The sequence below is a fragment of the Astatotilapia calliptera genome, chromosome 9 (genome assembly GCF_964374335.1).
Source record: "Astatotilapia calliptera chromosome 9, fAstCal68.1, whole genome shotgun sequence".
NCBI lineage: Eukaryota > Metazoa > Chordata > Actinopteri > Cichliformes > Cichlidae > Astatotilapia > Astatotilapia calliptera.
Window position 1 is genome coordinate 22,760,162 of NC_137430.1, and position 129,806 is coordinate 22,889,967.

General features: G+C 41.6%; 3 protein-coding genes and 2 long non-coding RNA genes across 6 annotated transcripts; 3 read left to right on the forward strand and 2 right to left on the reverse strand.

The window, feature by feature from the left end:
* The first annotated feature begins 309 nt into the window (after positions 1 to 309).
* On the forward strand, positions 310 to 20,758 carry LOC113029179 (uncharacterized). 2 transcript variants are annotated; one of them, XM_080306082.1, is made up of 10 exons: positions 310 to 624; positions 4,259 to 4,825; positions 9,337 to 9,555; positions 9,796 to 10,086; positions 10,472 to 10,536; positions 10,669 to 10,775; positions 10,891 to 11,034; positions 13,708 to 13,839; positions 19,654 to 19,923; positions 20,380 to 20,758. In XM_080306082.1, the coding sequence occupies exons 2-10, from the start codon at positions 4,275 to 4,277 to the stop codon at positions 20,587 to 20,589; spliced, it is 1,989 nt and encodes a 662-aa protein (XP_080162208.1). In that variant the 5' UTR covers positions 310 to 624; positions 4,259 to 4,274; the 3' UTR covers positions 20,590 to 20,758. The 2 variants fall into 2 exon arrangements, with proteins under 2 accessions (XP_080162208.1, XP_026035666.2); XM_026179881.2 differs by lacking the exon at positions 310 to 624 and adding an exon at positions 3,428 to 3,579.
* LOC145430963 (uncharacterized) lies at positions 3,107 to 9,492 on the reverse strand. Its single transcript, XR_013911321.1, has 2 exons — positions 9,314 to 9,492; positions 3,107 to 3,588 (listed from the first exon to the last, which is right to left on the reverse strand). It is a non-coding gene; the product is annotated as an uncharacterized LOC145430963 (long non-coding RNA).
* A 4,620-nt stretch (positions 20,759 to 25,378) lies between the features above and the next one.
* Positions 25,379 to 38,151, reverse strand: ankha (ANKH inorganic pyrophosphate transport regulator a). The gene is made up of 12 exons (XM_026179882.2): positions 37,632 to 38,151; positions 36,398 to 36,614; positions 36,072 to 36,190; positions 35,841 to 35,924; positions 35,586 to 35,756; positions 35,366 to 35,500; positions 34,688 to 34,780; positions 34,508 to 34,600; positions 28,826 to 28,955; positions 28,588 to 28,711; positions 28,297 to 28,396; positions 25,379 to 26,253 (listed from the first exon to the last, which is right to left on the reverse strand). Exons 1-12 carry the CDS (start codon positions 37,725 to 37,727, stop codon positions 26,125 to 26,127), a joined length of 1,491 nt encoding a protein of 496 aa, XP_026035667.1. The 5' UTR covers positions 37,728 to 38,151; the 3' UTR covers positions 25,379 to 26,124.
* Positions 38,152 to 53,000: 14,849 nt separating this feature from the next.
* myca (MYC proto-oncogene, bHLH transcription factor a) lies at positions 53,001 to 55,725 on the forward strand. The gene is made up of 3 exons (XM_026180780.2): positions 53,001 to 53,256; positions 53,612 to 54,336; positions 54,675 to 55,725. Exons 2-3 carry the CDS (start codon positions 53,646 to 53,648, stop codon positions 55,295 to 55,297), a joined length of 1,314 nt encoding a protein of 437 aa, XP_026036565.2. The 5' UTR covers positions 53,001 to 53,256; positions 53,612 to 53,645; the 3' UTR covers positions 55,298 to 55,725.
* Positions 55,726 to 56,468: 743 nt separating this feature from the next.
* Positions 56,469 to 93,684, forward strand: LOC113029346 (uncharacterized). Its single transcript, XR_013911322.1, has 3 exons — positions 56,469 to 56,598; positions 86,404 to 86,697; positions 93,166 to 93,684. It is a non-coding gene; the product is annotated as an uncharacterized LOC113029346 (long non-coding RNA).
* Positions 93,685 to 129,806: the final 36,122 nt, after the last annotated feature.

A 129,806-nucleotide genomic window follows, 5' to 3' on the forward strand; every position in this document is an offset into this window, starting at 1 on the left:
TAAACCATAGCAACTCTGGTCCTGAGAGCTGTCGGCGATGCCTTTAATTGCATCTGCCTCTGTAGTTCGAAAGCATAACCTTATCAAATCGACTTTGATATGAAAAAATAAAAGCAGCACGTACTCCCATTTAAACACGATGAACGGTAAATGTTTGGCCTTTCTGCTTGAAAGACTTAAAACGTTAATTTTCTGTCAAACGTTTTGATGAGTGAAGACTAAAAAACCGATTTGCACAAGTGTTCCGAAATTTCTACTTTCACCTGAATGCATCAAAAAAGAACTCTCGGCGCACACGAGCATGACGTCATGCGCTCGGACCAAGCCGTGACCCGCTGCTCCTGCTAAGCTAAGGTGGTTCGTACCAACAGATGGTCCGCGTCAAACGCTCCGAAAACCCGCTTTCCTATGAAATGTGCCGCATTAAGCGATAACGGCGCAGTCGTAGGAAGAGCTACCCACCGCGGCAGCAGCGTTTTCAGTGAGCGCCAGTTACTCTCCGGGAACGCATGCTTGTATTTTAAGTTTACCGCAGCTAGCTGGCTAGCTCGTCAGCTCACCAAAAGTGAAACAGGAACGAGACTGAAAGCTCCAGGAGTTTGACTTCAGCACAGCCAAAACAAGGTGTGTTTTCACGACCTGACCTTGTCTTTTATTTGTACCAGCTAAGAAGTGTGCAGCCGTTATTATTAATGTTACTTTGCCGTGTTTGACAGGTGTAGCTGTGTTCATTTAATAAAGTCGTGTGGTTTAAAAAAAAAAGAAGAAGAGGGAAATGCACTCGCGACAGGAGTTTTTAGCCATACTGCCACTGCATTGTTTTACTGTGCTTCATCACAGGCTGCCAAAAGGTGTTTTTGTATGAGGATCACACGTTTCCATACTGTAATGTATTCAGTCTGTAGTCCGAATGATTTTCAGTCGGACTGAATTATATACTGAATGATATTCAATCTCTAGTGAGTATAGAGAATCCCACATCAATATGTGTGTTATCCTTTTATGTTATATGTTATTGATTAGCTTGAAGACATGCCATGACTGTGGACCCCAGCTGTGGACATTGGTCTTAGGGGCACACTGTTGGATCACATCACTTCTAAATGATAACAAACATCTATTTCTGCAAGAAAAGAAAGTGTTTACACATACTGGACAACACGGAGTTATGGTCAGAGGTTTGCATGCCCTCATCATGTGCATAAATGTCACGTTAAATCTGAGCTTTTAATGATTTCTTTTTCCAAGGTGGAATGATTGTGCAAAAAAAAAAAAACAACAACCCAAGAATCGGGTGCTCAAAAGTATACATTCAGCCTCAAATATATGCATTGATATTTGGTAAACTGTCCCTTAACAAGTGGCACCTTAAGCAGATCTTTTTGGTGGCCACGAACAATCGTTTGACTTAATTCTGGCTTGATTTGTGAACTCTGCTCTTGCCAGAATTTGTAGAGTTCTTTTAAATTTGTTGGTTTCCTGGCATAGACCTGTTGTAGTCCACAAATAGGATGGAGATGAGGGATTTGGGAAGCCCGTTCAGGAAGTTTAATGTTAGCCTGCTTTTTCCTATCTAAATGTATGTTTGGGATCATTGTCCTGCTGGAGCATCCGACTTGTGTCCAAGTTTCAACCGTCTAGTTTTTGATCTGAGGTAGAGTTGAAGAATTTGGAGGTAGTCATCCTACTTCATAATTCCATTCAGTTTGTGCAATTTACCACTGACACGAAAACAGCCCAGAGCGTGATACTATCACTGCCATGCTTGACAGCTGGAAGCTTCGCTTTTACTCCTCCACACATACCTCTTGTCATTGTGGAGAAATACTCAATCCCTAGCTCGCCTGGCCATCAAACATGTATCCAGAAGGCTTTTGGCTTGTCTACGTGGCAGTTGCAAATTTCATTCAAGCTTGAAGGTGTCAATTTTGGAGCAGGAGCTTCTTTCTTGGACGGCAACATCTTAGTCCATGGCGATTTAAAACTCTTCACGGTGGAGAGTGATGCTGGTATTTCAGCAATTTCCAGTTCATGACAGGCTTGAGCCTTCGTGGTTCCTGAACATCCAAATCAATTCCCCCTCATCCGAGGGAGTCTGTTTGGGTCGTCTTCCAGATCTTGGCAAAATGGTGACATATCTGAATAACTGGTACTTATGTACAACTGGTTGAAGTGATGATCTTGGAATCTGCGGTTGTTTAGAAATGGCTTCAAGAGACCTTCAGTTCCTTGGACTTTCCTGTTGTTCAGCGTATAGGTCAGCTCAATGAGTGCTGTCAAACAAATCCTCTTTATGATGACAAAGAGAAACTACTGATTGTAGTCAGTCATGATCATTAACCAGAAGTTAATGGGCTTTGGCCTTGCCAATTTAAAAGAAAAAAAGAAAGAAAATCCCAAATAAATTCAAACTTGTACATCCAATTCTTGTTTGTATTTTTTTAAGTCATAAAGATCATTAAAAGCCAAAAATCATCATGACATTTGTGCTCATGATGAATGTATTTTAACTTCTTTATGCGACGTAACAATATAGCTGCGATTGACCTAATAATATCTGTCAACAAATTCATCAGTCAGGGGATAATTCTGGGTCTTTTTCTTGGCTCAGTGGGGGCCTTTAGGAGCACACTCATTGGTTCAGATATAATTAGCAAATAGTCTGTTACCTTAGGAAAGACTGGCTTATTCATTTTCCTAATATCTTTGGTGATTTTATAAACAACAGTAAATTAAACCTCACTTAAAAAAATAAGAGTTGTTGTTCATTTATTTATTTTTATCACAGTCTGGCTGGGTGCTGTCTTTTTTGCCTCATTGGGCAACATTTAAGGAGTCTTGAGCTTTTCCATATAGTTTATGCATGTAAACATGAATACTGTGGGTAATCATGTTTGGTTATATCTCAGGGTTTTTCCATGTTGGATGTGACCTTTCAGGTCCACCTACAGTAAATACAATAAGTCTTTGTTGCCTTATTCAACAGAAATCTGTGTGTTGTTGTGTTTCCTGGATGTTTGAAAAACAAAATATTTATCGTGTTTGAGAAAATGAATCCCCGTTGAACATAAAAGCTTTATCCTTCATAATGGACAAAATCTGCATGTACCAAAATATTGTATTTTATTAAATACAACACATTGTGTAATTACAGTAGCAGGAACTTGTTACATAACAAACTGTAACGTGTTAGATCACAGTCAGTGTGTTGATCACTCATTCTGTGCTTTTAGCTGTCAACACACTTTTTATAGGACATAAACATGGTTTCTCCCTTGCGTTAGCAGCAGCTTATCCCTCTGTCGTCATCATGGAGTCCTGAAATCTTCAGGCTTCGGCGACTCGCCAGGTCGCTTGTGGTTGCTTTGGACCAGAGGCCTCTTCAGCCTACAGCCTGTCCGACCTCCCAGGCTGAGGGAGCGAGCAGATGGGGAACTGGTGCTGTTGTCGCCATGAAAGTCCCTGCGGCAGTTTGGAGGAAAGAAGCGGTTTGCTGACCAGTGACTCGAAGGCCACCCAGTTCACAGGCTGTAAAGCTGTGGCTGGCAATTGCGGTCCTGAAGGAGATGATTGCATGAGGTGAGATGACTGGGAAAACACAGACAAGGAAACTCAAAGTGAGTGTGTGAAGGGTGCTGGGTGCTAATAAGACTTGGTGACCTAATCTGGTACAACAGACACACTTTCACAGGATTTCCCAGCAGTGTTTCGTTTCTCAGGTTCCTCCATAAGCAGCAGACCACAAACAATTTTAGAGCTGACTCAGAACACTTTCAGCTGAGACTTTTAAACGCTTGAAGAAAGCTTTGGAGTTTGCGGTAATATTGGATTTAAGCATCTAAAACACGCAGACAGTACCTGCATCTGTGGTCACAAAAGCAGCATTAAATGCTGGAAAATGGGTGAAAACAAAATGATGATTAGATTTTCCCCTGTGGGTTGTGTAGGATGCACCATGTGACCCAATGACAGCACAAAACAGAGTACTGAGATCAGAAACAGGGTGAGGGGGACTTCCAAAGGTCTTAAAGTGTTTGTGGAAGTCAAAACATTTGTCATTTCATGAACTAACTGGTAATCAAAGAGATAATGTTTTGAACAAAGGTTATCTGCTTCCTCTCCACCTACAGGGTTGAAGGAATCCTGAAACATTTCAACAGTGTCTTATCTTTGGTCACAAAACATTGTTTTTCTGGGCATGAAAAGGGTGTAGCCGAGGCTCTGTTGCATTGCTAATGAATACTGTGTTGTCACTTAGGGATGAGGAGCGGAAGATGAGTCCTGAGACCGGAGAGCAGGAGCCTAATAACACTCAGGAAAATGGACCCTTGAAGCAGGAAGTCATTCAAATAGAGATGCCTCCGCCCTGCAACATGTCTGAAGAAAACGCCACCGGAGTACAAGATACAGAGGAATCTCCTGCTCACAGTCGTCAACTTCCAATGCAGTGCGCTTTGGGGTCTGTCCAGGATGAGCACGCCAAGGCGGATTCTGAGGTTTTAAAAGCACCAGAGATAGAAGAAAACCCCCCCACGCAATACAAAATCCCAGATGGCACCTCTCTGACACCTGAGGTGGTCTGCTTTGAAAAAACTCCGCATACTGAGGCAAACACAACAGTAGAGCAAACTGCAGCGAGCACAACTCATCATGACAAAGAAGAAAAAGTGACTGTTGAAGCTGCAGCTAAACCATCAGGGGAGTTTTCTGAAAATCACCAAGTGTCATCAGTGTCAAACATGCTGTTGGCTGCAGCTGCCCCGGCAGCCCAGCTGTCGTCTGTGTCTGTGGGAAAGCAGGAACCTGAACCTGAGCCTCTGACATGGTGAGTTACATGAAATGAACCTGTAAGCTTAGAATTTAGCTTCCCTTTTATAATGATTTTAATATTTATTCTGAAGAGCTGGATAGAAAGTTCCAGTGCAGTTCAATGTCATATGTTGTCTGTATTTCTTTTAGAAGAAAATATGAACTTCTTAAAGCGCTTCTTTCTTTGTTGTGTGCTCGTTTTACCATGACATTTCCTGCATTAAAAATATAACGCCTTACTTAAAAGTACCACAATATCTTAGCACCTGTATAATGTCAAATACTGTAAGACTCCTTCTAACAGCTCCAGTGTCTAAAATTAAAATATTGTGACACAAATGCGACACGTTCTTCTACACGTGGTGGTTGTTTAATCAAGTTTCGGCAACACCAAACATTTATTTTGCTTTTAGTGGTTGGACACATTGATATGTGTATTGTATCACTTCCCTTTGCCATACAGGTGTTGATACATTGCTGCCAAATGTAGTTCGTTTTGCTAAAACAGGAAGCTGCTCTAAACGTCTGTCAACAACTTGACTTACCGGAGGATCTGCTTTATGACTCTGGGTTCAAGATGATATAGCTCTGCCAATGCTGTAAATTCCTCTCATACCAAGCAGATTAGTTTGTTTATTCTTTTTTAAATTTTTAGTTTGATATGAATTGTGATGTCAAGTGTCCAATTTTGTCCCACCTAGCAGTGGTGAAATCCCTGGATCGAGATTGGGATCAGTTCCAAAAGTTAATCGCTTCCAAGTTGGGGGGCAAAAAAACACCTCTGTTTATATTTTCTTTCAAATACGCCAAAGTCTTTTTGAGTAATCCTGCAACAGAAAGACAAACTGAACTGCTCCTTTGGAGGTAACGATTGAGGGTAAACTAAGTGACTGGTTTTTATATAGCCCTTTTCTACTTGAGCACTAAGAAAGCAGTTTATACAACATGTCTCATAACCCATTCATGCACATTCACACTCCAGAAGATGTATCAGGATCAACGTGTGGTTGAGTGTTTTGCCCAAGGATACTTTAGCATGCAGTCCACGAACCTCCCAATTAGTAGTACTGTACTACCACCTGAACACAGCCTCCAAGTGATTAGGAGTTGTAGTGAAGAAGAAGGCAGACAAAGTACAAAGCTCTTTACTTGAATTAACACACTGTTTAGAGTGAATATTATCATTATATATATTACAGTGAATAAACAGATGGTTACTCCTCTCAGCTCTGAAAAGCTGATGGGGTATTGAGATCACCCTGCCAGGCAGGCAGGTAGCTGTGAAGTGTGGACACGAAAGTTTATGAATGCAATAACTGGAGAACGAGGCAACATAGTATTTCAAAACTGATACCACAGATGCTACTTAAATCTCAGACGAGTGTGAATCCCGGACATCGGAGTCAGAGATCAACTTTTCAGATTTTTCAAATTTATACCATAGGTGCATTTACTAGGAGGCTGAGGGTAGCACAGACAACCGCTGGTATTTTTTTCTTCTGATGTATTGTTACACATATGTCTTGCAATATATAAAGTATTGTAGAATCACTGGGGATCAAAGTACTGTGATAGTATTGTGAGTTACTCTGTGACTCCCAATGCTGCTTGCTGCAGTCTTACTTTGGTGGTTTACTCAATTATAATAATCCAGATGAAACAGCTTGGCCTCCTTAAAAATGGTTTAAAGACAGAAGACTGTCTTATTGTTTCTAGAGGATTGTAACATTTTCTAATCACATCTGTGTCTGGTTTGGACAGCTGCTAAATTCTTTTCTTTCTTTTTTGTCGTTCAAGTTTTTATTTGTTTTATAACAACCAAAGGAATAACAAATCTTAAACGTAAAGCAGCCAAGTCGGCGCTTACCATACCATTCATGAATCTGATCGTCCCGGTGGTACAAGAGCAGTCCCAGGATTTCTTGAAGTTCTCTGTATTGTTATTTAGCTTGGCCAGCAGGTGTTCATATGACACTTTCTCCAGCATGAATTCCAACCAGTTTTTAATGTCCGGAGCAGAAGTTGTATTACATAATCTGTATAATCTGTGACCACTCCCAACTGTATCACTGTATTTTGGTGTTTTAATATTAGGTATTATTGTCCGATTCCCCCAATAGGCATAGTCTTGGTGACATGGGTATCACCATGCACATTCTTATGTGTTATAATTCTATTTTCCAAAATGGGGAAACGTATTTACAGTCCCAGATCGCATGTATAAAGGTTCCTGGTTCTGCTTGACATTTCCAACATAAATAATTGGTAAGTAGACCCGTTCTACAAAGGCTAGATGGAGTAAAAAAACTGTACTATCTAGAGCAGGGCGATATGGCCAAAAATATTTATCACGATATATATTTGAAAATTTGCAATAACGATATAACCGACGATATAATTGATGCGAGACAAAATACAACTTCACAACATTACTAGCGCAAAAAGACAACCTTCCATTTATTTTCACTTAAACAAGAAGCTGGTTTTTATGTACATTAAAGCTTTATAAAAATGTAACAGTGCAAATACAAATTCCTTGCTGAAAGTTTAACCAAAAGGCATTTCCAGTAGAAATGGGCTGACATATCCTGAGCATAACCATGTATAATATCCACTGAAGTTAAAAAGAGGTGCTTTGCAACATTAAACTGCAGTGTACAGTACGTATTTTTCGGACCATAAGGTGCACAGGATTATAAGGCACATTAAGCGAAACAAAGCAGTCAGATAAATCAAACTTTATTAAACTCATTCTTCTTGCTTCCTCCACTTCTGTACCATTGATTCATTAATGTTGAATTCTCTGGCAGCTGCTCTATTCCCATGTTGTTGCAGTATATTAATGACTAACCTCGTATTGTGGATGGATTATCTCAGTTGTTCTCCTGACTGAAGTTTGGTCCGTTTACAGCATCCTGCCATGCGATTGCATTTGTCTCTAACCATGAAGAACCTTCACGTTAACTTTTATAAGTGGAAAAGTGTTAGTGTTCGTCCTCCAGCTTCACTGTTTATGTTATGCTAACATAGCTGTGTCGCTAGCAATCACGTAGCACATCATTATATACCAGCTAGCCAAACTTCAGTAACCCTACAAACGTCACTGCTGTTTAGTTTCCTGTCTTCATTTATGTTGGAAGTGATAGCAGAGCTGTACGTTTGATTTTTTTCAGAAATCTCTCAGTCAGAACATGCTATATCATGCTTAGGTAACTAGCGAAACTAGCGAGCTAACTTCCGCTAGCTTCCTGCTAACTTCTAACTCCGTTAAATATAATAACTTTTGTTTTCATGGATGCCTGGAAGTTAAACTTTATAGTTACACCTGGTAAAGCAGCAATGCTGATCGTTTTATTAAAGATGAAAGAATTTAGACAGTTTTTAACTCTAAGTGATGCTGCAGTGTTGTTTGACCTGAAGCATACGGAGTTTAGGACCCAGATTACTCCCAGATTTAAGAGCATCTTAGTCCGACAAATACGACAATAACAACGGCCGCTTGCATGTTCTGCAAAAAATGTGCTTTGTTGTGTATCTGACGGACAAACACCAAACCAGTTCCACATCACGGAAGTTGCACCATTTTTACAAACCAATTCTGGTTCATCTGTTTCACTCAACAATCGGCCATGTGCGTATGAAAACAAAGGCACTGCGCATGCGCGTTTTACTCCCATTCTATCGCGATATTTCATTTTCCTATCGTTGCCTAACATTATACCGGTATTACCGTGAACGGTATAATATGGCCCAGCCCTAGTACTATCTTATAATGACTCTTTAATGTTTCCTATTATGTGACAGTATCTTTAACCATCCATCATCATTATTTGGACAGCCAAGGTCCCTCTGCCATCTGTTTGTATGCTATTAAATAATTTGTGAAATGCGGATGCCTTGTGTTTGATACTGAGTAGATCCATACATTTTTGTATGTATGAAATTATCTTTAACAATGCAGAATCTAATCTATAAGTATTTCCAAAAGTTATCTTTTTGTTTTTTAACATTATATCTAAGCATGAAAACCCAAAAAAACACCCGCCTGTGTATATACATCACCTATATTGTGTGTCCCCTCCATAAGTCACTTTCCAGTATGCAATTTATTCCCAACACAGATAAAAAGGTTGAACCATAATGAGGAGTACAGCTGTTTAAAATGTGACATGGCATGCATCCCGTGTCTCTTTTCTTTCTTTGTTTGCTTCTTGTCCCAAGTTCACCATCCCTTTAAATCATTAACCTCCGTTTTTTCTTTTTAGATCTGTGGTTGCATTAGACCATCAAACTGTTGCAGAATCACTGATCAGGGCCGTTTTATGACCATGCTGTTAACGCTCTATAGGCCTTGACTTACTACTTTTGGTTTTTCAAGTATGACATGAGGTGATAAGGGCTTCTATGGATAGCTTTATTACTGAACATTATTACACATGTACGACTGTTGTGTAATCACTTGCTTTTACATTTGTGCAAGCAATAGTCTATTTATTTTTTTTACCTTTCTTATTGCTATCTGCTCAGTGCCGGGACAGATGATTCAAATAGCAGGGAGCCCAGGCCTGAAGACCCAAAAAGCCATGATGTCTCCCAGTTGTCTTCTGGATTGGAGCCCACGGAACTCGACCACAGCGGTGAGGGACAAGACTCTGCCAGCTCAGTGAAGGAGCCAGAAACCACAGCTCCAGCAGACGCCAGAGAGAGGCCAGTGGGTTCAGAGTTTGCAATAACAAAACAAACAAGGTATTTGTTTACGTGAACTCTGGACTTGTGGCGGCAGAGTGGCACTGTGGCCACTAGGGGGCGAACTCTTACCATTGCATCTTCTATGACAGTCAGCCCTCCTCATACCTGCAGTTTTCCTACAGCTAAATGTGTGCTTTACATTTCTAAATACAACTTAAGTTGCACATTTGCAAGTTTGAGTTTAAGACATGAATGGTAAACTTGGCTTTATACACAAAACATGCATTTTCTTTTCAGCTTGCCGTTAGATGAAGATAAAAGGTCAGATGCGGAGCATACACCTACAATGTCAGAGGAGGTCGTGTCTGTGGAGAAAACCAAGCAGGAACCAATGTTAGTGCAGGATAACGATGAAGATCTCCCCAAGGTCAAGCGGAACGATGAAGAGATAAAAGAGGAGAGGCCAACTGAGGCCGAGACTGAACCTGTGAAAGATGCTGAAAGCGAGGAGGTTACAGGAAAAAAGGAGCAGCTGGCAGAGAGCGCAACCAAGAATGTTATGGCTGACACCACAGAGAAGGAAGACAGGTCTGTAAAGATCCCCTCTGTTCACTTTATAGTCCTGAATTGAATCACAGCATCTGTTGAAAGAATAAAGGAGGTAAAACCACTTTTACCCAAGAAACAGATGGGATTATGAGACAAAAATGTAGCAAAATACACACAAATTATGTGTTTATTATTTATAGTCAAGTTTATGTTTATTTATTTTTTATTTTTTTGCAAATGTCACAGAAAAATGAAATCTGGACTTACACATTTGAAGTGTGAGTATTTTTAGTGAGATTAAGTTGTCCCTGTCCCAGTTGGCATTGACTTAAAATTGCTCGATATGGAGATCCAGGACCAGGCTTTGGATACACAAAAATAACTTGTTGTTTGATTAAAAATAAGTGTTTTTGTTTTATCATAGTGAAGAAGATTTGTACAGAGGCGAAGAGGAGCTGTCTGTGTCACAGCCCGAGCTGGAGACAAAACGTCAGTACATCCTCCGCTTCTATTGCATCAGTGATTTTCAACAAGTGCAGCTTTTGTCTGTCATTTGAAATCTGGACAATAGTCTTTTTGTTCTGCCCATCGTCTCACCTTTCTCTGCTATCCCTCGCTCAGTTTTAAAGGTGGAGGACAGATGCAGTTTGTCACCGGTGGTGAATATTCTGTTGTACAGTGAGAGGGAGTGGAAGGGAAATACTCTTAAAAGCGCTCTCATTAAAAAGGTTGGTGCCTGAAGTTTCTCAGAAGAATCATTTCAGGTTAAAGCCAGTTCTTATTTATTTATTTTTACATTAATGGCTAGGATGTTTCCTCTAATGTCCCCGTGTGTTGGTGCAGGGTTATAAGGAGATGTCCCAGAGCTTTGCCAGCGTACGAAGAGTCAGGGGGGACAACTACTGTGCCCTCAGAGCCACGCTGTTCCAAGTGTTGTCCCACAGCACCCAGTTGCCTGCGTGGCTGCAGAATGAGGACGTCATCATGGTAAATTTTCACTTCTGCATCTTATCGTTCAGAGCTCATGCTGAAACCAGCCCCAGCATTGCCAAGAGTTGAAACCACTGCTGTCAGCAATTGCTGTAAGAAATTGCAGCTTCCACATTTTGTCCACCCGCCATGCTCTGTGCAACTGTTCAGACCTGTTTGTGTGAGAGGCCGTTCTCCAAAGGCAACAAAGCAGAACTGACTTTACACTGGGCACAGCAGCAGTGGAAAAGAGGAACTAGAAAAGTACCATGTACCGTAAACCTCAGTCACACAGGCGCAGGTTGGCGACTCCATGACAACCATTGGTTGCTAAGGAAAAATTGCTATTCCCCAATAAAAACCAAATGACAATCTGAATTTCAGTCATTTAGCAGTTCCTGGAAGTCACAAGGATTTACCAGGGGATCCCATGTGACTGGGGTACTATGTTAGTGCTGATTACGGTGATAATTGGCTGCTTTGAGATTCAACATGTTGTGCGTTCAGAGATACACTTTCACATCTCATGCTTGTAACGAGTGGTTATTAAAGTTACTGTTCGAAGGAGTCTGGCCATTTTCCTCTGACATCAACAAAGCATTTTTCACCCAGCGATCAGTGTCTGTTAATCCAAGAGATGGTTCTGTGAGAAAATCCCAACAGATCATCAGTTTCTGAAATACTTACACCAGCCTGTGGGCGATCGTGGCTCAAGAGTTGGGAGTTCATCATCGCCAGTGTGTGAATGTGTGTGTGAATGGGTGGATGACTGGATGTGTAAAGTGCTTTGGGGTCCTTAGGGACTAGTAAAGCGCTATATAAATACAGGCCATTTACCATTTTACCAGAAACTATGCCACCTTCAAAGTTTGTTAAATCTTCCCCATTCTGATGCCTATTTTGGACTTCAGCAGGTCGTCTTGATCATGTCTAAGTGGATTGAGTTGCTTTCATGTGATTGGCTGATGAGATATTTTTCTAAACAAGCAGCTGTACCTCATGAAATGGCAGGTAAGCGTATGTAGTTTGCCTGCCATGTCACTTACCTGCTAATTAGTGCTAAAGACTTGTAATAAACCGCACAATTTCACTCACAAAGAATAGCAACAGAGTTCTTAGTCATGGCATGGTATTTGCTAGATAAATATCTTAAGTCCTCCAGACTGTACCTCAAAGCAGCCAGTCCTAATAATACATAACTTTAACTGCTGATGAAGTTTAGATTAATTACTTATCAAATTTGCCCCTCATAAAAGTAAAGGGGAAATTGGCTATAGACCAAAACTAGGTTTCCTTATGCGCAATACTGAGATTGTGATTATGTAAAATGCAGCAGCAGAATGGGTTTTTGGGGTGTGACTACTCCTGCAAGCTTGACTGGCACACATATAGTTAAAGGTATGTTATTTAAAAGAAAAAAAGGATACTGTACTGTACTAGAACTGTGTGTAAATACACCTTCCAACAACTTGATGCGTTCTCATAAACATATAATTAATCAATAAAAAATACATAAAAGTGGGCATTTCCCGTATGACATTTTCCTTCTTACCCACGGTGTTTTACATTTGGGGCTAGAGACCGGCCACATAAGTATTGTGTCAAAAGCAGAGAAGTAGAGACGTCTCAGGCCTTAGTGTGCCCTGAAAGGACATTAATATTTGTTCCTGGATCTTCAGACTCAAGACATGAAGCATCATACCTGTTTTATTTTCAGAGAAGGGCCTTCTACAGATGGGGAAAACCTCCAAGGTGGCTCTGCATCCAGTGTTTTGTTTTGTTGTTGTTTTTGCCTGTTTTTATTACAAAGGACTTTGTGGTTTTTGACCTGTGAAAGGTGCCGTATAAATAAAGTTTACTTACTTACTAGTAGAAACAGGCTGGCTGGCCTTGCTAACTAAAACTTATTTGTCCTACAGCAGCCACCGTAGCTAGGAGTATGCACTGTAGTTATTCTGTGTGCCTTCTCTCTCCCCAAGCGGTCGCGGCAAATGGCCGCCCCACCCTGAGCCTGGTTCTGCCGGAGGTTTCTTCCTGTTAAAAGGGAGTTTTTCCTTCCCACTGTCGCCAAAGTGCTTGCTCATAGGGCGTTATATGATTGTTGGGTTTTTGTCTGTATGTATTATTGTAGGGTGCACCTTACAATATAAGAATAAGATTAATAAGAATAAGAATAACTTTATTTATCCCGAGGGAAATTCTTTTGTCATGTACATGCTCAAAGCAGCAGGAGAGACAGAGGAACAGATGAATAAGATATACAATAAGAGCAGTAATATACAGTAATAATGCACCTTGAGGCCACTGTTGATGTAATTTGGCGCTATATAAATAAAATTGAATTAATTTGAATTGGGAGGAATAAGAAAACAAACCTCGGTTGACTGCAATCTGCAATATACCTAATCCAACAGTGAAAATTTTACACAGCGTAACTTTAAGAATGTATTATCTTAGTTAACAGTTTTCAATTTTCCTGCGACTTGTGTCCATTTTATAAACAAAAAATGTGTTTTATGCTGACAACATAGTCACTAACTCCTTGGTCTGAGAAGTCACGTTGCTAATATCGAATGGTTAATTATATACAGCTGTTGGTAGAAAAGAACCAAAAATTTACTGCAGAAGTGATCATTGCCCCGTCTTGTAAACACTGTTAATGTTACATAATGTAATTCTTTGTGTTTACAGCTGCCAAAACAACTGGAGGCTCAGGATGGGCTGATAAGTCAGTGGACATTTCCTGGAGAGTGCCTGCAGAGAGATGGGACAGGAGATGCCGTCCAGCAGCTTAAAGGCTACATGGAGCTTCTCCGTAACACGGTACTGGCTGCAGACCTTCACAGAAACTCTCACACAGCAAGAAAGTATTTCAAAAACACAACAAGCGTAAACCACAGCGCTATTTTTATGCCATTTGTGGACACTCGAGGGTATTGATATTCACCCATGAAGGGTTGGCTGATTGCTACCATATGTTAAAGGGAGGTAGTTTTCTAAAGGATGTGTGGCTTCTTTTTTCCTGTGTGTCATTAAAGCAGCCTGGTAATGCTCTGAGGGGATTTAGAGGAATAGCAGGAACTAAACTGATAAAAGCACTTTACCAGTCTGAGGCTTGGTGTTGAATTTATATTCAGTCGCTGCCTGGTAGGATGAGGAATTCTGGTGTTTACATACCTCTGTTGTGTTACGAGATGTAGCTGTGTATCTGACAGTATAATCTGTGGTCTGTCTCGTAGTCTGCGCAGTTTGTGTCATGTACATTTAAGTGTATAGGGGAAAGACACTCAATACAGCAGCTTTGCAATAGATAAAAATGGTGATATCTGATTCTGTAGTGTGTATCATCATAAAGGAAATAACCAACAAAAGATCCTTTTTGACCAGATCAGCCTGGGGACCAACGTCAAGAACAGATCAGTAACTACAAGCGTCATTTTCACACCTTTGAAAACTATAAAGTGGTGTATTTACAACAACAAAAAAATCTCCCCGCAACAACAACCTTGGGGTCGTAATTTGTTGCTGATGCTTCCATCCATACCAAAAATTATTGAAACCATCAGTGCTTCCATTAATCTCTATACCATAAGGTTTCAATTTAGCGCAAGAATCCATGTGCCAAATAGCATTTGGCCCTTTATTGCTTAATAATCTGTTGGATTGACCCGCTGCACCACATATCCCATTTGAATAGCTCAAAGGTGTCCAGCGTTATCCTTGACTCTGTCCATTGTGCTGTAGTTCTTTATGCACAAATGACATCACCTCATCTAAATCGGTGTGTTGTCTTCTGGATAGACCCATTTCCTAACATCGTTTCTTCAAAGTCTGGATGCTTATGATAATGTGCTGATTCTGAGGTAAAATCATGAGTAGTTATTTGGTGCCACTATAAAAGTAAAATTTACTTGGGTCATCTAATGTTGGCAAAGCAAACCTGTTGTGCAAGGAGACGGGTTTGCTTGAACCCGCCTCTTTGCACAAAGAGACGGGCTGTATTTAAATACACCTGCCCTGTATTTTTTTTTTTCTACCTTCAGCGGCCCGTCGTAAACAAATGAATGTGTCATTATGCAAACAAATAAATGTTTTCAGCCAAGATATGTCAAGTGACCGAGTGCGTGCAACACAGTAGTCAATTTGCTCATTGACAAAGACTCATTCAGACTGATGGTGGCTACATGCTGGCAATCTGCCTGCATTTATGAATTAGAAAGCAGTTATTTGCAAACCTGCAAAAATCTCTCTGAGAGCGACTGCAGTCAGTCCAAGTCAGACTGTGACTGTTTGCACAAAGGTTGCATTCCCTTTAGGTGCAATCAGCTTGTGATCAAAGATGCTCGTGAGTGTGCAACACCCTCAAGCTCTGAGCAACCATTTAGTCACCACAAGTTACAGTCAGCTACAGAATGTGAAAAAAATTCAATACACTCACCAATCAGAGGCAAGGAGGATGCTTTTTACCCATGTTACTGAGCTGTTGGCGTGCTCTGAATTAATATGTAGTATTTGAGTTTAACTTAATTAAACTTTAGCTATCCAGTGTTGGATTGCTTTTTGGTTGAGTTGAAGTTTGCTTAGCTAATGTTTTCTGCTCGAGATGAGTCCTCTTCTTCATTGTTTCCCCAGAGTTTTTTTATTATCATTATTTTTATTTTATTTTATTTTTTATAAAATATTGACATTGTGGTGCCAGTTTAGCTTAATGGATGAGCAAGTGATCATCTGCCACATGACCAGAGTGCAGCAGTGTGTTCGCTGCTCCACTATCCAATAAAGGTGAAAATGCCCCAAATTTTTCAGGTCTGTACGTGACTTACTCAACCTTCTGAGCCACAGCCACCCTGATACAGAAACCTGAAGGACATACACACATTTTAATAAATGTGAAACTGCAGGGGAAAAGGGATTCCTAGTGCAATTTGGAGAAAAATCAAAGATCAGATTGTTTGAAGTCCAACTACAAGTGACAGGCTCATCGGGTGTGTCTGTGTTACCCAGAGATCATTACTAACATGCTGAACATTTGCATTAAGAACCGTTCTCCTTGGCAGGTGCAGACAGCAAGTGTTAAATAGTAACAGTAATTATATGAAGTGGAAAAATGTTGAGTGTAAAGTAATGCATTGTCATAAAGGGCATCAAGCTTTTTTATCCTTAACACTTAACATCCAGGTCCCGGACTGTCGTCAGCTTACACTTTGGTGACTAAGTGTGCCTTTGTTCCACTGACTGTCAATGCTTTCTTCTTGCTGGTTGTCAGATTGACTGTTGATATTTGACCTGTTGCCTACTGTCAGGTGATGTAATCTCCTTTGTAACAAAGCATTCAAACAGCTGTCTCCTGATGGCTTCAGGGCACTAGACACGTTCCCACTATTCTTGTGCAATAAACCCTCTATTGTTGTGTTGGGTTTGGAAACACAATCACACAATCCGACCAAAGATGTACGTCATATTTCTTGGCGATTTCCAGTGGGGAAAAAGGGACAGTAAAACGTCAACAAGCAAGTCCAACTGAAGTATTTGTACGATACTGTCTGACTGTTGTTCCTTCATTCCACAGTTTCACCCAACTATACTGGCACCATGATTCTCGTTTGCTTTGTTTACAGCTGTACACTGCTGACTGGTTTTATTAAAAAAAAGAGAAAGAAAGAAAAGAAAAAAAAAAAGAAGAAGAAGAAGCAAACAAAAAAAACCCCACTCAAAACAGAACCATTGTAGAAACCTCAAAAGAAAGAAAATGTCCCAATATTCCTGTCAGGAAATCATGACTGGTCCTAGATTTAGTGTTCTATTGATCAGCCATCATGCATGACATCTGTGTTTGTTCTTGAGTCATAATCGCATTGATATTAGGTTCTGTCTGAACAAAAAGGATTACATACTATTATGGGAAGTGATAAGAGAAAGAGGAATTTTTGCCTTAAAGAAAATTCGATTAAAATAAACAAATAAGACTTACAGTACTTTTCTGCTCTAGCACTTGAAGTCAATTAAATTATGTGTTATTGATCTGGTCAGTGAAGTGGCAGAGGGGGTTGTTAATTAGTTTCAGCTGCTTTAGAGTTCGTGAAATTACCAAGAGGCATTACCAGTGGGGCAACAATTAGACAACCCCCAAAACAATTTTTCCCCTCCTCATCTTCTCTTAGTTTTTTTCCATTTGTTTTGCATTTTTCAAGGTGTCACTACTGGTACTATGAGGCGATACCTGGACCCTACAGTGGTTGCACTGCAGTTCTAACTCTTGCAGGATGGCACATCAATACGTGCCATTGCCAGATGTTTTTTTTGTCTCCCAGCACAGTGTCAAGAGCATGAAAGAGATTCTATGAGACAGACAGTTACTCTAGGAGAGGTGGACCGGGCTGTAGAAGGCCCTTAACCCATCAGCAGGATCTGTTTCTTCTTGTTTATGCAAGGACAAGTAGAATTAGCCTTGCCAGAGCAATGACCTCCAGCAGGCCACCCATGTGGGTTTCTGACCACGTGGCTGAAACAGACTTCATGAGGGCCCAACATCATCTAGTGGGCCCTGAGCTTACTGCCTAGCACCGTAAAGCACGATTGGCATTGGCCATAGAATACCAAAATTGGCACACTGGCCTGCTGTGCTTTTCACAGATGAGTGCTGGTTCACCCTGAGCACATGTGACAGACGTGAAAGAGTTTGGAGAATCCCAGGCATGCATGCAAACCCATGGGGGCCACACAAATTACTCAGTACCATTTTAAGCTACAGCAATGAAATTTTGGCAAAACCGACTAGCTTGACACATCATTTTTTCACTTCAGTTTTCGGGGACTCTTTGAACTTAGCGCTCTGTAGCTTGATACTTCTTATTTCTATCAAACAACATGGCATCCTTTTCTTCCTAACACATTACCCAGTCTGTACAAGTGTAGATTTTCCCCATGGACGTTTGATGTGTTTTCAAAGTATTCCTTTAACATTTTTGAGCAGTGCATTTTCATCTTACACACACTCTCTGATTGGCAGTTTTGAGGTTCAGCATCCTGACCAGCAGCACTTCGACTGACTGGAGGATCTAGTTACCCCCAACCTTCCAATTAGCAAACACATCCCTGTACCTCCTTAACCACAGCTGCCCCATCCCAACAACTAGGGATGGACCGATCCGATATTACGTATCGGTCCGATACTGACCTAAATTACTGGATTGGATATCGGAGAGAGATGAAAAATGTAATCAGATTCATTAAATATCTCAAAAGCACCTCACAAAACTTGCAACCAATGACTGTAGAAAAGGTCATTGCTTGCGACACGGCGTAACTCAGCTCATGACCCTAGCATGTTGGGGCAGTATCTGTCACGTGATAGAGCAGCTGTGGCGTGCGAGACCTCTCGGCAGTCGCTACCAAACCGGCATTTCATCTCCGAGAAAGTTAACCCAGAGAGAAGTAAAGCAAGTGTGTAAGTTCATCTTTGAATGTTTGTAAAGCATTTTAGCCTTCTCTCCCCCTCCCTCTCCTGTTGCTACTTCAATCATGAAACTGATCAATGATCAGCTGATCGGCTTTTCTGTTGCCACTCCTGTCTCTTGTTTGTTTTTGGCCCACTTCGCGCCAGAAAGAGGAAACCAGCAGCTAAAGAACAGCAGCACGTTTAAGCTTGATAAGCTGTTGTTAGAATTTATTTAATATTACTTTTTACACCAGGATCTTTTTCTATGCAGCTGACGGCTGGTAACTGTGCAGGGGCGGATCTAGCAAAGTTTAGCCACGGGGGCCGATAGGGCATGAACAGGGAAAAGGGGGCACAAAGACATACTTTTCTTTCTTATTCTCATTTAAAATGTCTAGCTTTAATTAAATAATTATCTGAATCTTACACCCAAAGTTTTAATCCGACGTAAAATGAATAGAAGTCCATTACTGTATATAGTAACTATTAAGTCTAATATATACCCTGGTAAGCTATACTACTTTTTCCTTTGGGAACCATCTGTGCGGTCTGCAATTCTGTTGAAGAAAGATGTTGAATCTATTTAATTATTGTAGAAAAATAATTTATTTCTGTGCATTTATTTATTTATTTTTACACGTGCATTAAATTAAAGTTGATTACATCGATTAAGCATCACGAGGTGGAGGGTGGTTCCCTATTTTTTTTGTTGGCAACCCTATTAGTTAGGTTGTTTAATATTTCTGCTAAGTACCCTTTAAAATACCAGAATAGGGAGGATGGTGTGGGTTTAACTTTATTAGCTCAGTGTTGCTGAACTATGAAATATTTTGGGTGCAGTGTATTTTTTGCATACAGGTTTATCAGAATAGCTTTAGTGTTTTGTTTTTTTTTGTTTGTTTGTTTTTTAAATGTATGAACCTATACAAAATGCAGCAAGATATTAAAAAAACAGTTTTATTGATTAAAAAAAATACACTATATCGGATTCATATCGGTATCGGCAGATATACAAATTTATGATATCTGTATCGGACATAAAAAAGTGGTATCGTGCCATCTCTACCAACAACCTGCCCTCATTATCTGAGCTTTAAGTTCCATAACCTGAAATTATGTCTGAAAAAAGCAGTAAATTCTCATGTATAGCCAGCTGTTTTAGACCTCTTCAGTGACTGATACACTTTGTTTGTCTCCAGTGGCAGGCAGCGGTGGACTGTGCCACCGACGCTGAGCGTCAGCAGCTCTGTGAGCGAGTGTTTCAGGGTGGAGAAGAGGAGCTCGGTCTGCTGGAGGCTCTCAAGCTGCTGATGCTGAGCAGAGCGGCAGAGCTGCACAGCTGCATGCAGGGCGGTGAAGACGTCCCCCTCTTCTGCTGGCTGCTGTTCGCGCGGGACTCCTCCGACTGTCCACGCTCTTTCCTCTCCAACCACCTCAGCCACGTGGGCCTGACCGCAGGTCTGGAGCAGGTGGGAAGCGTCTCTGTTGTTTTTGACAACTTTATGGTAAAAGGTTGCTGGGAATTTTCTTTCCCACTGAGTAAACATCTGTCGCACTCAGTAACAAAAACAACAATTCGGGCTGAACATCACGAGGTGGGTGTGTTAACATTTTTGTCATGTGAGAGCCGAATAGTAAAACATGCCGGCGCTTGCTCTGTTTTTTGTTTTCCGCTTGTTTTGAGTGATCCACCATTGACCCCGGGGGCAGAGGTAGTTCTCAACTGCTGAGCGTTTTAATTGTTATTTTCATTTTTTGAATAACAGATTTTACAAGCTCTGCTTCTAAAGAGAGACTCCACCCGTAAATGTTTTGTGCTGAAGCAGCTGATCAAACATGGAGCTGTTTGAGAAGTCTGCTGGAGTTCCTCTGTAACTGTGCAATTATCCCCTCCCCCCTCCCTTTGCGTTTTCTCTCTTGGGCAGGTGGAGATGTTCCTGCTGGGCTACGCCCTGCAGTGTACCATTCAAGTTTACAGACTGTACAAGGCAGACACAGAGGAGTTTGTCACCTACTACCCGGACGACCATAGGGACGACTGGGAATCTGTGTGCCTCGTCACAGAGGATGATCGCCACTACAATGTGCCCGTTGTAGAAGCTGCAGAAACACAAAAGGAGCTCCCCTCCAGCTGATTGCCACTGCAGAAAAACCTCCTGCCATACAAACACCCCTCAGGTTGATCAAGATTTATCAATTAAAGGTATAGTTTTGGGAAGTGTGCTTATTAATTGACAGCCAGCAGTAAGTTTGCTTAGCTTAGTACAAAGAATGGAAGTAAAGGGTACAAACATACAACCACCAGCACTTTTGATTGTTTGTTTTTGTTTGTTTGCTTTTACTTTAATCCACACAGAAATCAATGACACATGATTTTCTTCTTCCCTGGACAGAGGTGCCTCGCTAACCTTTCTCTATTTCCTTTATTATCTATTAACCTGTGCCGAGCATGGGTCACATCTGTCTGGACTGTTAGATGAAAAAGGGATCACAGATCTGTTGCTTTAAATTATGAGCGATCTTTATCACTGTGCACACACTCCACCAGAAGTAGAGGTGAATGCACGTTAAGAGCCTGGTCTCAGTTTTAATCTCCATCATAAAAAAGCTGTTTAAATATCAGCAGGAAAGCGAAACAAGACAAACTCTTCTGTTGTGATCGCTAGTTGGCTTAAATTAAGATACTTCTGAAGGAAAGGTGCTGGTGGGAGGATGTTCTTACCTTTGGAATGAGTGGTAACCTGAAACCTGCAGACCTCCACAAGAGACTGATGATTTTTGTTTTGGGCCTTTTATTAGAGATGTTCCTGGCTAGTCATCATTTCTAAAAGGCAAAATAATAACTCAGAAAACCTTTAGAATTGAGCAGACCTTAAATCAGGGATGTCAAACTCATTTTAAGTGGGCCGGACAGATGAAAATCTCCTTTGTGTCAGCGTGAAGAAGTTTAACTACACATTTAATCTCAATATAAGAAGAAGTGCGATTTCAACACTACGTCTCAAAAGAAATGCTGCTGCAGCAGACAAAAGAATTCTGGGATTTCATTACAAGAAATAAATGTTACAAATTACAGAAAAGTTCTGGTAGCTCATTGCCCAGACTGTCCTGCAATTATGAAGCATACTTTTTTTTATTTTTAATTCATATAAAATGCTCTGTTATTTATCAATTTTGCTGTGGACACACTGTAAAAAAGGAGAAACTTCTCTAGTAGATGGTGCAGCTTTTCTGTCATTTAATTGGTTATCCAGTACACAATTACTATGGTGCAGTATGTGTGGCTGTGGAGGCGATCTTAATTAGTAGGAAAAACAGTAAAACACACAGAAAACAGTCCAATATAAGTCCACGATTTCTTACATTGTCTAAAGATATCCAGTCGGCCAGATTGGAGTCTTTGCCAGGCCGATTCCAGCCCCCGGGACTTACGTTTTAAATTTGTCAAGTTAAAAATTTGACATTCTGCAAACACATTCCATGTTAATGAAAAGGTCCTTTTTTCATTCATGCAAGCACACCCCGGTGCAGAATGTGGTTAAACCTGGCTTTAGCTGCTTGTTTAACCAGCTATTTCAGCAGCTGACTAGCAGGGAGGCAACATTTAAATAACTAGTCAACTGGTACTGTTTGACAAATATTATGGTCTGCTGTGTAGTAGGGCCCATTCTATAAGTTTTTGCTTCAGTTGTAGTGAGTTACTGCCTGAATGTTGCACTGATTACGGAGCGTATCCCTCTATGCACTGCACCCATACAGTCTGTATGTGGAGCTTTCTGGATAACCTTGCGAGCATTAGCTGACACGTTGACACATCTGGCCCCAAAAACCAAAGTGCTTAAGGCCATTAAGCAAACATAACGTCACAGTGACTGTGTCCATCTTCGGTATACAGTTTATGTTTTTGGCAGAGAACAGCTAGCTGTCTCCCCCCACTTACAGTCCTTATGCTAAGCTAAGCTGACTGCCTCCTGCTTCACATGTCTAACTCAGCAAATAAGCACACGTCCCAAAAATCTTGACCTATTCCTTTAAAAAAAAACAACAACAAAAAAAACCAACACACAACAAAATGCTGATTCAAGACCACGTACAAGGTTTGGTTTACATGTTCTTGTACACACTGTACTGTATACACAGTTTTCTATTTGGATATGTGTACATATCGGATATCCTGTGATTTTCTCAGATAGACGCAGATTCCTTTGCAGGGTGTCATTTTGGAAGGAAAAAAAGCCCAAATTTTCTCAGAAGTCTTTTTTTTTTTTTTAAATGTAAAATTTTGAGTGAAGCTGCCAACGGCGCCAAAAACTTTAGGTGATGGTATTTACACTGGATGTTGGGCACTTTGAGTGTTAATTTATTGTTTTGTTTTTTAAAACAAGTGTGACCGTCTAAATTCATTAAGTGAAGCAACTGAATTAGTCAATGAAGGGTTGGACGATTTATCAGGTTCAACACCAGATGACGATCAGAAGATTACTCGCATCCTCTGTGTCAGAGGTGTGATTTGTGGCAGTCTGTGTGTGCATGTGTGTTTGACTTTGTGTGTATGTGTGTGTTAAACTCAATGTGTAACATGCTGCCTTTTAACCAAGCTGTTCTGAAGGGAAGAAATGTGCCAATGTTGCTGCTAACACTGGCAACAGACCCAACCACCAGCCGCTGGACTCAGAAAAGGCTCGCTTGGTCCTCCGTGTTGCCTTAGAAATAATGCACAGTAAGAATGAATGTTGGATATTGGTGATAAGAGGCCATTTATGTCTTAATTCCAGAGCAGGTAAAGGTGATTAAAGAAAATGTTATGCCATTTGCAGGAATGTTCTTGCACTGTCAAAAGTTTTGGACAGCATTTAAATAAAAAGATTTTTTTGGGGTGGTGGGGGTAAAGTTCTGGATTGAGGTCTGTAGACAAAATAAAACAGTGTAAAAACGTTCTTAAAGTGGATCTTTCCTCTTTGTCTTATGTATACTATTACAATAGTGGATGCTCATTTAAAATAGGGCCAGTGTGCTCGGCATATGCACAAGTAATCGTTTTCATCCCATTTAAGAGTTTTCTTTTTTCTAATCTTGGCTCTGCATGAGGTCAGTGAGGGAGAGGATATCTCTAATATGGTCATCTCACAAGCTCCACCCACAAGTTTGCAAGGGGCAGCCAATTAGAATAAAGTTGTGTTAAACAGGATGAGGATGAGTTTAAAAGCATCTTAAACTGGGTCTTTATGCAGCTCATCCTCTGTGCGAAACAAGCCATCTCTTTAAGACTTGCATATTTTAATTCTTCACCCTCGGATACCTTCTTCTGGTCACCCTTGTTTCTCTTTCCCGAACTGGTGTCTGACCTGCTTCCAGAACAAAATGACTGGCTACGCATCAGGTCTAGGTATACCCTTGGAAAAACCTGGAAATTACTCCAGATAGATGTGTAGATAGCCACATCTATATACTGAATTGTCAACCCTGACGATCTAGGGTACTGGGGGAGGTTGTCAGATGTCTTTATGGCAGAAAAGAGTAAAAGCCCACTTTCTTCTGATTGGTTGCCCCTCGCCTGACATCTGAACCTGGTGCTTGTGAGCACCGCTTCCTTCGCTTGCCAGCGTTTTTATTTTGTTAATACCAAATTCAGATGTTGAAAAGAACAAAAACATTAGTTTGTAATCACAAAAGTTTTGCAAGATTCAAATTTGTCAACAGAGCCCCCCCAGATTTATGAAAACAGTGTTTGTATTTTAATAGATGTTTTAAACTTATTAAATCTCACCCCTGACACAAATGTCATAATGAATAAAAAAAAACAAACTAAGCTGAAAGAGTCCAAAATCCACTATAAATTCAGTTCCCTTTAGCTTTCAAAGCCAAAAATAAAACAATACAGGCCTAAAAAAATTCTGCCGTAACCAAACTTGTAACCAGTAAATTACATTATCTCAGATCCATTCATGCACGCTCTCTGACTGAGTATAATGCAGATTTAACAATGGTTACCTGCTTATTGGAGAGAACAGTAGGTTTAACTTTCACTCACTGGTTGTGTGAAACTGCTTTCATATTTCTGTTAGCAGGCATTCATGTGGGGGAAAAGGCTGAAACGTCAGCTTAGTTTGAAAAATTTCGTTCTCTGAAAATACCGACGGCAATCTAGTGAAACTTTACTCTGTCACCGTCTGGACTCTGGTCAATGAAAACAGAGCTCTGAAGTTTTATTCTGCTACTGAATAAAAACATTTTCCATCGACAAGTTAAAATTTCAGGTCAATTATCTCAAAATATAGATATTTGAATCAAAATCTTTCCTGGGAATTATTGTTCAAATGTGTTTCTGTGGCAGAAATGAGCTTCCATACAAAACAGTCTGTTTGGCTTTCCTGAAGGAATAAACACAAGATTAAAATTTATTTCACAACCAAAATGGCATTTTTAATTAAAACCCTCCAAACTTGCAGAGTAGTGGGAATATTTTACAAAACCAAATTTTCTGACCACATAACATGGACTTGTTTACACATTTAACAAGTGAAAGGCTGCTGGTTTGATTCCAGCTGAAGACAACCCCAAGGGGATTTGTATCAGGAGGGGCATCTGGTGCAAAACCGTCAATTTAAACTTGCGGAGCGACCCTGCTCCCGAGGAAGCAGCAAAAAGGTTGCTTTTATATGAAAACCCCCTTTATTAAACTTTAGCAACACACAAGAGAAGGAAAAAATAATTTTTGAAGTTATTAAACCTTCATTGATTACTTGTACATAGCCCAAGCTTCAAATAAGTACAGTGTATCGATACTGTGAGCACCCACCACTGTACATGACAGAAATGTATAACAGATCCACTTCAGGGGGAGAAAAATAAACATGATTTTGCAGTGGTATCTGTTAGACTCAAAGAAACAAGAAGGTAAAGCCAGTTCCAGGTAAGCATGAAGATTATTAATAAAGCAATTTATTTGCCAAATAAGAATGCCTTTACAGTATATACAGTACATATGACAGCCTGAATACCACCAGGAAAATGCTGGGCAAAACAAAAGTTGACTCCCAGACTGCATGGAAAGAGAACAATCATGACTATTTTTTTGGCATTTTGGTTCGTTTTGAAACACGCAGTGATATATAACGAGGGATTCCTGACCCCCCTGGGCAATTAAATATACACGATGCATTACCTATATAAAACAACAAGAATCTGTACACCGTTGTATGGAAAATACAATTGCACAACCCAACAAGTCCCACAGTATGTCTATATCTGAATCCAAGCAAGGCCTTGCTGCTTAATCGTCGATTAAAGAACATAAAGAACTCTTTTGGCAACTCCACCACCACTCGACAGACGCTTCCATTCTCGCCGCTGAGGAGGAAGAGCTCTCCCGTGTCGATTTCCCTTGTTTACCAACACATGAAAATGATTATTACGCCCCGCAGATTATGAGCACTGAAGATCGGAAGACGCTAACGGTATTTACATTGATGGATGAACACGTGGAGGTGCATGGCTTTCTTTACAGTGTGCGCATTAATGGTGAGGTGGTCGAGGTGAAGAAGAAGACCTCAGTTCTGTCGAGGGGACCTCTGAAACCAAAACCATACTCGGGAGGTCCCCTCTCTCTTCCAGCACCGTATGTCCCACATTGAGCTCGGCTTTACCTTCCTCCTCCGCTCCCTCGGATCTCACTCCTGTTCCTCCTCGTCCTCCTCCTGGAGCTCCTCGATGGCATCCATCTGATTCCTGGAGCACACCTCGCTCATGGGGGCAGAGTTCTCGCCCTCCACCACCAGCTCGTTGGACATCTCGTTTTTCTGTGGACAAAGCAGACGGGGGAAATGGAAACAAAATCGTTGCTGTGCTGAATCAAATGAGTAAAAATGAAGCCACTGTGAGTCCAGAGGTTACAAAATCCATCCAGCAGCACCTCTAAAGTCACTAATTAACACCTTACATCTCTGTTTAATCTGGATAAAAACCGTGTAAAAAAGCAGTTTGCAGGTTTGTGCCTGATTATTTCTTGGCTGAGCACAATGATTTCACCATGAAGCTGCCTGGCTCAAACACCAGGAGGGCACAGCGTTTTAGCCAAGAAACACCACGGCCTTCTGGCTATGATCTCAGCCTGTTATGTTATCCAATTAGGTGTTTTTGTGCGGATTAATGAGCTGTAAGGTGTTAATCAGAGAGCTTTAGCCTTACTTGTAGGCAGATTTAGTTTCCTTTAAACAGGGAAAGACCAACTTTCCTTTATGTCTTCATGCAAAGCCAGGCTGACTACTGATTCATATTGAGTAGAAAAATACGATGCACCATTCATGAAACACAAACATAAATATTCCTTTAAAATAAAAAGCAAAGCTGGAGATTGTTTATTTGCCTAAAATGGAAGAAACGCCATGTTTTCAGATACTTTTTTTTTTTAAATACAACATGAACACTGTGCAGCTTGCTGCTTCAACAGGATGCCGGGAGTAACAAGGTTGTTCATCTGAAACCGGCTGTCCTTACAAATTAACATTTTCCTAAAATAAACAAAGAGAATGTTATATTTCTGACAATCAGAGAGGTGTGGTCACAGAATAGCAAGTACAAGTTTATTAAAGCTGTACCGTTTTCAATTTTACTTTTTTTTTTTTTTAAAGGCAAACAGAACATTAAAGGTGACACTTTATGATGATGTCAACTTGATATATATATTTTTTAATTCTAGAATTCTGCTAGAGGAGCTTTGCATAACTTACAGCTCAAAATAATCCTTCATAATAATCATGCTGTTAGTTCGACTTGTCTGTCGTTTTAGCTCCTCCTCCTTTGTGCAAGCTTTCTACTGGTTGGCTGCTCCTTGTAAACAGAAACATTAAACAGTGGCCGGGAGTTCTGTACCTGAGGTGACTGTATTAGACTCGGTCACAAAGGCCTACAAACCGTGACCCTCGGTGACCTTCGTTGCTATGGAAAAAAAATTCCCTGACAGGTCACAAATCACAAAGAGTGCTTCTGCACTAAAAACCTCCTTGGACTGCTTTGGTAGTGAAACCATTCACCTTCAAATTAAAAGCTGAGCTTGACCTGAAACCAGTAAACTTTTATTTTGAAAGCAAACTTTGTTTCCAATTTGTATTGGACTTCACAGTTTCAATTTAATTTGTTGCTTTAAAGTAAAAAAAAAAAAATTTATATTTTGAGGAAATGCAATTTTCAAAATTAGAGATAAAATCCAAACAATCCGATGATCTCTTATGACCAATCACTCATCATCCTGTTAATACTCCGGTTTAACAGGAGGGCAGTGCGTTTGCAGACGTGTTGCTATCTTCCCAACAAACCACGGGCCACTCTGGTGTTTTAGTGACCAAAGCAATGACAAGGAGGATATATATTTTTTTGTGTAGCGCCGTCTTTGCCAGAAGCCACTTGCCAACTGGTCTGGGAATTCAACCTGTGGTTGCTAACTAATCTCTAGGAGTGCAAGACTGAAGCCTGAGGGATGGCCACTGTCACTGACCTCACAGAGATCAGTCTGAAGCCTGAGCTTGTGGTTCACCAACATGTTATTTCAAACTTTGGCCAAGTTTCACGTGAGCATCCACCAGTAATCCAACAGTAATGAGAGAAAGCTAGGAGAAGCATAGCAGGTACACTTTATGCCCATGCACAGGGATAAATAAAAATGCCCAAGCCTTCTCCTCGCATGTGTGCTTTGATGGAAGGATAATGACTAAACAGGAAAATTATAATTAGTGAGGCACACGCCGTCTGTTCACAGACCCATAAAGAGCGAAAAGAAAAAAAAAGAAAACGCAAAAAGAGGTGTGTACTCATGTTTAGAATGACCTCAGTCCAGGTGTTCTCACCTGTTGTCGATAAACATAGCAGGCTGCTATAGCAACCATTGTGGACTCCCCTATGAAACCAGCGAGGAGGGATCCGACCCCGAGTGTGGCCCCGTGAACCCTGAAACACACACAAAAAAGGAGCAGATCAAGTTTTGAACACCATGAACTAAACATGGACCGGTGCGGACGTGAATTTGCCCGTCAGGAGTAAAAAGTGAGAAACCGCAACTACGTATTGCATAACTGTAATCCTGACTCACAGCGCTGACCTCTGTGAACCTCTCAGTGCTCTCTGAAGTGGCAGCTTACCCCATATAAGGCAGCACAACTAGACTGGTGATGAGGACAATGATGCGCAGAACCGAGCTGGGGGCCAGCACAAAGGTCTTTTTCAGGGTCATGAGCCATCCAGTCAAATGAGCCCGAACAGTCACTGCAAACACACAGAAAACAGAAACACTGCCTCACTTGTCCGAACGAAACACCAGTACAAACCACAGCTGGAAGCAAAAGTGAAGCTGAAAGAGAAAAAAAAGGTACGTCTTACCTGGCAGGGGAAAAAAGGAGAAAATCCTGAGTGGAACCACGCACAGCTTAGCGAAACTATCCTCCACTCCAATTACATCAACCAGGATCTTCTCTGACACATGAGGACTCCAAAACACCACAAAGCAAAGCTGTGCAGGAAACGAACAAAGACTAAATTAATTTATCCCCCGCTATGCCTCATTAGATTTCATTAGTTCATTATCTCGAGGGGCTTCGGACCGGACGCAGGCCCCTTTGAAGCTCCTACAAAACAAGCGAGCGAGCGAACGCATGATGGACGGCGTTATTGTTCCTAGAAGGCGTTTCCGAAGCACGTGCAACATTACTGTAGCCATCTCAAAGCAATTACCCTGCGAGCGGAGCATTAATAGTGTTAAACAGGACAGCAAACTGATCTGAACATGAATAATACATCGCTTTGTTTCGAATTGTAAAAACAGTTTCTCTGCACGCCGCACTTGGACTTAGATCAGAGGGGCTCTTCTATAAAGAGAGATTAATGAGTGAGGGAGGTATGTTGAGCCTAAAGCTAGAGTATTCAGTGTCACAACACAAGCGCTCTCTTTAATGTGGCAGGTCATCACAGCTAATGCTGAACACATACCGTGGTCTGGGAACAGGTCGTGTGCGTTCAGTGATTCTTTCAGCTTAAAGCATGCCTTAAAGGTCATGCAGATTGCAACGTGCAACCGGTTGAGCTGAATCCAAGTCACGCCAGAAGGATGCTGCACAGTGCAGAAAAATGCACTGCACAGTCAAATGAATTCACATGCAGAAAATAAAGATTTTTTATGCTCAGTTCCTCCCCTTTTATGTGAGCGTGCTCAGAGCCCGAAACAGGAAGACTGGGTTAACAGAGAAAGCTGATAACAGGTTATCACGCCCGTAGTTATCGCTGACTGGGTTTTTTTATGTTTTGTCTAAAAAGTCTGACCTTGTCAAATTTGCTTCATAGCTCATCCCTCTGGAGTTCCCGGAGATGCATTCATGTTTTGACTAACCAACAGCCACTCTCCATTTGTTACCAACTACAAGTACTTGCCGTCCTCCAGCTGTTTTTCAGGATTCCTGAAATGTCTCAACTTGGAACAAAACACTGATGATCTGATCATCTGACAACCAGCATGTAAATAAAATGCACTCGATCACCTGGTGTCATATTTAATCATCCTCACTTGCTGAGTCTACTCTCAGCCTTATGTAAAGCACCCAGACCTTCCAGGAGTCCTCGCTCACCTCTACTTGCTTTCCTGCTGCTTTGTGTAACTACTTCCTGTCACATGCTGTCACCCTAGCCCTCTCTGAAACCTGAATAAGCAGAGAACAGACTATTAATTCTGCTGGGCATTCCAGCTTCCTCGTACACAAATTTGGCCTTGCTGGGTGAGGCGGTGATCCACACTTTGAAACAGTTGACAAATGGAAAGCAGAATGATATAATCACACACAATAAATATCTCCAGTAGGGCTCAATCCCCACAGAGTTCACCAACAGGTGAAAACTGTAATCTAATTCAGGGTCATGAGAAGTCCTGATATGAGGTGCCCTCTGAACAGGCTGCCAGATTGTCACAGACCTAACACACCATCTTATCACTCTAAACTAGTCTCAACAGATAAATGTAAAATGCAACACCAGCTGAAAAAACCCCCCCACCTGTTACTGCTCTAGTTTTCATCGCACTGTAAACCTGCCTCTAGCTCAGCACCCATCGACCCAGATTCTCTCGTTCAGGTCTCTCTTATGCCATCTAATCTGAAAATGAATGATGACTAATCCCACCGTCACAGAGATGCAGCGAACTCTGGGTTTAAACTCCAGTCCTGTGTGGTGCACTCTGTGGTGGAACCAGAAGTTTACATATTACATTATTAATACTACATAGCCAGGATGTTAAACATGCAGTGCAGCGGATGGCTGTGAAAACTGAAGAAGGAGGGAGGATGACTCTTTTTTTCCCCTTCTAACTTAGTGAATAAAAAAAAGGTACTCATTGTTACTTCTTCTTACCAAAACTAGTGTTTACTCTTTTTAGGCACTGAAAATTACACCTCCAGATTCAGAAGAATTACACAGTAAATGTTGTGTAATTATACCCCAAGTTGCCGACTGGATTATAAAGTCCTAACTTTTTACACGCGAAAGGCGCTCAGTCTGGAGGCTTTTAAATTAAAGTTATAAGGCAACAATTTTATAATTTAGTTCAGTTCTGTGGTTGATGATAATTGCTCTCAATCGGCAGCATTTGACTCAGCTCATTTATGGCAAGGAACGAGTAAAAAGTCACTTTTCTGTTCACTGGCATGTTGAATGGAGCCTTTCAGAGTCAGTCATGATATTTGTCCCTACACACCTTCACAAAAATTAAAAACTGTCAAAAGTGCAAGATTGAATTGATTTTCTTGCCCAGTAAAAACACTTCAAATAGTAAAAAAACAACAACACCTGATGTTCCAGCAGTTGTGATCGCTCAAACCTGCCACTAGCTCAGCACCCACCTACACAGATTCTCCCACTCAGGTCTTTCTCATGCAGGCTAATCTGAAAATGAATGACGACTAATCCCACCATCACTGCAACCAGACCACTTTATTTAAATCACTGTTTATCTATGCATCACTTTAAGCCTGTGGCTCACCATCATGGTGCTTTTCTTTGATTAATGGTCGTTTGGGTTGGAGACATAGTAAGACACAATGCTCTGCAGTAGGGCTGCCACGATTAGTCGACTAGTCACGATTATGTCGACTATTAAAATCGTCGACGACTAATTTAATAGTCGACGCATCGTTTGAAGCTTTGTAAGATCACAAAGGACGCAGGAATAATAGCAGGATTTAAGAGTGTAATAACGGACTGAAACAGAAGATGGCAGCACTGCATGTCCAAAGATGCCAGCTGCCGTTAAACCCCGAAGAAGAAGAAGCTGTGTCCCAGAATTCATAGCGCAGCTGTCAACAATGGCGGCAGCTAGTTAGTTTTAACTTTACTCTTATTATTCTTTCTGGGTCACAAAATAAACGTTTAACATATTTTCAGGCGAGAATGTAGCTGTGTAAACCTCAAATATCTGCTCAGTTTATCAAGACACCACATATTTTCAAAAGCGCTCCGACGTTTTCGGAGACGTCTGTTACCCACTAGCTCGTTAGCTAGGCGGGGTCAAGGCTAACTAGCGCCGTGAGAACACCGGACTCCCGGCAAATCGTTTTCAAACCCACCGCCGTCTTTCGCTAGTCAGGTTAAACATATATATAAGTCACTTAGATAACTTAAATGTTATTGTTTGGCTTTTTTCAGTATTTTATTTGTTCCTGAGTAAATCGGTTTGGCTGAGATTAAAGGTATAGTTTTTGCACAGCTAAAACTGTCAAGCAGACAGCTGATTATCAGAAGTGTGAGACGCTGGAGAATATACTCCGGTGTCCTGTTATATTTTAGAAAGCAAGGAGTTTATTAAACTTCACCGAAACAATCTGCAAATTTCATTAAAAATTAATAAACTACCATCTTGTCTATATTTTTAGTTAGCACAAACACTTCAAGCTGTAAGCTAATGATAGTTATACAAGACCAGATGATGCTGGTGCAATAAGCTGTACGTCCAATGGATGATGATCTGATTAGTCGACTAATCGCAAAAATAATCGGTGACTAGTCGACTATCAAAATAATCGTTTGTGGCAGCCCTACTCTGCAGTATTTTCAACATCGCAGGAAGTTTCAGATTTCTGATCCTCTGAACCAAAGTTTGGGTGAGGATTACTTCTTTTGATGATTTCACCTGGCGTCGCCTCACCAGTTATCATTACTTTAGCTAAAAAATTTTGAGGCGAGCAATTTATCTGGCCCGAGCGAAGCCGCCAATCTCCCCTGACTCAACCGTGGTTACTCTAAACAAGGTGAGACACCCCAGCAAGGTCTGTTTGCATAAGATTTAATTATCCGTTACGTAAGGTTAGTCACTCCCCTCCTCAGATACGCCTCGTCTACCTCCTCCAGTTGTTTTCACTCTGCTGCATTTCCTGCATGCGTAATTAATACAAGTCAGAGCATGAGGGCTTGTTTTCGACACAGCACCTATCTGCCTGTGGTGCTTTGCCGAACACACACCCTCACATAGAGGTTTACAGCTCTGGGATTCCACATCTGGTGTGGCATTCTTCTCCTCCTCTTTCTCCTCCTTAAAAAAGACCCAACCTTTGCCACAAACTTCCTGTTTTTCTTATTCAAGCTGTTAGGACAGCTAACTGAAGAAAAAGCTCATTCTCACTCGTCGCATTAATACCAAACAGAAGGCGAATATGATCAGGAAGAGCGTTTTTGCCGATTTAAAGGCATAACTGTCCAAACATTTAGCAGAGAAACAAAAACAGTGCGCAGCAGCGTGCATAATGACGCAGGAGCACTCATTATTTAGCAGAAAAGCATACCTGCAAGGGGCTTTTGAAATGTGTTAAATGACATGTTTTATGTGAATGCCCATTTTGTGATGCTCTTAAAACTTGGGTGGGACTGGGACAAAAAAATAAATAAATATAGGCCCTTAGCCTGCTCACAAATTCCACCCTAATGTGTCTCCCTGCAACCTGAAACCAAGACGGCACAGCGAAGGAAGAGTACATATGAGTCATTAAAAAGTCGATCACTTAGAACCTTAGTACAGAGCAAACAGGGTTAGAGACATGCAAAAGCCATGTTGAACATGTTTGTGCAGAACACTGAACCAGTTTTGTTGGTCATGTTGGTCTGACTGACAGCATCTTTAACCTGTGATGAGGCAAGATTAAAAGTAGGCAAACAAGGCAGGCGGCTGCCAAAAAAACAAAAACGCAAAGGTTAGTGATGTTTGCACTCTCACATTCAAGATTAGTCTTTGAAAGACAAACATCAGGAAATGCTGCCAAACAGATTTGCATGTTTTCCATGTGTGAAACAGGAATACCTGGCTTGGGCTAGGAGCTTTTTTTGTCAGATGTCAGATCAGCAAACAGCACCTCACACACTGGAACTCAATACAAGCTATCAGTTAGAAATGTGAGGCAACACGTTTAAGTAATAGTGGGGCTAAATTACAGCAACCTGACACAAAAGTTGTGTCAGGTCTTTACTAGACTTTTTTCCCCACATTAGACGACACTTCCTTTGTCCTTCATGTGTCCAATTTTCTCAAATTTTGGCACAACACACCAACACATGCAGAGCTTTCAGCTTATAGCTCTTTGTAAACCTTCCTGTTGGTGGAAAAAAAAATTCTGTCTTACTGTGTCATCTTTGCCATTTTTCATATATTTAAGTTAAAGCACCGGAATAAATGATGTTTCGTGAAAAGCTGCTAGTAACAAAATCTAGCATTGGTTGTTTGCCAAGCGGTCTGTTATGTCTAGACACAACAAGTTTGTGGAGTTTGGTGCCTTTTCCTGCTTGACTGATTTATAGCTAAGTGTCAAGTGGCTTAACATTCCTGTGAAAATGGTCAGGTACAAGGACTGGACTGAAAATGATTTTTTTTAAAAAATAAAAAAATTGCAGCCAATGTCCAAAAAAAAAAAAACAAACAAAAAACCTTCTGGCAAAATTACAAGTCTGGCTCCTTGGAAGCAAATTACGATGAAGTGAGGGGTGGCTCAAGACTCTGCACTGTGCCCCCCGCATAAAAAAAAGAAAGAAAGATCTTACCGTGAGTGACAGCGCCAGACAGCAGAATGTAAACTTCTTAATATGCGACTTGGTGACAAGGCTGCCAGCGTTCAGCTTGTTGCTGGGATTATTCTACAAGTGAGAGAAGCTCATTAGTGTTCTAGACAAAAAGCAGACTTATTTCTACTGTAAACACTAGCAGGGACAGTCTGAGAATACCTTGTCAAAGGCTGGGTATACTGCTCTCAGTTCAGTCAGCCAACCGTAGGGCATGTGGCCTACCGGGTATGTGGCTGTGAGCACAGCAACGGCCTGGAATGACAAAGACACGACAGCTAGAAGTCATCAGCACATCGGCGCTAGTGCTGAAAATACCACCCGCGCCACACAAGCGGCTAAATTAATGATAGAGGCCTAACAATAGCCGACGCGAGAGGAGCACATGCGTCTCTCACTTTCCCAGCAGCGTTCGGGTTTTGAAAAAGTTTGCGACCGGCCTTGAGCTTGTTATTGTGTCCCGAACAACAATGGGCAGCGAACAGTACAGCCATGGAGGAATGTTTTCACTCAGTGTTATGAAGCCCTCAGTTTCACATGTACATGGTGAATCACCCAAACCACTGGCAGCCAGTGTTGTCAATGATTTCCAGTTCATTCTGGTAAACAGCTTTGTATTGTCTCTAGTAGTTGGGGATCTCTGTAAGCCAGAAAGCTCCAGAGGGAGTTTGTTAGCTTTACATCTGCAGTAACTTGAGGGGGGGGGGGGATTAGACTGCGAAAGTCTCTCTTTACGATCCTGTGAAAGCATCGCAACAATTAGCATAGAATAGCATATGAAGCAGTTTGCAGCAAGTTCGTAATTAAAAGAAATACAATAAACACGAGTGATACGCTCACCTCTGTGGCATCACTGGTGCCCTTGAGGTCACGAGACACAAAGAGGTTGACGATGGGTCGACTGATGCGCTGAGTGGCCAGGATGAGGGCGAGAGGCCACCAGAAACTCAGCATCTTTTTGATGGTGGCGTCGCCCTGCAGGGACAGAGAGAGGAGACGTGCTTGAGACTAGTTTTATTATTACGAAACATGCAAAAAAAAAAAAAAAGTCAGCACATACCCCCACGTCAAGCCCGCTGGAGTCCGGGATGTTGTCGTGGATGTTGCAGTAGTAACCCAGCCCGACGATGCTGAAACGAACCAAAGCACCCATATACAGCGAAAGTATCGGGATGAGTAAGGGCTCCACACATTCCAGGTTACTGTGCAGGAGAATGGCCACGAAGACGATCTGCGGGAGAGGAGAGCGATCACGTAACACGCTCACGGGTGAATTAAAGTTTGATTGAAAGCGAACGCGGGTGTGTCTCGTCACCTGAGCCACCACGTCAGAGATGGATGCAGAGCCGACGATAACGCTGTACTTGTGCTTCAGAAGGATCCCTGCGTGAATCCATGCCTTCAAACAATAAAGAGAGGTCAGCTCGAGACGCAAAGCGGCATTTTGCCCATTTTTCTGATCGCAGCCGGGCCGTATATTGGTGTGTTGTAGAAAACAAAACAGAGTTGATTAAAACCCGCCTGGTACGTTTAAACCAATGCTTACCATTGCATCCAACAAAGGGAACGCAGCCAGGTACAAGAAGGCCTTCCTTGTCTTGTGCCCCACAGATTCATCCACATGGTGGAGCTTATTAATAATGTAGTATCCTAAATCTGTGTATGCTGCAGGAGAAAAGGGGAAGGGGGCCACAGGTGGGTGAGAAGAGGTTAATGAGAAGATTTCTTCCCACGCTCGATTGTTTTGTGAAAGCTGCAGTAATGAACTCTTTAGGTCTGGCGCGTACAGACACACAAACACCAAAACGTTGCATTTTTAGGATGCGGTTTAAACACTGTCATCAGGCGTTCACAAACAACCCTTAAACACACCTATCAAGATATGCAGGATGAATGCGATGGCCCCGGCCGCCACCATGCAGAACACAGCCTTCCTCCGGTCCCGCTTGCTGTTGACAAACACCAAGCCCACATTCTTAAAGTCGCTCATTGGGCCGGTGAAGAACTTCATCAGGGAGTAGGCCAGACCGTAGCTGGCCAGCATTTCCACTGCATCCTCTTTGACTGTGGCTATGCCCCTGTTGAGGGCCTGGAAAAGATATGGCATGGAGGGAGGGAGGGGAGAGGAGAGGAAGAGGTGAGACAGCACGTGAGGCATGACCAGCCCGCATGAGCGTGACTTGGTCTAACTTTATCTCTAGCCAGACAGCACCACAGCCCTTAACAGTCCTTCAATAAAAAAAATTTTTTTTTTAAAAAGTAAAACACACAGAGGAATATGTGCCTGTCCTTTACAAGCGATCACACACAGTCACCCTGAGAAAACACAACTACAGCTGCTTTCTCTTTTTGCAGGACTCTGTGCTATTTACAGAGCCATTACATAAGCTTAATCCTGACATCTCCAAGCCTCTATGTGCGTGTGTGTGTGTTTTTAATTCTCACACTTGCACAGGCTCTCTGGGGTAAAAAGCAGCCATGAGATCACTCATTTGGCTAAGAAAGGACAGGAAATGTCCAGACAGGAAATATGACAATTAAAGGAAAATGTTGGGTGCGTTTTAATCCGTTCTCTATCATCTGCAAGTGGATCAGATTGACTGATAAATGACAGGAAAGAGGCGTGCTGTTAATAACACTGACAGCTCAGTGCGTTTCACGGCAGCAATGGCGACATTGTTTGTTTTTTTCCAGAATAAAAAAAGGAAGAAGAAAAAAAACATCAGGCCCTTCGTGTGGGTGAGAGATCCGCCTCTTTTGCTAAATAATGTACATAAACCTAATGGATGTCTCGACAGTCACATACACGACACCCCTCACGGCTAAGCTAGCCGCAGTTGAAGCCCCAAACCAGGGGGACTAAACGAGACTCGAAATGACTGGTGTCAGCTCGGGGAAGCGGTCGGTGTTTTCTGGGGCCATTTAAAAAAAAACGCTAAATAAATAAAAGATGCTAGTTGACACACCGAAGCACTCTCCCCGTCACAGCGGCGGAGTAATAAAACGGCCGTTAGCCGCCGCTAGCGAAGCCAAAGCTGCGGTGCCGTGAGTCTTCCTACCCCCCTCCCCTCCCGTAACCTGAAAACAAGCCAGCCGGAGCCGTTACCTGTTCTCCGAGGTCGATGGCAACATTGGTGATAGCCAAAGGCACCAAAAAGCGGATGAGAGGCCAGTAAGGGCTGAGAGATGGAAACTCCACCATAGTACAAGCCGGGATGACAGAGCGAGGGGCATCTGCCTCGGTCTTGATTGATGAGGAGGAAAAAGCAGAAGATTAGCGGCGAGGAGAGGCAGTCGGAGCACCTGTGTTTCTGCCGTCGGAGGGGGGGTTAAGTGGGGCAGCGGCGGCGGGAGGAGCCGGGGCGCTCCGGTAGCGGCTGCGCTTCACGAGGTTGTGGTACTGCTAAGAGGATCCGAAGGTCAATGGAAATCTCACACCGGCGCATCTTCCTTGCAAATCGTCATCATCAAGGGGGTGGAGAGGAGAGGGGAGACGCGAGGTGACATCAAACAAAAAAAGGAGGGGACTGGGACGAACCGAGGTGGAGATTCGGATTTTTTTTTTATTTTTTTTTTAAAGAAGGACACGCGATAATCCGGAGCAGCTCGGCTGGATTATCAATTTCCGACAGCGTCGTGTTTGATTTCACTGCGCCTGTGCTGGGGCAGTCCGGCTGCTTTTCGACCCTCCCAGAGGCTGGAACCCACTGCTGCCCGCACGTGGGCCTGGCATCCCGGCCGTGACGTTACCGCCAAGTATAAATCTGGCTTTTTATGACAGCGGAGCACGCGACACACAGGAGAGCTAGCAGCAGGGGGTGGTTCGGTAGAGATGAATAATCAGTTCACAACCGTAAAAGAAAGTAAATCTAACTGGACTCTGGAGGGCAATCACATAGTAAAGCAATCATATACACCTACGCATGTCAGGTGTATCTCCACGAGGAGAGTTTGGTCTCATAAATCCTTCTATGTTGCACATTAAACCTGCTTTGAAGACACTTAGGTTTACGCAGCATAAACGGGTAAACGTACAAAGACATACACTGCCACCTGCTGGACAAAGACATTTTAATGTGCAACTGGATGAACAGGGGTGTACCAACAGCATTCTCATGGGGTGCCACTGGCTCACTGTGTAATATATGGGATGATAATATTAATCGAATATGGTGTTTGCAAACGTAGTCAACATTTGATTCTATTTAATGCACTATCCAGTAGCTAATTAGCAATTTGTTAGTTGTATGATCTGTTGTAGTGTCTAAATATGATTCAAAACAAATAATCACATATAAATTCAATATAATACACTCACTTTCAGAGTGGACCCTTTAGTTACCAAACGTGAGTCCAAGCTTGATCATGTTCAGCAGAATTTTACATACAAGTTAATGAGCAATTTGTGACAAAACTGATAAGAGGGGAAACATTCCTCTAAACCAGGGGTGTGAAACTTAAGGCTCAGGGACCAGAATAGACTCAGCTAATGGTCCAATTCAGCCCACTGGATCGCTCTGGAAAATGTGAAGAAGAACCCGTCTCGAATGCCAGTCGTACTATACCAAAGTCATTAACTGATTATTTCTTTATAACAACAAAAACTATATATATTCTCTGCTCAGTCTGAACAATGAACTTTCATGAATTTTATCTGTAGTTTTAAATAAAAAATAATCTCTCACTGCAGGATTAAAGCAATAAAAATATGAATGAATCAATATTTGTTATCCAGTAAAATACTGCATATGGTTCTGTGTAAGGAATACCTTTACACACACACTCTCTCTCTCTCTCTCTCTCTCTCTCTCAGATAAAACTGAGGTTATTGTATTCGGCCCTGAAAATCTTAGAAATATGGTATCTAACCAGATTCTTACTCTGGATGGCATTACCTTGGCCTCCAGTAACACTGTGAGGAACCTTGGAGTCATTTTTGACCAGCATATGTCCTTCAATGCAGCTATTAAAGAAATGTGTAGGACTGCTTTCTTCCATTTGCGCAACATCTCTAAAATTTGAAAAATCCTGTCTCAGAGTGATGCTGAAAAACTAGTTCATGCATTTATTACTTCAAGGCTGGATTATTGCAATTCATTATTATCAGGATGTCCTAAAAACTCCCTGAAAAGTCTTCAGTTAATCCAAAATGCTGCAGCAAGAGTGCTGACAAGGACTAGAAAGAGAGAGCAGATTTCTCCTGTTTTGGCTTCCCTTCATTGGCTTCCTGTTAAATCCAGAATTGAATTCAAAATCCTGCTCCTCACATACAAGGTCTTAAATAATCAGGCCCCATCTTATCATAATGACCTTGTAGTACCATATCACCCTATTAGAGCACTTTGCTCTCACACTGCAAGCCTACTTGTTGTTCCTAGAGTATTTAAAAGTAGAATGGGAGGGAGAGCCTTCAGTTTTCAGTGGAACCATCTTCCAGTTTGGATTTAGGAGACAGACACTATCTGTACTTTTAAGATTAGGCTTAAAAAATTCCTTTTTGCTAAAGCATATAGTTAGGGCTGGATCAGATGACCCTGAATCCTCCCTTAGTTATGCTGCAATAGATGTAGGCTGCCGGGGGATTCCCATGATGCATTGAGTTTTTCCTTTCCAGTCACCTTTCTCACTCACTATGTGTTAATAGACCTCTCTGCATTGAATCATATCTGTTATTAACCTCTGTCTCTCTTCCACAGCATGTCTTTATCCTGTCTTCCTTCTGTCGCCCCAACCGGTCGCAGCAGATGGCCCCGCCCCTCCCTGAGCCTGGTTCTGCCGGAGGTTTCTTCCTGTTAAAAGGGAGTTTTTCCTTCCCACTGTCGCCAAAGTACTTGCTCATGGGGTGTCACATGATTGTTGGGTTTTTCTCTGTGTGTATTATTGTAGGGTGCACCTTACAATATAAAGCGCCTTGAGGCGACTGTTGTTGTGATTTGGCGCCATATAAATAAAATTGAATTGAATTGTGTGATAGGCCTCAGCCTCTATTGATCTTGTGCTCGGGGCATGTTCCTGTGCTGCCATGATTAGTACCTCTGAGCTGTCTTTTTTCAGTCCAGCTTTGTCCAGCCACTGGTTGGATTTCTGGATGCCAGCCACTTACTCTATCTACCAGTGGTACATACCGTGCAGGGGCCTGTCCTTCCATCATGGTTCTTCTCATTGTTCCTCTTCTTTCTCAGGTTTCTGCTCCCTGAAGTATTCTCTAAGCAGGCGGTCTGTTGTGGCCATCTTCGTGATGTACTCAAGTATGTTCGGGTGTTCGTCTCATCCTGGACGGTCGTTTTGACACTGACTAATCCTTGGCCACCTTACTTCCGCTAAGTTTACAGTCTCAGGGAGGTGGACTTGGGCTGAAACCCTCCATGCATGGTCAGGAGCTTCCTTGTCTTGATATCAGCGGCTTCTATCTCCTCGTTTGGTCAGGTTATTATCCCAGCAGGGCATCTAATCACCGACAGGACTTGGTCTTCCCATTCAGCTGACTCTTCAGGAGGCTTTGGTGGTTCACACACATGTGATCTTTCTTTTTAAACCTAATCCAATAGTGAGAGGTGCTATGATGTACGGATTGATGACAGTGACAAAAACACAGGGCAGACAGTCTCTGCAATCCCTTTAAAACTAAAGGCTCCTGATAAGGGGGAAACATTTCATTTTATCATATTAATATATTACTCCATATTAAGCTGTCAAATTTGGTTACTTTTTATTTAAACACAGTGTCTTAGTATTTATATTAACAGACTCAGCTTCACTATAATCAGTCCTTTAATTAACTGTGAAAACCTGTAACACAAAGAAAAAAAAATCTATTTTTGCCACTTTAGTCCAGGACATATGCAGTTAAAAGGAACAGGGCTGTGCGATGTGATGCTTTTTTTTCCGCATGGAAACAGAACCAAACCTTGAGGTCACTTTACTGGCTTTGGTTTAAGGTTTTCAATCATAGTTAATTAGACTTGCTCTCATTGTCTTTTTAAATTCCTCAGTTTTCTTGCTTACTTTGTTTAACCTGTAATGTCAAGACTCGTGACTGCAGCCCTGCCTGAGTAATCCTCAGTCAAAGAACACAAAAGTTGTTTGTGCCTTTGATTGGTGCCTGAGGGAGGCTCTGCGGTGGTTCTAAGAGTTGACACAGCCATTTACAAGCAGACATGCCATTCCCATGCAGCTGTAACTAGAGTCAGATGTTTGCTCATATCTGCAAGTGCACTTTGTATTTGGATTGTCATTACGTCCAGTTGTGTCCACGTGATTCTTCATGATGATAAAACAACTCTGTGGGTTTTTATTTGATAAAACAGTAAAGAAATGTATTCCCAACTTTGTACTCTGACTCATTAAGTGGGTGGGGTAACAAAGGACAGAGTGGTCACCAGGTAAGTCTGAGAATGTGTTTGAGTGTTACTTTGTGAATGCTGCAACCAGGCCTGGACTGAGACAAAAAAATCGGCCCTGGCATTTCTGGTCCAGGTGGCCCACCATGATCAGTCAAAAAGAAAAAAAATTTACTACCTAGCAACAACACCTTTTTGTGACTGCCAGGGCTTTATATGAGCTGTTCCTGGTACTACTATTAACAGTGCAGCAGCTAAGATGATGATTCATTTGACACATTTTGCTCAATCTATTTCTAGTTTCTTCTTCTATTTCTCTGTCAGCTCCACATTTTCACTTTTGTTTGTCCATCTTTATCAGCCACTTCTCCCACACTAAACTCTGTTCAACAAGGTGCATGACCGCACAGGGATAGTGGGGGAGGGGCTGGACAAGTTAAGAGATTTGACTGGGCAACCATACTCTGATTAGTAACTCTATAGTACTGTGGTAAACTCTAGGTGCACCGATTTATTGAACTGTGCAAACACACATGGAAATACAGTATGTAAGGTAAGAAAAACAGCGTTTTTACCATTTTAAGGTGTGTGAAAGTCAATATTTTGTTTGTCCACCTTTATTCTTCAACACAGCCTGAACTCTCTAGGTCAAACTTTCTTGTCATTTCTTTAAGTAGGCTTCAGGAATAGTTCTCCAGGCTTCTTGAAGGGCATACAAGGCTCTTATTTTTGGATGTTTGTTGCCTTTTATTCTGTTCTCTGTCAACATGATCCCACACTGCTTCAATAATGTTGAGGTCCGGGCTCTAGGGAGGTCAATCAGTGACTGATAGTGTCTCATTGTATGTTTTTCTATGCGTTCACTGTATTGGCAGTGTATTTGGGATTATCAGCTGTTGTCAACCAGCTGTTTGCCAGATGGTTTTGCATGGTGGCTCAAAATCTGATGGTACTTTCTTGCTTTCATAATTCTTGGTGTTGGATCAGATCTCCAAACCATGACAGAGCCTCCACTGTGTTTTACAGATGGCCGTAGACACTCACCATTTGACCTCTTTTACTTTATCTGAGTCATTGCTCTTCCATTGAGATCATTTGTGATGAGGCTTTGTTGAACAGTAGAATAATCAAATAAAGGGCCAGATAACAATTTCTAAAAGACATACCTTTCATATACTGACTTTCATTAGGCCTGCCACCTTTTCACTTGTCCTCCATTTGTTTAGTTTCCTCAAACCTTTTAAGGACTTACTGCACTACATGCTGATATATGCTAAGTTTTTACTTATACTGTGTCTTTTTGGGAATCACCATGTTGGTGCAGAACATGTCAAACTGTGTTTTCTTTTTCATTTTTCCATATATTCAACTAAAGAAAATGGAAGAAACTGTGTGTTTCGTGACAGGCTGTTAGTAACAAAGTGCCTAAAGAGACAATGCATACATACACAATAAATAGGTTCTTTCCTAAGTTGCCTGTTATGTGTTGACACAATACTGGTTCATCTCTTGAGTTAGGTGGTTCTTTTTATGCTTGAATGATTCAGAGGTCTGTGTGCAGTGGTTTTACAAACAAGAAAAACACTCCTGTGAAACTGGCCGAGTACAAGGGCTGAAAATGAGTGAAAAAGCAACCATTGTCCAAAGAAAACCTTTGAAGGATCTTCAGAAAGCTGGAGAACTAAAAGTCTGGCTCACTGAAAAATGAACTATAAATAAATAATGGGTGACTCGAGACTTTTGCACATTACTGTGTATGAAAATACTGGACCTGGTTTCATTTAGTTCAGGCTGTGGTTTGTTGCTGAACAATTTGGTGACTTTTGATGTGATCTCTGATATAGACATGAAGACAGTCCTTTGACATTTATGTACCTCCTGCGACATTAATTCTGTTACTTGGTAGCTCCTGGGTACATATAAGGGTGATAAAATGTATTTATATAGCACTTTTCAAAACAAACATTATAAAAAAGCTTTACACCCACACACAGTGCAACAAAGTACATAGTCATGTTTAAAAAAGGCAGGCATGGGAAGTGCAAAGGAAAATAAATAAATGTAAAATTATGGGTGCACTGTAAACATAATAGAACTATGCAAGAATTAAAAGAAATGCATTTTCCATACTTAACACTCATTGGTTTTTGAGATTTTGTGCAGTACGATGCTGCAGTTTAGAGACGCTCAAAGCACAAGTGACTAATACACTTTTATGGGCTCTTTTCACACATAAACCTTATATTTCTTTGCTATCAAACCAAATCAAAGTCACCTAAGATGAATTTTAATGTATATTTACAGGAACGAATTTAGTTGTGGTGCATTGAATCGATGTGTCTGGGTTTTAACCTCCCAATGAGCTTAGATCAGTTAGGAAGAGGAGTAAATGAATGGACGGATGGATGGTAAAGTTAAAGTTCGCCCTCTAGTGGCCACATTTGGAGCAGACGAACAGTTCTGAACACTGACCTGACTGAAATAGTTTAAGTCTTGGTCCCAAACTCAACTTATTTTATTGTTTTGCATATATTAGTTTAATAACTTTTATTATTTATTATTATTATCTTTTATTTTAGTCTTTATAACTTATTTTGAATTCGCTAAACTCTCTGTAATTGGGTTTAAACTACCTTACTGTACCTTGGTATTTGCTAGGAAAATATGAAATGGGTGCAGCAATTCGCTATGGCCACCAATATTATTCAACACAGCTTGAACTCGCTTAGATAAGCTTTCTTGTCTTGATTATACTTTTCTGCTTTCATATTTCCATCAATTTTGACAAATTTTTCATGTAAAATTGTCCCTTTGTCTGTGTTAATGCTGACCTGGCTGAATGGAAAGATCCATAGTATCGTATTTTGTCTCCATATAATCTTTTAATACAAGATATCCTTAACTACATGAGCTATCTTGTGCATGTGATGTTCTGATTGTGATTCTGTAACTGTGGCAGGTCTCTGTAAATGACTCTGTGCTTGTTACTCTTTATTAAAAGTTACACAGACTGGTGTTGCTCTCTTTTGTTAAAACTTAAAGACACATGAGCACAAGCTGTTGTTGTTGTTTTTTTAAAATAGTTTTTCAGCTAATAGCTTTTTGGGAACCACCTTGCTGGTGAAGAAATTCTTTTAGTGCCTAAAGATTCAGTTTGAAACTTTGAAACAAGAAAAACATTCCTCAGAAAATGTCCGGTACAAGGACTGGACTGAAAATGAGTGAAAAAGAAGCCAATGTCCAAAGAAAAAGAAGGCCCAGAGAACTATTTCTCACAACAACCTTTAAAAAACAAACAAGAAAGTCCAGCTTCACAGCAGCAAAATATAAATGAGGTTTAGAGGGGTGGCTCAAGACTTTTACACAGTACTGTATACAGCATGAAAAATGTAGCTTCAAATCTACGATAAAGTCTAAGCGAAGCAATGGAAACCTGAGCTTCATCCAACTTCACCAAAATATCTAAATTTAGTATGGAAAAAAATCAGCTGCTGTTGAATGTACAGCGGTCATTAACGTCACTGCATGTTAGTCATGTACTGAAATACACAGAGGGGAACTACATGTTTGACAAAGATAACTGAGAAATGGCTAAACAGTGTCAAATAAAGGTTCATCACTCACCTCTCTCTTCCTCCTCCCCTGTGTTTACATGCCTTTAATCTTTCTTGCAATTCATCACATTCTGACTTTTGTGTGTGTGTGAAAACTAAACCGAACAAGCAAAATGTGATAGCTGGGATCTTTATCACACCTTTATTCACCAGCCACATGAACAACAACTTCACCTCCTTCCAGAGAAGAATTTAAAGCTCCATATGAGGAATTTTGTCAAGCTAGCAGACCCAGTTGTCACTAAAGGTTGCGCACTCACTGAAATGGAGAAATGACCCATTGTCATGTATGCTGCATCCACCTTGCCTAGAGGTAAAAAAAAAAAAAAAAAGCCATAAAGTGCAAAGAGCAGGGAAGCTTGCATTATTCAGACCTTTATAGCTGTAGAAAATGTCATGCTTTTATAAAACCTATCACACAAGAAAGCTAAAGCTGCTGCAATGATTTGCAAGAATGTTACTGAGGTGCAACTTGCACAATCCGGTTTCGGGCGCCATCTGATTGCGCCAGTCTTGTTCGTCAGACAAGAGAGTGAGCGGTCATGAATGCTCACTAGTGTTTCACTCACTATAATTAAAGAACGCTGGCATCAGTTTTGATTTTAGATCATTTAGCAGGAGTCTAAGGAGCTTGGAAAGAAAGCAACTGGACTTCTTTAAGTTTCGTGAAGTTGCCTCACCCCAAGAGGCTTCCTCAGTTCTAAAACCAAAAGGTTGAGAGTCGCAGATATTTAAACTCTGGTGGGAGCCAATAAGTTTCTAGTGAAACCACTGCGATGCCTCCATTAGCATCAACGCTAATGGAGATTTGCCGCGTTAATGCGGTTATGGCGTTAACGTCATTTTAATCGAGATTAATGCTGACAGCACTATTTTAATTAGATAACACCAAATCCCAACAACAGTCACCTCAAGGTGCTTTATTGTAAGGTAAAGGCTGTACAATAACACAGAGAAAACCCCAGCATTCACATGTCCCCCTACGAACAAGCACTTTGGCGACAGTGGGAAGGAAAAACTCCCTTTTAACAGGAAGAAACCTTCAGCAGAACCAGGATGTATAAAAATCCCTCAGATAAACACACTGCCATCCTACATGGTGGTATGATTTATCTATTGTTTATTTGCTTCTCGATTACTTTGTATTCATCTGTTGTCTGGGTTTGTTTGAAAATGTCCATGTGAGGAAGGATGGCTCACCTACCTGCACAGCAAATCCACCTTCAGGTTACAAATAAAGTAACCTGAACCTGCACAGGAGTTTGGGTCGTCATTTTTTCCAGTGCAAAAGAAAGAAACAACGACTAAGCCACAAAAACACTGTGGTTTAGCTCTCGCAAGCTACGTCAATAACCATCCGCTGTCACTGTTAATAATTGATGACACAATTAGCTCTCTAGCTGTCTGACACATCTGCTGTCAACTCATTGTTGACTGCTTGGCTGGCAACCTGCTCTCGCCAGCTAAGCTGCACGGATATCGATTTCCCGCCTCGTTCCGAATCATCCTGCTGAATGGCATCCCGGCTGCACGAGAAGAGAAACACATGCTGGATTTATCAGCGCGTCTGCTGTTGGGTTTCTCCAGTTATTTGTGTCAGCCCGTCTCTTTTTAAATCTCTTAGTGCAGTTTTATGCGTCGCGCCGATCAGACTCCATCGGTGTTTCACATCTGTGGATTTTCCTTAGTTTAGAATACAGGATTTTTGGTTTCCTGCAAAGTGACGATGACTTTTCTGTATTATACTACGTCACACAACCCCAAGATCCGATATAAAAGAGAGAACAGAACTGCTGTTAGATCCACATTGTGGACATTTTAGACTATGTCTTCACAGCCAATGTTAAACACACCAAGTGACCTTAAATTGTACGATGGTGTGAGTAGCTTTCTGTGTTAGCTCTGCAGTAGACTGATGACCTGCCCGGAATAGGCTCCGGTCTGTGTGATCCCAAACTGGATAAATGGAAGAAGATGGATGGATGGATAATGAACAAATTGCATTCATTAACTTTACAACCATTTACTGTGCCAGCGTTTTGAACTGAGCTAGCTGTATTAAATTTTTTTATTGATTTTCAGCATGAATCATGTAACCAAAACTGTAAAATGTAGGCAAGTGAAGTGAAGTCCAGGTAAAGGTTTATACTAAAGGAAATGCTCCAAGTTTCCATCAAAGCTTAAACTCCACACAGATGTCAACATCCCCGCCTCTGCTGAACGCGCTGCACGTGAGAGTGAGCAGATCAGAAATGAGGTAAGCCCAGAAGAGCAGGATGTGGGTCACAAGAAGGAGACCAGTTCTCACGATTAATTCAACAGTTAGAGTAAATGAGGCGTCTGTGGCTAGCACCTGAGCCGCAGACACCTCCACTTATACTAGACTGTATATCTAATAGACCCAGGGCTCCCCAGCTTTAAAAACAGACTGAAATATTTGCTCAAAGACTCACAGACTCGTAAACATCGATGGCTGTTTTTTGTTGTTCGAGGCTTATGGCCGTGCGGTTGTTCTATCATTGACTTTCCGTGCGTTATTTTTGTGATCTTTTGCATGTAACCTCCCAAGGGACTGTAGGTGCAAATTAGCTTTATGCTAACTCTGATACAATAGATCAAATATAACCAGATAGATGAATAAATAAATAACCTGGCCACTGGAAGAATTGAAGAAGCATATTTTTTTTCACTCTGAGTACATAAAAGAGAAATCATATGAAAATATGAGAAATTTCTGGGAGGGCAGCAATGGACTGAATAAATTCATCAGGGAGGCTGGCTCTGTGACTGGCTGCACAACGGGCACTTTTGGAGATGAGGTTACTGAACAAACTGTCATCCATCATGGATAATCCTGACCACCCACTGTCCCACTTACTGGACAGGTCACCAGAAAGCACCTTGGCTAACAGATACGAGGACAGATAGAGGAAAGCTTTCATACCTCATGCAGTAACTCTATAATGCGACACAGAGTCATCTTGTATGTCAGCCCTGCACTCTCACAACATGTGAACACACATTATGATTCCTTACTGCACTGTCCACTACGCTTCACACTGTTTTATAGAGAGCCACTTAATGCCATCTAATGTTTGCTATTCTATTTTTTTTTTTGTTGTTGCTATATTTATTAAGCTATTAAGATTTTTAAGATCAGGTAACACCGTCTAAGGTCGTACCTTTAAAACGCGTGGGGATTGGGCTTGTGGACATCTCTTCCACGGTCTCCACACTGTAAAGACACCAGTGACTCTTGTAAAAAGCAGCTGAAGACATTTTTTATAGACAAGCGTTTAATTAAATTGTTGTTTAAGTAGCATTTTGCTTTACACTGTTGTGATATCTTTTATTTGTTGTTTTATTGGGGAGAACTTTGTGATTTTTTTCTAAAGGAGTACAACTTCTGTGCTGTTGCAGTGTATTTCCTGGCTTAAGGTGACCTCTATAAATTCTGCTTGATGTTTGCTCACAGATAATAGATACTAGTAAACACAATTCAGGATCTAAAGGCAGTGATTCCCCAGATATTAGCCATTATATTGCAGAGATGATACCCCAAGAAACCAACATTTATACAAAGACAGATGCACAAAATAACCCATATTTATACCACATCTAAAGTGCTTACCTGAGAATTTAGGTTTGGATTTATGTAATATCTGTGAAGTGAGGTGACAAACTATTACAGCATAAATCATGCAAGCATTCAGGCCCACATCCACACCTATGGCCAGTCACCATAATGTGCATGTGTTTGGTCTGTGTGAGCAAGCTGGAGACAAACGGTGCAGGCACAGGGATGATGATGAGCTGTTAGCACTTCATCTGCAGTGTTATGGCTCCATTTCCTTAAGTTTAGTTTCTTTGTAACGTAGAAAAACTGAGATGCATTATTGTCCTTAAGCCACTTAAGGTTATAGTCACCAGTTTGACCAGTTTAGTCCACTTAAGCTCAAAATGGGCTGATGTTGTTTACATTACATCTATTTTGTTTTATGGTGACATTACAATAACTTATTAGTTTTTTATACTAAAAATAGGCAGATTTCTTAGTATTAAAGTAATAGTATGAGATGTTAAGGCTAAAAAATACTCCAGATTCAGATTAACATAACCACCTCACTTTCAGAAAACTAGGCCTGGACCTGGCAGACCTGCCATCCTCAAATTCAGACTCTTTTTGGGGAAAAGCGATTTTTTTATATCAACCTTTTGCAGCTGGAGATGATGAAGAAGTAGTTTATTAGTTTTTATGTGTTTCTTTGTATACTTTGATTGAGTTTAAAAATGAGTTACTGCTAGCTTAATTCACATGGTGTCAATAAAAGCCCCTGGTCATGTTACTGTTGGTAGGATTTTGATGCGATATCAATGAGAAAGCATTAAGCGGCATTGCTGTAAGCGTAGTATTTATTGGTATAATAAACAAGAACCGTCAGGCATTGTTTTTGTATTTAAGGTAGCAGAGTGGTAGTACGACCGTAAATGACTTGAAGTGTTGGAGTAAGCTATAGCTAAGAGCCTCACTGTAATTTCCCCTAGGCAGACAACCTTTTCGGTTATTTGAAACACGTAACGCTTGTGTTGCAGGTTCTTGCCAGTTGTGCTAGTTCGAAGGGATTCAGGTGTAGCTCAGAAGGTAGAGCAGGTCATCTACTAATGGGAAGGATAGTGGTTGGTGGTTTTGTGTGAATGTTAGATATGCAGTAGTTAGGCATAGAAAAAAGTTGCATAGATGGAATTAAGGTAGAGCAGAAAAACGCTATTTAAGAATCGGTCTATTTACCATTTTAGTTATGTGTCTGATTTAAGCGTTTAATATTTAAACCTGATATTCAGGTTTAGAAAAGGATATTTAAAAAAGAATGACATAAGGTGAATTTAAACATTTTCAATTGAACATGACCTTCTGCATAATCTTCGTTTGTGTTTAAGCTGAACTTAATCATGTCCTCTTAAAGCAATGGGACTACCTGCGTTGGCTTTTTTTTTTTTAAACATATAATTATAATTAATTGTATTTTACTTTTAAGATTTAAACAGCTGAGTTTGTGAGTTGCCATTTCATTTTTTAGAGTAGACAATGAAAAATTGTGCATATCTCTAAAAACTCATGTCAGATGTTTGAGTCTGTTTATCAGTTTACCAAAGCCAAACTAGATTGGATTCTCTGCCCTCGATCCTCTGCAGGTTATTCCATGTCAGTCAGAGTCCATGGAGGAAGTTTAACCAGAAAGAAAACACACACACGCACACACACACAATCAAAACCTCTCCTGAGCTTTCACTTATCACAGGAAACCATTCCAGCCGCTCTCAAAGCTTCCCTCTGTGTCTCCATGCAGGCGCTCTCAAACACGGTAACACAAGAAACATCCGGAGCCGATAAACGCCACGACCATAACGCCTGAACCTGGTGGTTATGATCGCTATCCTCCACAAGCATCCCACAGCGGGGAAAGGAGAGGCGTGAGAGAACGGATGAAGGAATGAGTATGAAGGGAAGGACGGAGGGTGTAGTTTCAACTTGGGGATTTTCTTTGCTTTCCCCCTCCTCTTGTCTCCTTTGTCTTTGCTTATGTGGTTTCTTATACATTATTTAATGAAAAAGGAAAAAGTATACTCGTGTAAGTGATGCTGCGGGGTTATCTATTCATTTAAATGTAAGGCCTCACAGTGACACAGCGTCCATGGCGAAGTGTTTAATTAGTTAAGTGTAACTTAGATCAAAACGAAACGCTCAGAATTCAGTCCAGACGTTTCAGCTCCACGGCCCCGACTGATTTCAAACAAACTGAAAATAATTTGTTATGAAGGGGAAAAAGCTGCAGTGATGATGTCACTAAACACATAATCACAGATCGTTTTCATTAAAGAGGTCTTTTATGTTATAACCAACAGGACTCTGTTATATAAGAAGTGTTTAAAAAAGAGTAAAAGGGCCGTTTGCAGCAGTAACACACTCAGAGCTGCTGTCCTGGATTGATAAAAGTGTGTTTTTAAAAAGTGCAAATTGCACCATGTAATTCAATTTAAATGATTGAATTTTCAAGCACAAAACTCCTTCACCGTTTATGCTTTTGTCGTTTCCTATAATTGCTGCTTGTGTCCACAGCCTCGTGTTTTAAAATGCTTCTTAATGTCTGTCATGCGTAATGAAATACACACTCTGCTTGAGTCCAACTCATTGCTTTAGCAATTTGTTTAGCAGGATGTCTGACAACAGTAAGAGAGAAAGAGGGTGGAAAAGCCTACTGAGCATTTTTAACCAATTAACGTTGTCAGAATGGCAGGAGCTGGTTAAATTAAATATCAAATTGCAACCGACTTCGTCAAACACAGTGCATTGCTAATTAAATGTGCCATTTACTGCTTCTCCACGACTCTATTTTTTAATGAAGTGACCCACTAACCCCAATAAAGATCTGCACCAACCCACTGAATTGGGCTATTTTGTCCCTGACCCTTTTATAGTTTAACTCACTCGACCCTGTTTTTTTCCCTTTCAATTCATAAAAAAAATAATCTTTGTTCACGCATGATTGCAGGATTTGTGAGGTTTGTGGTCACCTGTCTCAATCTGTAACCTTCCACCCACCTAGCTGCTGTCTGCTCCTGCAACGCTTCAAACAGCAGAGGGCGCTCTAAGCCCGTTAATCTCCATCGACAGCTCCTGTTACAACGGGATAGATCCATCCATCTGATTCCTTTAATTGCTTCCTTCCTGTTGTTAATTGGTGCCAATCTGTCCAAACTCAGCGCTGCATTACGCAGTCTGCAGGATTTGTATTGGACATTTTCTCTGTGAGTCTGTGTGTATTAACTCGAACTCCAAGATTTTAATTCTTCACCGAGTCCATGTTGTAATCAGCTGTTTGAACCGGTTCAGAGCTGTCAGTGTCTGCAGCTCCTGCTGCACCTGTGAGCTTTTATTGCGAAATCAAAAGGCACAAACTGCGCAAAAGTACGCGGCACTTGCCTCATTTTTACACATTATTGCACATTTACAGTTTAAAAAAGGATTCCTGCTGTTATGTATTGTTTTGTTTTTTAAACAATATAATATAGTGTAAGGCCGTAATCCGGATCTGTGGAGTGATTATTTAGGGATTGCCGTGTGTGCGCTATGACGCTCAGTGTTTGCGTATATTTCTGGCGCAGTAGTAGTAAAATAACTCAGCCCAATTATCTGCCACTACTACATGCATTAGTATTTTCTCTATGCAGTCAATGAAAGCACTACTCTACTCCACTCTGACCCCTCCCACTTGCAAAAAAAAAATAGACCCATCTCAGAGAAAGAGGGCAGAAAATATGCAAAGATGCATCCACGGCGTACTTTGGACGCACGCGATTTTTACTTGACGCAAACGGCTGAATAATTGCGCTGATGGGCAGAGGCTGATATCGGGGGTGCTGTGTGTTGTGTTGTAGTAGGAACGCTCTCGCGGATGGATACAGACAGAGAGAGTGCGAGATGCGGTTTACTTTATCGCGCGGTGCTCAACTCTCAGCTGCGATTCTGACTGTGCTGATGACAGAGTGCGCGTCGCTCTTGCCGGCTCGCCTCTGCAGCCTTTTAACTTCACATGCATGCTTCACCCGCAGGCTGACAGACAGCCGCCGTACCGCCTCTGTGGAAGGATTTACTGTCACTGCCGCACTGGAATAACTTTGCTGCTCCCTCGTTTTTTTACATTTTCCTCCTCTTTTTGCGCCACTCGTCTCGCTTTTTTTTGCTCCCGTCTTTCGCCTACAGTTGAAAATCTGAAAGGTAAGGGTGGGGAGTGGGTTTGTGGAGCTTCGGTATGAGTATGATGACTGGAACAGTTCAGTGAAAGTGTGATTTATTAATTTTTTTTCCTCACTCCGTCTCTTGCATTATTTAAATTACAATCCCGGTTAAGCACCTGCAGCAGTGGTGCATGCATGCATGCAAGGCGTGCACAGAGAGAGAGAGAGGGGGGGGGGGGGGAGGTGTCGATGTTGTCTTTTTTTTTTTTTTTTTTTTTTTTTTTTTTGGAGGGAGTTGACCATGAAGCGGTTGCTTACACTCGGTGTTGCGGGCAGGGTCACGCTGTCTGCTCTCTGCTGTGAATCGACTAATCGCTCCGTTCTGTTTTCGCCAGCCTCGCCGTGAGGAGAGACGAAACCAAACGCACCATGCCGCGGAATCCAAGTTTGGCGAGTAAGAACTACGACTACGACTACCTGCAGCCCTATTTCTACTACGACGACGAGGAGGAGGATTTCTACCCTCAGCAGTTTCAGCCTCCGGCACCCAGCGAAGACATCTGGAAGAAATTTGAACTGCTGCCGACCCCTCCCCTCTCCCCGAGCCGCCGGCCGTCCCTGTCCAGCCTCGACCTTTCCATCGCGGATCAGCTGGAGATGGTGACAGAGTTCCTCGGGGATGACGTGGTCAACCAGAGCATCATCTGCGACTCCGACTACTCCCAGACCTTCCTCAAGTCCATCATCATCCAGGACTGCATGTGGAGCGGCTTTTCCGCCGCCGCCAAGCTGAAGAAGGTGGTGTCCGAGCGGCTCGCCTCCCTGCACGCCGCCCGGAAGGAGTCTGCGGCCGGTGACGGCGCAGAGCTCGCCGGCCCCGCGGCTGCTGCCGCCGCGGCTGCCGCCGCCGCTACTGCGGCTCTTCCTGCGTGGAAGCTGAACAGCAGCTACCTGCAAGACCTGAACACGTCTGCGTCGGAGTGCATCGACCCCTCGGTGGTTTTCCCGTATCCCGTAGCCGAGACGCCCAAGCAGAGCGCAGGGACCCCGCCTAGCAAGGATTTGGGACTAGACACGCCGCCTAACAGCAGCGGGAGCAGCAGCAGTTGTAGCGATTCAGGTGAGCTCTTATATATATCTATATATGCCTGGGGAGGCACACCCCTCAGTGCAATTAGGGATTTTCTTTCTGTTGGCGGGGACATGCATGACATGACTGAAATGAGGCACATTCTTGCTTTTCATTCACACGAATTGCAGGCAGGAAGGTGGATCCTGCTGCCACTTCCACCCCATGTCATGCAGTAGACTGCTGTGAGATTAGCTGGAGGGAATGGCTGCATGTTAAGCAATCAACTGATGTGGCAGAGAGGGAAAGCCTGAACGGACTGCAGAGATGCTTTTAGAGGAGGATGTGGCAGCAGAGTGTGTGACTATGTTGTTTTTGCTCTTTTGCAGAGGAAGAGGATGAAGGTGATGATGATGAGGAGGAGGAGGAGGAAGAAGAAGAAGAGGACGAACAGGAGGAAGAGGAGGAAATCGACGTGGTCACTGTGGAAAAGAGGCAGGTGGTGAAACGGTGCGACTCCAGCCCGCTGGAGACCAGGCACCCCAGCCCACTCGTGCTGAAGAGGTGCCACGTCTCCACCCACCAGCATAATTACGCCGCCCATCCATCCATGAGGCACGAGCAGCCGGCTGTCAAGAGGCTGAAGCTGGAGAGCAGCGGTGGAGGTGCCAGCAGCCACAGCAGGGTCCTCAAACAGATCAGCAGCAACCGCAAGTGTTCCAGCCCGCGAACGTCGGACACGGAGGACTACGACAAGAGAAGGACTCATAACGTGCTGGAGCGCCAAAGGAGGAACGAGCTGAAGCTGAGCTTCTTCGCTCTGCGGGACGAGATCCCCGAGGTGGCCAACAACGAGAAGGCGGCCAAGGTGGTCATCCTGAAGAAGGCCACGGAGTGCATCTACAGCATGCAGTCGGACGAACAGAGACTCCTCTCTCTGAAAGAGCAGCTGAGGAGGAGAAGCGAACAGTTAAAGCAGAGACTCGCACACCTGCAGGGTTGCCGTGCTTAAACTTTGAATCATAAACTTTTTTTTAATTTTTTTCTCAAAATAAAAGTTCATTACTTGGGGGTTGGGGGGGGTTGGGTGTGTACAGTTGTTGCTGCATGCAGATGCAAAACGGATTAAGTTGTTTTGGAATCTGGTTTGATTACAATGTAAGAAGAAAAAAACTGCCTCATCTGATGAAGATATTTAAAAGTTTTATTTTATTAATAAAATGTTTAAAAATGTGGCTCACACTGTTGAAAGCCTGAACTTAAAATATGGATTTTTATGTTGTTGTTTTTTTCTTGTTTTTTTTTTGTACATAATTAATATTTCCTAAGAAAATGTATTTTTGGATTGCGATTGTCTGGATGTTCAGACCCACTGTTTTTGTTTTTTTCATTATGTTCATAGATTCTTTTTCAAATATAAAACAAAAACCTGTTTCTTGAGCTTGTCTCTCATTCTTCACCACCATGACTAGCCACTCAGCCACACCTGAGTAGGGGGCGTCCACATGAATACATTAGAAAGTGAGTGGTTGGGTAGAAAACTTATCTGAGCGTTATAAAACTTTGAGTCACTCCTCTTCCTCTGACTGATGGAAGGTAATGGTCAAAACCTAAATAAGAGTACACGCTGTGTAAAAGTCCTGCTGCAGTGAATTTTAAGTGAAATCTGCATAAATGGTTTAAAAAAAAAAAAAAACGTTGATCACGTGTTTTGTGCAGAAAAGAGGGAATTCCTCTTCAGACTTAGAAGAAGCCACCTCAGCTCCTTAATACGAGTCCTGGATGCTTGTGGAAGTGCACAGAAAGGTGGGAAGCTGCATGTCATGTTTAAACGCAGGTATAGTGAAGCTGTCTTTTAGATGAGGGCTGGTGCATTAAACAGCGCATCTGCGATCACATTTCTTAAAGTAGCACACTAATAAAAGTGTAGCACGGGAACTCGAAAGCTCGTTTATAATCTAAAACCACAGATAATTAATATATAGATATAAATATACGTTATATCTTTGTATTTAAATGTAATATGAACTGTCTACGTTGGAATAAATGAATAACGAGGTGAAATTTATCTAGTTAGACCGTGGTAAAACCCCACCTGTTCCACTGTTGTCTCGAGCGGCTTTCCAGACTCGACGTGACGTCACACACGCCGTATCCCGAGCGCTCCCCCCCCCACCCCCTCCACCTCTGAGCGCGTGGTCCTGGTCGCGAGCACATGGAAGTGAGGTTTGAGATTTGTATCTGAGAGACGCGCGAGCGACTGTCGGGAAAACGGAATATAAAGTGAATTAAAGAAGCAGCCCGAGCAGCCCGGTAAGAGCTCCCCGCGCCCTGCGTCCATCTCTGCTTTTATATATTAAATGCTTATTGTTATTTTTTGAATTTAGGTGTGATAATAGAAGAAAGTAAATGTCATTCATGGTTCAGCCTGTCTTGTGAAAACTTAATTTAAAGGCGAACGGGATTTCTGGAGGTTTTAATTTGCTATTAATGGGACAAAAACAAAAACTATTGTTCTCTGCACAAGTGTTATTTTCGTCTGATTTTTCTATTATCTGTCCAACTCCTGCAGTTTTGGGGCTGTGGGATGTTTGAAGCACGTGTTCTGTGAGTCTATTGTTGTTTCAGGTGACCACACTGATCACATGCTTTGTTTACCTTGTTTGCTTCAGCTCAGGTTTTGTACTTGTGAGCCTTTATTCTCCATGGAGTGCTTGCTTCCTGCGTGGCTTTATGTTTGCTGTCAGTTTGATGGTACAGTTGTTATGAAGGACAACAAAAGGCGTCTGTGATTGCTTCATGTATATAGGCGTGGGGGGTCCTGGATTTAGGGGCTGTTTTGTGCATCAAGTGGAGAAGTTTCTGAGCCGTATTGTTTATGTTCCTGTTTGTGACTGCACATAAAGGCAGTTTTAGGCTGTGATGGTGGAGCAGCATGTCTGAGGCATGAGGTGCAGCCACGCTGAGACATAGGGAGGACCACAAAAGATGGGATTAGTGTGGATTCATTGTGTGGGCTTTCCTGAGTGGGCAGGGCTGTGTGTTGGGGTGTTGAAGATCTCATGCACTCACCCTGCTGCTGTCCAGAAAAACACCACATCCCTGTTAGAATAAAGGTCCTCGTATAATTTCTGTGTGTTATGCTTTGGGAATCGGCGCCCATGGCGTGGTTTTGGTGTGAAACGGGGTAAAAGTAGGCTAGATTTCATGAGTATTTGTCCTGCCTTGGTTAAAAATAACGGCCATTTTAAGCCACGTTCCTGTGGCTGTATTTCAGCGTGCAGTTCGAATCTGCCACACGCACAGACGTTGAGGTTTAGCCCAGTTTTATTAAAACCCTGATGCCTTTTCACCTGCGTATCACAAAAATGATGCCTAGTGGGTGTGTGAGGATTCAAATGGCTCACAGTGTTTAAACTGGATCACACAGATGTGGTGTTTCAGAAATTTCACAACACTGCTGGCTTAACTCTGCAACAGTCTATCCTTGAGTTAAAGAATATGACTCTTAAACGTTTGTAATAAGGCTACACTTGTCTTAAAGGACACCTGTTGCACTCATTTTCATTCTTTGGAGTCACAAAGAGTCACTTTTTATTTTCAGTTCAGAAAAACCCTTGTCTATCTCCTATTAGCCCTTTACAAGCTCATCACTGAACGCTCCATCTGAAACAAACTCCTTAAAATCCAACAGTTTTCTGATTGGCCAACTTAGGGGCTGCCTACCGAGGGGCTGCTGCCTGAACTTTCTGACTGTCCTCTATCTGTAGAAATCCATTATTTAAAGCACTACTGAGATTTTATTTTCCTTTAAAATACAACACAGTAGGTTTAACAGGAAAAAAAGGCCTTCCTTAACTCAGTTTCATCACAAAGTCTTGTATTCTCTAACCTGATAAAGATTGTGAAGTTATAGTGTAATAAAGCTCAGAGAGTACTAATGTTTAAGAATAGATAGTAATAAAGTAGTGGGAGTAAAAAAAAAACAAACATTAGCATTTATGTTTCGAATAGTCAACCAATCATTCATACCTGGGTGGGAGTGGGCTGTATATAATAAGCCACACCGGTTCAGCTGCTTGTGTCTGTCTGGGTTCTCAGCCATCCAAGTCATGGCAATCCAAGCAACATGGAAAGAAAAGTGGTGGGACTTGTTTAAAGCCCCTTTTCTATTAGAACCTACTCAGATTGACTTGCTACAGTGTCAATGGAAAATTGTACTTAGTAGTCAGTATAATCTTTTAATGATATAAGTTTGCATATGGTAGAATACTGCATGTAATCACTTGTGTTTAGAAGTATATAGTTGGTGGCATATTGAAAGAATGTCTCATCCTAGGAGGTCTGTAACATTCCAGGGTGTTCTGGCATTCACCCCCACATCCTAGGAGCATGGAAAAGGTCGTACCTTGTCTTATTGTTTTACGGTAGGATTAACGTAGCTATGTCAGTTTTAGTCTAAGTGCTTTTTTACATATAGATGAACTGTTGGATTTTCCAGACCAGCAGGTTAAGGGAAGTCGTTTATGGGGTCACACTCTGACACACACACACACACACACACACACACACACACACACACACACACACACACACACACACACACACACACACACACACACACACACATTCCAATGTAAGGAACAAGCACCCACTGAGGTATAAATAAAGACCGGGGCAGTCTCTCATTTGGTTAGTCTCTGAACCTCACTTTTGGTGTGTGAGTCCTGGTGACTGCCCTTGCTAGCAAGAAAATCTGTGTGTTTCTCCTCTCTGATTCTCTGCTGAAGAAGTGTTTTAGAATATATCTCTTAACACACAGTTTTTAGGGTTTTTCCATTAGGTCATATTACTGGGTACCAGGTACTAAATTAATACCTGCACAGCGTTGTGAGCAGGTACTAAAATATGACGTCATCAGACTACCACCAATGCCAATTGCAAGCCACAGATTGGCTGGTCAGTAGCAGCCCTCAATGAGTTCACAAAAATAAAAACTGCCATTTTTTAAACCGGGAAGCGAGGAAATGTCTACAAAAAACAGCAGCGAGGTTTGACGAAATGCCGCAGACTGAACAGCAGGTATATCGTCCCCTCGATGTCCACCTTTGTTCTAGCATTCATGTTGCATACTAATTAAGTCACGGGACGCTCGGCCGCGTTGCCGACCACGCACATTAGGTGGTACTAGATTGTAATGGAAAACGAGTCGATCTGAGTAGGTACTAATGGAAAAGGGGCTTAAGTTTCCTGAAGAAGTTTGACCTCTCATCTGAGAAACCTCTTTAGTTATAAGACCAAGAGAAGTAAGATGGCCTAAAAGAAGGTTGAAAGAAGTCATCTATGTCCACTGTGAACAATCAGCCTTGAACAGGTTGCTTATGACACCAGCTGTCTGCCATCTACAGCCCAGTTTTTAGATCCACTCACATCTTGCATCAGCATGATCAGTCATATGATGGGGTGAGGCAAGGTCTCACACTGGTTTCACCCAAAACTCATGCGATGAGGCACATGATTAATAATGAGCCAAAGACCCTCTTAAGGGGCAACTCCCACTATTGCTCAAATATCTGGAACTCTCCACCATTTGATCTTAGAACTGAAGAAGCTTCTCAGATGAGCGGTGAAACATCTTCAGGAAACTTAAAAAAGTCCAGCCGCTTTTCTTTCCAAGCTCCTTGTTAAGACAAACATCTAAAGAGACAATCTCCATGAGGAGAATGGGCAGACTGATTGGAGCTGCAGAAGAGCATCTCTGAATGCAGAAAATGTCGATCATTGAAGCAGATGGGCTACAGCAGCAGAAGACCACAATAGATGCCACTGTCAGCTAAGAGTTTAGATTTAACAAGGGCTCAAAATGGGACAATAAAAGACTGGAAAAATGATGCTGCAGTGTTAGGATGGGAGGGTCAGAATTTAATGTAAATCACATAAAATCATGGATCTACCCTGACTTGTATCAACAGTTCACGTTGCTGCTGCTGGTGTAATGGTGTGGGAGATATTTTCTTGACACACTGAGTAAAGTTGCTTTCTTGAACATTACAGTGAGTTCACTGTCCTCAAATAACCTCCATAGTCACCAGATCTCAATCCATTACACCACCTTTGGTATGTGGTGCAGCAGGAGATTTGCATCATGAATGTGCAGCCGACAAATCTGTTGCAACTTTGTGATGCCATCATGTCAACATGGACCAGAATCTGACGAAGCTTTTTGGATGAAGAAGGCAGTTCTGACAGCAAAAGTGGGTCCAACCTGCTACTAGCAAGTCGTACCTAATGAACTGTCTAGGAAATGTATCTGCTGTAATATATATATATAAAGATCCAGCCTCAGAAACATGAAACGTAGCTGCTGACATTTGTTTTAAAAGATGTGATTTCTGTCGAATATGAGTATCACCCTGAGGAAGTCAGATTCAAAAATATTTCCTATTCCTCGAGTAAGGAATGGAATTTCATTTGCATTGCTATAATTACATCAGCTCTTGGCTTGTCTGACACACTGAGACCTTGTACCTCTCACTGGAGCTGTTTTGCAGTAAACGGTGTGTGTGTTGGACTGTAACTTGGAGACCTGTGTGATTTCCAGCCAAATTCAAAGTGAGCCAAACTCCACTGCAGCAACTGCACACATACTTAGAGGCCCAGGGATGCACAGAGGTCTGCTGTTATGTAATCTGTGTTTTTCAGTCTTGGAAACTGGAACAGATTAAAGTAAAGCAGCTGATTCTCCTGAAAACTTTACTTTGCTGCCAGATTCGGCTTTTCTCTCACTTAACGGCATGGTTATTATCAGATGACATCACCTTCCTCTTTGGGAGTGTGCAGCCCTGTTTGCATTTTCTCTTTCTGTGTTGTCAGTGTGTTTTGATAGGCACCGAGACTGTTTAGAAATATGTTGATGAGAAATATGAGTCAGGCACTAGATGCAGCATCCATCTAACTGTAAAATAGTAAGCAATTTAGCCATCTTACTGACGTTATCAGTGGTGCCAAGAACAGTGTTTTCAGACCACATTTTTTCAGTAATGTGGAGCCATTACTCATCCAAATGTAATGAGATAGCATGAGTTTCCTTCCATTAGTTGTTAGTTATTGCTTGGTGATATTAATTGTGTGTTCACATGGACTTCTCAATGAACAATGATGCCTCATTGGTATTTGTTGCACCTATTTTTAATATTTGTCAGCATAGTTGAGGTGGCTAAGCTATCATTATAATATCATTTCATTTCTGTGTTTTTTACTGCGTTGCAGCTTATCCTTAAATGGCAAATGGCCTGCATTTGTATAGCGCTTTTCTAGTCCATAGGACCCCAAAGCGCTTTACACTACATTCAGTCATTCACCTATTCACACACTGGCAATAGCAAGCTACATTGTAGCCACAGCTGCCCTGGGGCGCACTGACACATTGACACACTATCCTTCTCTGTATATAAAAGATGGAAGTGGCATCCGGGGAAAATGAAGCCAACATAGAAGTTCTTTAAACCGAGTTATTTTAATGTCAAACAGAAGGGCCACTCCTCAGATTGCAAGAAGGAGAGTTGCTCTTGTATAGACGTTTATGGGAAATGGCCATTGTGGCTCCCTTTCTCTGTGACCTCAGTGAATACTTTCATGATTACTTTATGGATTCAGTTACTAGTTTTAGGTCTTTCTAAATAAACATAAAGTCCATTTTGTAAATTATCAAATTAAAGACAGCTGGATTCTTCAGAGTATGGTCATTAGCTCACTGAATTAAAAGTACAGTGTTGCAGTGGTAAATGGAGTCTTCTTCACACACTAAGGTTAATTATGGAGTTCCACAGGGTTCCATGCTAGGACCTTTTCTGTTTATATTATAGATGTTTCCCTTAGGCAGTAATCATTCGAAGTTATAGCATACATTTTCATTACTATGCAGATTATACCCAGTTATCTGTCCATGAAGTCAGATAACACACACCAATTAGTTAAGCTGCAGAAATGTCTTAAAGATATAAAGGTTCATGGGAAGTCCCTCAGGAGCCTAAATCTATTGCAGCATAACTCCGGAAGGATTGAGGGTCACCTGATCCAGCCCTAACTATAAGCCTTCTCAAAAAGGAAAGTTTTAAGCCTAATTTTAAAAGCAGAGAGTGTCTGTGTCTGAAATCCAAACCGGGAGCTGGTTTCAACAATTACACCGTTAATTCTTGCAAATGACAAGGACACAGCTTTCCTGTCTTTACGCTGACACATACTCTGTGACTGAGACGTTATAGTAAAAAGGAGGTCCGGTTTTAGTCATGCTGAACTGACCAGACTGAAAACTTATAGCAAACATACAGAAAACGTACTCTTACGTCCGTGCTCTGCACATTCTTCTGTGATTTGAGCCATGACACAACATAATATATACAAAACATAGATCCACCAGGGTCACTACAGTTTTATCCAGATAAGTACAAAGTTTTACCACATCGATAGTAGTTTATTGGTCATCTTCTTAATAATTTTACTGTTGCTGGCAGATTTGAGGTCAGTGTCCTTAGAAAGGAGTGTTGTGGGGTGCTTTCTGCTGTGTCTGGCTGTTATGTAACAGTATTGGTCACTCTAGGAAGTGATGTCATCGACTATGCTTGTAAAATATACATTTCTAAAATGAAAAGTTTTAGAACGCAACATGATCCAAGTCAAACAGATTCCAGCCTCCTCTCAGTTCACCAAAAGTGTCTTCCTTTGTCACAGTGTAGCTTTTCGAGCTGCTCTTCAACCCACATTCAGATGGAAAACAAGCTGCTGAATACCGTAGCCGGTCAGCCTTTGTATTTCTACATGCAGAGGACATGAATGCATGCTGTAGCAGAGTGCGGCGAGTATTGTCATGCGCTGCTTTGTTTACAGCAGTCCTCATCAAAGCAGGACGGACCGGCTGGATTAGAGCTCGTTCTCCCACAAGAGTTCGATGTTCCACACAGGGGGCCAAGAAGAGGGCAGGATTTAAAGTTAAGTCTACTGGCTTTATAGACACAGAACATACAACTATATACTTTACTTGCTGATCTTATTATCTCTGGTTGTTAGCTGTGCTCCCATTTCTAACATGTCACACCATAGATCTGATAGCTCTGTGTGGACTAGTAGGTAGTTGGGATGGACTGCAGCCCTCCTGTGACCTGGATGGATGATTACATGAGATCTGAATATAATATTAAACATGGAAGCTTATGGATGTTCCTTATGAGGATATTTTAATAAACCAAGCAAATATTCAGTGATTTCAGCTAGTCTGATTTAAAAATGTTGCATATGTGCTGTTTTATTTTGTCTTTAACGTTAAATCTGTGGGGGGTTTGGCTTTTGGAATACCAAAATAAGCAATTTGAAGATGCCATCTTGTGCTCCTGAATACTGGTGTTGATAATCTTTTGTTAACGGGGGCATCAACCTGGATTTCTTGGTGCCGGAGTTTTGATTAATGACCCTGGCTGCAGAGTTGTAACCTAGATACCAAAAATACCAGTGACATGACAGAGGAGACGCTTACTTATGTAGGACTGATTTAAAGTTGTATCTGTGTTTCTTATGTTTAAGAGGAATTATCCTCAATGGAAAGTCCAAGGACTCACCAATCAGTGTTCAGATGCGTTAAAATCTCCCTGCATTCAGACCCTGTGTTGCAATCAGTCACACTGATGAGCCGTTTCATCCACAGTTAAAGAAACTCACATCTGACCTCTGGTTTTAAAACTGTCCCATACACTTTTTTACTTTTTAAATAATTGGCTGCAAAAGTAGAAATTTATTCCATTTTGGGCAAGAAAAAGGTTTAAGGCTGGTTCTAAAACTGAGTCAGTCCTCTACGGTTGCAACGATTCACCGAATAACTCAATTACACAAAATCCTCGATGCAAATTCTTTGCTCTGACGCTGCGTTTAATCCACGACTCTGTAGTTGTCACCATGTAAACATGACCGCTTCACCCAAATTTTTTGACTAAAAAACAGACCTGCAATAAGCGTATTTAGGAGCCACCACATGTCTCCACAAAAAGACTGATAACAGAAGAGCAACAGTGGCGTCTGCACATATGTAGTAAAGAGCTAAAAGGTGGAGCTGTTACTGGGAAGGTGAGCTCAGGTGGAGTAAAAGAAAATGTTTTTTCTAGCATCCAGGGATGCGTTCGTTACTTTAATTGCCATCAAAACTTGCATTGGGAAAAGGCTGACAGCAGGCCTTCAACAATCCACCACCTGTACAACGAGCTCCAACGTGAAGGAAAAATTACTTTTCACGTGCTCCCATCCACCACCGTTTGTTTTACACTTTCAGTAAAGCTATAGAAGTTAAAATAAAGATGTATATATGCAGAACTGTCAATGTAGTTTGGCAGTTTTCTGAAAGCCGTCACACTTTTTCTACTGCAGTGATACCTGCAAAAAGCAGGGCCGAGTCTAAAGGGGGGGCATGGGGTGCACCACACCATATTTATTTAAAGGCTTTAGTAGTCTTATTTAGATTAATATAAATATAAATACATTATTTAAATTGTAGTAATATTTAAAAAAAATATGGGAGTTTTAGTCTGGACACTGAATTATTATTAATTATTAAGATCTCCACCATCAGAACGTCTGTTTTCTGCAGCACTGAGCCACTGGTACTTATATAGAGCTTTTCTACTCCAACTAAACAGTCAAAGCATTGTTTTTACTACGCGCCTCATTATCCATACACATAAATACATGCTTTCTAATGATAGCACACACACTGTTAAACTCTGATGGATTGCACGAGGTTCAGATGCTTCCAAAAGCACTCTGATGTGCAGATTGAGTGAGGTGCGGATGGAACCACCTACCTTCCTGCTCTGCTCCTGAACTAATACAGCTTTTGGTGCCTTCTGCCTTTTTTGACTGCTAACAGTTAGTTATGCTAAATGTTTATTCATATAGTGTGTGGTCCAGTTTCGGTGAGTGAAAGTGTTTGTTTGTTTGTTTTTTACATTTATTTGTGTATTTCTTTTATTTATATGTGTGTCTGTGCATGCCCTCATAAAGTCTATGCACGTAGCTTGTTAACTAAGTTCTCACACTAGTGGCTACGCCTGTTTTTTTATACTTTAATCTAGGCTTTATTCTTTGTGTCAACTCTGTTTACAGTATTCACTTATGTACACATATGTATCTTTTATTATCAACATTTCTTCCCACCAGAACAATACTTATTCCTCAGCATAATTAGTCCATGTCATGTGAAAATATTTGAGAAAACTGCTTAACGCTCTTGCCTCCGGAAACACTTCTTACTTTAAAGCAATTGCTTTCAGCTTCTGCCCACTCATATTTAAATGTTTAAATAAAAGGCTTCAAATTTTTTAAATACTTTCTAGTATTAAAGCAGCATATCCAGTTAGGACCTACTTCATCTTTCAACTCTTGAACTCCACCATGAATTCCAGGAGTTTATTTAAAAAGTCCCTTAAAAGACTGAAAAGTTTTTTTGTTTTCTACACATTTCAGAGTTTCATTGAAGCTTTGGCACAGACGCCAGACTCTTGCAGCTGCAGCTTTTATATCAAACAGAAAACTCAACTTACTGCTTTTTTTTAATGTGTGTGAGTCACTGAATGTTTTTTTCCCCCCATGACACACCTCTCTTTCTGATTTCTCCTCTCAACGCTAGCACCCGACATCGTTTATGCCCCTAAATGATACACGGATGTAAACACACCCAGGAGGTCCTGGGAACCTTGGCTGCTGTCAGTCACATCGACAGGTAGACGTTCAGCAACTGTAGTGCGGGGAGCAACTTCAGGGAGCAGGAGGTGAACCTTGTTCCACTTTCCCAGGTTCTCCTGGAGAGATGAGTCACACTCGGCAAACAATGTGTTTGGTTTTGCTGTCAGCTTACCTCAGGCGTGGAGGGAGAGAACAGACGCAAACTGTTTGACTGACCTACATTCTGTGTTTATGTGTCCTGCCACTGTGCTGTGGAAGGTCTTGTGTTTGAAAGGAAACATGCCTACACATTTAATGAGCCGCTTTCAGAATTCCTTTGTTGAGCTGACAGAGGCGAGGTGGATCAGGAGACGAATAGACACCTTTTGTTTGCTTGTAGTATTTAAAGCTGAAGTCCACATGCGTTCTGGTGACGCTCGTGTCAAATAAAATGAGTAATCGGGCATGTCTTAGCAGTATTGTCATAAGCACAAGGAGCCGCTGTTGGTGGCCTTAACCCAAGTTCTTAAAAGCTTCAGTCCCAGATTATTTAAAGCTTATTTATTTTGTTGTAAAGTATTTTACCACTTCAGAAAAGAAACAAGCTGAGCCACTCAGCACAGTACCTGAACACCTCGGCTTCCGGGTTGCTTTTAAGTAAAACGGTTTTATTGTCTCTCAAATGTGTCTGTTCACATACACAATTATGGTTGGACAGAAACGCTCCGGTGCAGTCGTACAAAATCCTGACTGTGTTTTGCTAGAAGCAGATTACGTGAGCGTTTGGAGGGTGGTTGGCAAGTGGGCCGGAACAGATCAAAAATAAAGCATGAAAAGCACTCGGGGACTCCAGTGCTCACTTTTCATTGTTTTTAGCATTTGGTTTCACCTCAGCTCTTTGTATGGTGTAACTTTGCATTCAGGCCAACAAAAGCACTGAGACCCAAAGAGTGGCCCACAGACCCACCGTACTACATACTTTGTAGACCCCCTCCATCAGGCAAACGGGCCATCCCCAGATTGGAGCGGACAGCGAACACGCCACCTCATGAATCCAGCTGTAGTTTCTGGGGGATCCAGTAATATTTACATATCAAATGGTTCCATTAACATGTAGGCAAAGACAAAATTACCATGTCGCATGTTTCTCATGCAAATTCCTTGGTTCACCTTGAAGGTTTGTAAGAGTGCCCTAAACAACAATAAAAGGCACAAAACCATTTTACTTTAACAATTTTGCTGCTATTGTGTAGTAAGACTAACACATTTGTTTAAAATCATATTCACTTTTTTTTACAGTGCAGAAGATAGGTCTTTCTTTGAGTCTGTGTGGAAGGAGAGGGGGTAGTTATCACTGACTCCAGCCCACACAGAGACCTGTGATAAAGAAGCCTTTCACAGGACTCCCTGTGAAAAACTAAGTACACCTCCGTTTTCAGTAACTTGTTAGGAGCACATTTAGCAGCAGTGAGTTGAAGTAATGGCTTTCTATATGACTTCATGACTTTCTCACATCACTTTGGGGGAATTTTGGCCCACTTCTTCACAGCGTTGCTTCAGTTCATTGAGGTTTGCAGGCATTCATTTATGGACAGCTCTTTTAACATGGACGTCCGTCAGGTTGCGGTCTGCCCATTGCAGTGCCTTGAGTCGTTTCTTTTTCAGCAATTATGTTGGAGATTTTTCACTGTGCTTTGGATCTGTTACTGCTAAGCTTCAGCAGTCAGAACGGTGGCTTCAGATATGACTCTAAAATACTTTGGGATACAGAGGAGTTCATGTTCAACTCAATGACTGCAAGGTGTCCTGTGGCTATAAAACAAGCCAAAAGTTGGTTTGGCTTGACAGTTGGTTTGAGGTGTTTGTGCCAATATTGTGGTGCAAGCCTTTATTTCCAAACACTGTCTTTAACTGCGTGCTCATAGTGAAAGTGCCAAAGAGAACTAAACATCAAGCACCGCTTGAGCCATTGTTAACAGTCTTTTTATTTTTGGCAAATACCTGCAGATGAATTGGCTTTCTCAATTACTTTAGTGGGTTTGCAATTGAAGACATGAAGAACATTAAAGTAAATGTAAATTTATGACAGAAATTTAAACACACTTATGGAGACAGGAATGGTATGTGCCCAGTGTCTGAAATGAGCTTAAAATAATACACTTCAAGGGATCACAAGCAGAAGCAGATGGTGTTAAAAGGTAACAAGTGCAAAAATACCACAATATAGAAAGCCACAAATGTGCAGTTGCATATTATCACATAATATGACAGCATTGCAGCTGAACAATGGTGTGTTGTCTCTCAGGTTGGAATAGTCAGGGACTTATAACCTTATTTTTCAGTAAAATGACTGCCTGTAGCCTCATTATTGACCATCATAAAGCTCACTGATGGTTGCACTGTACATCTCAACAGCATTATCATTTACTCACATTATTGTAAACTTGTTAATAGCAGCCCGCACATTCAATTTTCTTTCTTTCATCTTTGATATTAAAGTAGGTGGCTTTGGTGCTCACTGTCAGAGCAGATCTTCCTGAGACATTTCCATGAGATGGCCAGAATGCATGGCTTTGCTTTGCAGGTGTTATAAGTCTTAGAGGAACAGCAGCTTATGCCGTCTGGCACACGGAAAAACATTAAATGCACCTAGGCTGGGTAATGATTGCGGTCAATATACATTTGCATGTGGAAAGAACTCAGACCAGATGAATGACTGTAGAGTTTTTTTCCTGCAAATTAACATAAAAGAACGTAATAGCTACGCTCGTTGTGGTTTCAGCTTATTTATTCTATATGAAGTATTTTCTGGATAATCATGTGGTAAGCAGTTGGTGTAAAACATCACTGTGCTCTATTTCTCTCTGTTGTCTTACTGAAAGGCGAAAAAATACCAAAATGCAGTTTTATATGCTGATCCATGCCCTTTGCAACTTAAACATCCTCAAGCTGTACAGATGTTTTATTTCCCACAGCAATGAAAAGCCAATCAGATTACAGCATCCAGCTTTGACATCCATTTATGACACAGAGGAGCGGGCGGTGTAACACGTGTTGAGTTCACGGTGCAGTTTAATGATCATTAAAGCACTGCTAATGAAATATTTATGGTGTCTTGCCAGTGCCAACTCTCTCCATCACTTGCTCATCAGGGGTTGGAGGTCAGCTGCTGTCTGCCTGGCAACACTCAGTAGACTGATTAAAAGTCCTCGCAGAAGGTTAATGTAGTTTCACTCCCGCAGTGTCGCTAGCCTGCGTACTGTCAACGTGTGCTTCGCCAAATGAAAAGTTGTTTTAGTAAAGAGGTGAGAGGAGCGGCAGGCTTTTTAGCTTTACGTGGAAACACCTTTCTCACACGCTGGTGTTTTTTTAAAGCCAGGGTGAAAGCTGCCAGTCTCCAGTAACAAGCACGAGCACGTCTGGGGCTCGCACACTGCGCTTAGGTGTGACAGGACTCTGACACCTCGTCTTCACTACCTTTCGAGACAGGTTGTCGCTCAGGATCTCCAGCTGTCAGTCTGGACGATCACTCGGAGTTGGTGAAGGCTTGAGGCAAGGTAGTAGCTAACTTCCGTCGAAGTTAGTGTTTTCCGTGACATTTAAAGGTTTTATCAATAAGCATGGCCTTTAAATGAAACCTGTAGACTGAATTTTGTGGTATTTTCAAGCACATTCACCTTATTTCCCACTCAGGTCTGATGGGGAGCCTCAGGCACTGTGATCCGGCTCCCTTTTGATGTGCTGACTGTCCGTCCCTGGGGTGGTTTTGATTGCCTCTTTACTCCCCTCCTATGTAAGTCAATAGGAGCCAGCCTGCCATCTGTGGGAATTGATACCTCTGCTGAATCATACTATTAAAGTGCACCTCCATCTTTCCACTATCTCCGCCTGCACCCTCTCACCCCTCTCTTCCCCTCCCCCTCTCCCTACTGAAGCTGTGTTGAGGGGACACGTCTTATCTTACTTCTAGAGATGCAGGAGACGTGTTTGCCAACTGGGGCCAAGGCCGTGTTCAAGCTGGAAATAGCACAGCGTTACAGAAGTCTGAGCGTTAGTGGTGGCGGTGAGAAGATGAAATACTAACGAGTCAGATTTGAATAATCATTTAAAGGCCTCTCGGATGCCAGAATGCTGCACAGCATTCCCTAATGTGACAGGATTGAAGCGGAGACGGGGAAATCCTTGCTGTCTCGGCTTTAATGACTGCAAAGCCAGGAAAAAAAAGAAATGCTTGTAACACATTCTTATGAATTTGATTGGTGTATTTCCAAACTACCTTTTAGTGGTCTCACTGAAAATAACCTGACATGGTGCCTGGATAGATTTGAAAACGGCGTTTTCGTCTGAAAACGCTCCGCATCCACACTAGCGTTTTCAGTCGTTTTCACAGAGTTGTGCGTCCACATTGAAACGGCCCAAAACGCTTACGTTCCAGTCCTGTGCATGCGCAAAAGCGAGTGAGAATTAATGAATTTGAAGAAAAGCTATCTGGAGCATGTACAAACTGATATTAATCATTTTTAGGGCTGTCAAAATTGAGAGCAAACAAACAACTGCTGTATAATGCCCTCCGCTATCTTTGTTTAATTGGTCACATGACTGCATCAAATGCGTCATCGTTTTAGAAAGTCTGCATTTTGAGCACCCACACTGCGACGGGACAGAAATGTATTCGTTTTCAAGAGTGTTTCCAAAACGCAGCTTTTTTCCTTGAGGAAAACGCCGTCTCAGTGTAGACGGGAGGCCAAAACGAAGAGAAAACGATGCGCATTAGTGTGGACGTAGCCACAGACAGACAACCATTCACACTCACTCCCGCATTCACACCTATGGGCAATTTAGATTAACCAATTAACCTATCCCCACAAAGTTGATTGTGAAATTTCTTTCCTTGTAGATATTCCACAAACTAGCTTGTTGCAATGTTTTCATGTTATTACGGTGAACTAAAAATGCCAAATTCTGCCACATCTCAGTATCATTTGCTTCTGTTTCTAGTCACATGTTTATTATAGTTGGGGTTTGGACTGTTGACCATTGGTTCTCCATTTAAATCGAGGCTGTAAGTATCTGAGAAACAATAGTTTGACATTTCTCACAATAATATGAAATCTCATAGGAAAAATGAGTAATTGTTACTAGCAGGCCTAAAGTGCATCTGCATGACTCGTAGAAACTAGCTGAACCAACACTCATCTTGCTCCAGTAATTAATAGAAAAACTAATAGAAAAATTTCTGGACATCACACTACAGTCAATTGATTTCTTGTGTATGCATACTTGTTACTGTAGCACTGTCAAACCTTATATAAATGTGGGGTTTGCAGTCATTTGTTTGGCTGGATTGGAAGAAGCTCCTTAAACAAATGTTTATTTTTAGTTGGGATTAATGACAGCCTGTAAATTGTTACGCTCCTCATGGTTAGCTTTTTTTTCTGTTATTCTTGGAGGACAGTTGTGAAAACACTGATAGTGACTACAGAGGAACAGGAGTGGCAGCCAGCTGACACCTCCCGTCTCTAATGGAGATACAGCGAGAGGAGCAGGAGGGGATTTTGTGCTGCTGCTGACTTGTCACTGGAGCTCACAGCAGGCTCATCCTGCTCCTGATTAATGGAGCTGTCTGCTGAGCCTCGAAGGGGGGAAGAACAGCGCTGTTTTCCCATTCCCTGTTTATTTGCCCACAACAGATGGGCCCCCCAGGGCCCCTGGCTCGTTTACACCTCTCCTGTATTATGTCCTCAGCATCCTTCATCTTAATCAGTGAACAGGTTCCTGCGCAGAGCCACCTAACCTACAGGTGACCTCTGTAACCTGTCCACCTTCACGAAGATACTAGATACTCTTAAAAACAACGGCTCATTAGTCCGATATCCTCGGGTCTGACTGCAGCAGGTTTTCCTCTTTCCCTTTTCAGCCTTCACTCTGCTGGAGCATGACGCACAGACAGAATGACATATCTGCTGGTGTGTTGTTGTTAAACAGACCCTCGAATGCAGGGTTTTTTTATGCCAAGGTTAGACTTCGGGTGCAGCACTCATTTATAATGAGTAACATAGAGGGAATATATAAGTCCATATGCTTTTAGTTCTTATAATACAGTGTTATGTACAGCTGCCTGTCTGAATGAATGGGAAGAGAGTCAAATCTGCAGTTTTAAAGGTCACCGAAATGTAAAAACTGCATTTGTTGAATTAATAGTGAAACAAAACCAAAAGAAAATTTTTAAGCTTTTTGACTTTGTCCTCAGCATAAGGTTTGGAAAGCTTATCTTCCCCCACAGGTTACATCTCTACTCTGAAAAACATGAGAGGAAACTTTTATAGAGGCAGTTTTGTTACTGGAGATGGATGCAGGAAATATGTCATGTACCTGCCACATTTGATGTTAAAGTATTTTCCCATATCACATTTATTTATAATGGAGTTCTTCAAGTGACCGTCTCTTCCCGCAAGTAGTGTCATTTGACCAATGTGTTCATGTCCTTTGTTGCTTGCTGCTGTTTCTGGAGGTTGTGCAAATCTCATTTTTTGTAAAATGGCATGTTTTGCTGTTGGTGCCGCAGCTGTGACGAAGACACGAGTGTTCGATTGTGTCTGTTTTTACCACTTTTCTATAACTGAAGAAGCTCAGAAGTTCCAGTAGTTTGAAAAGATGATAGTTTGCTATTGTCCTGCTGGAGGTTTCTTCCTGTTAAAGTGGAGTTTTTCCTTCCCACTGTCACCAAGTTTTTCCTTAACCTCCTAGGACCTGCCGTCCACATATGTGGACATCACATTTTGGGTTATTTAGACCAAAATACTCAATGTTGCTCTACAACGGCCTGATATTCACTTACGAGGACATTATACTGCTACTGTTCTATCAAAATTTTAAACGAATATCCTCATATGTGGCTCTCATTTTTCTTAAAAACAAAAATAAGGTAAAAAAAAAAAATCTTGTAATTCTTTGTTTTTACATTCATCGGGCCCCAATATGGCCAAATATCAAAGAGAAATTAAAATGCCGTGGAAGAGTTTGGGTCTTAGGAGGTTAAATGTGGTTAAATGTGGTTGTCTGATTGTCTGGGTTTCTTTACCTTACAATATAAAGCACCTTCGGTTGTGATTTGGCGCTACGTAAATAAAAATGAATTGAACTGCCAGCTGCTAATACTGGCTTGACTGATTGTCGGGGTGCACTGATCTGAAATGCCATTCAGTTACCACTGATGCCTTTTAGTTACTGGAAGTGATCGATGAATGTCATATTAACATTCAGAGGTTCAGTGATGATCTGCCAGCTCTGCTTATAACCACCATCATCATCACTGCCTTATCATGTTCTACATGAAATGATAAACAATAAGATATTTAAAGTATCAGTAAAGTATTTATCTTATTTAAAGTATCAGTTAACACTGAAATAGCAGGCACTGCATATCTTACACTTGTAGAGCACAAAATAGACAAACAATAAAATCCCTCATAATGGGGAACACTTTAACTAATAATAATAATAATGGATACTTTATTGATCCCCATGGGGAAATTACTTGTTTTTCTCTGCATTTGACCCATTCACTCAATGAAGCAGGCGCCCGGGGAGCAGTGTGTAGGGACGGTACCTTGCTCAGGGGTACCTCAGGGTAGCCGTTAAGTGGATTCGAACCGCCGACCTTCCGATCATGGGGCGACCACTTTACCTACTGAGCTATCCCTGCCCCTAATATAAGACATATTAAATCCTAGTGTAGTGCTGCGATTGGCTGGCAGCATGTCCAGTGTGTACTCTGCTCTCACCCTATGACAGCTGAGACAGGCTTCAACCCCCCTGCGACCCTGAATTGGGTAAGTGGGGGAAAAAAATGGATAAATCCTAGTTGTGCCTTGGGCACAGAATAGTCAAGCGCTCACCCTGAATATGAATATAAAAATCATTGACTCCTGCTCATTAAAAAGAAGGATTTACTGCCGCTTCCATCACATATGCTGGTAAACTGATTATGTTTGGATCACAATAAGCTATCTAATGATATCACATAGCCTGAGTGGGGTTAATAATGGGTTATGAAAATGAAGGCCACAAATTACACATTTTTTAATATTTGCTTTCAGGTAATAAATAAAATATTTAAAATGAGACTCAAAGCTCAAAGGAAGAGCAAATATTCACATGTGGGAATCTGAAACAAACAGTTTTTGTTTGTTCTCAAATTACTGATTGAAACTTAGAAGGGGTTCGTTTAATTCAGGGAAGCCGTCCCCTCGTCTGCTCATGGACCGTTTTGAGGATTTTCTCATGCAAGCATCAAATATCCACGATTTCTGTGTGTTTTCTTTGATCATCACTTGTAAATTCAGCAAGAAGAAAAGTCCTGATTTGAACATTAAATTACGATGGCACCGTAGCCTGCCACACTCCATAGTTACCATTTTGCTGCATTCAACCAAGCCCTGATTAGCACCATTCGCAAAATGAACTGAGACTTCAAACAGAAACCAGAAAATTTCTGTTACCAAATTTTTTTTCTGGTGCAGTTTCTACATAGTCATATGCAAATGCAGCTGTTTAGACGTTTATACACTCATCGTGTGGTAAACTGGGGCTTTTTGTGATTTCTTTGAACTGCTTTTCCAGGGTAGAGTCATTGTTTAAAAAACAACAGGGTGCATGTTTGAATTTATTAATTTATTAAATATTTTCTCTAATCCACACAGTGTCAAAAGTATAGATGTATACAAGCATTCCCATAAATGTTTCATTCAACGTCCCTTAGCAAGTTACACCTCAGCCAGACCCTTTTGGTAGCCACCAACAAGCTTCCAGCCTAATTCTGGCTGGATTTTTGACCACTCTTCATGACAGAATTGGTAGAGTTCATTTAGATGTGTTGATTTCCTGGGACCGACACAGCTTTGAAACACAGTCCACACCAGCATCACTGTCCACACAGTGAAGCCAGGAGCCGACCAAGAACCAAGAAAGACGCCCCTGCTCCAAAGTCGACACCCTCGTGGTTGACTGAAACTGCTCACACCGACAAGCCAAATGCTTTCTGGAGAAGTGTTTTATAGCACAAGAAGAAAATGGAGGTAATTGGCCACAATGAGGCATATGTGGAGAAATAATGTTGAAGCTTTCAAACCGTAGAGCACTGTACCAGCTTCAGGCATGGTGGTGGTAGCATGATGCTCTTGGGCTGCTTTGCTGCCAGTGGTACTGATAAATTTCACAAAGTGGATGGAATAACGAAGGGCAAATTTGGTGAAACCACCTCCAAATTCTTCATCACCTCAAATCAACAGCTAGATCGTTAACACTTGGACACAGCTGGATGTTCCCAAACATATATCAGAACAGGTTTAGGAATGAATAAAGCAAGCTAAGACTACTCTTAAATGCCGAGTCTGTGCCAGGAAACTAAACCAGTTAAAAGGAACTTTTCCAATTCTGCCAAGAAGAGTGGTCAAATATCCAGCCAGCATTATAGTAGACTGTCAAAGCGTCTGGTTGAGGATCAACTTGCTAAGGGACAGTATTAGTCAGGGTGTTTTTATGTATTGGAGCCTGCATGCATACTTTTGTCCATGTGTGGATAACAGAAAACACAAAATAAATTCAAACAATCACATTCATGACCATGATGGAGTGTACTAAACTCACAACTGTGTGTTTACAGACACCATATAAAGACATACATTTATTTCCTACATGGTGACAAGTAAACAGCTTTTAATGTATGTAATCCAAACATGCTTGCAGTTTTCTTTGTAAAGACTGACACTTTCTGTCCCCGAGGATTAATGAATGAATAGAATTTGGCTGTGTTGCAGGTGCACTGAAAGTAGTAAGTTGCTCCATCAGCCATCCAACTCTCACAGTTTTCAATGCATTTAGTATTTTTAATGTGTGCCAGATTTTTTTTTTGTCTGATTACATTTATGGACTTGTGAATCTAATCATCAGGTTCTGCCAAATGAGACAAATTCAGCACCAGGCTGGAAAAATGCCTCGTCTGTGCTCTGCCACGTCTCGTGAGCCTTTCATTCACACAGCAGATTGTCCGCGCTTGTCTAAGATTCACGAGAAATTGTGCACATCTCGGATCAAGGCGACGGTTTAAAACTCCCCATTAATTGTTGTAAACGCACAAATGGAATCTTTTGTTTCACACTCGGATTTGGAGAATTGAGCGGGCCTCATCCTCCCGTGGTGACATTGGACATTGTTTCCTCTTCCTGCTGATGGCTGTTGTTCTTTTCACTATCGTAGAGAAGCAGGCTGGGACTTTTTTCAGTTGCTGCTGATTCACCACAGATTAGATTGCTGTTCTTATGTGTGAGATTGCTCAGTTGCACTGTAACATTACACGAAGCCCCGAGGTGTAAAGGAAGTTCTCTTTTTTTATAGCTGTTTTAACAGCAGCACATAAAGAAAAAGACTCTTTGATGTGTTGGTTTACTTTGATAAGCCGTGTCCAAAGCATTCGTGACAGATTTGGTGAAACCCCAACAGCTGATGTTTAGTAGCTTACTTCCATCGATCATTTACCCCCGAGGTTAAACTCTTGCTACTCTCTGACTGATCTTGGCACTTTTTCGACTTACTGGCAAGAGAAACAGATGCTTCATTTATGGAGAATTAGCAGCATCTCCAAATGTTAACTGATAAAGGATTAAAAAACAAGCGAGTAGAGTCCCTTCACTGCTCAGATGCTTTTGTCCTCTCAGTCTTACCTCCCTCCCCCGTTTTTCTTTCCTGCAGCATGCATTCTAAATATCACCAAAATTCTCAAATTCTCACCCATTTTAGCAACTATTTAAGCTGCCAAATGATTGAGATAAAAACTGTCACGGAGGCAGTTTTGTTGCTTTATTGCAGAAGGAAGCAGCTTAAACGCTTCAAATGCAGTCAGATTTTCACAGAAGTGCTATTTAGCTGTGTTGCTTTTCAGTTGTTATTTCAGTTGCAAGAACACCAAAGTCTTCATATTTATATAAAAAAAAAACTGTGAGTCAAAGATAGACAAAAAACATCCAGGGAAATCCCTCTCCCTGCTTTTATTTCTTATATTATGTTGAAAACAAACACTACTTTTCTTCTTCCACACTCATGAAATGTGGAATTTTTATGTTTTTAAACATATTTTAACAAAAATACCTTTTTGTTTAAAAATTCTCTTTAAAAAGACCTTTTGCTAATAATTTCTTCATCTTGTCCTCAGATGTTGGTATCAGTCAATTTTGTAACATTAAAGTTTCACACATTAGCCAAAAAACAAAACAAAACAATGTCCAAGCTTGTCATATTCAGCTTGATTCAGTTTTATTTGTTTATTGCCAAACCACAGCAGCCTCAGGGCACTTTATATTAGAAGATAAAGACTCTGTAGCAATATACAATCCACTGATCAGGAATTTAGTGAAGGTGGGAAGGAAGAATTCCCTTTTAACAGGAAGAAACTTTACCAGGCTCTAGAGATGAGGGGAAAAAAGGACAGCAAGACATACACGCTACAGGAATGAGTATAAAAAAAAGTTAACGACGAGCAGTACAGGGTGAGAAGAGATGCATGGAAATGAAGTGCTCAGTGCATCATGGGAAGTCCCCCCAGGAACCTGAGACGCAGCATAACTGAGGGATTGTTCAGGGTCACCTGATCCAGCCCTAGCTATGAGTTTTATAGAGCCTGCATTCTCATTTGGGGACATTATATTTGGGCTTTTCCGTACCTCAAACTTCATTGTGTTCTTTTAGCCTTTGTGCCCATATTAGAGATGGACCGATCCGATATTACGTATCGGTATCGGTCCGATACTGACCTAAATTACTGGATCGGATATCGGAGAAAAATAAAAAATGTAATCCGATCCATTAAATATCACGAAAGCACCTCACAAAACTTGCAACACGCCGTAACTCGCCTCAGAACGTCGGAGCAGTATGCATCACGTGATAGAGCAGCTGTGGCATGCGGGACCTGTCGGTGGTCTGGATAGCATTTGGAGCTTCGCTAGCAACCTGGCATTTCATCTCCGACAAAGTTATCCCGAGAGAAGTAAAGCAAGTGTGTAAGTCCATCTCTGAATGTTTTTAAAGCATTCCCACGTTAAGCTTAACGAGCGACTGCCTCTCGCTCTCCGGCTGCTACTTCAATCGTGAAACTGCTTAAATGATCAGCTGATCGGCTTTTCTGTTGTGAGTCTCTTTTGTTTGTTTTTGGTCCACTTTGCGCCAGAAAGAGCAAACCAGCGGCTGAACAACAGCAGCACGTTTAAGCTTGATCAGCTGTTGTTACAATTTATTTAATATTACTTTCTACTCGAGGATCTTTTTCTACGTAGCTGACGGCTGGTAACTGTGCAGGGGCGGATCTAGCAAAGTTTAGCCAGGGGGGCTGATAGGGCATTAACTGGGAAAAGGGGGCACAAAGACATACTTTTCTTTCTTATTCTCATTTAAAATGTCTAGCTTTTAATAAATAATTATCTGACACCCAAAGTTTTAATTTGATGTAAAATGAATAGAAGTCAATTACTGTATATAGTGACTATTAAGTCTAATATATATACCCTAGTAAGCTATAGTACATTTTCCTTTGGGAAGGTACCATCTGTGCAGTCTGCAATTTTGTTGAAGAAAGATGTTGAATCTATTTAATATTTCTTGAAAAATAATTGATTTCTGTGCATTTTTTTTCACACTGCATCAAATTAAGGTTGATTACGTTGATTAAGCATCATGAGGTGGAGCGTGAGGGGTGGTTCCCTATTTTTTATTTATTTATTTTTGTTGTTGCTGGGAGTTGGAACCCTATTAGTTAGGTTGCTTAATATTTACGCTAAGTACTCTTTAAAATACCAGAATAGGGAGGATGGTGTAGGTCTAAGTTTATTAGATTGATCAGTATTGCTGAACTATGAAATATTTTTTTTGTATACAGGTATAACAGAATAGCTTTAGTGTAGTTGTTGTTTTAAACTTGAGTATGAACTTGCAGACTTGCAAAATGCAGCAAGATATTTTAAAAAACAGTTTTGTTGATTAAAAAACACTATATCGGATTCATATCGGTATCGGCAGATATCCAAATTTATGATATCGGTATCGGTATCGGACATAAAAAAGTGGTATCGTGCCATCTCTAGCCCATATTAGGGCATAATATTAAAAACAACAACAACAACTTTTTATTCAAACATGATGTTTATTTTTTAAACTTATCAAGTCCAACTAATCAAAAACCCAAACAAGAGCTCGGGTCTCAGGAGGATATCTAAAAGGATCCTAAGAGTAGAGAGGGCGCCTGATCTCCTGCAGCTTAACATATTCACCATTCTTTTGTTTTTTAAGAGGTGGAACTTGTATTACATACATAAATGCATGCACAGGTATCAGATTAGTGGTAGAGACATATGCCTGCTGTAAACTACACCTGTGGTTATAAAAACTTTAATTATTTGGTGTTAAAGGAACTTAAAGTTGAATACAATTAACCAAAATTCAAGGCACTTGCTTAAACTCCAGGACCATCTTTTACTCTCTTGCTGTTGCAGAATGAAATGTGAACAACATTGAACGAAAGCTGGATTTACTGACTTAAAGCTGGTTTATACTTCCTTCCTGATTCATTTGAATACAATTTTATGATGGCCAGGAAACAAAACCCACCCTGGAGTACCCGCATGCTTCACGTTTCTCTGCACTTTGGTTACGTAGAGCACGTTCAGTATCGTTTCTGTTGGGTTCTGACCAACATGATTGTGGTGCTTCTCACTTTACCTGGATGGGCTTCCCAGGTATATTCTTGCATCATGTTTCACTACTATTCACCTGACCTGGTGACTGTTACGGTTGTCCTGCATGTCACTGCAGAGAGTCTCTCCCCTCTTATCTACAGAAGTCCTTGTTCTGCTTTGGAAATCTCTAACCAGAACCTGCAGGAGGTGAGAAGTGGTTCACTTGCTGCTGTGCCGAGCTCTCTGAGGCTGCATAGCAGAACAAGGACTGCTGTCATTTCCTGCTGTTCAGCTCAGTGGAGTTCAGGGGAAATAGCTTTTTTAGTTTATTGCTGTGCTGCTACTGCCACAAACTCAAATAAGGACAAATAATATGAATCATCTAGACTTTCCAAATTTTAGAACCAAATGGAGCAACTTCTGATCAGCAAAGGACTCACTGGATGGAGTTAGCAACCCTCAAAAAGATTTCACAGTTTTTCAGCCTTTTTTAAATGAGGGGGTTCAGTTTGCATCGCCACTTTTTTAGCCACTTTTCCAAACTCAGCGTATACCAGCTCTGTTCCTGAGGACTTAAAAGTGTGTGCTTTGTGGACAGTAAGCTACTTAGCTGAGCAGATTATGGTAACAGAGCAGAGAAAAAAAGTTTTAATCACTTTCTTACACTTTTTCTTTTGAGTTTTCAAAAATGTAGAAATAGACGACGTCCTTGAACCTCTAAATGTTGAGTGTGAGTCTGCTAATAAAATGCTTGGCAGAGTTGCTGTGTCCACTTACTGTATATATTGCGAAAATCTATGATTGGATAGTTTGGGGGAGGGGTTTAGGAAAGAGCCAATTAAGAAAGAAAATCCAGAAACCTCAATGCTGCGTGCCTTCATTCTTGCGTCCTGACGAACGCCATGCTCGCAGCTCATCATATAGCTCGTCGTCTTTGTGTGTAATGCCCTCGGATGGCAGTCTAGCCCACCTCGGTTTAATCCCTTTGGCCCTGACCCAACTCTAAATGCACAGATTGCCTCCTTTCACAGAGACAGCAGCGTCAGCAGGGCCCCGCCTCTCCGCTGAGCCCCCCCAACCGAGCAAACTCCCCCTCCCCGGGGGTCGCCGTCTCTCATGTCCTGAAAAGGAGGTTGAACCTGTGGGGAGCCTGTGGGTAACTGTAAAGTGGCCTGGTACTCATCAGCTGCTGGAGGTGTTTTGTCTACAGCTTTTTCATTCATTTACTCTGCAGTGTGAGTGTGCCTTTAACATTAAACAAGCAAAGGCCGACTTGTAAATATTTAGCCTTGCATGTTCGAGAGAGTTCAAAAGAGGCCGAAGAAGTGAATGAGAGGACACGCTCCTACTTCTGCAAGTCGGATAAAAGAAGCTGAAGTAACGTGTCCGTTAAACCTGCAGCGCGGTGGTCAAGAGGCAGCAATTAATCACAGCTCTGTGTCCTTATTGTTGAACAGAGGACACAGAGCTTCCTGTTTCACATGTCTCTTGAGTTGTTGATTAATGCAGTGCCTCCAGCATCATGTGAAGCCAGGTTAGTTATTGGTTGTTGCTTAAAGCAGCAGGCTTGCAGCAGAATGAGGGTCTTTGAGTGACCGCCAGCGGATGCTTGCTATAACTGCTTTAATGTTTGGATCAGTTTGTTGGTGACAGTGAGATGATTTGAATAAATTATGATTTTTTTTTTTTTTTGGTGCCAGTTTAGCTAACTGGTCGAGCAGGGTGACATTCGCCCCATGGCTTAAATGCAGAGGCCCGAGTTCGAGTCCAACCTGTGGCCCTTTGCTGCGTATCCTCCCCTCGTTTCCTGTCTTGTTTTTACTTCAAATCTGTCAACAAAGACAAAACCCATCTAAATTTAAAAAAAAATCTATATAAAATTGAGCAAATTTCAGTTAAAAGTTAACATTTTATCTCCATATCGTGAACATTTTTCCAGTTGCATCAAAGTGTGCATTTGCCACAATTTTCCACAATCTAACAAATTTTTTTGACCAACTTTGAGCATTAATATCGTAATAAATCATGGTTTTAATAGCAAAATGTCACCAATTTAACAGTTTAAAGACCGAGTCATGAATTCTTTTGTGTCTATTGAACCTAACAAATTTTAAAAAAGAAATAAAATATTAATTTGCCTGAGTTTTAATTTGGGATATTTTCTTCATCCAGCTGTTGTTTTTGTTATTCATTGCTTAAAATCTATATAATTTTTTAGGTTATTTGCGATTTTTCAGGTGACAAAATAGGAAAAATTAATGATGTAGAAGTATCAAATGGGATACATTTAGCATCAATCCGCCTCATCTGTTGTTTTTGACTCTTAAGGAGTTTTGAAGACTGGACGTTTTGCAGTGTGATCATTAAAAAAATGTTTTAGTGAAAGTTCGACATAGATTTCTGAGTTTATGAGGTGAACCTGAATACATTTTCTGTTTTTCACAATCAACCAAAGGTCGGCATTTCAAAAGTGACGTAGAAGCATTTTTAGGTGGAGATAACATGACCACACCTTTCAAGTATAGAGGGTGTGACGTAACTGAAAGATAAAAAACAGCTGGGGTAGTTATCTATGCATTTGTGACGCATCACTGCAAACGTAAGACAAACATGCATTCGTATATTAATGAGAAAAGTAATCTGCATGTGGTCACGCCTCCAATGAACCCGAAAGAAAAAATCATGCCTGAAATTTCACATTATTTTCAGAGCACGTCAAGCAGCATCTTAAAATGAACAAGAATTTAAAAAAGCAGAAGCATGGTTTGAGTAGATTTCTCTCCAACACCACCACTGTTACATCCTACAGCAAACAGGAGAACTAAAGGCCAATAAATGATGCTCGAAACAGGAATAAACCAGAAATAGCTATAATCTCAGCCATTTTCTTTAACTGCTGTAACGGTCTTCAACTCACCTGCCTTACCTAACCAAAAACATTTGTGAGTGGAGATTATGAAGTCATTTCAAATAAAACCCATGTTTTATTTGAGCTATCCACATTATGTTGGGTCTTTTGAGCCAGGTGGTAACACAAACGGTGGGAAAATATATCCCTGGCCCCAGTCTCCTGAAACTAGTAGACAAATTAGTAAATCGATTGCCTCAAGACCAATTAGATGTGTGCACGGTTAACTGCACACAGTCAAAGTAGCATCACAAGACACACAAGGTACAGTGAAACTAGTGAACGCACAGCACCAAAAGTGATGGCAGCAGGCTGCTCACACTGAATCAGATTCACTCTGACTGCCGAGCTGCTTCTTTTCATTTGGCAGAAACGGCAGTGAGGAGGAGACGTCAGGAGGGGCAAACAGAGGCTCCAATCCTGGGTGGAGGTTTGAACCTACTGGTTAACACAATGAAACCAAGAAAAGGTGAATTTCTCCCAATAGATGCAAACTCTATTATTCGCACTCTGGGGAAATTCACATGTACAAATGTTTTGAAAATTATTCGATCGTTTACACACTTAGAGAAAAAACGAAACTGTCTTCTTTTAAAAAACGCTTTTTCATTCATTTCATTAGAAGATGGGTGGTTTGATACCGTTGCCATCGGGAAATTTTTAATTGTAAATCTGTATGCAGACATACGTTGCACATATGTGTGGCCGATAAAATCAATGAATGAATAATCATTTGTTTGCTTGTGTGCTTTTGGTTTGCATGTTCCACATTTTATCTAAAGTCTGTCACGCAGTCCACTGATTGACTTATCGGACGGTGCGGTCAGAAGGTCATGACCCTTAAAAAACACTGGAACTACATTAGAGGAAGTTGTGCAGCTAAACTTAACATTTTTACTGCTTTATCAATTCATAAATTTCACATCAGGACACATGTGGCTTCTTTAGATGCTTTTTTTTCTCCCCTTTGGCTACCGCAGCGATCCTTCGTTATTAAAATCTGAGTAATCAGATCTTTCATCTCTTGTGAAGTTCATTTGTCATGTGTCACATTGGTATGAAATTCATGCCTTGACTGCTTCCGCTTTATTCCCGTGTCTTCCTGAAGCTGCTGCTGCTGCTTTTGCCCTCTGGGCACAAAAATACATGAAATTCCTCGTGACGTTGGGAAAAATCAGACACGGTGCAGCTTCATTATCTACAGCATCACATGGTTCACGGTTGGGTCAATCAGAAGAACTGACATCATGGAAAATGTCAGAGCTGACGGTGAGAAGGAGAGTTTTCATGAAAACGTTTTCTAAAGTTTGAACTTTTTAAGCATGTTTCTCTTACGTTAGGACATTAGGGGAAATTAGGGGCCTAAAAGCAGTGGAAAGACCCAAACTTAATTTTATTGCTGGTTATCTGAGGATGATAATGGTGTCATTCTTAAGGCAGGAAATAAGCACTGTTGCATCAGCATGCTAATGTGAGGGCTGGTTGTTCCTTTATTGGATTTGTGTAGGATGTTTCTTAATGACTGGATGTGGAGATGAAAGGAGAATAAACAGGAAGAAATTCCACGAATGTCACCGGGAACAGTATCAGCGTGACCATATGAATTATATCCCTCTTACAACTATTTCTACTGTGTCATAGAACAATTTCACGCAGATGTACTCATTAGCAGAGGAAGTCAGTAAAACAAAGCACAATGTGGACAAAGCCAGTGGTTTGTCAAGTTAGATTATGACCTGGCGTCCTCTAGGTGACCCCAAATTGGTAGTTTGGCTTTAAAGATTCTCGGATGTTTGCTGCATTATCCGCAGACGCCTGAATTTGTATGGAGTGCGCACGGCTTATTAACCCCTACGCCAGTGTGTTGTGGGCTTTGTGACAACATACATTATTACTGAAAGATGGCAAGAGTTTTAGAAAATAGTCACATGAAGGAACAAATGGGCATGTGGATAAAAGGAGAAGTGAAACGTCTCCTGGCTTCTCCACCCACCTCACAAACTCTGCCATTCTCTAAAAAACAGTAGTTCTGTCTCAGCTGTCAACACTGCCATTAGACGGCTTTTTCGTAACGATGAGACACGTCACATCGGCACTGTGTGACACTCCTGGATGAGAATGCATTTTTTTTTCTGTATTCGCAGTTGCAGCTTGGCACACGAATGATGGCCCATCACCTAAAGAAAAGCGGAAAATAGTGAGTAGAGATTATTGTGCAAGCAACCTCAACCGGACTGTGTCATCTGTGGGGAGAAGCTGGGCAGCAGCTAGTTTTCGCGCCAACGGTGACGTCACAACCGCAGTTGCACGCCATGTTTTAGTGTTGCTTCAGCTAATACTCCACCTGAACGCAACCTGGTAATCAGTCAAGGGAGGAGATGGAAGGCAGTTAAGGTAGAGGTGTTACGACAGATCTGTTGGTGGGCATCGCAGTAAACACACGCTGTAAACTTGTGATCGTACATGAGACACAAACGTCTAATTGGGGGCTTTTGAATAACGTATGAACTGCAAAAGAAGAAAAAATAAACTTTAATCAAAGTGAATCCAGGCTGATCGCAGCAGACCCTTGTGCTTAATATTCACACAAGATAGATGTGGTTTGAGATGTCACCTTAAGGAGAGACGCTACAGTTTATCCACACAAATCTCTATCAGTGCAAAGTTATTTTCAAAGGACAGCTCAAACTAATATCTCAGACTGCGCCGGCCGACTTTGAGTAACGACGCTGAGCTGTCGAGTAACGTGGAAATAAATGTGGATCAGCAGGCAGATTAATGATAGAAAATCCCACCCGACAACAAAATACGCATTCATGCATTATTCATGTGCTCCAGTCCACACTGGAATATACAACCGCGATCACTACCATATACACTAGTGATCACTTTCATTAGATGTAGCTCTGGTGTCATATCTCACCACGGTTTTTCCTTTTGGTTTAAATCACTCAGCTAAGGTTTCACCGAACACCTCATGTTTCCTGTATGTGCCAGATAGGGATGTTTGGTTTTGTTTTATTATGATGATTTTTTTTTCTTTTTTAAAGTACTGCTCCAAAATGAGACAATCCAAGGTTTCATGAAGGACTATCGCTGCTTGAGTCTGAACACGCCCGCTTCACCCCCTCTTTGTCCTTGCTCGTTCTGAGATTGGGGGGGGGGAAAAAACCCGGGTGACCATTCATTCTGCTCCTGCACCTGTTTAGTGGCGCGTCTTTCCCGTTTTACGTCTTGAATTTACAACCTTCAGCTGGAGGGACGACCTTTCACTCGGCCTCTGTGGCAGAGAGGCAGCAGCTGTGGTGACTTCACTGGCTCCTCGTGTAAAGAAAAAAAGATGCTGAAGGCGGGTGTTGGGGGTTCTCTTCTTACACCTTGAACTTCATAGCAGCTCGATATGACACACACTGCCTCCATCAGCTGTTAGTATCTATCTGATTGAGCTGATTTCAAAGATATGAAAAAGGCGCATTCATTCCTCCCTGTGGTCTCATTTGTACCCATTCATAAGAGTCAAAGAGAGGCAGGAAGAGCTAAGTGAAATGCCCACATTTTTTCATATGTGTGGTCCCCCTTTTCTTTTCTTTTTTTCTGTGAGAAGGGAAACATTAGCAACGCTGACTCATTACAAAGAGCAGCTGAAAAGTCTGAGCCAATTTATTTCTGGTTTGGCAGAGAAAGGATAGTGTAGCACACTTCCACTGAAATTAGAGCGTCACAGTGTGAGATGAAGCCTCTGCTTTGTGAAAGGGTGATTTTTTTTTTCTTTTTTCTTTTTAGGAAGCGCTCTCTCAGCCCGCTGGCTTTCCTCTGGAGCAGCTGTCGGTCAGCGTCAGTTGGTGAATCTCGGAAACACAGATCGCTAATGAGGCTGGAGCTCTCGAGGACTGCCTGGCCCTGAACTCAGCATCACACGGTGCTAAGTGACGAGGATCCCCTGCTGCACCCGGGGAGGCTTATGCATCTGAAACGTAAATATTATATACGTCACGTCGAATCAGGAGACGGGTGCTCTCGTCTGGCTTTGAGATCTCGCTGTGCTCGGGGTGGTCCTGCAAACCCAGGAAAGTCCAGGTCAGACCTTTCACCTCCCCCGGTGCCCTCCTGTTTCGCAGCTCCGCTCAAGAGGTTTTTGGGTAATGAGCTTGTTGTCGGTGATGGATAGGTCGCAGATCGCGCTGGCATCGGCACTCTTTTACATTCCTGTCGGTTCAAGTTACAACAGAGACATTAAGCAGCTGGAGTGGGATGAGTTTTAAGGGGCAGACGTTTCGTTCGGGTAGTGTGAAGCAGATGAACTTAGGTGAATGCGAGGGAAGAAAATTCAGTTGCCTTCGATTTGTCTGTGATTTTTCGTTTTAATTATCTGTGTAGCCAAGTATGTACGCAACATAAGAAAATCAACATAAATCAACATAAATCCAAATAACTGACAACCAATTTGTGAAGTGTGTTAGAATCTGAATATCCTCCAGTGAGATGGGCGAGATCCAAGCAGCTGTGTAGGTGGATAAACATGAGTAGCTGTTCCTATTGAGACAACTGAAGACATGAGTCAAAACAGAGGCAAATTCATAATCCGTAATTATGGAAAGATTAGGGATTAAAACACAACTTCAGACTCTGACTGGACCAGAATCACCTCAGAATTAAAGCTGTTTGTCACCAGATGTTGGCTGTGATACAGTTTTGTTGTTTACTATCTTTAAAGGTAGCAAAGAAGAAGCAATTTACATGATTTTTTTTATGTATTTTGTTTTATGTAGGTGTGCAGTACTGTGCAAATGTTTTGAGACACCTCTTATTTCTTGATATGTTGTTTGGAAAATGGGAAATTGGAGCCGCAATTTATTGAAGCATCTGCAAATACAGGATATCAGGCAGAGTTTGTACAGTTCTGATGAACTCAAAAGTCGATATTTTGTAAGACCACCTTTGTTCTCTTAGGAGAACTTTCTTGTAACTTCTTTAAATAGTGTTTAGAAATATTTCTCCCGGCTTCTTGAAGGACATTCAAAGCTCTTTTTGCTCTGTTCTCTGTCACGGTGATCCCACAGTGCTCCAACACACTTCTTCTACCCATGTATGCTTTTACCGAATTGGCACTGTGTTTGTGATCAGTGTTGTTGCATGGGATCTCAAAATGTGATGGTAGTTTTCTCTAATTCCACTAATTCTGACAAGTTCTCCGACACCACTGCCTTAAATGCAGCTCCAAACCATGCATACAGATAGCTGTAGACACTCACTGTCGTACCTCAGATGACCTCCAACCATACTGGCGACAATTTCAATTTTTCAAAGTTGGATTCATCAGTCCATAAGACCTGTTGCCACTGATTTTGAGCTCCCTGTTCTTAAGAATAGGTTCTTGACAGCCACCCTTCCACTAAGACCGTTTCTGATAATGTTTTGATGGTTAGGGTGGATGAAACCGTGGCTCAGGGGGTTGGGAAGCGTATCTGTAACCGGAAGGTCGCCGGTTTGATCCCCGGGCTCTCTGTCCTGGTCGTTGTGTCCTTGGGCAAGACACTTTACCCTACCGCCTACTGGTGTTGGCCAGAGGGGCCGATGGCGCGATATGGCAGCCTCGCTTCTGTCAGTCTGCCCCAGGGCAGCTGTGGCTACAACCGTAGCTGCCTCCACTAGTGTGTGAATGCGAGAGTGAACGAATAGTGGCATTGTAAGGTGCCTTGAAAAGTGCTATATAAATCCAAACCATTATTATTATTAAAACAGTCCTTAACAGAAAACTATGGGAGAGTTGCATAATGTCTCTTTGAGGTGTCCTCGCCCAAAAGAGACAATCAGCAGAGGAACATATAATGTTGCTGCGCTGACAGATGTCTGCTGAGTGACAAGACTCTGCACGCAATGATTCTTAATTATTAGACTGAGATCTATTCTAGCTTTTGTAAATCCTTTAAAAGCAGAGTCACAAGGTAAAGAAATTATCTCTGACATGGCGACAAAGAAATCAATTGTAGCGAGTCCTAATCTCACATTTTTGAAAATGCGAGGGTCTGAAGAGTAAGTTATCTAGCTTATGGCATCACGCAACCAAACGTAAGCCTCCTTAATGGCTTAAAATTTGATTATAGAGAATTAATCTGTCTTCTAAACGACCTTCATTTATACATGAAAGATGAAAATAACACATACAAGTAAAACCTTCTAATAACTTTCTGCTAATTAGTTTATTTATTTAAGGTAGAGAAGCAGTGCGCATATTGGAAGAACATATTGGAATTCCATTGCACGGTGAGGCTGGAAGCTTGTGAATGAATGAATGTTTTTAAAAGATCGGTTAGATTTGACAGCTAATATGCAGCTTGTAGCGCTGACTAGTCCATCCATCCATCGGGCTAACACAGAGAGACAGACAACACAATTTAGAATTGCAAATTGTACGGCACTTTCATTTATGCTCTTAGACAATTTATACTTTATAAGCAGCAAACTAACCCCACGTATAAGACTGAGGTAAATGTCTTTGTACTGTAGGAGGAAGCTGGAGTTCCCGGAGGGAACCCACATAAACACAGGGAGAACATGCAAACTCCACACATATGGTGGAGTCAAACTCAGGACCTTGTTGCTGTGAGGCAGCAGTGATAACCACTGCGCCACCGTGCTGCCCCTGCTGAGAATTCATAGCGCAGAATTTGACTTTTGGTGGACCTCAGCCAACTAGTTCTCTCTGTGACCTATTGTAGACGTGACTCCCTTCCAGCGCCACTGTTATCAAATGACTGACCTGGTTTATTCAACATCAGATGAATGGGATTTCCCACAGTGCAACAAAGTCACTGTGGGAAATGTCATTCGGGCTGCATGCCTCAGTGTTATACCTGCGGTTAGTTCGCTGCTTATAAAGTATAAATAGCGTCAGAGCATAAATGAAAGTGCCGTACACCATCAGAGCCAGATATGAGCACGCAGCGCCAGCCTCTCCATAACGCTTACTATAAAGGTACATATGACACTCTGCTGGTGGGATCACTCAGCTGCACTCAGATACCAAACTGCAAATAGGGGTGAGATCACGTGAATAGGCAGTGGGGCACGGTGCCAGCCGGGTCGTGTTGGTTACAACCTCGCCCACATTCCTTTTAACACTCAGTCACCCGCTGGAAATACATTTTCACAGACACGTGGCTTTCCTGCTTTAGCAACCGCTCAGCTGCCTGGGGAGCCAACCACTGTGTGAACCGTGTAACGCTTCTATAACAGGGCAATGATGGAAGCACCAAATATGTCAGAGTGACAAGATCCTCTGTTATTTAAGTGCTTTTAAGGCATAGCTATAAGTTTAATCTGATGTCACCACACATTCACTCGCTTATCATTTCAGATAAAACTAAAAAGATAAGGGGAAAATGCAACCTAGAGTTTGGTTGCATCTTTTTTGATTTCCTTTCTGCTTATTAAAAAAAAACTAATTTGGCAGGTGTCTGTGGGCTGTAGTGATGAAAGTGGTTAGGCAGGTTAGAGCCAGACCTTTGATGATTACACCAGTGTTGTGCCGCGTTGACGTCTAACACCAACCAATCATGTGGTGGTGTCGGTTTTATTATTTTAAGGTTTTCTGATGTGTGAGACATATTTACACCAGTTGTTTTCATGAAACACCCTCTATGGACAAGCAAAACCGTTTATTGTTAGTTTTTCCATTCGAAAGAAAAAAGGTGATGTCCCAGACTGTTGTTGTTGGAGGTTTGTTTTTCTTTTAAGCAACCTACTCAAGCTTAAGGTGACTCAACGCCTTCATCATCTGATTGGCAGATTTAGATTCCTGAGTAAATGCCCCATCAGGGGCAGTGACAGGAAGTGGAGGAAGACTGTGGCAGTCCCAGCAACACTGTGCTGCTTCTTTTATAATGTTGCCTTCAGCTTTATACCTAGAAGCTACACTAAACTGCCTGCCTGAGTGCTTGTTCGCCAAATTCATTAGTTTATTTAGTTACAGCTGGAGAAACTTTATTAGAAGCTTTGTCCAAACACAAAGAGCTTCGGTTTCACTTGATCCTTGAACTCGTAAAAGTCGCAAACGTGTTTTGAACTTTAAAGAAATGCATTTAAAATGATGCAAATGCCATTTAAACTATCACATTTGATTAAATCGTGCATTAAATGATCTTATAATGACAAAATCTTGAAAGCAGATGTTTTTTTTAGGGACCTAATGTAATTTTGTCTAGTAATACCAAAGATGAAAGCATCTACTCCTACTTGGATCGACTCGCCACGGCTGGTTTTCCCTTATAATCTAGTACTACCTCATGTGTGTGGATGTCATCATGGCAATCCTGCTGAGCGTCCCGTGATGTATGCAACACAAACGCTACAACAAAGTTGGACGTAGAGATATACCTGCTGCTCGGTCTGTGGCTTTTCGTCAGACTCGGAGGACCACAGTTTTTATTTTCATGAACGAGACGCTCTCATGACTCATCAAGTGACGTCATTGACCGAATCTCACATTTTAGTACCTGCTTGAATCGCTTGGAACCCCAGATTGTGAAGGTACTAAAAAGTACCTGATACCAGGTACTGTGACCTAACGGAAAATCCTTAAAACCGTGGTGAACCGTGCAGAGTCGATCCGAGTAGGTACTAATAGAAAAGGGGCTTAAGTTCTGTAGGTAGCCAGATGAACTGTAATAAATTAATAATTTGGGGGAGGAATTAAAACTATACCTCAAACATGCACTGATGTATTTACTGATGATCAAATATTAATATTAATGTAAACACAGCAAAATAGAAATAAAATGTATTTTATTTTTCTTTAAAACCTTCGCCAATTTGCAAATTCCAAACACAGAGCTCCCAGGAAAATTTAATTAGTTCTATGGTAAATGGTCTGTATTTGTATAGCATTTTACTTGGTCCTAAGGACCCCAAAGCGCTTTACACTATACACAATCATCCACCCATTCACACACACATTCACACACTGGTGATGGCAAGGTACATTGTAGCCACAGCCGCCCTGGGGCGCACTGACAGAGGCGAGGCTGCTGGACACTGGCGCCACTGGGTTCTACGCGTTTTTAGAGAGGATGTCAAGTATTCACGAGTGGTTGTGGTCCATAACCGCCGTTGACTGTACTGTAGTAATGTATCTGATGCCAAAGCAACCTTAACCATTTTAAGACGCTGGCCAATCAGAAGAAATCAAACAATAACACAGAGGACAGTCTGACGTCAAAAAGGCGATAAAGTAGTGTACCGTTGACATTGCAAGACCCACTGTGAATGCAGGAATTTTTTAAAAAACTCCATTTTCCATGCCCTTACATGTGAAGTAAAGGCCAAAACGTATAGAAAATGCTGTGTTTAGGGGCTTGAAATTGTTTAGACTGGATTAGTTTGAGCTTGATGTTCATAATAACCGGCCAATAAAAAGCAGATCTCAGTGTATTGGTTAAATTATGATTCAAGAGCATTATACAATCATTTCAACACAGTCTCAAGGTAGTTTGTGAAGTAGTCACAGCCTCTGATCTACTGATTTGAGTGTCAAGACGTGAATTTCCCACCCTATTTGCATGTCCTTGAACACAAATTAGTTTTTATCTCTCGTCTGTACTGATTCATATCCACGGTGGTGTAGCAGGTCACGCTAGAGACCCAAGTCCTGCATGTCATAGATCTATATTACTTTTAACTTGTTTTTAATTTTAAAGGGCCTAGATTTAACAACAACTGATTACATTCAGCCACTGAAACTTCCTTATGTCTGGGATTGAAGCTAAACTCAAGTTTGGCGCTGTTTAATTGATGTCAGCTGACATAATTGAGTCATTTGATTGGCCGATTATCTCTGCTTACTTGCTTCTATGCATTTTTATTGCAGGTACGATTTGATTAATGTGGGTTTTGGCTCGTCTGGACAGAAACATCAGCAATCTGTCAGCACACTGCAATCCTGTATGTAATGCATTACAGTGTAATGAGCTAGATCCAGGCTTTGGAGGGTCAAACTCATGAGGGGGCACTGTGGACATAAAATGTAAGATGTGGCGGTGCGACAGGTTAATTGCAGGAAGCATATCAGGGTGATTTGGGTTCACCAGAAGTCAGAACTGATGTATTTTTAACCTGTGTGAAGAACCCGCTCAAAACAAAGAGGTGACACCTGCAAAAGGAGGCTATTTATTTTCAAATTCTGGCAGTTTTGTGACTCCACCTTTGAGCTCAATGCAGCTTTAATAGTTCCCAAAAAGAAGAGTAGAGCTTAACTTTATTTAGATCATTTACTTGTGCTAACTGGAAACCTTAAAGCTTCGATCTTAATCTTGTGTACTGTTTGATAGATAAACTGAGCTTTGGGTAAATGTGTGAGTGTTAAACTTTCCCCGCTCTCATCTGAATTTCACAGCAAATTTAGCACTGACTCCCGAGTCATAATGAAAGGACAGCTCATTTACAGAGTTGAAAGTTTTTTTTTGATAACTTGCATTATGAAACTAAGGTTTGTCCACAAACAGTCACATCGGGACTCTGACTCGCTCCTGTCTGCCCTGTGTTTTGCAGGCTTCTGCTGCTGCTGTGATGGTGGTGTTGCAGACCCCCCATGCCGGCCAGATCTTTCTGCAGCTTCTGCACCGACACATGATCTGACTAGGAAGGATGCAAAGGTGGAAGCAGACCGTGCTGGATTCAGTTTCACAGCATCTTACTGGAGCAAACACACACAACATACTGCAAGGTTTTCAGTAGTATCTACTTCCCCCTTTTTTTTTCTTTTTTTTTGTTTGAGAGGACACGGATACACCCTGACTGGGCCCCTGTAGTGCTCTACATTGTGGCTGGGAAGTACCTAGTTTTACAACTGTCATGCTGGCCTGCTTAAAGGGACAGTGCTGATCAATTCGAAGCACATATTGAGGGGTCTTTTAGTCACCCTAACAAGGGGGTCACATGGATGTTTGAGTCGTCACCTGATGTGTGAGGAATGTGCAGTCAGAAGAGCCGTTTTCTGCATCAAGCACTGCATAAAAATACTGATTGATATTTGTTAAAAGAATGTCTTTAATAAAAAGTTGAATTGAATGGGGTGTGAGAGTTTCCTGCTTTTGAAAAACGAAAGAGAGAAGACTCACAGCTCTACAGGTTCTTTTTAGTCTTAATGCATAGTGGATTTGTTTTGAACTCTTAATGAAATCCAACCATTCTGAGGTGAAAAGGAATCTACCATGCAATCATTTCTAAAATCACAAATGTGTGTTTTCCAAGTGTTTTCTGGCACTTCACACTGTTGAATGGTAGGAAAAAGCTGCACACTTTGTCTGAATACATTTCTCAGCGTTTATGAAGGCAGAGTCCATAAAAGCGAGTTGAGTGCGCTCATTACATTGATGCCCGTCCTGGGTGTTCTGCATCACTGCCCTCTGTTTACAGCTGCAGAGAGTGAAAGTACTTAATCTGTACATGAACTCTCTGAACTTCACCATGAGGGTCATTTACACACAATGGACACCGGGCACTGTGACAGCACTTACTACAAAATCCTAAACGATACACACGGACCTGGCCAGAAACAGTTCCTGTGTTAAAGACTTGGCACCTAATAGATAACACATCTCCTGATAGTAGTATAGTATAAAAAGAGCAAATGCTCATCATCTCTGATGGAGTAAACCCCAAAAATGACACCAAATGGTGCTGCTTCTCCTCTATGGCTGCTTTTAAGTCGGGGGTGGTCATTCCTATTAAAAGTACGAAGCATGAACGGTGCTTCAGGAAAACGCGATAAATGTTGAAGATTGTTGCCACTGTACCATACAAATGCCTATTTCTTTTCCTTTTTAAAAAAATATTTTGCAAGCTACATGCTTGGTCTGTGCTTACAGAGTAGCAGCAAAGAATGTGTCTGACTCGGTACACCACAGATGATCCATGATAGCTTTGCCTCTTGAATCCACACGACACCACATTTATGAAATTCTGAAGGTTTCTTTTAAACCAGTTTGATAGCGATGGTAAAACTGTGACTCAAAGTCTATTTGAACATTTTTTTCCAGTTTAAAGAACATAGAGTTTACCGAGCACCAATTGTCGAAGCCATGTTTAGATTTCATGCTGCAAGTGATTATTAAACATTACAACCACTCTCACTTTCAGTTTCAGCCTCTTAAGTGGAGCGATAATTATCTGGCTAAATGTGTTTTCAGTCTGTGTGATTGTCTTACGCTACAAGACAATCATTTTGAACGCTACAAAAAAAAAACAAGAGAAAATTACTGTCATCAATAACATGCTTAAGAGAAGTAGGACAGACTTTAAACATCTGAATGGGAAGCACCTAGACGTTGGTAAGAAAAGAGTCCTGTACTGTGCAAAAGTCTCGAGATACCTCAATCTTTAAAATATGCTACTAGGAAAATGACAAATTGGTACAGCAGCTTATTGAAACGTGCAAACATGCACATTGTTTTTTCACCTTTATTCTTCAGCACAGCCTGTTCTCATTCTTGAAGGACATTCAAAGCTCTTCTTTGGATTTTTCTGCCTTTTGTTCTCAAGTCGATCCCACATTGCTTCAGTAATGTTGAGGTCTGGGATCTGGGGAGGCCCAGATGATTGATAGAGCTCCTGTGTGTGTTTTATGCTTGTAACTGCCAGTGTGTTTGGGATCACTGTCATGCTGAACAGTGAAACCACTGCCAACTGGTGGTGGATGGTGAAATGGTGGATCAAAATCTGATGATATGCTTCTGTGTTCATAAGCCAATCGATTACGAGATCTCCAACACCACAGCCCCAAACCATGACTTCCCCTCCACCATGCTTTACAGATGGTTATAGATACATTTTCAGATTGGAGTTAGTTACTCAGTAAGACCTGTTAGAATTTGGCATACCTCAGTCTTCTCCCACATTTCTTACCCTTAGGAATGGCATCCTGACAGCCACCCTACCACTGAGACCATTTATGATGAGTTTTTAGCAAACAGTAGATGGATCAGTACAGTGGCATGGTGGTTAGCCTCACAGCAAGAAGGTCCTGAGTTCAATCCCACCATCAGGTGGGGATCTTTCTGTGCAGAGTTTGCATGTTCTCCCCGTGATGGATCAAATGAAGGGCCAGATGCATCTCTCAGGTTTTTGCTGGATTTTTTTCTGTTTCTTAAGGATAAGACTTTCACATGCTGTTAATCTGCTGTAGATATGTTTTTTAGTTGTGCTACCTATTCCTTTGTTCTCCACTTGTCTAGTTTCCTCAACTTTAAGGACAGACTAAGCAACATGGCCCATTTTCTGCTATCTCTTTAGGAATTACCGTGTTTGTCAAAAATACTATTTTATGTTTGTCAAACTGCTATTTGTTTGGTATTAGATTCAAGTAAAGAAGCAGTGTGTTTTCTGACAGGCGGCTAGTAACAAAGTTCCTAAAGATAGGGGAAAAAAACTGTCTCTTTGCTAAGTTATGCACAGAAAGAACAATGATTCATTACTTGAGTTTTATGGCTTTTTAATGCTTCAATGAGTCATAGGTAGGGTTGCCAACTCCCTGAAAAATAAATAAGGGACACCTCGTGGCCAGGGCCGGGCAACCCAGTTGTCTTCACCCTTCCCAGTGTGGTAGCTCTTTTTTTGTGTGTGAAATTATTTTTTAACCATTTGACTTGAATTTGATTTAAGCAGATGCATATTGTTTGTGATATGACCATATGGGAAACAAATGATCATTTAGCCATTTATTTTTAGCTCACAATGACAACATTAACACAGTAAAACAGGTCTCTTTCTTAAACAGAAGCCTGTCATGCTTAACTTTTGAGAATATAAGTAAATCTTTCTTTAAAAGAACTCTGTCCTGCTTAACTTAAAATTATATAAATTAATAGAAAACAATAGAACGAAAAATATTCTTGTAACAGTGCACATTTAGTGCATTTAGTACAGTTGGCTTCAGTTGAGGTATTATTTCAGCTTTTCTAATGCTAATCAGCTGCTCCTGTTTGTAAACCCACTTGTTCCCATGATTACGCATCTTAACTCATCATCATTATTCATCTATGTATTACTTTTATGTATTAGTGATCTATTTGTTGTAATCATCTATCCTTGCAGTTGTTTATTACACAAAATAAATTATATTATCACACTTCTGGCCACATAGCGCTGATATTCACTGCACATGCCCATTTTAACCTTAACCAGAGGGTTTAAAAAACAAACCAGTGTTTACATACCATATCTGCTTCTGCCGTGGCCTGGCGGACAAAAAATTGGTAAAGGGTTCCCCGAGCTTTCACGCCCCTCATGTTCTTCATGTGCCCACCAATAGAAGCATGCCTATGGAAAAAGTGCGCCAGCACACAGTGCAGTGCGCTTTATAGTGCACTTTTCCAGCCAGGTGTTTTCCTTTTCCCATTCCTCCCTGTACTTTTGCAGCCTTTTTTTTTCATTCTCTGAGCGAACAAACATTGCTGCTCTAATGCTGGGCTTACACTGTGCGATTTTTGGCCCATTTTGAGCCGATTTTTGAGTCGTGCGACCGATTTGGTGATCAGCCCAATTTTGGCCTTCATCGTGCGTCGTGTAGTATACGTGGGGTAACGAGAAGCGATTAACACCTCACGACCAGCTCCCGATCATCAATCGCTCGTGAGGGTGTCACCGCAGCTGCTCACGCGCAAACACGTAAACGTCGGTGAAAAAGACGTTGCAGCACAGCTGTGCAGCGTGTGATCTGGACACAAGCGATGGAGGCACAACTTGTAGAACTTTGGAAAGCTCATCCGAGCCTTTTCCATGTGGCATCACAAAATTATCACGACCACAACAACCGTGAAAATAGTTGGATTTACACTGCTGCTCAATCACAGCTGCCTGATCAATGTTTTTCATTAGCAATTTAGCAAAGTTGATGTGGTGGTGTGTGTGTGTGAGTGAAAGACAGAGAGAGCGAGCGACAGATTTTCTGTTATAACCTTCATTTTATGGACGCACAGTGTGCCGTCCGAGACTTGCACCGCAGTGTCGGCGTTTGTTCCCCTGTTGGCCATGCTTGTTGTTGTGGTCATCGGTTGTCTTCCGGTATTTTCTCCGTAAGCGACCTTTCCTCAACCAATGAGATGAGTGGTAATCTGACTTGTCATACTCGAATTGTCATAAGTGTGCTGTCAGCTCATTGGTCACAAAGCAGGAGAGGGGCTGGGAATTATGTTTTCAAACAAAGTGTTAATTCCATTAAAAGTTATAGACTACTTTTGATTCTCACTGTATTACGGGACAAAGTGCGTCCCTTATTAGCTTAATACGGGACGTGTACTTTTGTTTCTAAATACGGGACGATTCCGTTTTTTAAGGGACGGTTGGCAACCCTAGTCATAGGTCAGATATAAGTGGCTTCACAACAACAAAAAAAGCATTCCTCTGAAAATGGTCAGGTACAAGGACTGGACTGAAAATGGGTGAAAAGGCAGCAAATGTTAAAAAAAAAACAAAAAACAAAAACCTTTAAAAGACCTTAAGAAAGAGTACTTTTTTGTAATTTAAATCCATCCATCCATCCATCCATCCATCCATCTTCATCCGCTTATCCGAGGTCGGGTCGCGGGGGTAGCAGCCTAAGCAAAGAGGTCCAGACCTCCCTCTCCCCAGCCACCTCCTCCAGCTTGTCCGGGGGAATACCAAGGCGTTCCCAGGCCAGCCGAGAGATATAATCTCTCCAGCGTGTCCTGGGTCTGCCCCGGGGCCTCCTCCCGGTGGGACATGCCTGGAACACCTCGCCCAGGAGGCGCCCAGGGGGCATCCTTGCCAGATGCCCGAACCACCTCAGCTGGCTCCTTTCGATGTGGAGCAGCAGCTGCTCTACTCTAAGCCCCTCCCGGATGGCCGAACTTCTCACCCTATCTCTAAGGGAGAGGCCAGCCACCCTTCGGAGGAAGCTCATTTCCGCCGCTTGTATCCGCGATCTCGTTCTTTCGGTCACTACCCACAGCTCGTGGCCATAGGTGAGGGTAGGGACGTAGATCGACCGGTAAATTGAGAGCTTCGCTTTTACACTCAGCTCCCTCTTCACCACGACGGACCGGTGCAGCGTCCGCATTACTGCAGCCGCAGCCCCAATCCGTCTGTCGATCTCCAGCTCCCTTCTCCCATCACTCGCGAACAAGACCCCGAGATACTTGAACTCCTCCACTTGGGGCAGGAACTCATCCCCGACCCGGAGTGGGCACTCCACCCTTTTCCGGCTGAGAACCATGGCCTCAGATTTGGAGGTGCTGATCCTCATTCCCGCTGCGTTACACTCGGCTGCGAACCGCTCCAGTGCGAGCTGGAGGCCCTCACCCGATGAAGCCAACAGAACCACATCATCCGCAAAAATCAGAGATGAGATTCTGAGGCCACCAAAGCGAAAGCCCTCCGCCACTTGGCTGCGCCTAGAAATCCTGTCCATAAAAATTATGAACAGAACCGGAGACAAAGGGCAGCCCTGGCGGAGCCCATCACCCACCGGGAACGAGTCCGACTTATTGCCGGCAATGCGAACCAAGCTCTTGCAACGGTTGTATAGGGATTGAATGGCCCGTAGCAATGGGCCAGACACCCCATACTCGCGCAACACCTCCCACAGGACGCCCCGAGGGACACGGTCGAATGCCTTCTCCAGGTCCACAAAACACATGTAGACTGGTTGGGCAAACTCCCATGCACCCTCAAGTATCCTCGAGAGGACAAAGAGCTGGTCCAGTGTTCCGCGACCAGGACGAAAACCGCATTGTTCCTCCTGTATCCGAGGTTCGACTAGCGGACGAACCCTCCTCTCCAGCACCCTGGCATAGACTTTCCCGGGGAGGCTGAGGAGTGTGATCCCCCTGTAGTTGGAACACACCCTCCGGTCCCCCTTCTTGAAGATGGGGACCACCACCCCGGTCTGCCAGTCCACAGGTACTGCCCCTGATCTCCACGCAACATTGCAGAGACGTGTCAACCAAGACAGTCCTACAACGTCCAGAGCCTTCAGGAACTCGGGGCGGACCTCATCGACACCAGGGGCTCTGCCACCAAGGAGTTGTTTAACTGCCTCAGTGACCTCGCCCCCGGAAATCGGTGGGTCACACCCCTCATCCTTGGAGTAAAAATATTTTACAAAATAAAGGATTCAGACTGTTGCACAGTTTTATATTTATTGCCCAAAATTAGCACATTACAATGTCTGTAGTATATTAACTCACTTGAATAAAGGAACTTCCTTCCCAAAAAACAAAAAGAAATCTTTTAGTAGGATTAAAATGGGAAAAACCGAGGGGGAATTCCCCTTTTAGTAGTTCATAACAAACTGAACAACTGAAGCTTAACATAAAATGAATCACCATGTGTTATGTTTATTTAAACCTTTCATTTTGAAAAGGAAATGATTACCACTACTTTCCTTTTGCTTTTGTTCTTAACGCTAAGCTAAGCTAAGCTAACAGTTTAATGGCTGTCGCGTCACAATTACTGTACAGACTTGAGCGCTGGCTTTGATCTCCTCATTTTACCGTCAGAATCAAAGCACACACTGGCTTTTATTTCCGGTATGTGTTGAGCTATTCCTTTAAACCGCACAGCTGGAGGTGAAGTGCCACGTTCGTTTGAATGGCCAGCACTTCCAGTTCCTTCTCCAGGTTTGACTGGAGAGCAGGTACGTCAGGCTCAGATCATCTTAGCAAAACATCCTTTTCTCTTCTCTCTGCCCTTCAGAAATCTTTGGATGTGGTCAGCTAAGTAATGAGTAATGAGTCATGCTCAGTAGACTGTATATCCTTCTGTCACCATCACTTTTTACTTTTATCTTGTAACCGAACCCCTGTTTTGCATGAAGACCTCCCTACTTCAGCTTTCACTTGAACCGCTCCGAAGCAGCTTTGGTCGTTCTAAGTCGACTGTTATGCCCGATTGCCGCCATAAACTGTGCTGGGTCAAGTTGTCTGATTTTTCTTTTTCTTCTTGTCAAGGTGTTGGATCTAGAAGAAAAGCGAGGAGGTTAAACAAACTCAAAGTTCATTGAAATAAACCTCTGTCAACTCCCACTCCCTGTTTCTGAGTATAGGAATGCGCTGTTGTTGCGCTTCACATCCCACGCAGAATTGCTGCAGGCCTTCAGGTAATGAATGAACAGGGGATGCCCACCCAGCAACCACCAAACAAAGAAAAGTGGGCACACTCACTCCCAGACTGGTAAAGGATGACTGAGTTTCCCATCACCGTGTAACCTCACCGTGTCATTTGTCAGCATGTTTACTGCCCGTTATTCATCTTCAGTGTGGAGATCTATACTGATTGATTTAATCATTAAATAGTGAAATTTATCCCTTAAATTTTAAAATAAACATTTTTTCTAACTGAAAAAGTATCTAAAATAAATTTGTGAGTACAGGTTGTCTAATAATGATTGCTTAAAAATGGTTATGGTGTGATGTGAAGTATTCGGGATCATTTAATATGAAATCTAAATGATGGGTAGTAGCTGCAGTGGCATTTTATGCACTTGTTTTACAGTCCACTAAACTTTAATGGAAACCTGCTTAACATGTGATTATTATTTTTTAACTAGGTCGCAATAAGGGAGCAAGGTGAAGTAAAGGACAGAACGACGGTCTCATAGAAATGTGAATAGTTGGACATAATGCGACAGCCCTACTGTTCCCTCTAAAAGCTCATCTACATGTTTTAACGTGTCTCTTTAAAACCAAAAGTCCTTCTTGGAGAAAGTCTTGCCACCCGGCAGCCAGTAGGAACAGACACCCTGTAGAGACGGGTGGCAAAATGAGAGAAAAGTCAACATCACACGCCTGAACTGAATGATTTATTCAACATGAGTATATATTGAGACGGGTGGAGCAAAGCTGTTTCTTGGAAACACGTTTCTGTGTAAGTATATATGTAAGGCGTGTGTTTGAACACTAAAGGTCAGCAACATGTGTAATCATCTCAGATTTGTTATAAGTAACCTACGAGTAGCTCATCAGACTTATTACAGTTCTTGAGGTAATGATGAAGGTACAGAAAACAAATCCTGTGTGCCCACTTTTCTCAACTCCCACAGCGATCCCAGCATCCTGTGTAAAAACTCCTTTGTACACTTGCTGGACACTTTATTTGGGATGAACTCTCTCCTGTTCCACCACATCTCAACGGTGCTCTATTGGACTGAGATCTGGTGACTGTGGAGGTCATTTGAGTAAAGCAAACCTCACTGTCATGCTCAGGCATCCATTTTTAGATTATTTGAGTTTTGTCACATAGTGCGTTATCCTCCTTTTGTCATAGAGTGATGCACACTAATATCCCCTACAGCATTAAACCAGCAGCCAGACAGAAATCAAGAGTCATCAAACCAGACAACGTTTATCAGTCTTCTGTTGTCCAGTTTCGGTGAGCTTGTTTTAAGTGTTGCCTCAGTATCTTGTTCATAGCTGACAGGAGGTGTTGTCTCCTACTGTTGTAGCTCGTCTGCATGTGGTTTTTTGAATTAATCTAGAGATGGTTGTATGGGAAAATCCCAGCAGATCAGCAGTTTCTGAAATACTCAGACCAGCACGTCTGTCACGAACAACCATGTTGCGATCAAAGTTGGTAAAATCAATTCTCTTCTCCACTCTGATGCTCAGTTTGAACTTCAGCAGGCTGTCTTGAACATGTCCACACGCCTAAATGCACTGAGTTGGTGCAGTGTGATTGGTTGATTATATATTCGTCTTAACAAGCGGTTGAACAGGTTTGCCTAAGAAATCAGCTGGTGTGCACCATTATCTTTGATCTTTGCTATTTACGGTAAGTATTTTTCATTCTGAGTATCTGGACCTCGCAGCTTTTCTGCTCTCTGACAATACACTGCAAGTTTCCTCTTTTTTAAAACCTTATAAAAACCCCAGTCCTTGTTCTTTAGCCTGTTGGCAGTTCATTCAACCACAATTAAGCTTTCAGGAATTTGTCCATTTTATCACCGAACTGACAAGACGATACCTTCATACTAGAGATGGACCGATCCGATATTACGTATCGGTATTGGTCCGATACTGACCTAAATTACTGGATCAGATATCGGAGAGAAATAAAAAATGTAATCCGATCCGTTAAATATCAAAAAAGCACCTCACAAAACTTGCGACACGCCGTAACTCGCCTCATAACCGTAGCACGTCGGAGCAGTATGTGTCACGTGATAGAGCGGCTGTGGCGTGAGAGACCTGTCAGTGGTCTGGTTGAGCATTTGTAGCCTCGCTACCAACCCCGCATTTCATCTCCGACAAAGTTATCCCGAGAGAAGTAAAGCACGTGTGTAAGTCCATCTCTGAATGTTTGTAAAGCATTCCCGCGTTAAGCTTAACAACCGATATATGGAGCGACTGCCTCTTCTCTCCCCCTCCCTCTCCTGCTGCTACTTCAATCATGAAACTGATCAATGATCAGCTGATCGGCTTTTCTGTCGCGAGTCCGTCTCTCTTGTTTGTTTATCTCCCACTTTGCACCAGAAAGAGGAAACCAGCGGCTGAATAACAGCAGCACGTTTAAGCTTGAAAATCTGTTGTTAGAATTTATTTAATATTACTTTCTACTGAGGATCTTTTTCTACGTAGCTGACGGCTGGTAACTGTGCAGGGGCGGATCTAGCAAAGTTTAGCCAGGGGGGCCGATAGGGCATGAACAGGGAAAAGGGGGCACAAAGACATACTTTTCTTTCTTATTCTCATTTAAAATGTCTAGCTTTTAGTAAATAATTATCTGAATCTTACACCCAAAGTTTTAATCTGATGTAAAATGAATAGAAGTCAATTACTGTATATAGTAACTATTAAGTCTAATATATACCCTAGTAAGCTATACTACTTTTGAAGAAAGATGCTGAATCTATTTAATTATTCTTGAAAAATAAATGAGTTCTGTGCATTTTTCCCCACACTGCATCAAATTAAAGTTGATTATGTCGATTAAGCATCATGAGGTGGGGGGTGGTTCCCTATTATTATTATTATTTTTGCTGGGAGTTTTAGAGCCCTATTAGTTAGGTTGCTTACCCTTTAAAATACCAGAATAGGGAGGATGGAGTAGGTTTAAGTTCATTAGATTGATCAGTGTTGCTGAACTATGAAATATTTTGGGTGCAGTATATTTTTTGCATACAGGTATAACAGAATAGCTTTAGTGTTTGGGGTTTTTTTTGTAACTTGAGCATGAACTTATACAAAAAGCAGCAAGATATGTAAAAAAAGATTTTTATTGATTAAAAAACACACTATATCGGATTCATATCGGTATCGGACATAAAAAAAAGTGGTATCGTGCCATCTCTACTTCATACAACACAAAATCTTTGTAAATCCATGATTTTTCTTCCCTAAAACCTTCCCAAGGCATGACTTAAATCATACAGAAAAGAGACGTACATAGTTAAATCAATGACTTCTTGCTTTCTATACCTTCAACAAAAGCATGCATTCTTTCCATTTTTCAAGGGCTCTAAAGATAGTGCTTGTGGCTCTTGGCTAAAGGACGAATATGTCTACAAAAATGTTTTCCTTCTTTGAACTGAACATTTTTGAGAGTCTTGAGGAAATTACATTTATTTAAAATTGATTATAAAATAGAGTGAATTCCCAAGTATTCCCAGTTAACATCTTGCAGCCACTCACTTTCATGCTGTAACCCAGGGGTGCCCAATCCCGGTCCTCGAGAGCTACCATCCTGCAGCTTTTAGATGCATCCTTGTTCCCACACACCCGAATCAAATGAATGGCTTGTTATCAGGCCTTTGCCAAACATGATGGCATGCTGAAGAGGTAATCAAACCATTTGATTCAGCTGTGTTGGAGTAGGGATGCATCTAAAAGCTGCAGGATAGTAGCTCTCGAGGACTGGGATTGGGCAGCCCTGCTGTAACCCATCAGGAACCACACATTAACCACTGCTTTAGATCTAGAACAAGCAAACCAGTGAATGAATGAAAGACACAGAATCACCTTTGTCTTTATCAGGACCTTCTTATCTTCTCAGAGATATTTTTGTTTAAATCTGCACAAATGTTATCCTACATGATAACAAGTTTCCTTATTCTCCACATCCAGAGTGTTTCAGGTCAGGAAATATCTGGCAGTCTGACCTTATCTGTATGTTCACGCCCTGCGTCTTTTGATGTGGCTGCTCTGTTTGTTCACCAGCGCCAGCAGTCTGCTCTCTCCCATTCAGCAAACTGCCTCCTGCTAATTCCCTCACTCTGACCGGGCAGTGGCCATTGTTTCAGTTCCACACCAGGAGCTGCGTCTCATTCACACCTCGTGAGCTGCAGTCACCAGCTGCAGCGCGATCAGCAGCACCGCTGTGTGACTTCTCACAAGTTCAACACATACTTTGAAGAAAGTGGCAGGTTTGTCAATAATGCTACTGGGAGCTAAAACCTGAAAGCTTGAGCTTTTTATTCAAGTGTGTTGAGAAAATCTGGCCAGCATTAATAAACAGCGAGAGCGATTATGGCATTTTTTCATCTATTCTTCTAAATTTTATCCAAACAACGAGGTGCTCCAACTTGATCCTCTGACAATCAGCTGATACTTTATTTACCTTCATATGAAAATTGTTTGACTTACAGGGAAGTCCATAGGGGTGGGGTGAATTTGCATTTTTAAGCCATCATAAGTTCATAAATACTGATATGTACATTAGAAATTTAAGGCTGAAAAACACATTAAAGCTCAGTTTAAAACTACAAACAAATCAGTTTTAGACCTTTTTCAAGTGTCACCTCTGAAAGACGAAATCTTTTGTGCAGCACGATTTTTAGCTCATCCACCTGAAGGACCGACAAGGTTATGCCACGGTGAGAATCACTCCTCCTCCTGAAGCGTCGGTCAGACTTTAATCAAACTTAAACACACTGATCACCAAGTTGGTCTACAGCCAAAGTGTGCGGTTTTTCATGTGCACTAACCTGTGAGGTGTGACAGATTGTGAGCCGGATGAGGTTAGTGCGTACCTGACCACCAGTACCATGGCATATCTCCGTGATTTCAATGTCTGCGATGTATTTAACAGAAAAAAGCACTGGTGCCCTGGGTGTTTTATCTGATTTCACAAGTACATTTTAAGTAACGGTTAAAGTGTCTGATCAGAACAAGTTACAGCAAAAGAAAGGTCTCCTGTTTATATTTTGATTTCATTTTCATTTATTAAAACTCTATTAATCCTGAAGGAAATCCATTCATTGTCATGATCGACTGGGTCATCTGCCAGGCTCATCTTCTTGCCAGGAGTCCCTCTGTGGCATGTTGTCATATTTTAATACTCATCAAATGTTTAGTTTGAAACTATATTTAGTCAAACTATTAAAACGATGCTAAGTGTGTGACCGCTATACACGTATACAGCATGTCAAAAAAAAAAAAAAAAGTTGCACTTGCAAGTTTTACTTTGACCTTTAGTTGATGTGATGACCAGCTTGCCCATTCTGGTAATAGTAATGTCATTATAATAGGGTTTTCCCCAAAAGGTCATCATAACCATGCGAAGCTAAGCTGCCATAAAGTCAGTCCACTTGACATCATAAAAGTTAAGAAACGAGCACTGTGACCAAAAAAATAATTTAATGGTTTATAACATTTGAACCTCGTGGATTTAAACATTCAAACTATACACAGTCATGTGAAAAAGAGGAGTTCATCCATCCATGTGTAAAACTAAGTGCACTTTTACTGCTTCCATTGGAATTAACAGGATAAGTAGCTGCCAGGTGCTGATAATGACTTACTGGTTATCAGAAAGTGTGAGCATCTCTGTAGACATGGCAGTTTGCTGGTCTGGAGTATTCAGTATTCACCCTCACCTGAGGTTAGAGCGTGCAGACAAACTGCAAAAAAATCCAAGTGGAGATGTTTCGCCACGATCCACAGTGCCATGTTTGGAGAAAACTAACCACAGCATATCAGCACAAATTTTTTCGTCCAGCTTTCAAGCACGGTGGAGGACTTGTATGCATACCGGAGTATTCAAGAATCAAATTTAAAGCAATCTGTCTGACTGATCATGAGCACAGCAGCAAATCTACAACAGAATGGCTCAAAAAGAAAAGAATCACTTTAAGCATATTTGCACTGCACAAGACACTAAATAATGTGGATTGCACAACACTGGTCATTATATTCTTCATTTCCAGTTAATACTTGTACAGCTGCTGTTATTGTGTATATAATATTTATATTTCTTCATACATTCTTATATATTTCTATACTGTGTATTGTGTATTTTGTTGTACAGTTATTTTATTTTCAACTTTAATTTATATATTTTATCTTATTCTTTCCCAGTTAAATGTACCCTTCAGTCTAATTTGTGTTGTACAGTTATTTCATTTTTAACTTTAATTTTTATATTTTATTTTATTCCTTCCTAGTTAAATTTACCCTTTTTAATTTTCATATTTATTTCCTATCTTATTCATAGCCTTTTCTTTTTTTTCTTTAGGTCACGAGCAGTTGTCTAAGCATTTCACTGCATATCGTACTGTGTATGACTGTGTACGTGACAAATAAAATTTGAATTTGAAATTTGAAATTTCACGGGTGAGGGCCTCCAGCTCGCACTGGAACGGTTCGCAGCCGAGTGTGAAGCAGCGGGAATGAGGATCAGCACCTCCAAATCTGAGGCCATGGTTCTCAGCCGGAAAAGGGTGGAGTGCCCACTCCGGGTCGGGGATGAGTTCCTGCCCCAAGTGGAGGAGTTCAAGTATCTCGGGGTCTTGTTCGCGAGTGATGGGAGAAGGGAGCCGGAGATCGACAGACGGATTGGGGCTGCAGCTGCAGTAATGCGGACGCTGCACCGGTCCGTCGTGGTGAAGAGGGAGCTGAGTGTAAAAGCGAAGCTCTCAATCTACCGGTCGATCTACGTCCCTACCCTCACCTATGGCCACGAGCTGTGGGTAGTGACCGAAAGAACGAGATCGCGGATACAAGCGGCAGAAATGAGCTTCCTCCGAAGGGTGGCTGGCCTCTCCCTTAGAGATAGGGTGAGAAGTTCGGCCATCCGGGAGGGGCTCAGAGTAGAGCAGCTGCTGCTCCACATCGAAAGGAGCCAGCTGAGGTGGTTCGGGCATCTGACAAGGATGCCCCCTGGGCGCCTCCTGGGTGAGGTGTTCCAGGCATGTCCCACCGGGAGGAGGCCCTGGGGCAGACCCAGGACACGCTGGAGAGATTATATCTCTCGGCTGGCCTGGGAACGCCTTGGTATTCCCCCGGATAAGCTGGAGGAGGTGGCTGGGGAGAGGGAGGTCTGGGCCTCTTTGCTTAGGCTGCTGTCCCCGCGACCCGGCCCCGGACAAAGCGGATGAAGATGGATGGATGGATGGAAATTTGAATTTGAAATTTGAATTTGAATCAAGGTGTTGCAAACCTCAACTCAACTGAAATGCTATGGTGGGGCCTTAAGAGAGCTGTGCATGAACAAATGCCTGCAAATTCAATGAACTGAGGCAACGCTGCACAAAGGAGTGGGCAAAAGTTCTCCACAGTGTATATAGAAAATGATTGCTTCATGTTATTACTGTTAAATGTGATTCTATAACGATAAAATCACGGGATACTTATTTTTTCACGGGACTGCAGAGTTTTCCTGCATATGACTGCACAATTTGTCAAAAGCTGCTGAGCAGTGCATTACACTTGCAGTACATTTAACTCCAAGTAATAAAAGACAAGATAAGACAGCTGCATCCCTGCCAGTTTTTGTATGGTACGGTTAAATGAGCTGGAGAAGTGGGTGAAAATCTATTTTGCTGCAGTGAGCAGGCACTTTTTAACCGACACGTTTTGGAAGATCTGGAAATTTCTCCAAAGATCAAATCAAATAAGTTTGGTTAGAAGTAAGGAGGACCGGTACTTTGTGAAACTGCAACTGTAAGGGAAGCAGTAACTAACAGAAACCATGATTCACTCACATCCTACCAGTTTTCAAATTGCTCAGGAAATGGCTGACAAACGGTCGTGACCACAGTTCTGATGGTGGCTTATTTTTACCACCATCTTCCCAGTATTTGTTGAACTAAAAGTAAAAGTATGTTGTTGTTAACAGTAACTTTCCAGAGGTGCTTTTAAAATCTTTTGACTCATCAGAGACAGAAATGATATGGCCAGCTTACATGTAACAGTTTGGTTACTCATCAATATGCCTTTCAGACTGCAGGGCAGCAACTTAACGGAAGGGCCTACAGTGCACTGCTTATTACAGTTCAGTATTTACTGAATATGAGCAACAGCAGCAGGCTGTAGGGAACTCAGCAGCTTTACAGTTCATTGACAAGAAAACAGTGGCTGAAACTAAAGCGGAAACTATCTAGCACCAACAGCTCCACCACCATTAAAAATGGAAGGAGTTTCATTCACAGATTTGCACTCGATGAACCCGAGGCAGCACCCACTGGCATTTGTGACACCGAGACAGCAAAAAAACAAAAAAGGCTACATGCAATATACCCTTCTCTTTGCAGAATTGTTGCAAAAAGTGCAAATATGGCTATTGCATTAACAAATTTTTTTTTTTTTAGACTTAAAACATTTTTTTAAACAAGTTTCATGCATAAAAAGCTGCTCCAGTGCAGTCTGTTAGTTGCATATAGTGTAATAAACCAGCATGCACCACTATGTTCTGTTTCATCTTGTTCTGTGGATCAGATTTCAGAGGATAGAAAGACTTACTTAATGGTTTTAATATCAGTAACATAGCATACTGTGACTTTACTGCTCTGTATTTTTACTACTAAAGGTCAGCCAGGGTGTGGAAAGATAAAAATAGAGAGGCCATTTAAGCATTAGTATGCCCTCATCAGCAAATCTTCAATTAAAGTAACTGCGCAGACTGGCAGTCATTTAATCCCTTTATCTATAGGATCTGGTCCTCTACACCTGTGCATGTGTGTGTGTGTGTGTGCACATGTCCATGTGAGCCTTTACGTTTGTATGTGACTGCATCGGGTATCTCCCCATCATCAAGTAATATTATACAGCCACTACAGTACAGATTATATCGTCTATTTTTCCCCCCTCGGTTTGCACAGGTCATAGAGGTGCGATACTTCCTGCAAAGCCCCAAAGTTGCGAATCTGTAGACTAAGAAGTGTCCAGACTTTCTGCAGGTGAGTGGTTAACCCTGCGTTCCCAGGCTGGGTGTAAATAAAATATAGTAAGGCAGCTGTGGGAGGTCTGCAACTTGGCAGGAGTGTTTAAAAAAAGTCTGCCCACTCAAGAGTCAAACACCAGCACAGGCTGATACTTGCTCCTGTCCAACTGATCTGCCCGCCCACACATGGGAAAGCACTATCCAGGAATCACGCTCCATCGGTCTCCATGCCCAGTCAGGCACTTTTATTTCATTTAAAGCCATCACTTTGTTTGGGTTAAAAAGATTTCTTAAAATAACACTGCGCCCCGTAAGGCGCAGTAAAAGGCTAAAAAATTCCAACTTCAATTTAAACAGCGGCCTTTAATCAAAGGTCTGGCTCAGAGTCACAAATAATGATGATACAACTGAAAGTGGTTGTAATGCTGGGAGCGCATACTTACACTGCTGAACAAGTCACGGTATACAGAGCTGTCTTTTTGTATAGACTTAAAGAATGAGATATCAAACGACCCAGTTAGTGAGCACCGCTCAGTCCTGCGAATTGAAATATAGATTCTGTCACTGCCATGACTGCCGGGCCTTTCACTTAGGTTTGTATTCCAATGTGGAAGTTTAGAGTAGTGATGGAAATTTATCCCCAAAAGCGATACATCATAGGTAATGCAGGCCTCTGTGTTCTTTCATCATTTAAGCAGCAGAGAAACAGACCAAGGTTCTCTAGAGAATGAAATTATGCGATTGATGTGCTTTATGAGCTCTGGGGTTACTTGAAAATCCAATCTTAAGCTTGCGTCATGCTCATTGAAGAAGTCACCAGATATGAAGAGAGTAACAGAATCCAGCTCGGGGCCTGTATGTGTGGAGTTTGCATGTTCTCTGCGTGGGTTCTCTCCAGGTACTCCAGCTTCCTCCCACGGTCCGATCACTTGCACTTGGATAGGGTTAATCAGTAATTCTGATTTCAAGTACCATCTTTGTGCTTGATTTCACCCAGCAAGAGCCAGCAATGTTGTGTAGAAAAATACACATATTCACAAACAACCAGAGGAGGTCACAGATCAGATCTAGGCCTGTGTGATTGAATTTATTTTCTCAACAACTTATTAAAGTCTGGGTCACAGCAGGGTTGGGGATTATCTGAGCTGTCATTAGGGGTGAAGTGGGGCACACCCCGGACAGGTCGCCTGGACTTTTCTGTCCATTTTGTGGGATCTAGCAGCTTGGTAACAATGGAACCAAGCTGAAAGTCATACTGTCTAGCTTTTATGAAAAACATTGTACTCCATCAGGAATTTCCTGACCTTTAAGTTAAAAAAGTACACTCAAAAAGAGTTCAAATAAAGAGTGTAATAATGTTTATGAAAGTTAAGGTTAGTGCTTTTTCAGTCGTTTTTATCTTTTCTTCTGATTTACTTCTTCCAGGGTGGAAAGCATTGGGAGCAATCATATATGTAAACACTGATAGGTAGCCTTATTGCTAGCTTCACATAACACTGTAAGTGGGTTAAAGGTAAACAGCTGACTTTGGGAAACACAGTTTGATTTCTTGCCAGAGTAAGGTGATAAGATCAGTCTGACTTAGTGTGTACTGTGTATGCAAAGTATGGAGTTGGATCCAAGAAGTAATTCGCTTAGCTAGCATAAACACTGAAAACAGAAGGAAACAGTCAGGGCGACTCTACCCCGACTACAAAGATGTACCAGTGTATGTAAAGCTCAGAGCAGACACAGCGTACGGGAAGCAATACGTTAGATATGTTACTAATTACGTTTTTTGGCATCATTAGGTAAACCTTGGGATCTGTTTTTTCCTGCAGAGCTGCTTTAATTCTTTGTGGTTCAGATTCAAAAAGGTGCTGGAAACATTCCTCTGAGATTTTGGTCCATGTTGACATGACAGCATCACACATTTGCTGCAGATTTGTCGGCTGCACATCTACTATTCAACCACAACTCAAAGAAGCTCTATTGGACTGAGATCCTGAGACTCTGAAGGCCATTTGACTACAGTGAACAGTCTGATTTGTCTAACAGTTGAAAGCAGTACACTGTGGTCGTAAAGGGATGGACATGGTCAGCAACAACACTCAGGTAGGCTGTGGCGTTTAAATGATGCTCAGTTTGTACTGAGGTGCCCAAAGTTTGTCCACAAAATATCCCCCACACCGTTACACCTTGTTCATGTTTTTTGCGCTAAATTCTGACCCTAGCATCTGAATGTCAGAACAAAAACTGAGAGTCATCAGACCAGGAAAAGTTCCAATCACCCAATTTTGGTGACCCCTTGTGAACTGCAGCCTCAATTTCCTGTTTTTCACTGACAGTTATGACATCCAGTGTGGTTTTCTGTAGTTGTAGACTATCTGCTTTTGGGTGTGAAGCATTGTGCATTCAGAGATGCTCTTCTGCATACTTTAGTGGTAATGAGTGGTTATTTGAGTAACTGTTGACTTCCCATCTGCTCAAAGCAGTCTAACCATTATCCTCTGACATCAACTAGACATTTTCACACAGTGAACTGTTGCTCACTGGATATTTTCTCTTTTTCTGATCATCCAAGTATTTCAGCAATTTCTGAAATGCTCAGACCGGCTTATCTGGTACCAACAAACAGGCATTCAAAGGCACCTTTCTTCTGCCCTGAGTTCTGTTTTAATTTAAAATATTTTAGAGATGACCTGACGGCGGTGCATTTGGGATCACAAAAATTAAACAGTCTGTGTGCGGTCTGATTGCATCCGTATGAGAAAAACACAAGTAACAGAACTCCCGGCGGAACGAGTGGACGTCACATGTCTCTCAATCCAGGAAGCGCCCTCGCCCGAACCAATCAGTGTTTCTCGCAGTGAACCTGCCTCCTGCTCAGGAGAATCTGTGCACGACACGACAGCTTCAGATGATGCCCTGACCTGATTCGACATCGTCTGGAGTTCATGCGCGAAAACAGTTTATGATGACAAACACTTGCAGTGACTCTTGACACACATTTGCATTTGTGCTTTTTTTTTTTCTGTCTCGAACGGGCTAATGAAACTGTCACGCAGACTTTTGACAAGTCTACAACTGTCTGCATTACACTCATCTCACACCTCAGCTTAAAAGAAAAAAACCTCAAACATTGTCACACAATAAAACACGACAAGGTTTTTTTTTTTATTCCTCAGAAAGATGCCGTTGATGGCTGTGGAAAGTGCACAGCCATATAGGTATTGAAAATTCAACTTAGCTTAATCTGTTTTGTTCAGCATCTTCACTCTGAGTCATGGTTAGGGGAAGTTGCTGCTCTCTTTATGCATATGTACCGGCTATGAAAACTAGTGCTGCTCTCACTCTAAATGATTTGTAAATTACATTGGTGTTTGCCTGGGGGCTTCCCCTGGTAAGCTTTCAATTTTTCAAGCATCCACTGAATATTTTGTACCCTTAACCTGAAACACATTATGTGTTCCACCCAATCACACCTGACTCAAGACTCTTCTTTTGAATTACGCATACCAGTAATGTACATTCATATATCACCTGGTCTCTCCTTAAAAACGACAACTATGAGAAGCCCTATTATCTGGTAATAATAATTAACACAGAGGCAGCTGATCTTTAAGAGGATGTGCGCACTGACTCATCCTCTTTAAATCATCCTCTGCTCTTTCCACGCTCGCAGCAGGGAGGCCACATGCGAATTACCTTAGCGTTTACACAGATGCTGACATTTAGACAGGGCATGAGAAAGGAGAAAAGCGGCGATCAGGTTGCAGGCAGCGAGCAATCACTGTGAAATCCAAGGGAGCCGAGCGTGTTGTTGAGGGCTGGTTTGTCGGCTCAGGCGAGGACGGGACTTCTCACGCGTGTGTTTACCTGCTGGGTTTACGTTAGTGGGTTTCCCTGCCGCTCTTCGCCCACCCTCCTGAGAAAGGGTCAGTTGGCACGGGTGTGTGAACACTGGTTAGGCAAACTAACATAAGCCAGAGCTGCTTTCTCAGAACTGCTTTACAGCTGACAGAATGTGAAAGCAGAATAAAAACAAACACCCCCCTTTCACTTTAAGCCTTGTTTCGGGAGGGGGACGCATTTAGCAGACAAACTGCTGTTAATCTTAAAGGCTTGAGGTTTAACATTTAAATTGCACAAGACTACAAGGAAATTGCATCACTGCATTTTCAGACGGAAGTCAGCGTGTCTTTTTTAAAAAAAAAAAAAAACTTGTCGCTTTAAATATCACAACTTGAATGAAGCCCTCGCACGTTCATCAGCTCTGACACTTCTAGGAATGATGGTGTCGCGCGTTCACAGAATGCAGACCATATTCTTCGTAGCGCGGACCTAAAATAAAACTGCAGTTTCCCCTTTGTGCATTTAAATCAGCATACTTTGGTCCAGCCTTGATATGACGGGGTAAGAAGTTAACATACAGTATTAACCGTAATAAATGGAAAAAAGGTGCATGAAATATTCATCAGCAAAACACACAGACTAATTTGGACAAGAATAATTTAAGAGGCAGTTGTGGAGATATTTTTTTAAGCTCCCTCAAGACCAAAGCGCTCTGTGGGTATTGTCAGCTTTTTCTGAGGTATAATTGAGGAAAGCTTGCAGTACTAGACACCACTCACCTTTCCAAGTTAAATTCCCCCAGGCCGCCTTAATGCGCCCATCTCCCGTCTTCGCCAAGTATCAGTTATCAGAATTGCAAATATTGGGCAGACTACATCCTTAATCAGAATTATTAATGACCAAGCTGTTTGAAGTTTACCCAGGGAGGCTTCACTTCACAGACGAGCACCACAGTATTTAGCTCTGTGGGCAGGTTAAGGCCGCATGTTTCTGACTTGGTACAACTGTAATTTAAAAGCAAATTATGCACCAATAAAACACTGAGGAGTCGCAGCCAGTTATGCGCCATCCACATCTGTAATTGCATGAACATCGAGAGTGTAAATACATGAGTAATGTATGTGTATTCAGTGTGATAACTAGAGTCATTCATTCATTCACTACCTTTCTTTATAGCAGATTTAATCTTTTGCGTTTTATGTCACCGATAAGGGGGGCAGTGACTGCGCCCTAAAGTTACTGATAATCTAAGATGAACATTTCCCATTTGCGAGTCAGATTAAATATGGTTAAGTGCTGAAACTTCTTCTTTGTTGCTGTTATTGGCTCAGTCTTTATTAGTAATATACCTCGAGTGCGTTTGTGTCTGCACGCATGCACAAACCAAGCAACATTTTTAAGTTGCTTCACAAGTGTTTGCTTATGTTGTTTTGTTCATAATTCATTATATAAATATGTATATATATATAAGTTTTATATTCATATACCTTGTAGTCAGTCTGCCGATGAAAGCTCTCAGATGTAGTTTTTCTAACCTCGCTTTCATCTGACGTCCACTTTAAGGCCCTAAAATACAGTTACTTTTGGAAGTGATGCTGACACCCAAATATTCTGCCTACCTCAATCTTTTTAATCTAATAAATAAATGCATAAAATTAAAAAATAGAAAAGCATAAATCATCATACCTGTTGCGATTCCATCCATTATGTCACTGCTTGCCGACTGCAATTACTTCCGTTCGCTGATGATATTGCTCTAATAAGCAGTGACTCACAAACAGCATTCCCCATAAGTATGGCCTCCCTATACTTATGTGTGACTTTCAGTAAAACATGACTATGACTTTATATGTCTTACTTTTGCCTATGCAATTTATTCTAGGTAGTATTTTCAGAAATCCCTTCTTGTTTCCGTTGGTAAATATATGTTTAGGGATCTGTCACATGGATTTCAGTCTCTCCAGCTAAACCAAAGCATGATTCAGAGGTTTCTCATCCTTTTAGCATAGAGTTGGTGCTGAAATCTTGAAAGAAAAATAGTTGCTGATCAACTTGACGTGTCTTAAAAAAGCTAAGTGCCATTTAAACAATATGTCTCAGTTTTTCCAGATTCAGTCTTTCTCATTAAAAAGAAACTCTACCATCGTAAATTAAAGAAATGTGTAGGCAGGTTTCACTGTCACAGTTCAGTGTTACAGTTATAACCTTAGTCAGTAACAAGGCTGTAAAAGTGACAGCGATTCAGATGTCTGGCTCAAATTGCTCTCATGATGTGATCTATTGGTGCAAAATACAGTGGGAAGAAAAACGACACCCACGTTCACTGCAATTTTGACTTCTTTGCAAAACTATTGATTTCGAATGGATTAGATCCTCCAGCGGGCTGGTTCTGGCTAGCATGGCTCTGTGTTTGATCTCTGTGGAACAGATGGAGTCAGGCTCCGCAGCAACATAGCAGCTGTTAACAGTATTTCTCATCATGCTAATGAAATAGCCAGATGTGTTTAAAGTACACATACTTGGTCTTTGGAGGATATTTGTACCAGCAATTTTTGTGCTATGTTAGTATAACATGAGAATACAATTTTTTTCTTTTAAACACTGCCTCCACACCTAAACAGAAAAATGAAATCTCAGGCATTAAAGTGGAATTGGCAGGAGGAGGAACCCTAAGATCGGTTTTAGTCGCCCAGCAGGGGGAAAAGAATCATCTGTAATCAGCTGACCTGTGAGACTGCTGCTGCTGCTCTGAGGTTTACTGCTCTTTGCGGAGTTACGCAACAAAATTCAACAAGATGTTACGCAACATTTCATGAGTTATACTGGCTGATTTCCATCACCCTAAACTGACAGTATACTTTTTTCTTTTACCGTCTTTCTACCAGTCAGTATAAAGTTAGTATAAATGTGGAATTCAATGAATAAATTTATCATTAACTTTGTTCAAACTGATCTCTGCTACAGTTGATATAACCAAACTCTGACCGTGCTGCTCTGCACCAGTGTAACACAGTTATTGACTGTAAATTCACTACAGTGTGATCAGCTTTGTGTCGCACTAAACCCTTAAGTACTTTCATAGAACCTTTTAATAAGACAAACTTAGTAAATCTCAGTTTGTCTTGCAGGATGTTTCAGAATATGAAAAAAACATAAAACTTAATATCATACTATATATTACATATTCGATATCTTGTCCAAATATAAGATGTGAGCTTTAATTTTCTAGATCATTAAATGCCCATCAGCAGTCCTTACCTTTAAATATAACCTCTCTTCTTCATCATCTCCTGTCCTGTCTTTCTTACATCTTTTCTCTTCCTGGGAAATCCAGGAGCTGTACCTTTAGCTAGCAACACACTGTGCAGCAAACTGCAACCGAAAGGTTTACGTGTTTGCTGATAGTTGTTGAGCTGATAGAAACATTGCACTTGAAATTACCTGACACTCAAAATTGTTACTCTTTTTCCACTCACTCCTCTTCTGTAGCGCTAGCTAGATACTGAAGTACCGTGACCGGAACATCTGCACCAAAAACACTGTTCCAGATTATTCCGGCCCACTTTAAACCCCAGTATACTGCTATTAATGACACATACAACAATATATTGTTGCCTCTTTCTTCTCTTTGAATGTACCCGCTGATGGATCCATCTCATTGGATGTTGCACGCATCAGTTGTGACATAACCACAGCCTCATTACTGTCGAGACAAGAAGCAGCGTAGCAGATTTTTCCAAATTCCTTCCAAAGTGTAACTTTTCAGGCCGTGACAGCGTCTTCCTGTCTGTATGACCTGGGGATATCTGAGCTCCTACGCTTACCTGGCATCGATTGTACACTTTTTGCTTCAGCCTTGCTACACCTCTTGTGCAGAGTTACAAAAATTGGGAGGTCGAGAAGCAGCAAAGCGTGGTGCATGTTTGCACTTTTTGTACTCCCCTCTTTTTGTGAGGGCAACCATGGGAAGTATGAACAAGGTATAAGTGCAAACAGCTACTGGACAGGTGAGTCAGTGTAGTACTATAAACAGCACGTGCTAGAGTTACTACTCTAATGGGCTTTTTATTTGTGTCACCAATGCCCTATGGAGCGTTTATCAGCAGCACATTAAATCTAATTAAAGGTTTATTTCACTTTAACAGCTTTTTATTTTTTCAAACCTCTATTTTAAAGTTCTTAAAGTGACATCTTGGTGTCACAATTTGAAAGTTGCATTAGAGAGACCTATAGTGGAAAAGAAATGTCAGGGGCATGAGATCATGTGAGTACTTCAGGTCACGCATGCAAATTGTCTGCAGTTCGCTTCTTGTCAGAGCAGAGTGCTTTAAATCAGACAGGAAGTTGTATTGACAGATGCCGCTGATAAGAAACGAGAGATTCGCCGATTTTAGCATATTCGACAATGACATCACAGGGCTTCCTGATTCAATAACATGCGCACCCACACCAACCCGTGCACTTTCATTAAATTGGGCACGTTCACTTGACTCATGGAGACAAAGAGATAGCAGCAGATATCTCCGCACAGAGATCTGAAGAGCCTTTGAGACCTTGTGATGTTAGAGCGAGAAAACAGTTCCTGCTCTCTCTGACACATGCAGAAACCACGAGTGGATCAAAGCTTGTAATTTTCGGCATCTCCCTTCTAATATAGCGCCTGCTGTTTTTGTGCGTGAGTATAGCTCTGGAGAGGCAGCATAGAATCATGTGTGTCCACAAATGACAGTCCAGCTCCAGAAAAAGCTGAGATCACTGAGTGCATCTCCACGGCGGCTGAAATTAATCCACCGTTTCTCTGTTTACTATCAAGTGATCAGACGCAAAGGGAAAAAGAAAAGGTCACCGAGGGAGAACATTTGATGATTCAACAGACAGTGATGACTCTGGGGGAATAACGCCATTGACCTCATGAAGAAGCTTTTATTATTGAAACTGAATAAATCAATTATCGTCTTTGTGCGCAGTCACGGCCGCAAGACGAAATGTCCCTTTTATACGCCACCACGTTCATAAATGGTCTGATTAGGACGGCCATGGGCGTGAGGATCATGTGCTGCAGTGTGACGGACAGTGAATGGGTTGCTGTGTTAGCTCACGGAGGAGGAGACTCGTGGATGGTGTGTACATGAAGGGCCCTCTGTATCTCTGCCGTGCACACAAGTATGCATGTCATTACTAACTTTCGACCGAAATAGCTCCATCGTGCAGGGTTTTGGGCTTAAGGCCACCTCAGCTGAGCCCTGACCCGTGCTCGCAACAAACGTGACCCACCACGTCATTCGTGGAGCTTTTCCAGTGAGTACAAGCCTCTCCTCTAGAGCCTTTTATGAAGTGACCGTAAATATTTGTTAAGTGACTGGAGACCCAAAATGATCTGCAGTATGAGATGGACAAACAAAAGAGAGAAAAGAACTTCACAAATATCTACCAAAAGATGCACAGCTATTAAAGAAATATACAAAATAAAGAGAAATAAGTACACAGACATAAAGAAAACAAGTGCAATAAGTTGCAAAACTACGACAGAGACATCAAACCGCCACGTGTGGCGACATATGCTTACATATTGCACAACATTCACACAAAATTCTAAAGAAAATAGCAATTTTACCAATAAAGCTAGATTATGTAACAATAGATTGTTAATATTGTGTCTGTGTGTGTAAAGTCAACAAGTATAAGCTCTAAATTTCTGGATACTCCGAAAGCTGCAACAACACCTGACAAAAAATATATTCATTGATTAAAAAAAAAGTGGATCACCACACTTTGAGTTTGTTCATTCAGTTTTTTTCTTTTATTCACTTTGTAGCAAATAAACCATAGATCACAGAGTCACCCTGACTTCTAAGGTTTTACATATGAGGACATAAAAAACTGTAGTGAAATACAACCTCAGGTAAACAGCACAATGTGATTTTTTACACTTTTTTACACTGTGTCTTTATTTATTTAACAACAATTAAGACAAAATGCAGAATCAGGGTATGTCCACACGTACACGGGTATTTTTGAAAATGGAGATTTTCCGTTTTCGTTTTAAAAAATAATCCCGTCCACACGTAAACGCAAAAATGAAGGAAAACGCTGCTATGAACATGCCAAAGCAACAGGTGGCGATATATTCCTAACCGTGTAGAAATGTTGGCCAATCAGAAGTCTAGAAGCCTCGGTGGGAAATAGTAAACAAGGATGGGGCATAGAAGCAGAACCGAGTCGTATGTGTGGACGGACAGTAACTGTGTGTGTATGTAAGCATTTAAACACTGCACAGAGTACAATTAACAGTAACAGTATTGTAGAAATTCATTTCACCGAAACAATAACGTGGCGCACAGTGTGACGTCAAAAAAGGCGCACACCTTTGACGCTGCGTTTTTCTCGTCCACACGTAAATGCAAAAACTGAGTTTTCAAAAATATCCACCCTGGCCGGAGTTTTTAAAAATCTCTGTTTTCAGTGACCGAAAACGCCGTTTACGTGTTGACGAAAGGTGCAAACGCATAGAAAAATCTGCGTTTTCAAAAATACCCGGGTACGTGTGGACGTAGCCTCAGTCTTGTGAAAAACTTACTACTTCTATATGAGTTAAGAGGGTAAGTAGCAGCCAGGTGCTTCTAATCAAATGCACCTGATTAACTGATAGTCAGCAAGCATGAGCACCTCTATAAAAGCAGACGTTTTTGGGAGTTTGCTGGTCTGGAAGGTTCAGGAGAGTGTTAACATGATCTTCCCATGTGCGGACTTCAAATTCGTCCCAAGCGCAAATGCTGAAAGAAAGATGCTCAGAGAAACTGAAAAAGAAACCCCACAAGCCACATCTCAGACTCTACAGGTCTCAGCATGTTAAAGTTCATGACAGTACAACTAGAAAACGACTGAACAAGTATGGTTTGCGTGGAAGGGTTTGCAGAAGAATCTGGCGGCATCGCTTATGTTTGCATCTGAACAAACTACAGGACTTCTGGAACACTGATAATAAACGAAACCAAAGTGGAAATGTTTTGCCATAATGCACTGCAGCACCTTTGGAGAAAACAGCATATCAGCACAAAACACTCATACCAAATGTTAAGCACAGTGGTGGAGGGGCGATGATATGATCTTGTTTTGCAGCCACAGGACCTGGCCACCTTGCAGTCGGAGAGCCGACCACGAGCTCCTCTGTATATAAAAGTACTCGAGAGTCAAATGTGAGGCACCTATCTGATAGCTGAAGCTTGGCTGAAACTGGGTCATGCAATCGGACAATTATCTGAAGCACAACAGCAAAGCTACAACAGAACAGCTGAATAAGAAACGTCTCAAGGTGCTGCAATGGTGCTGTCAAGGTCCAGACCTCAACCCCACTGAAATGCTGTGGCAGAATCGTGCATCATTAAACAAATGTAGATAAAAGTCTCACAAAAAACAATTGCTTCAAGTTATTACTGCTAAATGTAGTTCTTCAAGATATGAAATCTTTTTTTTTCTCACCCTACTTCTGCATTTTGGCTTTTACTTTTTTTCTTAATAAATAAACAACACATATGTTACGTTTTGTTGTTCTTCTGCGGTTGTGTTTGGATACTTTTAGCATGCAAGGGCAAGATAATATTTTATAATGTCCCCATAAATAAATCCTTAGAACTGAAAGCAGTTGCACATGACTGTGTTGTAAATACACAGTCGGCAGTTACCTTGCAGACCTTGCAGACCTTTACAAACTCTTGTACCTGGCTGATCGAAAGGAAGCCCCAACAAGAGTCCGTTGAAAGTAAGGTTATTATAGTTAACTAAAACTAGCTAAAAGCACTTTAGCTAACTAAATTAAAAATGAGACTTTTAGAAAAAATATCAACTAAATGAAACAATTTTATGAACTTGGTAAATGAAATAAATTTAGAGGTGGGCAGATCCAAATATCGATAGTATCGATACCAACGCTGATATTGGTGTCAGATCGATACTAGCTCCACAGGGTTTCTGTCCACTCACGATCTAGCCCACTGAACTTTTTTTTGAGAAATGAAAAAATGATTCAAAGTGCTTTCAAGACAGATCTCCAACAAACCCAGTTTCAAAATACACGAAAAGCTGAAAAATCACAGTGATTTAGTAGTCATTAAATGATTTTCCCAAATCCTCCCTCTTGCACATGCCGTCCATTCAATAATAAGTAAAAAGACCAAAACTGACACTGAAACTAATAAAAAAAACTAAACTGAAACAATAAAACCGCTCTGGAAATTAACTGAAACTAAACTGAAATAAAAAGTCAAAATGAAATACAAATAAAAACTGAGAAAAAGGGAAATCCAGCTCTTGTTGTAATAACAGCAGAAGTGGGTATGCAGCTCATTCAGGAAAAAAATGGCAAAAGATGTTGGCTGTGCCCAGTTAGCTGTGTCTGAAATTTAGAGGAAGTATTAACTACATGGAATGGCTATAAAAACAAAACATGCACATAGACAGACAATCGTGATAATGATGATGATAATTCTGGTATCATCAAGAGGAATCAAAACTTAATTAACATGAGTCCAGAAAATTGCCAGGCCTTTGATGTCCCATGGTATTTGGGGGAAAATCGGATGTTCGATTTTTTTTACAGTTATCCTTTCTCACATGTACCTCACAGCAGTCCACAGAGGTTCAGACCACTGGAAACACTCCCCGTGATTTAGAGCGTGCAGGAAGGAGCACTGCTATGGACGCCCCCTCAATATGGTGTATTAGTGAGCTCTTTTCACACATTGCTGAATTCAGCATCACACAGACCTAAGCGGTTAAAGATCATTTATCTTGCCTTAGCTAGTCATTTGCATCAGATGTTTTTCTGGTAATGTCTTGAAGAGAAAGGCCTTCAGTGCATTTGTGGAAAATGACGATAGAAACACAATCTTCAGTTCTAATTCTAATTCAGTTCTATCTATATAGCACCAAATTGCAACAGCAGTCACCTCAAGGTGCTTTATAGTGTAAAAACCCTACAATAATAGAAACCACAACAATCAGACAAGCCCATATGAGCAAGCACTTGGTGACAGTGGGAAAGAAAAACTCCCTTTTAACAGGAAGAACCAGGCTCAGGTAGGGGAGGGAAATATGACAAAAGATACGCTGCAGAAGAGAGTCAGAGATTAATAATAAGTAATGATTAAATGCAGAGTGGTGAATAAATACATGTTGCGTGGGGGGAAAAAGATGAGTGAAGAAGAAACACTCAGTGCATCATGGGAAGTCCCCAGCAGCCTTGATCTATTGCAGCGTAACAAAGGGAGAATTCTGGGTCACCTGATCCAGAAATAAATATATTCTTTAACAAAGAGGAAAGTTTAAAGGCTAATCTTAAAAGTAAAGAGGGTGTCTGTCTCCTGAATCCAAACTGGGAGCTGGTTCCACTGAAGAGGGGCCTGAAAGCTGAAGGCTCTTCCTCCCATTCTACTTTTAAATACTCCAAGAACCACAAGACTTGTAAAGAAACTCATTAGACATGCATGCATATATTCACCAATCATCTTTGCCCTACCAAAGGCAAACATGCTGGAAAATAAAGTTTATAACATTTAAATCACATGTACGCAGATCTTTAAAGCAGAGTATTTTTAGGCCAACAGTTTTAATAAGTTCAACCATAGCTGACATTGAGATTCGTCCACACCCAAGCTTCCGGCTCCCCGGAGCATCCTGCTTTAAGGTTCATTTGCTGGGTCATAAATCTGTCCAGGCGCCCAGAGGGGAGCTGGTTGAGCTGCTTCCATGAGAAGGCTGCTACACCGGAGCATCACCCAATGAACTCTGTTACCTCTGATTCCTGCCCTGTGACAGAGACCCACAGCTGTTGCACGAACGTTGCAATCCTTCACTGTCAAAACATGGCACCCACCCAAAGTCCTGTTCAGTAGTAGCTGCTTACTACTCGGGAGGACTGCCAAGGATCCGCAAAAAGATACTCTATGTATGACAGTTGTAGCATATGACACTAATCCCTTCTCAGCTGTATTATGAGTGTGTGCGTACTGTAAGTGTGTGTGGCTTTTCCTACTTATGTGGCTTGAAATAAAACGTGAATTTAACAGGCCTGAATTAGATTTCCAATTGGCTCATAAAGTAAAAAGGCCTGAAAGACTGCTAGGAAAGAGGAAGGCACACAATGGAGAACAAAGTGGTTGGAAGGAGCGTGCAGGACTTGGTTTGAGTATGGAGTGAGTGGCCTGAGTGGTGAGGGTTTACTCAGACCATGGCTCAGATTGATGCAGTGAGTGGGCAGGGGTGGGGTGTGGGGTGGGCAGTGTTTTTTAACAGTCTGAATGACCCAGGGGAAGAAGCTGTTGTGGGACCTAACTGACCTGAGGCGTCAAACAGGCGGTGGGGTGGGTGCAAGGGGTCATCTGTGATGGTCCTGGTGTTTTGGAGACAGGAGGATCTGGGGATGGCCTCCAGGGGTGGCAGAGGGCAGCCAATGGTTTTTTTGGACAGTGTTAGTTACACTCTGCGCAAACACCCAGGCTGTAGGAGAGCACCCTCTCCACTGAGGAGCAGTAGGCCAGCAGCAGCTTCTGGTCCAGGTTATTCTTTCTCAGGGCTTTTGTGTTGTGGATCCAAGTGAGATCAGCAGAGATGGTGCACTGCAGGGACCAGAGGCATCTCAGTGCAAAGATCACGTATTTATGGTCGCTAATCTGGTTCATTTATCTTTGGGCACACTCATTTGCAGGCTGCTGACACAGTTCCTAGATATGTGAGGCACCCATTTGGGGTTATTTACCGTGACTGATGAAGACAAACCTCTGCAGGCAGGTGTTGAAATATCACCTGGAGAGTAGCCGTCTACTCTTGCAAAATATATCTGCGGCTGATTATTCTTGAACATATTTCTATATATGAGTCATTCCTACTATTCGGTGCCATTTCAGTGTGATCACTCTTCATCAAAAAATACAAAATTTTGAATTATTTTAACATTTCATCTAAAAGAGGGATTTTCAACCTATAAGAAAAATGTATTGGTCCAGCTAAGGATATTATATTATAATATTTTTTAAAATCAAAGTCTTTACCCATGACGTGCCAAATGTCCACCCTGTTACAGGACATTCAATTTTCTATTAATAACTGTTTTGAATACACAGTTATAGTAATATTTACATTTTCTAAAAGCTACAATGTCCCTTTTTAAAATCTGCAAGGAAATTTCAAGGAAGTATTTTAAACAAGCATTATATTGAAAGAAGACAGGTTCAGTTTTAAGACACAGTGTAATTTCAAAAGATTGTTTTTAGATTCAAAGGGAATATAAAAAAAAATTGGCTCCATTTTTAAGTAACTTAATTTTGCTGATTCATTCCCTCCCAATAACCAAAGAGACCAAAGAGACCTGTTACAGTGCATAGCAATAACAGGGGTGACGGTAACAGGGGGGAGATTTTATGCTAAACTTAGCCATTACTACTAGTATGATGAACAACAAGCTAGTACATGGTGACCACTAAGAACCATTTTTAACATGTTTATTAGCCATATTATAAAAATGACAAAAAAAAAAATTGTTTCCACTATTAATAAGCGTAACAGGTTGGACGTGTTATGCTTTGCCACATTACAAAATCTTGCTAAAACATTGAAAAAAGGGTTGATTAAAGAGTGGTACTTACTCGTCTTCTTCTTGAAAGTTTTCCCTCCAAAATATGTTACATCTGGGAGTGTCATGTGACTAAAAGAATAATCAGGTGATGTGTTCTATGGAATTCTTATCAGAGTAACAGGGGTGACAGTTGATTCAGGGACACAACATTTTTTAAAGATTTTAAGTATTAAACATGCATTAATAATAAAAAAGAACATTTGATGAGGAACATTAGAAATAAGCCAATCCAGAAATTATGAAAAATCTAGATTTATTTATTTATTTTTAAGTTATATTTGTAACTGAAGTCGAGCAAGCATGACTGGGGACATAGTACTTTAGTGACTTGTGCTAAAATAAAAGTAATTTACTTTTAATGTATTTATCCTGTGTATATATCAATGTGTTCTATGGTAGAGGGGGGTTAAACATACAAGAAAATGGTTTAGAAATAAGCATTAGACAAGTTTTACACTAAATATACCATATTATGTCACTAGGACTCAAATGGCACCGAATAGTAAGAATGACCCATATCTGTTTATCACCTCCTTCCTGCTCCAGGTGTAAGTGGACCTAATCATCAGAAGGTTTCCCAGTGTGTGTGTGTGTGTGTGTGTGTGTGTGTGTGTGTGTGTGTGTGTGTGTGTGTGTGTGATGCTGGAGGCACTTGGCAGGGCACTGGGGCCAGAAAAAAGGGATGACCCGCGGCTTCACGTGTAATCGCTCCATGTGATGTACTTGTTATTGACACTGAGCATTCAACAGGGCTCCTGCGGGACCCTTGAACTTGAGGAGCAGTCCCTGGGAGCAGCACTGGAGGGCTGAAGAGTTCAGAGCAGTTAATGTTCAACCCTTTTGATCTCTGCCGAGAAGTTGCATTCCCTGAATTCCTCGCCAGCGTTTCCAGCGGTAGAGAGACTATGAATGGCTCTACTGAAGACATTTAACACTCTCCCATGCACTGCCTCATTTGGGAAGCAGGGTAAAGCAAAGCTCACAGGTTACTAAACTTTGCAGCTCACTGTCAGCTTCTGTTTTTTGTTTTTTTCTTTACTCCTGAAAAAATTAAATTCTTCTGAAATTACTATCTTTACCATTTATTGCAGATGCACTGAATGTGACAAAAGTGAGCAAATGATGAAAGAGACGTGCATGGTGACTATGTCATAATATCAGGGGAACCTTGCTTAATCATTGGCAAATCAATGAGCTCATGCTGTTTATGTGTTTTTCTTTTTCATTTTTTTTAGGAATTCATTTACCCTTCCTGTAATGTGGGTGTCCACCAGATGTGGTCAGAGTGACCCGGTGCTTTGGGTTCTGGGTAAATTATGCAATGAATGAAACAGGGCTGTTATCTAAGAACTTTCATCCAGAACTACGCAATCATGTTCCCACCGCGTCTGGACGTTTGCCACCCACTGAGAGTTACAGCCTCACACATCAAAGCAGTAAAACCTCTTTAATGACAATAAAGTGATCATGCCGGTAAAGGGGGAATGCATTTAGTAATTTACTTAAAATGCCTACACGTGGATGCCAGACTTCCCTTTAAGAGATAAAGCTCAGCAGATGTGACACCAGAAACGACCAATTTATGGCCAATATGAATAATATGTGGCCCGGCAAAGAATCTCTCCGAGCGCTGCCGTAAAAAGCTGATTGATTGTGTGAGATGTGTTCTATTGTTCGAGCGCTGGGTTTAGGAGGTTTAGCGCGTGGGTGATTAACTAATGGAGGGATATAATCCCAGGTAAGAGTCACACACTGGGGCCCAAAGCACAATGAACAGCCTTCACTTAACCTCAATCAAAATGCTGAGATTGCAAACATGGGGCCTCAGTCACCTGGCAGATGTCATTTTTGAGGGCCATCTGCGCTTTAGAGGACTGAGCTGGATGAGAGACTGCTTACAAGCCAAGGTGAGCCAGCGCAGCTTAATACAGAGATCCTCATTGTCTTTGACACTGACGGCAACAGAGAGCTGCAGGCCATTTGGCCAACCTTTGTTTCCAGTCGGCAGTTTGCTGCTTTATTAACCCTTGAAAAATTACAAATAAATCCTCTTCAGTCAGCTTTATATGGGGCTTATGTTTGAGAGTTTCTACAGACTCTGTATCCCTTATTTTGGTCATTTTTTGGTGTTTGTTGAGACATTAAAGATCAGAGGCTGTGTTGAGGTTGTGCTGACTTCTTGACATTTACATTTAACATTAATGTTTACTTCCCAATGAGCAAACAGGTCTCTGCAACATAGGGGTTACCACCACCCACTCAGCACATATAGGCTGTGATGGCAATGCATTGCTGTGTTGTGCTGGACAGCGTGCAGTTTAATGACTGCTTCTCTGTATAATGCCAAATTCGCTGTGACAGACGAATGGGAAAGCCCCAGTCACACAAGCCTACACAGGTCAGCGACCCTTGTGTATTTTAAAATGTGGATTCCCCAACGGACTGACAAAAAAAACCTCCTTGTGATTGCTTTGGTCACTAGCACGTTGCTGCAGTCACCTGTAGTTTACATGTGATGGACTTGTCCACAAACACTGTGTGCTACTCGCTGAGCTCTGGAGAAACTGAAAAGTGAAATATAAACCAGAAACAGCGACCATTTGCCTTATGAAACATGATGGTTGTAGCTCTAATCTGCAAACAAACATGAAAAACTACAGGCAACCATGGGAACCTGCTACTAACTAAATCAATCACTGGGAGGTTTTTAGTGTAGCAGCTTATTTTCAACTGCTTTCACCTGGTGAGAGGCAGCAACCTCCAGCAACCACTGCCAACTAGTCTGGGAGTACATATGTTTCCCTAGCAACCAAAACCTCAATGTGTACATGACGATATGTTAGAAATATGTGAGACAAATGTCGTTACTGTGACAACACCTAATGTTTTGAAGGCATTTTTGGATGTTTGGTGTTGGTGGGAAAGGACTATATTGAACAGATCACAGTGCTCAGCTTTTAGCTAACATTAGCTAGCAAGATGTATACATAGCATTAGCAGATACCTGATAATTACCTGAAATGACTGCTTGGATAAGTTGTTAGCACAATTAACACGACAGCAAGCCATTTTATTTGGTAGATGAATCAATTAAAACAGGCACCAACACAGCAAACAGTCTTTGCGTTACTGTCGCTAACTCAGATTAGCGGCGGTAACTAAAGTCTAGTCTGCACCTAAATGTCACTCAAAGCAGTCCAGTGTCTAATATTGCATAACTTTAAGTTTTAATACAATTCAAAAAGGGGAAATTAGCTACAGAAACCACATCAGTTTCTGTACCAGGCTGTCAATATGTTAAAAGCTCACCATTTTATAAAAGGAGTTTATGGAGCCATTTAAGGAACTGGAATGTGCCAGAACATGACCTTGAGCACCCATTGGAGTGTTTCTTGCAGCAGAGTGTGAAATGCTGGGATAAGAGTCAGCGCTTCCAAGTCTGAGGCCATGGTGAGTATGGTGGATCTAAGGCTACGTTCACACTGCAGGTCTTAATGCTCAATTCCGATTTTTTGATCAAATCCGAATTTTTTGTCTGCTCGTTCACACTACAAATAAAATGCGACAGCAAACGAGCTCTAGTGTGAACGCTCAAAGCGGCCCGCATGTGCAAAAGAAGATGTCACACAACGCGCTCTGTTTAGACACAGAGCAAACAATATTGTTTGACTGATGGCCCTTAATATAAAGACTTCGGACTTCACGTTTCCCAATTTTTGCTTTAAGTTATTTTGTTATTTACATAATAATGTGGATAACCTAATAATTATCCTTATTGCTGTTTTAGAGAGGAGCGGTGCTTCAAAGGATAGTTGCAGATTTCTGTCAGAATCTGCAGATTATGCAGTACAAATAAAATGTTCACGTTTCTCCAACGTTGTCTTCCCAGCAGTTTCACCGGGTGGCCAGGAAGCGTTCGCGATGTCTTATCGGGCGCTTCTCCGGTGCTGATAATTGGCGTCTGTCTTGTGTCAGTGACGTAAAAGACGGATTTAATGCGACTTGACCGTTCACACAGCAGTCGCTTTCTGAAACATCGGATATGTATCGGATTCAGGACCACATACGAAAGTGACCCAGATCGGATTTGAAAATATCGGATTTGTGCCGTTCACACTGTCATACCATGATCGGATATGGGTCGCATAGGGTCAAAAAAATCCGATTTGATGCGCTTTTGCCTGCAGTGTGAACGTAGCCTAAGAGTCCCTCTGGGTTGGGTTTGGACCGGGCTATTGCTGTGGCGTCAGCAGAAATGCAGGTGTTATAATGGACTGCTGTGGTTAAGAGAGAGCTGAGTCAAAAGGCAAACTTTTTAATTTAACGGTCCGACTACGTTGCAGCGTAGGATGTGGGGTCAGGATACTGATTGAAAGAGTCAGAAAAAGGTTGCGGCCAAGTTCAGTTTCGGTAGAGAAAGGATCGAGGGCTCAGACATCCAAAGGGAGCTCAGAGCAGAGCCATTGCTCCCTTGTGTTAAAAGTAGTTTGCTGAGACGGTTCAGGCATCTGGTTTTCTGGGTGCCCCCATTTGGAGGTTTTCCATTAATGCCAACTGTTTGGAAAGGTCACATTGAGCCGGGGAGAAGGACATCTGGAAAATCCTACTTAGTTTG

Coding starts and splice junctions, on each gene's coding strand:
- LOC113029179 (XM_026179881.2), top strand. CDS start 3,428: ATGGGGAACTGGTGCTGTTGTCGCCATGAAAGTCCCTGCGGCAGTTTG. Junction 10,087..10,471: donor ACCACAGAGAAGGAAGACAG/GTCTGTAAAGAT, acceptor GTTTTATCATAG/TGAAGAAGATTTGTACAGAG. Junction 10,537..10,668: donor GCCCGAGCTGGAGACAAAAC/GTCAGTACATCC, acceptor TCCCTCGCTCAG/TTTTAAAGGTGGAGGACAGA.
- ankha (XM_026179882.2), bottom strand. CDS start 37,727: ATGGTGGAGTTTCCATCTCTCAGCCCTTACTGGCCTCTCATCCGCTTT. Junction 36,191..36,397: donor CATCCTGCATATCTTGATAG/GTGTGTTTAAGG, acceptor TTTCTCCTGCAG/CATACACAGATTTAGGATAC. Junction 35,757..35,840: donor TCTCTGACGTGGTGGCTCAG/GTGACGAGACAC, acceptor CCTCTCCCGCAG/ATCGTCTTCGTGGCCATTCT.
- myca (XM_026180780.2), top strand. CDS start 53,646: ATGCCGCGGAATCCAAGTTTGGCGAGTAAGAACTACGACTACGACTAC. Junction 54,337..54,674: donor CAGCAGTTGTAGCGATTCAG/GTGAGCTCTTAT, acceptor GCTCTTTTGCAG/AGGAAGAGGATGAAGGTGAT.